Raw genomic sequence first — 143,348 nt, 5'->3', positions numbered from 1 at the left:
GACCTGGCAGGCCATAAAGGACTGAAATAATATATTCAGGGTGCTAAATGAGAAAAATATGCAGCTAAGAATACTTTATCCAGTTGGGATCTCATTCAAAATAGAAGGAGAGATAAAAAGCTTCCAGAACAAACAGAAACTAAAAAAATTTGTGATTACCAAACCAGCCCTACAAGAAATATGAAATGGGATCCTTTAAGTAAAGAAAGAGCCCAAAAGTAACACAGAACAGAAAGGAACAGAGACGACATACAGAAACAGTGACTTTGCAGGTAATATAATGGCATTAAATTCATATCTTTCAGTAGTTCCTCTAAGTGTAAATGGGCTAATGTCCCAATCAAAAGACACAAAATATCAGATTGGATTTAAAAAAAAGCAAGACCCACCAATATGCTATCTGCAAGAGACTCCTTTTAGAAACAAAGATACCTCCAGATTTAACGTGAGGAAGCAGAAAACCATTTATCATGCCAATGGACCTCAAAAAAAGTTGGAGTGGTGATCCTTATATCAGACAAGTCAGATTTTAAACCAAAGACTGTAATAAAAAGATGAAGAGGTGCACTATATAATAATTAAAGGGTCTATTCAAGAAGATCTAACAATTGTAAATATTTATGCCCCTAACATGGGGGGCAACCAATTATGTATGCCAATTAATAATCAAATTAAAGAAACACATTGATAGTAATACAATAATAGTAGGGGACTTTAACACCCCACTCACTGCAATGGACAGATTATTTAAGTAGAAGATCAACAAGAAAACAAGGGCTTTGAATGACACACTAGACCAGATGGATTTCACAAATACATTCAGAATATATTCCGAACATTCTATCCTAAAGCAACAGGATACACATTTTTCTCCAGGGCACAGGAACAGTCTCCAGAATAGATCATAAGTGGGTCACAAATCAGGTCTCAACCAATACAAAAAGACTGGGATCATTTCCTGCATATTTTAAGACCACAATGCTTTGAAACTTAAACTCAATCACAAGAGGAAATTAGGAAAGAACTCAAATACATGGAGACTAAAGAGCGTCCTACTGAAAAAAGAATGAGTCAACCAGGAAATAAAAGAAGAGTTTTAAAAATTCATGGGAACACATGAAAATGAACACACAACTGTTCAAAACATTTGGAATGCAGCAAAGGTGGTCCTAAGAAGGAAGTATATAGCGATACAAGCCTTTCTCAAGAAACAAGAAAGCTCTCAAATACACAACCTAACCTTACACCTAAAGGAGCTGGAGAAAGGACAGCAAATAAAGCCTAAACCCAGCAGAAGAGAAATAATAAATATTACAGCAAAAATCAATGCAATAGAAACCAAAACAACAGTAGAACAGATCAACAAAACTAAAAGCTGGTTCTCTGAAAGAATCAATAAGATTGATAAATAAATCCCTGGTTAGACTTATCAAAAAGAAATGAGAAAGAACCCAAATTAATAAAATTATGAATGAAAGAGGTGAGATCACAACCAATACTGAAAAAAAATAACAAACAATTATAAGAACATATTATGAGGGCAGCCCGGGTGGCTCAGCGGTTTAGCGCCAGCTTCGGCCCAGGTCGTGGTCCTGGAGACCCGGGATTGAGTCCCACATCAGGCTCCCTGCATGGATCCCACTTCTCCCTCTGCCTGTGTCTCTGCCTCTCTCTCTCTGTATCTCTCATGAATAAATAAATAAAATTTTTAAAAAAAGAAAATATTATGAGCAACTATATGCCAACAAATTAGGCAATCTGGAAGAAATGGATTCATTCCTAGAGATGTATAAACTATCAAAACTGAAACAGAAAGAAATAGAAACCTGAACAGACTCATAACCAGCAAGAAAATTGAAGCAGTAATCAAAAATCTCCCAACAAACAAGAGTCCAGGGTAAGGGCAGCCCAGGTGGCTCAGCGGTTTAGCGCCACCTTCAGCCCAAGGTGTGATCCTGGAGACCCGGGATTGAGTCCCACATCAGGCTCCCTACATAAAACCTGCTTCTCCCTCTGCCTGTGTCTCTACCTCTCTCTCTCTCCCTCTCTTTCTCTCTCTCTCTCTCTCTCTCTCTCTCTCTCTCTCTCTCTCTCTCTCTCTCTCTCATAAATAAAATCTTTAAATAAAAGAGTCCAGGGTCAGACAGCTTCTCAGGTAATCCTATCAAACATTTAAAGAATTAATATCTATTCTTCTGAAGCTGTTTCGAAAAATAGAAATGTAAGACAAACTTCCAAACTTGTTCTATGAGACCAGCATTACTTTTTTCCCAAAACCAGACAAAGATATGAATTCAAAAGGAGAATTAGAGACCAATATCCTCAATGAACATGAATGCCATAGAAAATTTATACCATAAGACTACCCAATAGGATCCAACAGTGGAATTTATTTCTGGACTACAAGGGTGGTTCAATAACCACAAATAAATCAGTGTGATGCACTACATTAATAAAAGAGAGGACAAGAACCATATGATAATCTCAATTGATGTAGAAAGAGCATTTGACAAAATACAGCATCCTTTCTTGATTAAACCTCTCCACAGTAGTAGGGATAGAACAAACATACCTCAATATGATAAAAGCCATATACAAAAAGCCCATAGCAAATATCATTCTCAATGGGGAAAAACTGAGAGTTTTTCTTCTAAAGTCAGGAACACAGCAGGAGTGTCCACTATCACCACTGTTCAACACAGTACTAGAAATCCTAGCCTCAGCAATCAGACAACAAAAAGAATTAAAAGGCATCTGAATCAGCAAAGTAGTAGTCAAACTCTCACTCTTTGCAGCTGACATGATACTTTATATGGAAAACCCGAAGACTCCACCCCAAAATTGCTAGAACTCATACAAGAATTCAGCAAAGTGGCAGGATATAAAATCAATGCACAGGAATCAGTTGCATTTCTATATACTAACATTGAGACAGAAGAAAGATAAATTAAGGAGTTCATCCCACTTACAATGGCACCCAAAACCACAAGCTATCTAGGAATAAACCTAACCAAAGATGAAAGGATCTATACTCAGAAAACTATAGAACAAAAAAAAAAAAGAAAAAGAAAAAAAACTATAGAACACTCATGGAAGAAATCAGTGAAGACACAAAGAAATGGAAAAAACCTTCTGTGTGCATGGACTGGAAGAACAAATATTGTTAAAATGTCTATGCTACCTAGAATAATCTATACATTCAGTGAAATCCCTTTTAAAATACCATAAACTTATTTCACAGAGTTGGAACAAATGATCCCAAAATTTGTGTGGAAACAGGAAAAATCCCAAATACCCTAAGGAATGTTGAAAAAAGAAAATCAAAACTGGTGGCATCACAATTCTGGACTTCAACCTCTATTATAAAGCTATGATCATCAAGACAGCATAGTACTAGCACAAAAATAGACATATAAATCAATGGAAAGAATAGAGAATCCAAAAATGGACCCTCAACTCTAGGGTCAACTAATCTTCAACAAAGCAGGAAAGAATATCCAATGGAAAAAAAATACAATTTTCAACAAATGGTGTTGGGAAAACTGGACAACCACATGCAGAAAAATGAAACTAGACCTTTTCCTCACACCATACACAAAAATAGACTCAAAATGGGTGAAAGACCAAACTGTGAGACAGGAATCCATCAAAATCCTCGCAACCTATGGAATGGGAAAAGATATTTGCAAATGACACATCAGATAAAGGGCTAGTATCTAAAATCTACAAAGAACTTCTCAAATTCAACACCCAAAAAACAAATAATCCAGTCAAGAAATGGGCAGAAGACATGAACAGACATTTCTCCAAAGAAGACATACAATTGGCCAACAGACATATGAAAAAAATGCTCAACATCACTGGGCATCAAGTAAATACAAATCAAAACCACAAGCGATACCACCTCACAAGGGTCAGAATGACTGAAATTAAGTCAGGAAATGACAAGTGTTGGAGAGGATGCAGAAAGTGGGGAACCCTCTTACACTGTTAGTGGGATTGCAAGCTGGTGCAGCCACTCTGGAAAACGGTATGGAGGTTCCTCAAAAAGTTGAAAATAGAGCTACCCTACAACCCAGCAATTACACTACTAGGTATTTACCCCAAACATACAAATGTACTGATCCGAAGGGGCACCTGCACCTCAATGTTTATAGCAGCAATTTCTGCAATAGTCACACTATGGAAGGAGCCTAGATGTCCATAAACAGATGAATGGCTAAAGATGTGGTATATACATACAAGGGAATACTACTCAGCCATCAAAAACATGAAATCTTGCCATTTGCAATGACATGGATGGAGCTAGAGGATATCATGCTAAGCAAAATAAGTCAATCAGAGAAAGACAGTTACCATATTATCTCACTCATATGTGGAATTTAAGAAACAAAACAGAAGATGATAGGAGAAGAGAAGAAAAAATAAAACAAGACAAAAATCAGAGAGGGAGATAAACCATAAGAGATTCTTAATCATAGTAAACAACCAAAAGTTCACTGGAGGGGAGGTGGGGTAACTGGGTGATGGACATTAAGGAGCGCATGTGATGTAATGAGCATTGAGTATTATATAAGACTGATGGATCACTGACCTCTACCTCTGAAACCAATAATACATTATATGTTAATTAATTGAATTTAAATTTTTTTAACTCTAAAAAATTTTTTTAAGTAATAAGATTTATGTAAAAAGCAACTATGCTATTAATGATATATTACATAGGAGTTATTCCAACTTATACCTAAAGAATTTTAAATTCAAATATACTTTTAAATAATAATATGGAATTAGTCTTTTACAAATAACTCACAACATATTTTGTAAAGGTCCCTGTTGACAGTACAAAATTGTTACAAATTTTATTAAGAACTGTTACACAAAAATGGAACATCAATAATAAACCATACTTCATATTAAAAAAAAACAAAAGCTATATGTAGGGGGAAATGTGGACAAGAAAAGGGATATTCATGTGATCTTAAAGTTTCTCCACCCACATCGCTTCTTAGATACAGGGAGGAATAGTTCCTATACACTGAAAGAATCAGACAGCTCCTCTGAGTCCTGGGTGATAGAATCAGCATCTCTAACGAGGGCAGGTGGACATCATGGGCCTGCAGACAAACACCCTGAGAAGGGCACAACATCACTAGTGGAGTGACCCGATGGGGAATACAAACCCTAAAGCAGTACTTTAGGGAAAACATATTTGTAATCAACTAAATTAATAAAAAATGGTACGTGTTCATATATAAAGGCCTAAAAGGATACACACTACAGAGCTGAGAGTCATCACATCCGCAAAGTGAAAAAGAGGAGGCAAGAAAACGTGCACTCCCTGCTTTATATATTTGGATAGTATTTGAATATTTTGGCAGGCATATACCATGCCTGTCTTAATACCAAAAAGAAAAAAAAGAAAGAAAGAAAGAAGAAAGAAAGAAAGAAAGAAAGAAAGAAAGAAAGAAAGAAAGAAAGAAAGAAAGAAAGATATAATCAGCATCTCTATCACTGGGGCTCTGGTGACTAAGGTCATTTGCAACAAGCAATGGCCTTGGCTGTCCTGCCTCTCTTAACTGAATTCTCTGAAAGGCTTCAACGACGCTTGGGCATTTTTCTCTCTGAAATGCTTGGCTTTAACAAAATTCTGAGTAGAAGTATGACCATGAGTCACAATTACAGGAAGGTTTTATAAATATTATGTAAAAATTACCTAAGGCAGCTTGGCTAAAACTTGCGCAAGCAGAAATGATTCACCCAAAACAATAATTGGGTGAGGAGGGGAGAAAAGCGAAAACCTTCGTGGGTCATTTTGTTCAATATCATCCCATGCTGCCCATATCCAGAATGTTGGGATAAATCTTCCCCTTCTGATTCAACAGGCTTACATTTGTCACCATACCTGGGTTTGATTCCAAGAGCCAGGGACATAAGGCCCTTTCTGGACATGTTGAGGGCACCATTTTGAAGAATGGTGTTCTCCTCCATCCAAATAAAGGGGGAAAAAAACACACCAAACACAATCATATAAGGAGAGTAGAAAAGCCCAGTGGATGTCTGTCTGGAAGCATTTGCCAAGAAAGTTATATTTATATCTATGCTCATACATCTAATCCTTCTTAGTATTTTCAATAAAATCACATCACATCAGACATCACCTGAAACTACTTCTCCTTCCTCAAACCTGTAACCAGACTCAACCACTTTTCTCCCTGTCATTGTTTTCACCAACTGCTTGAGGCTGAAGACAATCTCATCCATCCTTAGGCCAAGACTTCTTTGGGCATTCTGTATTTTCCGCTATTTTACATTAAACCTGCTTTTCCCAAATTTCAGTTATATCTTAGCATCTCCACGGTGATTGCCAGATCGGTTTACAACCTGTCTTAAAATTGACTTAAGGTTCCACACAAATCTTAAGATTACTTGTTCCAACTCTCTGAAGAAAGTCCATGGTATTTTGATAGGGATTGCAGTAAATGTGTAAATTGCCCTGGGTAGCATAGACATTTTCACAATATTAATTCTTTCAATCCATGAGCATGGAATATTTTTCCATCTCTTTGTGTCTTCCTCAATTTCTTTCAGAAGTGTTCTGTAGTTTTTAGGGTACAGATCCTTTACCTCTTTGGTTAGGTTTATTCCTAGGTATCTTATGCTTCTGGGTGCAATTGTAAATGGGATTGACTCCTTAATCTCTCTTTCTTCAGTTTCATTGTTAGTGTATAGAAATGCCACTGATTTCTGGGCATTGATTTTGTGTCCTGCCACATTGCCGAATTGCTGTATGAATTCTAGCAATCTGGGGGTGGAGTCTTTTGGGTTTTATTTTTCTTTTTTTTTTTTTAAGATTTTATTTATTTATTCATGATAGTCACACAGAGAGAGACAGAGAGGCAGAGACACAGGCAGAGGGAGAAGCAGGCTCCATGCAGGGAGCTGACGTGAGATTCGATCCCGGGTCTCCAGAATCGCGCCCCAGGCCAAAGGCAGGTGCCAAACCGCTGCGCCACCCAGGGATCCCTCTTTTGGGTTTTCTATGTACAGTATCATACCATCTGCAAAGAGGGAGAGTTTGACTTCTTCTTTGCCAATTTGAATGCCTTTTCTTTCTTTTTGTTGCCTGATTGCTGAGGCTAGGACTTCCAGTACTATGGTGAATAGCAGTGGTGAGAGTGGACATCCCTGTCATGTGGAGAAAGGGGAACCCTCTTGCACTGATGGTGGGAATGTGAACTGGTGCAGCCACCCTGGAAAACTGTGTGGAGGTTCCTCAAAGAGTTAAAAATAGAGCTGCCCTACAACCCAGCAACTGCACTGCTGAGGATTTACCCCAAAGATACAGATGCAGTGAAAAACCGAGACACCTGCACCCCGATGTTTCTAGCAGCAATGTCCACAGTAGCCAAACTGCGAAAGAAGCCTCGGTGTCCGTCGAAAGATGAATGGATAAAGAAGATGTGGTTTATGGATACAATGGAATATTACTCAGCAATTAGAAATGACAAATACCCACCATTTGCTTCAATGTGGATGGACCTGGAGGGTATTATGCTGGGTGAAGTAAGTCAGTCGGAGAAGGACAAACAGTATATGGTCTCATTCATTTGGGGAATATAAAAAAATAGTGAAAGGGAATAAAGGGGAAAGGAGAGAAAATAAGCAGGAAATATCAGTGAGGGAAACAGAACATGAGGGACACCTACCTCTGGGAAATGAACAAAGGGCAGCCAGCCGGGGGGAATGGGGTGACTGGGGTGATGGGCATGGAGGGGGGCACTTGACGGGATGAGCACTGGGTGTTATGTTATATGTTGGCACATCAAACTCCAATAAAAACATAAATAAATAAATAAATAAATAAATAAATAAATAAATAAATAAATATTTTAGAGCAAGTATGTTGGGGAAAAAAATTGACTTAAGGGGATCCCTGGGTGGCTCAGCGGTTTAGTGCCTGCCTTCAGCCCAGTGTGTGATCCTGGAGTCCCGGGATCAAATCCCACATCAGGCTGCCTGCCTGGAGCCTACTTCTCCCTCTATGTCTTTGCCTCTCTGTCTGTCATGAGTGAATAAAATCTTTTTTTAAATATTGACTTAATGTTTTTAAAAGTACATCTTTTTAAACTTAAATAAGGAATTCTTTTAATGGAAAATGGATATGCCTTCCTAAAAATGCAAAAACAGTACCACTTGCTGTATTAGGATATGCTGAGTTGCATGGCAGAAACAAACAATCCCAAATTCTCTATATACATTTCTATACACATTAGAAATTCATTCCCTGAGTAACTAAGGTTCACTACCATCCAGGCCACCCTCTCCAATGGCACCATCCCTTATGAACCCAGAGCTCCAGGCTACAGCCAACAGACACCTGCCAAGTCAATATGTGATTCTACAGTCACTGGTTATAGAGCTGAGCAATGACTACTGAAGGCTTTCCCATCTAAGTGTCAACTGTGCCTTCGGCTCACATCTCATTAGCCAAAACAGATCACATTACCATGCCCGACTTCAAGACGACAGAGGACCGTGATCCTCCTGTGTGTGTCCAGAAGTGAAGGAGACCAGACAGTGGTGAGTCAGGGAAATGCCTGCCATGTAAATCATGAGAAGACAGTAAACCCAAAAATGAACATAAGAATGAGCAATGTTATTAAATTCTAGCTAGATGCTGTTGCCTGCCAAAGGGAAAGGAGCCAGAGACAGAAAGGTGTTAAAGACATACAAGCAGAAGCACCCCTCTAACATGCCATGGAGGACAGTAATTCCAAAAATAAGTGTAATGAAAATGAACCAGTAGTATTTTAAAGATTGAGATGATATATTCAAAGTGATTTATCACTAATCAAAGCACATTGCTTATGACTGAGGACTAACTCGATCACTTTTATTATTATTGTTATTAGTTCCATTCAGAGAAGCATTATGCACATATTCACTGAAACAGTTATGAAAACTGTCCAGCAACATTGAAATATTCATACACTATATGGAAAAAGCAGTGAGATAACTGCTTCATAAAATTGTGTACTTGACACTGAAGTATCATCCAGCCTTAAAAAAAAAAACCCTACCGTGTGCAACAACGTGGATGGACTTTAAAGGCATTTTGCTTCGTGAAATAAAACAGATTCAAAACGACGAATTCTGCATCATCTCACAGATACGTGGAATCTAAAACGGTCGAACTCACAGAGGCAGAGGCCAGAATGGTGGCTGCCAGCAGCCGGGGTTGGGGGAAAATGAGATGTTTCTTAGAGGGCGCAAAGCTTCACTCATGTAGATAAAATAAAAAGTTCTAGAAATCTAATGTAGAGCATGGTGACAATAGCTGATAACACTGTACTGCATGCTTGCAGTCTGCAGGGGGTAGATCTTCAGTGTTTTCACCACCAAAACAAAGGTGACTGACGAGGTGAGGTGACGGATGTGTACTAGCTTGATGGTAGTGATGGTTTCATGATGTGCACATCTCTCAAAACATCACATCTACTTTAAACATGAACAAAACTTATCTTTAAAATGTAAAAACATGGCAGCCCGGGTGGCTCAGAAGTTTAGGGCCCGCCTTCAACCCAGGGCATGATCCTGGAGACCCGGGATCGAGTCCCACGTCGGGCTCCCTGTGTGGAGCCTGCTTCTCCCTCTGCCTGTGTCTCTGCCTCTCTCTGTGTGTCTCTCATGAATAAATAAATACAATCTTTTTAAAAAATCTTTAAGGGGATCCCTGGGTGTCTCAGCGGTTTAGCGCCTGCCTTCGGCCCAGGGCGTGATCCTGGAGTCCTGGGATCAAGTTCCACGTCGGGCTCCCAGCATTGAGCCTGCTTCTCCCTCTGCCTCTCTCTCTCTCTCTCTCTCTCTCTCTCTCTCTCTCTCAGTCTCTCATGAATAAATAAACAAAATCTTTATAAACAAAATAAAATGTAAAAACATAAAAACATTAAAATACATATATGAATAAGGACTAGGAGAAAACTAGTCCTGTTCACAGTGTCCATGTGCTGGCACCTGTGCTAAGTGCTTTCGGCCTTGTTGAGTCATTTAACCCTCAGAATTACCACAAGCAGGGCGCCTTGGTGCCGCAGTGGTTAGACGTCCAGCTTTTGATTTCAGCTCAGGTCATGATCTGAGGGTCAGGAGATCAAACCCGGTGTTGGGCTCCATGCTGAGCATGGAGCCTGCTTGAGATTCTCTCTCCCTCTTCCCACCACCAACTTCTCTTTTGAAAGAAAGAAAGAGGAAAAAAAAAAAAAAAACATTGAATTACCACAAGGTAGGTGCTACAAACTCCAGATAACCAATGAGGAGCCTGGTCACAGAAGGACTAACTAGCCCACACTATAGAGCTTGTTACTGAAAAAAAACTGAGATCTCAACATAAGCCTGATGCCCAAGTCTGGGCCCCAAAGGGTTCATTTTAATCACCACCATTTTAATTGCCTGCCCTCCAAAAACTTAGATATGCCGAATGCATTACATCTCTTTATTTGCCATCAGTTGATTTTGGATCCAAGCCCTCATTCTCCTGGGCTGGTAAGAAATTCAGCCCTAACTATTCTTCCTTTTTCACTAAAACCACAACCATTAACCACACCATCACCTGCTCCTTTAGGACCATGCACAGGGCCTAGGAAATTTCCAGCACCAATTGGGAAGCTGCCCTGAGTCTGGCTGGCTGTCCACCATAGCTGCTGCCAGATAGACCATTCCTGCCTTGAGCTTCACCCACTCTGCCTCTTCCACACCAAGTATAGCACCAGGCATCTCTGGGACGCCCACAGCCCCTGCCTAGCCCACACTGCCCCTTTGAGTAAACATGACCATCCTCCCTAAGACCTTGGGGAGTGTTTCCAAAGAGCAAGGCTCACGATTCCTGCTCAGGATCCCAATGAGAACAAAGGCCTTCTCCTGCCCCAACCTATGAAATTTCTTCCAAATAAATAAATATTTTTAAAAATCTGGGTAAATCTTTTCATCTCTTTTAAAACTTCTCCCATCAGAATTCCTCCTTTCCTCCAACCCATTCTTTGGGGGGCTTTGGCCAGCAGCCACAAGTCAAATGGCTTCAGGACCCAGCCACAAGTGAGCAAAATGAAGACCACATGGTCCATGGAAAGAAGGCAGCTGCTCCTCAGCACCTGCCCAGAGTTGTCTTAGGAGAATTTTAGGATCAGAGTTGCCAGATAAGTTTCCTGGAGATTTCAGAAATCAGATGCTTAGGTGAAATTGCACAATCTCTAAAATGCTATACAGGTCCGCGGAAATGCCTTTCAGGCATTATGAAGGCCAGTGTGTGATCCTTGGCTAACTTAGGCTTTGAAAAAAAAAGAAAGAAGGAAACTGGGAGAGCAAAGTGTTCTTCACACAGTTCCTGCTTTGTGCAGTATCAGAGACCTCCCCCAAAGAAAGAAAACCTAAAACCTTCTCCCTACCTGAATGGGAAAAACAAAGAGATGAAAAAACATTACAAACTTAATGTCTCAAAAAAAAAAATTACCCTAGTACATCTCCATTATTGTCTTATTTGTACAAACTATAAAAATTCAAAGAGCACTTTGACTCCATGATCTAACACATGTTATTTATCCGGATTCTTTTTGGTTACAAGTGATAAGAAAAAAACTAGCTGAGACACAAAGAGATTTTATTGCTTGTATAACTTAAAAGGGTAGATGTGGCTCTGGGCTCAATTTTATAAATAATTCGGACATTGTCACCAAATCTTGGTTTGCCTCCATCTCAATAAATTGGCTTCTCAGGCTACATGTAATGGCAAGACAGTGGGAGCCTGGAACTTGCTTCTAGGTTCAAATATGAAGGAGAGCCTCTTTCCCAGGAGCCCCTCTTCAGGCTCCTTGCAATCCACCAGCTATGATTTGCATCCCTGAACCAGTCACTAAGGCCGAGAGATGATGAGCTGGTGACTGACCTCATGCCAGGTCCTGCTCCACCTGGGAGCTGAGGCACCCTCCCCAAGCACACGGTGGAAGCAAGGAGGAAGGCTTGCCGAAAGAAACTTGAAAAATGAACAAATGGATGCTGAGAAGGCAGAGGATGTTCACCATAATAGACTTTGAAAATCCCTCACTCAGCAACCTGTTTTGCACAGCTGCTTACGAGAGGCTCAACAATTCTGAAGTGGTGCAAACCGACAACCACCACCCGCCCTCCATCACCGACAATTTCTAGCTGTGTAATCCACCGGGGCCAGTGCAAAATGAAAATGTGAGGGGTCTTGTTCAAAAGGTGGCAGGGGGCCGGGGAATGCTGTTAAAGGCACTGAAATATAAAGCTTTCCCTTTATTCTGAGGACTCTTAACTGATCATGGTATCTTTCATTCGCTATGTACTATCCTAAGGAAAACCTCAATTTTACATTGTGAGCATGAATTTTACTGCTTATCTTTACTTTATGCAATGCCAGTTTAAATGCAAATATAAGAGCATTTAACTCCTCTCCAGAATTACCAAAATTACACAATTTGTATTTTGTAGCTCACTTGTGCACATGCATCTCATTCCTACCGGAACAGTCGAAACGCGACACGAAGCTAGCTCAACTGTCTGTGTCTAACTTTTTGAGACCTGAGCATTCGTCCAACATGTTCTACCTTCGGCTACTGATGAGTAAGTAAGACTGGAAAGAAAAGGAGCTCTGGAGTGCCCCCTCCCTTTCTTGTTCCTTCCAATGCACCATTTTCAGCATAAACAGTTGGCTTATGCAGGGAAGCAAGAAAAGATATAATAGGGGCCCTTGGTCATTTGTGTTTCTTCAAACAATATTGGCTTCTTTCTGCCTTCAAAGAAGGCTCTGGTTCCAATAGGATCATCAGCCTCCCAAGGCTATCCATGTCCCTGCTTATTCCGTCATAGATGTAAGGTACTTCTCTTGTACTCCTTTGGAGTCTTGCTGACTCCCATGTGGGGTAGGTCTGCTGGAAGTCTGTGCTCATGGGTACCACAACAACAGTGTGCAAATGAGGCAGATAGGAACTGCAGCAGACACTCACACGTGTCTCCTCTACTCGTGCAAACATGCTGTTACCCCATCAGTCTTCACTTACAAAACACAAAGTTGTTAAGAGTTTCAAGGTGGTGACAGCAGGGCATTTAACCAAGTGCAGGGCCCCTCTGAGAACACAACCTCAGAGGGACAACTGTCCATGAAGCCGGCCCTGACTTCAGGAGACACAGCAGCCCTCACGCAGACACAGACATTCTCTGTGTTGTTCCAGATATTTCAACCCCATCATCACCACCCAAAACAACAGACTCACAAAGTAGTAGGTTAAAATAGGTTGACCAATAGACAGGAAAATAAAAGCTCTATCAAAGCCAACGCTAAACCCTACAACATTGCCTATTTGGCTAATTATATGTTGTTCTGCTTCCTAATGCTCCTCTTAACATTCATCATCACTGAGATGGTACAGATCGAGCTGTGCCACATGTTTGTTTCTCATGGGTAAATGTCCAGAAACAAATCAAGCTACTCTGTGTACTTTTGCTAAAGAAGTTTTGCTAAAGGAGACCGGGCTTATGAATCAAGGCCGCAGGGATCTATCACTGACAGGTCATCCACAAAAGAAATGACTCATGTGGAGTGCATTTGGAACAAATTAGTTTTTACTTATAAAGTACCTCTGTAGCTCTTGCTCAGTGCCAGCAATTGTTCTAAACATTTCACAAGTTTATTAATCCCCAGGAAAATTCTAAAAGGTAAGAAAACCATTACTGTACCCATCATCTAGGTGGTCAAACTAAAGTACAGAGAGATTTATTAACACTCAGCAACACAGCTGGTCACAATTTGTCAAGAGGCAATTGCGGTGGTCAGAAAGTCCAACTTCTCAGAGAATCGATTAGGACTACTTTTCTCACCAGGCATAACACAACCCACCCAAAAGAAGTAAACCTTTACTTAGCTTGTCTGAAACCAAACGTTCCTCTGCCCACTGGCTGCCAGCCCTGACTACATCTTGTAATAACCTGGACAGCTCTTAAATATCAAGATGCCCTGGCCTCAGCCCAAACCAATGACTCAGAACCTCTTGGATGAGAGCAGTCATCAGTGTTCTGTAAAGCTGCCACTACTGAGACCCACAGGGCTCTGGCCCACTCTTCCTGATACAGTGGTGAATGTCTGGCCACCATCGAGAGAAAGAGCTGCCATTTGGAAATGACTTATATTTTAATAGACCTGTCCACCTCCTCTTCTTCTTTAAGAAAATACTTTTTGCATCAAAAATCGTTCTGACCCTAATGCTGGCAAAATCTGAGGCAAGAGTCCAAACTAAGATACACATCTCAGAAGTCTTAATATTTCAGTTATAAGCTAACGTCACAAGTTGTTAAATATCTATCCTCCCAGTATGACAAATATACCCACCCACTCACCAAATGGAAAGAAAACAAAACACCTGTAAAGCAACAGTTTCTCCACACCATTGCAGATAGAACAGATTTGAAGGAAGTTTCGTTTTCTGCCGAAGACTGCAATTTGCTCTGGAGCTAGAGTGGGGATAGAAAGATGGATTATGAAGAACTTCTCCCACCCTCACTGGGTGGCCTCCTGGTTTTTGCAGCTAATCACACTCCCTAGGAGCTAGGGCTGTAAGTACTGTGATTATCCCCATTTTGCACATGAGAAACAGGCTGGTAAAGGTGAAGAACTCCCAAGACTCTGCACCCACCGGACAGGGCCAGGACTTGAAATGAGCGCTAACTCCAAAACCCATGTTTTTAAGCAATTCATTACATCTTCTTCCCTCTGGTTGTCTAAATTACACCCCTCTTTCATGGGTCTCTGCAAAACCCAGCTACCCGGGCCAACCTGGACCAAGCCCCTCACTGACAGTGATCTATCCAGCCCTGAACTCATGTTATCTCGGACAACAACCACACTAGCGTGTGAGTACTCAGAAACTCTGGGATCAGCCTCACAGATGGTTTCAAAACAAATCAATTTCCATATTCTCCAAGTTCATCTGTGCTCTTTCTAAATCCAATCTGAGCACATTCCTGGTGCCTAGAGGTGCTCAGAGCTCCCTGCTCGCTCTCCCCACTACCAGTTCCCTAATTGCCCTTTCCTACTCTACAGAAGCCCATCTCTTCTCACCTGCAATCTCACCTCCGTGCACTGTCCCCAAGTCCAAACACTACTGGGGCACCACACAAAGGACCAGCAGAAAAGGAAGTTTTCAGAAAACAAAGGATACTAACGTTGGGGACAGAGCCCTCCACGAGCCCAATGCCTTCCAATTCTTTGCTTATGATAATATTACAGCAGGACCTAATTGAGTTTTCAGCTCACAGATCATTAAAAATATTTTTTCTGACAAATCACCATGTGATTTTGGGCACATAGCTCAAGAGTTTAAATAACGGAGTGACACTGCTGTACCAAAATTCTTTTATTTTCATTAATTTATTCATGTGTGAACAAGGTTTCTCAGAACTTACATTTATAAAAAATGAAAAATAAGACCAGAATTAATGCTAAACCCTGCATCATTATAAGAACAGAATTAATGCTGAACCCTGCATCATTATGGTAATAAGTGATTTCCTCCTTCTGAACAGCCTTTTTAAAAAGCCCTATCTTATTAAGAGATACAGTCCAATAAAATGTTACTTCTTATGCTCAATAATTACTTCTCATATTTTATAAGAATTTATTTTATGTGGACCAATTATATTAATAATAACTAAATTGCAAATTCAACCTAGAAGAATTTTTTTTAAGCCCTAAAAGCCTTATGGTGCCCACTCTGGCCAGGAAGCCATATTTTGGCTTTGATGTATCTACGTTTGCTTACAGAGAACTATGACTAAATGGTCAATGAAAGTTTTTAAAGCACAAAAATATATGTCATTAGAATAAAATTCTCTGTGGAAATTTTAAAAAAAGAAATTATAAATTTGAGAAAAAGGAGACAACGTAAAACTCACCAAAGAATTCTTTTCATCCATGCTTAAATGAATAATGGTGGGTATTCCACTTGTTACGGGATTTAGATTCTACTGGATATAACTTTTTAAGATATGTAAACTTTCTATTGTAAAACATCAATATTCATAATATGCCAAAAGTAATATTCTCTGCAAATACTAAAACTTACAAAGAAAAATGTGAATGTCAACCTCAAAATGTATAAAGGGAATTCACAATTTTTCAAAATACTTTTGGGGGGGTATACACGCAAAAAACTATGGAAGCTGTTAGCCTGTGTTATTCACCAGTTCCCACCACTGTGGGATGTGTCTTGGTTTTGATGTATTTCTGTGTCTTCATCCCCAGTATAGAAGAAAGCTAAGCCCAGACTCCACCAGCTCTCCATCCACCCCCTTATAACTCAAGAATAAAGACCTGAATGGAAGTCCCACACCTGGGGATCCCTGGGTGGCTCAGCAGTTTAGCCCCTGCCTTCGGCCCAGGGCATGGTCCTGGAGTCCCGGGATCGAGTCCCATGTCAGGCTCCCTGCATGGAGCCTGCTTCTCTCTCTCTCTCTCTCTCTCTCTCTCTCTCTCTTATGAATAAATAAATAAAATCTTAAAAAAAAAAAAAAGGAAATCCCACACCTGCCAGCTCTGGGGCACGTGCTCCACAGCCATCAGTGCCCCCTCTGGGTCTTAATTTTCTCATCTATAAAAAGGTTCAAGACCATACACCTACTGTATCTATGTTACAGAATTCTTATGAGGCTCAAGTGGAATAATCTTTCCTCCTAGTTTTAACTCCAATTTTTGAAAGATTACCTTGCAGCCTGTTTGCTTGCTCTGAGCTCACAAACACCACCTCCCAAAAAGAATAAAAAATGTTCCCCACAAGAAAAAAATCAATGTCCCTAACCACCACCACCCCTAAACAAGTGAACCTGTTCCATCTTCCTCATTCAATGAGCCAAATATACCCTAAAATTTCTTCACAAAACCCACAGCTCTCTAAGTCACCAGCAATTGATCTTCAAGGCCACTTTCCCTCTGATGTATTTGATTATTGACTGTAGAGTGCTGGGTGTATGGATCATGGAGCTTTTGATGGCACTTCCCTCCCAGGAACTCAGAGGTCTCGGTAGACCCCCTGTGGTAGGGACCCGCATGTACTCCAGCATTTGTCTGGAGAGTTAGGAAGGTATGTGTGTGGGAGGAGAACTACAGGGTCTATGTCCCACTCCCTCCCCTCCAAAAGAGAAGCCAGAAAATGTCTCTGCATGGTTGCGCTCTCTGCAGGGTCTCTGTTCCATTAGTGACATCCTCTGCAGAGCCTGCCAGTGCTGTTTCATAACTGCTGTCATTTGGTTTGCTTCAAGTATTTAAGTAGGAGAGGGGTGCCTAGGTGGCTCAGTCATTTATGTGTCTGCCTTCAGCTCAGGTCCTGATCCCAGGGTCCTAGGATCAAGCCCCTTGTCAGGCTCTCAGGAAGCCTGCTTCTGCCTCTTCCACTGCCTGCTATTCCCCTGCTTATGCACATTCTCTCTCTCTCTCTCTCTCTCTCTCTCTCTCTCTCTCTCTCTCTCTCTCTCTCTTTCTCTCCCTCTCTCTCTCTCTCTCATAAATATTTTTTAATTTAAGTAGGAAAGAATACACTACTCTGCCAGCTGCTGCTGTGTGCAAGAAGCTTATTATATTAATAAAAAGACCCTCTCATCCTGGGAAGCCCTGGGAAGGTGGACAAGAGAAGCAGAGTAACCCAATAAATCAGCCAGGGAAAGAGTCTTGGCAATTGCTCTCATTCACCAGGAGAATGAAGACACACCAACCTGAGTCCCAGAGAGGTAAAGCCACTACAGTGCTGATCCTCAAGCCCACAGCTGTCATCCGTGGTAAGAGTCAATATAGTCTTAGGCTTGAAAACCAAATCTGCCACATTTCAGTATAACCCCACTTCTCCCTCCTGATAGTGAAAAACAAGGCCAAGCCATCCCTTCCACATGTTCTCACTAGCTCTGCAGATATACCCACTCACACAAGAGTCCAGAAGGACTGACATGCTGGGCTCTACTGGGCTCGGCGTCTTAGTTCTAATCAATATAAACGCCCCAGGATGGAGGGCAATGAAGAGCCCTCCAGGACCCACTGGAAAGCTACCAGCCCTTGTTAGGCAGAAACAACATTGCTGGTTACACTGCAGCAAGTCATCTCTGATATTCAGACCATGAGCCTCACAAGGCCACTGCCTCGGTTGGCACGGAAGAAATTCAAGGGTTCCTATGCTGGAGGGTATTGGCTTCTCCATATCAGGCACTGATCTCAGTGCCCAAGACAAAGCAGTGAGCCACAGACAAAAACTCTAGTAGGGAACAGGTAATTAACAACAGAAAAATAATAATAAAATATATTCTACATCCAATAGTAAAAAGAGACAAAAAAGAGAAGAGTCTGAATAGGGAATGTGTGTATTGCAATCTGAGATAGTGAGGTCAGGTCACCTCGCTGAGAAGGTGACCTACAAGTTCAGTCTTGAAGGAAATGAGGAAAGGAGCCATGCAGTGATCCAGGACAAGAGCAATCTGGACAGGAAGAACAGCAAGTGTGAAGGTCCCAAATTAAAACCTTTCATGCATATCTTGGTCACAAATCTTTTTTTAAGATTTTATTTATTCATTCATGAGAGAGAAAGAGGCAGAGACACAGGCAGAGGGAGAAGCAGGCTCCATGCAGGGAGCCCGACACGGGACTTGATCCCAAGTCTCCAGGATCACACCCTGGGCTGAAGGCAGCACTAAACCTCTGAGCCCCCCAGGCTGCCCGGTCACAAATCTTAGCATAGCATCATCAATTAAGTCCATATTCCTTTCTCAAGTTCTATAAAGAACTTATTTGTTGTTTAGTGAGAAGATAAGGTGTTATGGTCACCACTCCAATGGCAGACGTTCACCCCCCAACTAAGGAATGTATACCTGATGCTCTGTGTTCAAGCCTTTCCACTGGTCTAGTAACTTTTCATTTTGAAGCCAAATCATGGTGTGATTGTTTTGAAGACATCTTTAACTGGCAACTAGACCTATGGTAACAACAATGCTCATCAATCAATTGAGAACTATAGTAGCAGTTAAGACCAAGTTCACACGTGTTCAGATAATGACAACCACATCATACCTGTTGTCTGGCTGAGAGCAATCTTAAATCACCTGTTCAAGACTGCTTGCAGTTTTCAGAGATTTTGAAATGTGATATGAATAATTAACAATGTGACTGAATAAAAGATTAATATACAAAAGCTAGCTCTGTTCTCAAAACCAAAACCTGAAAGCAACCCAAATAATTGGCCACCAACTGGACAATGGATGAGTAAACTACGATGTATTCATATCAGGAGATAGTAGATGAAAGTAAAAATCTATCCATTGCAGCAACATGAAGTAATATGCACAAAGTACGGCATAAGTAGATTTTAAAAAGTCCAAAAAGATTGCATAAGGCACGATACCCTTTTTACAAAGTTAATAACTACTAAAATTAAAAATACACTCTTGAGAATACATATAAATACAACAAAATTGCATAAGAAGAAGAAAAGGAAGGAATTACAAGTAAAACAAGACTCAAGGATATGGTTACCTTGGGTGGAGGAAGACAAAGGGGTTGGTTGGTGAGGGACCATACGGTTGTCTTATCCTCTGGGTCAACAAATACATACTTAAGATACAAGAGCAAGTATCACCTTGTTAATCTTTACAGCCACCATAGTGCCTGTCTTTGTCTCCAACAAGAGCAACAGTGGCAGTAAGGAAAAGGAGGCAAAAGCCAGATTCTTTAGGACAAAGAATAGAGAAAAACAAAACAAAATAAACAAGAGAAAACTGAACACCTTCTCCAAAGGAGACATTCTAAACAGCTTCCTACAGCAGAGCTACTCCCACTTCTTTAGAAAGACTGATGGGACAACCACCGTTAACAGAGGACAATCTCAGGCTCAGGATCTCTTGCCTTGTTGGCATAGAAGGCATCCAAGTACAACCTCCCCTAGTCATGGAAAGAGGCAACATTCTCTTCTCCGTGGAGTTCTGCTAATTCTTTCATACAAATACAAAGACAGGAAAAAGTATTTCCACTGGAGCTGACTCACTATGAAAAAAAAAATGAGATTCTTTTCTTATTAAATGACTGTAAGAGATGCTTCCTCTGAAACCTATTGCTTGCTCAGCCAGTACTAGCTTTCAATGAGTGCAGCTGCACAGAAAAAAAATTAAAACATTGAAATGTCACAAAAGAAAGTCATCCGATTTATAAAATGACAAGGCTTTGGGGGGAGAATTTCCATCAAAACTAAAGCTAAGATATCATATCCCTCAGGATACAGGCATCCTTGAGTTGGGTGATTTTAAGAAGTATTAAAAAAGACTCATGTTCAAAGGTTAGGGAAATCACAAGGGATAGGAAATGCCCGGCTCTAAAGGGAATACACAGACACACCTTTAGGCCTGAAAGAAAGTGAGGAAAAGACAGTTCTCACAATGTGGAAGGTGGCCTCCATGTGGAGAGGGCTGCCTAATGCCACTTGGAGTCATATTCTTTAGCGAGAAAATGCAGCCATCCCAAGTCAAACCTGCAGGCAATGAGCCAGGGTAACAGCCACTCTGACCTCATTCCTCGCTCTCATCCCTCCCTCCAGTTTTCTGCTGCGGATTCCCATCAGTCAAACCCAACCTGAGACCAGAGAGAAGGGAGCCCTTTGATGCAGATGTGCATTCAGAAATAGAAAGCAAGGGGGATATGGATGCAAAGGGGATCTGGAAGGGCAAATTAAAAATATCGAATACATACACTGGATGTTCTTCAGTATCTACTTATCTCAATCCCAGTTAGCTCGTCTATTTAACTGACTTCCTATTTGCTCATTTTCTCCGGCTGTTAACTCTGCCACTTGACGAGTGGAATCAAAATCCCAAAAGTTTAATACAAAATACACAAAGATTATATTGGCCAGAGCTGTTATATTTGGGGGGAAAAATAGGGGACAACTGATATACCCAGAGTAGGGGAAGGAATAGCAAGTTCAATTCTCATACATACACTGCATGAGTATTACCTCTCTCTAAAAATAATGGTTCTAACATATGAGAAGTTGGAAATGTTTGGGACCTAATAGAAGCGAAAAATGAGGCCACCAAATAGGCCATAAGATGGTTCTGCCTGTGTAAAAACAAACAATCTATGTTTAGAAGAAAATATACCAAAATGTTAGCATGTTCATCTTTCAGTGGTAGACTCTTTTGGGTATTTTTTATGCTTTACTTTATTTCTCAAATGTCTTTTTAAAAGCACCTAGTACTTTCAGGAGAACAACAAAAAGTACTGATGGAAAAAAACAGCCAGGGCAGGAAGGGTGGGGGGAATAGAGGGGGTGCTGATGATTCATTTTGGCCTCTGGATTTTCTGATGTGTCTATTCTAACCAAGTAACTTGGACAGCATCGGCTCCTAAGGGCACGCCGTGAACACGGAGGCACGGTGGTCTCCCCTTTCTCCACCATCGCTCTGGGCGTTTCTCCATCATCCATGACACAGAGGCCAGAGGAGTAGCAAAGGCACTGGTCTCCAGGCTTCTGTCCACTATCTCCCTGCGCCTTCTCTTCCCGTGAAAGCCACTACCAGGACAATGGGCCCTCTCTCCCAGTACTCACCTCCAAACTATACCCCCCTCACAAAACCCAACTCTGACCTTCCTCACTCAAGAAACCCTTCCCTTCCACCCAACTAGATAAAATCTCAGTGTGAGAAAGTATGTGTCCAAATGCCTATCCCTCGTTCTGACAGATGCTGAATGATAATTTCCTTCTCTTCTCCTCGGTGTTTTTAAATTAACAAACACTTGATTAAATAAACAAAATAATTTCTTTGCAAATGCCAGCCTGGCAAATGTCTCTTTGGCTGATATCTTTTTTTTTTTTTTTAATAATCCTTCCCTAGTTTGCCCCCTGTAACATCCATAGTTCATTCTACTTCCTCTCCACGCCACTCCTCAATTTCTAGGACTTGTTCATAATTCAGAGGTCAGCCCCAGAGCTGAATCTGTTCAACAGTCATTAAGCAAAGTGCACGAGTTAAACCAAAGCGCTGCTGGATAACACAGCTGTTTCTACAGCTGAACAGAGGGCAGCTTTTATTAAATTATGCAGCCAATGTTCCTTTTATTTCCTCAATGAGAATGTGGTTCCTAAATGGTTACATGGATTAATCAGTTAATTTCAACAATCTATAGCCTCCAGGTAATTGCACCTCATTGTGTAGAGTGGACTGAGCATTTAAGATTTTGAAAGGACGGCGATTTGTTTTTTGAGTCCAGGACATTCCATGGGTCAGAGCATTTGTACCTGCGCAGCCCTTTGGGGACCTCCTCTTACTCAGGCTGGATTACTACTCCCTTGGGATGTAACTTCACAATGTCCCTCTCTGCAGAGTTCCAATTGTGTCTCCTAATCACAAGAGCTTCGTGTGTTCCAGAAAAAAAATAAAATAGCTTCCCATTTAGACTCACCTGAATCATAGCAAATGCACTTGAGGAGGGGGTGCTGATACCAGAGGCTTTTGGTGGTAGGCCCTTTTCTAGAAAGGTTTTACTTTAAACATCATATGTAAGCAGGGGGACAAGGCAATCTGACCTGTGAGAATTCCTCTAAGGCTAAGAGTAAAGAGTCACCACCTGTGAGTCTGAAAATCACTTCTTTGGACCCACTATGGGCTGAGAGCCGCAGCAGATACAAGGATGAGTAAGACCTGACACCTACCCTCCTTCAAAGGGCTCGCAGTCTCCAAGGTACAGTGGTTGACAGCAAGTAGGCTCCTACTCATGTCTGGGTATAGAAACCCAAACAAGTCAGTGTGAAAATACCATGAAACAAACTAAAAAGATTTCAGTGGAAGCAGGCAGTCTGGCTCTGGGACCCTGGGAAAGTTTCTCAGCCTCTCTGTTTCTCTTTCATCTCCTAAAAAACAGGGATAATAATAGTGCCTACCTTATAAGGAACGAACTAGGGGTGGTGGAAGGGGAGGAAGGCGGGGGGGGGGGGGGGGGGGGGGGGGGGGGGCGTGAATAGGTGACGGGCACTGAGGGGGGCACTTGACGGGATGAGCACTGGGTGTTATTCTGTATGTTGGCAAATTGAACACCAATAAAAAATAAATTTATTATTTAAAAAAAAAAGGAATGAATGAGTTAATGTTTTCAAAGTGCTTAAACCAGTGCCTGGCTCAGGTTTAATTTTGTGTTCTACTTAATGACTGGCCTCCCAACTATTTCCAAGTCTGGAAGTTGATGATGGGGGAGGATGAACTGCAGATGTTTCAGGAAAAAACTGCAGAGGAACTGGCAAAAAAAAAAAAAATCCCTGAGTTGTCTGGCAGTTGCAAAGAAATTTTTGTTTACTTAATCTTTACTTTTCTGTTTACTTAATATTTGAGGCACAATCTGAAAATAAAGATTTATCATAGAATAAGTAGCTCAATTTAATACGTAAGATACAAATATTAACCACCACTAATATCCATAGTCTCCAAGAGAACTATCTTCATCATTAATATAGCTCCCACTTCAGGAATTCTCAGATCACAATTAATATCAAATCATTAAATATTATATCAAACTAGAGATGTGGCACTTGGGAGAAGCAAGTATTAAGGAGTCCACCGCTGTCTCTTTACCTCATGCCCTGCACTTTTTCGTAACAACTGCCACAATTGTTATTATGTAACTACTTGTGATATTTGTAGTGTTCTCTTCCTTTGCCTCAATAGACTATAAATTCCATGTGGACAGGAGCCATGTCTGTTTTTTTGACTTTCACATCTCTTTTACCTAACACGATGCTTGCCACATACGAGACATTCAGTGGATATTTCTTGGCTGGCTGGCTGGCTGGCTGGATGGATGGATGGATGGATGGGTAGATGGACAGATGGGTGGATGGATGGATGGACAAGTGGATGGATGGACCAAGGGATGGACAAAAGATGAACACTTCCCAGGATCAACTGCCATATTAGCTTCAATTCTTTTTGTCAGTAAAACATTATAGCTTCAGCTAGTGCTCCACTCCCTTCCCATCCCATTTCCCTGAGACAACTGCAGACCTGCATGTCTATGTGTCACCTCTGAGGAGGGTTGACATCGCTCATGTTTTAAACACAGCAAACTGATACTTGAGCTTTCTGTCTCAGAAAGAAATGAGAAAACATTGTGCTTTTATGTTTTTCTTTTACAAAAGTAGAGTGTGGTGTGACATTAGCTACTCTTCCTGTCTTCCCATTTTTTATCTTCTTTCTCATAGTTTGCAAAGCTATTTTGAGATAAAGAATATGTGACCACTTTATTTTTAAACACTGGCCCTTAAATCAAGGCTATTTCATGAAATCAGTTTCAAAATTCTTTGAACAAAATAATTCCAGTTTATGGATTTGCTTTAGTTTCAAGTTTTAGTCAAACCTCTATTTAACTCTTAAACTGTATGTTTTTATCCCCGCTTGGCCTCCTATGAGGCTGGTTAAACTTGACCAATTCTCCTATCCCTTCTGTGCTAATGCTCCCTTGTGTAGCACTCAAGGTCCAGAAATGAAATAAAGGGCACACTCAAAGTTTACCATTAAAGAGAATGTAATGAACATCACTAAGAAACCAACAAGGGATAGGGAAATACCCTAGAGCTGGCAACAGCAGAAAGCCATCCTCAGCCTGGACCATAAAAGATGAGGGAAAGTAGTTGGGCCAGAATCTGGTGATCCCAAAGATGGAGGGTAGGGCCACTTGCCAGGAGTTGAGGCTTCAAGCAGGGAGATCAGTCCATGCCCTCCTATGACATTATGGCTTGACCTTCCATCTCCTGATGGCTCCCACTGGACAAATCTAACTCAATCCAGAAGACAAAGGAGCACAAGTAAATCATCCTACCAGAGTAGTGTAGAATGGAGGATATGGAGGGGCACACAGAAAATCTAGCTCACCCCAACTGTAAAATTAGGATGATACTAGTACCTGTGTCATATAGCTATTTGGACTATAACATGAAAAAACATGTACAGTCTCTGGCTCAATTTGTATATGCCCAACAAATACTAGCTTATTGCATTGCATGATTATTAATTAGTCCATATAATCAATTTACCTCTGAAGCACTGAATAGGCATACTGATGTTTTCAAAAAACTACAGAAGTGAATTCTTTCTGAAAACCCATCTTACCATGGCCTAAGGGACTTACATTCATTTGTAAGTCTACTGATTTATTTATAGATCTGTAGCAAGGAATTTGCCAAAGAAGAAGTCCTTTCAAAACTGAATGTTTTCACCACACATAACTCAAGAGAAAATCTTCATTTTTTTTCTGATGGGTAAGTCTGTGCCTTGATGTAATATTCACGGCCTTGCAGGAAAAAAAAAAAAAAAACAGACATCTCTTACAAAATGGAAATGATTTTTCTTCAAAGAACCTGCTGCTCCAGATTTGCTGAAACTGATAATATTTGGTTCGATATTTGTCCCAATGCCAGTTTAAAATCTGGTGAGAAGTTTCAGGCTGAACCATGTGGCCTGAGGAAGACAATGATGAAAGCTGTTTCAGTACAAAAGATTCCTGTATGCAGCTTCCCTAGATCCTCTCTCCTTGAAAGCCAATGACGAGCTTTTGAAGACCAAAAGCTCAAAGCTAAAATGCAAAATATAAGATTGCTATCAATATCATTAATATTAGAAGGTTTTCATTTCTTGTGGTCAGTACTTTTGTACCAAGTACACCCAGAGATTTACGTAAGCCTGTGGTAACCCTAGTTATAGAATGTGAGCAATTTCATAGCCATAAAGCCCCAGGTTACAGCTTTACTAACTCTCTACTCGTCCTTGGGCACGCCAACTCCATTTTCTCCTATCTATATCAGTAGCGAGAGTGCTTACTTCAAATTGTAGCTCAGCCACTTTTTTTTAAGATTTTTTTTTTTTGATTGTCTGACTGATTGATTGATTGGTTGAGCAGGGAAATCAAGTACAAACCAGGGGATAGGCAAAGGGAGAGGAAAAACCTCAAGCAGACTCCCCACTGAGCATGCAGCCTGATGCGGGGCTCAATCTCACAACCCTGAAATCATGTCCTGATTTGAAAACAAAGAGCCAGACACTTAACTGAATGAGCTATCCAGGTGACTCTCTGCCACTTTTTAACCTTGAACAAATGATTTAACTTTTCTGGACCTGGGTTTCCTCATACATAAAATGGAAATAGTAACACCACATACTTCATGGCAGTGAAGATTAAATGAATTAATGAACACAAAACATTTAGCTCAGTGCCTGGCATTCATTTACCGAACAAGTATTTGTTGAGCACCTGCTATGTCCTAAGTGTTGTTTTAGGCACACAAAACTCTCTGCCTTCACTGACCTTACATTCTACTTGGGGAAGAAAGACTACAAAAATAATAAAGTATACAGCATGTTAGGCAGTAATGAATACTACAGAGGGGGAAAAAACGGAGCAAGACAAGAGGAATCCAGTAAGTGATGATATTACAATTTTAACAAGATGGTCAGGGGAGATCTCAGTGGGGTAATGTTTTAGCAAGGGGCTAATGCTGATGATGGAAAGAGCTACAGGAATGGCTGGGGTGTTCCAGGAAAAAAAATAGCCAATGCAAAGGTCCTGAGGCAGGAGAATCCCTGACACATTCGAGGAACAGTCATAAGGTCCAAAGTAGTCAGTAGTCAATATTAAGATATTTTCAAGGTGAAATTAGCAGGATTTGGTTATGTTGTGTATGAGAGAAAAAGAAGTTAAAACTGATTCGAGATTTTTGTCTTAAGCAAGTAAAAGGACCATGCTGTCCCTTCCTGAGTCAATAAGTCAATCAGCTTGTTCTTCTTTATTGTTTATAATGAAAAACTCCGACGTTGATCTGGACTCTCATCTAATGCCAAAGGTGATGTGCATTGGTCCTCTACACCATATTCCCATTAATTGCCAAGCAATTAGTCCTCCAGGACAGCCTGAACACCAGACCTGAGCTGATAAGTCAGTCAACAGTAAACACTGAGGTCATTCCCACTCGGCATTAATCTCTGGACTATGCTGGCTAAAATCAGGCTGAGCAAGATTGAAATGACTTGCCAGGGGTCCCACAGCCAGTCAGAAGCAGAGCTTTCAGCTTATACTAATTCACCCTGCCTGCCATGGATGAAGATTTACCTTTCTTTAAAGCAGCAGCTCTGAAGCTCTTGGAGATCCTGGACCAGTCTGAGAACCTGATGAGAATGATGGGTCCCATCTCCTGAAAATGCACCTAGATACACACAGCTATGTAGACAGTTCTGGAATCCCTCCCCTTAAAGCTCATCTGCAAACCCACTCAGGAGCCCTGGGCTATGAACCCTTGCACTAGAAGCAAAGCCAAAAATAAATAGGATTATAATAACTAAACTACCCAGATATACATTCTTTTCAACAGGTGATAGGTGTACATGGAAAAAACACTAAAATGTAGGACAAAAGGATGGTCTCCCTCCCACACCTATGTGGGGAGCATCTCTGTGCCCCTGAACCACTCCTTCTTCTATTGACACCCAGAGATGGGGTGTGTGCATGTGTGGGGGTGAGTGCCTCTTTCTTTTCATATAGAAAGGAGCATACTGTTATTCTGTTAATAAACACAGTATTCTGTCCCTTAGTTTTTCTCATTCATCTTCAAGGTCATTTCTGCATGGAATCTAGATACATGGTATGCTCCTTAAAGCTCCCCTAATGCTCCTGCTCTTTATAGCTGGCTCTTACTGATGAATACTCAGGGATTTTTTTTTAACTTTTGCCATAAAGAAAATACTGCATTGAATAACCTTCAACATCCCTGTTTGTGCTCATTTGGGAATATGTCTATAGCAAAAGCTCCCCGAAGTGGGATTGAGGGTCCAAAGAGGGTCCACGGTCATTTTACACTTAACGCATTTTCCAAATTGGCCTTCAAAGGGATTGTACCAATTTACACTCAACAAAATCACCAGATATGATAATAACATTGCCACCTCTTTCCCAAGAACTGGAACTATTGTTTTTAATTTTTAAAAAGAAATGCATTAAAAAATTAATTAATTAATTAATTAATTAATTAAAGCATTGCATGAAATACTTCTTGGCTTCTCTTAACTAGTCCAAGTTCATTCCACAAATAAAAACAGATACAGTGGGATACCTGGGTGGCTCAGTGGTTGGGTGTCTGCCTTCAGCTCAGGGCATGATCCTGGGGTCCTGGGATCGAGTCCCACGTCGGGCTCCCCACAGGGAGCCTGCTTCTCCCTCTGCCTATGTCTCTGAGTGCTCTCTCTCTCTCTCTCTCTCTTTCTCCATTTCTCTCATGAATAAATAATTAAAATCTTAAGAAAAAAAAAAACAGATACAGTAATCTAACCCATATACTCAACATTTAGCTCAGGCCAAAAAACAAAGACAGGTGTACAGATAGCTTTCAGAATGCTTGTCTGTTAACGAGGGACTGATGCTTGATTATTAATGAACAGACATCCCATTATTAATAAATAGAACTGATGTCTTATCTGAATTGCAGTTTGTTTCAATTCCAAAGGAACCTTACATGAATGACCCAGAACAGAGAGAGTTTACAAAATCAAAATGAAATAAAAAAGGGGGGGAAAAAGGAAAGGAAAAGGAAAAATGTCAAGGCCAGAATCCATTCTCATTTCAATTAGTTCTGGTGAAGAACTACTGAATCATAGTCTGCAACGTTGCTAAAGCAATCACTCGTTAAGGCAAACAGAGAAGGGACTCGATCCTTCTTTTTTCCCTTCCTGGGAGCAGAATATCCCATGCTTTCAGATTTGCACACATGGTACTAAGTACATTTAAAAATGAACAAGAAAGTTCATTAAAAGAAGATGCGGGAGGGGCAGCCTGGGTGGCTCAGCAGTTTATGGCCTGCCTTCAGCCCAGGGCCTGATCCTGGAGACCGGGGATCAAGTCCCACATTGGGTTCCCTGCATGGAGCCTGCTTCTCCCTCTGCCTCTGTGTGTGTGTGTGTGTGTGTGTGTGTGTGTGTGTGTGTCCCATGAATAAATAAATAAAATCTTAAAAAAAAAAAAAAGAAGATGAGGGAGAAAAATAAAACTGGATGTCTCAGCCAAGGTTGATGATTGTAAGAGACTAAAGCTCAAACTGGCTCTGGGAGGAAAAGAAAGAGTTCATAGAGAGAAAGCTCTCACCCCCTCCATTAAGGGCCATTGATTCGGCATCATTCCCTAAAGGGGCTTATGATTTCCTGGCCTACACCTTATGATGCTCCCTCAACTCTCACCCTAGGGTTACTCCCCTGGGATCCCTTACCCTGGCCGACATCCCAATGGGACGGACACACATACAGCTACGTTCCTCAGTACCGTCTAGACCCATGGAAATGTGCATTGCAATCCCCCCAGCTCAGCAAATGTGGGCAGCTTCCTCTGCACCCTCTTCTCAGCCTCCTGCTATTTGGAGCTGCTCAGGCTGCCACCTGCCTTCAGGCCCCTCCAGGCCAGAGACAGGCACCATTCTACAAGGCCAAGTGCCCATGTGACAAGCTCTCCCACGCCCTCGCTCACCTTCTGCTCCTGTAGCATTTGGGGGCCAGGGAAGCATGGGGAGGTGAGGGTGGTCTACACATGTGAAAGCTCAGCAAGCACCCAGCCTAGGAAGAGATGCCTGTCAGCCTCCAGGCAACACACAGAGTAGATGTTGTCCATCTCTGCCCCCTTCCCCTCTGCCTCACCCTTTCTGTGCTCTCTACCCTGACTTCCAAAGGCCCAACAGGCAACTCTTTTCTCTGGCCCCTAGAGCCTGCTCAGCCTGTACAAGGCAAGCTGGAAATGTTAAGATTATTAACACTCCCAGGGAAAAGCCTTCCATCACAACCAGTAGAAGCTGGTTAATACCCCAGGCCTCTCACCCCTCGGGTGGATAACTCTGAGGGGGGCACTCTACACTAACTCTCAATGTGGCCCGCAGTGGGAACATGCTTGATGACACACCCTGTATGGACGGTCTTCTCTTCCCTGTCCCACCTTCCCACTCCCCTACCAGTGTCTGCAGAGATCACCTCTCAAATAAACCACCTGCACTAGAATCTGTGCCTCGGGATCTGTCTCCAGTACAGACTATGTCAGGAAATCAAAACTTTCCCAGAAGTCCCCAGCAGAACTCTGATTACGTCCCACTGGTGAGGCCAGCATCACATGGCCACCAGCTGCAAGGCAGTCAAAGAGAAGCTCAAGTATTTTAGCTGGTTATACTGCAATGCAAACAAAATCAGCCCAGTCTTTCTGTGTCTGGCTTACTTCATTTAGCATAATGTCCTGACTGATCTATGTTGTTACCCATGGCAAGATTTCATTCTCTTTATGGCTGAATAATATTCCAATATATGTCACATTTTCTTTAATCATTTAACCATCAATGGACCCCTAAATTGTTTCCATATCTTGGCTATTGTGAATAATGCTTCAGTGAACAAGGAAGTGGAGATATCTCTTCAAGGCACTGATTTCATTTCCTTTCCATAAATACCCAGAAGTCGAATAGCTGGATCATCTGGGAGTCCTAATTTTAATTTTTTGAAGAACCTCCATGCTGTTTTCCATAATGTCTGTATCAATTCTCATTCTCACTAACGGTGCACCAAGGTTCCTCTTTTTCCAAATCCTTGTCAATACTTGTTATCTCTTCTCTTCTTGGTAACAGCCATCCTAACAGGTGTGAGGTGCTCTCACTGTGGTTTTGATTTGTATTTACTTGATGATGAGTGATACTGAGCACCACTGAGCTTATGGTAATGTGTTACCCAGTAATAGAAAACTAATATATGCCTTTGAGAAGCAGGAGGGATTTCCAGATGGCCCTGTGAATCTCCGAGTTCCCAGTTTGCTGAGGAGGAGGAATGGCCTATTGATGAGGATGAGCCTGGGGGAAAGACAGCCTCCCTGGAATTACCGAGCTCAATGTATAATGAACATGAGCTACAAGGCAGCTACCACAAACAGGATGAAAATTGAGACCCTGGAGCCACACAGCTGGGTAAAATGGTGCAAGGAAAATTATAAGTTCAGATATACCGCAAGGGCTGGAATATCCATATCCTATACTATCTTTGGTTTGTCTTTGGTTTATCCCAAGGCAAAATTCCTCACCATGCCCCCCAGCCCCAGCAGGTCTTACCTCTGCTGACCTCCCTGGCTTATTCCTCTCCATTCTCCCTCTTATCAAATACATTCTTGTGCCGTCAGCCTCCTTTCAGTACCTGGAACATGCCGATCTCTTCCCACCTTTGGGCCTTTGAAATTTCTGTTCCTCTTGACAGAAATGCTCTTCTCTCATCTCTTGCCTTGGGTGGCTCCTTCTTCAGATCCAGCTGAAATAGTATTTCTTCTTTTATTAAAGGGCTTCCAAGAAGCCTTCTCTAAATGCTCAATCCAAAGTAGGTCCCTCCATGTCACACCTTATCCCTGCACACGTTTCCTTCCATTTAGACACTCATGAGAACTTGAGTTTAGATCATGTACTTGGTTATTTACTTATTCACCCTCTATCTTCAACACTGGAATGTACACATCCCTGGTGGCTGGAATCACGTCTGCCTATTTAATCTCTGCTCCCCCAGCATCCCACAGTGTGCCAGGCCCAAGAAGCAAAAACCAAAGAAAGACTACTTCTTACTTGAGCAGAGGGCTTCTCTGCCATCCTTTCCCCACCCCACCCCACCCCCGTCATAAGACCAGCAAGGCACAGAGACTTCAGGATTATGCTTGATCTAAGCTCAAGTTTGGAGCTAAGAACTGTGCCCAGTATATGATGGACATTCGATAAATACTGTTGAAAGAATTAAAATGTTAATATAAAAAATCAGGAGTTCATAGGTATGTACACAGCAAGGGTCTCAACTTGAGTAGAATCCAAACACATACGGGTTTGCTGGCAAAACTGGCTTTCATTTATACTGGGGTTTCTCAATCTGGGCATCGCTGACTTGTGAGTAGGCCATTCTGTGTTGTGGGGGCTGCCTTGTGCCCTGTGGGATGCTCGCAGCATCCCCGGCCCAAACTCTTTAGATGTCAATACACCCCTGCTGGTTGTACCAACCCCAAATGTGTCCAGACAGTTTCAAATGTCCACTTGGAGTGTAAAATCACTTTCCTAACTCAGTGAGAACCACTGAGTTAAGTGTAGCAGAACCTAATCTTTATTGAAATGTGATCTAGCACAAAACTGAAAAGTATGAAGAATCTCAGCGTTTTTTGCTTGAACAAGGACACAATCTGCCAGGACACTCGGCTTGCATTCCTTTTCCTGTATAAAATTGATAGACTCTGCTTCAGAAGAAATAGGGGGAAGGAGACAGGGAGACTCCGCAGGTCACCTTGAGGTCCTACAGGGGCCATGCCCATTTGTGAAGCCAAATTCAAGTCCCCAGCTGTGTGGCTACGGTAACATCTGGATTTAATCTGACATGGGGGTGTCACTGTCTTCTCCCACATTGGGGGAAAAACAATTTTCAGCCTCAGCTGGAGTACTTAACACTCAAAATGAGGGTTTCTGGAACAAAAGGCGTCAGCCATACCACAAACTACAAAAGGCAGGTGGGGGAAGGGTACTTCTTACATTAGAAATGCTGCTGAATTAAAAGTAAAACGAAGTGAAGGTTTCTCTTATTTGGAGTATGTGATATTATCTAGGAACAAGCAGTACAGAAAATATGCATATATCAAAGAATTTTCTAAGTGTCACTGTGAAACCTCTCATACTTAGAATCTCATTCCCCCAAGATGGTTTCTTATCTGAATTGTTAAACACACTCACCTGTCAGAACTGGTGTCACCAAACAAACTAGGGGTGGTGGAAGGGGAGGTGGGCAGGGGGTGGGGCTGACTGGGTGACGGGCACTGAGGGGAGCACCTGATGGGATGAGCACTGGGTGTTATTCTATATGTTGGCAATTTGGACACCAGTAAAAAATAAATTTATAAAAAAAATAATTTTAAAATAAAAAATAAATAAATAAAAGAACTGGTGTCCCCTTCCTAATGAACTATAAGGAACAGCACAGAATCTGGCGAAGGCACAGAGTCCAAAACCACATCCCTCACCCACCCTTCCTCCCCTCTTTCAAAGGTAGAGAGGAACAAAGATGTTTTCATCTTAAATGTCAGGCCTTCTCCATTGGGGCTGCTGACTCTGCTCCCCAGCAGGACATCAGAAGAAAAATCAGTCACAAGAGAAAGGAGGTGCAAGTTGGAATTCATGGGCACTTTGCTTAAACGGGACTTATTGCTTATAGACAAGGGAGCCTGCAGGGGTCAGAGCCCGAGAGACGCCGACTTTTAAAATAGGTTTCTAATTCATGGAACATTTTCTTCGGATGCAATCCCCAGAAAAATCGCAATCTCAATAAAAAAGCAGATATGAGAGCAGGCATTTTCAGAGACATGTAAGGTCTAGAAACCTACCCCAGCCAACACTCAGCCGAGCAGCTGCCACCACACCTCACCTCGCTCTGCCAAAGCCTGTATAGTTCCCTGCCCTGAGGGGTTAGGTTTTTCTCCTTGATGTTTGGTTGCTCTGTGGACTTGGACTTCCAACTGACTGTGCTTGCATCTGGAGCTACTTGGTCTGCCACCTGCCCCCGGCTTCCAGCCCCTTCTCTCCTATACCTTGCTCCGTTGCCCAGGAGCTAATTCTAGGGACTGCCTGGCTCAAGTGCCCCTTGGCTTGGCCAGTGGAAGGGAGGGCAATAAAGGCACTTCTTCTCCACACACTCTGGAGATTAAGATAGTCAGCTCAGGCTGTTTTTGCACTGTGGCTATAGAATCACAATTTTCTGAGTCTGTTTACATTTTGAACAGCCTGATTGGGATTTGAGGTTGAGAAATGTGATTGCTGATATATATGTGCATTAAGTTCAAGCCATCCCTGAAGAACATCCACTTTTTTTTTTTTTTAACCTGGAAGTGGAATCTAGTTTGTTGGTTGCCTGAGAGACAAAATGCACTGCTTTGTACCATTTAAATGTTAAGAGGGCTTGGACATTTTTCTGCAAAAAACCTATTTAACCCCCACTGAGTTGCCCAGGCCTCACAGTTTCACAGGTTAGGAAGTTCCCTTTCATTAATAAGTTCTTTACAAAATGAAGGGGATGGATTTCATTTGTATGAATTTCTTCCTGTGCTTTCCACTCAATTCCAAGCCCAAGATTTAATGGATCAGATCCACGAGGTCACTGTGACTTAAATATTTCATATCGAGCCTGACCACTATTAACTGAGCACCAGCTTTGTGCCAGGCATGCTCCATTCACTGTCTCCAGTCCTCCTCCAACTCCCGAGGGAAGTAGCATTATTCTCAATGAAGAAACGAAGGCTTAGAAATAAATGAAGTTACTTAGGCAAGCCAGAACTTGAACCTAGGTCTTTATGGCCCCTTAAAGCCTGATCTCTTTTCTACAATATGTAGCCCCTTAACATTTTACCCAAGTCATCTGAGGTTTCAATTTGGCAATGTCGGGATCCCTGGGTGGCGCAGTGGTTTGGCGCCTGCCTTTGGCCCAGGGCGCGATCCTGGAGCCCCGGGATCGAATCCCACGTCGGGCTCCCGGTGCATGGAGCCTGCTTCTCCCTCTGCCTGTGTCTCTGCCTCTCTCTCTCTCTCTGTATGACTATCAAAAATAAATAATTAAAAAAAAAAAAACAATTTGGCAATGTCCTCATTTTGAGGTTGCCATCTTTTTCCTGCCCCTAATTGCTCAGAGTTGCAATGGGCTATGAGCAAGCTTCATGTTTGCCCCCACCCCCCACCTTGGAGTCTGCACAAAAGGTGCCATGCATTGTTTGTTAGCTAAGGAAACTTGGGTACCATTTGGGATGGTGAGAACAGAGTGGCCTGGGTCCTTCATTTGAGATGATGCCAGGCACTTCTCCTCTAGCTAGGCACAACACGTCTGTGTCTTAGAGCTTAGCTGCAAGAGGAGTAAGGCTATTCTCTGCAGAAAGAAGCTAAGAGGTCAGGAACTGAACTTATTGCTAGAGTACCCACTCCAACACCAGCTCCTTTGGGAACTCATGAACCTTGGCAGTTCAGAAGAATGAAGCACACTGACAAACAAGGATCAAAGAAGAAAAGGCAAGAAAGAGTAGTTCTTTCTTTAAATGGATATAATTTACATACTATAAAATTCACCCTTTTATTCAGTTTTAGAAAATTCACCAAGTGGTGCAAGGACATCAGCGCTATCCCATTCCAGAACATTCTCATTCCCCAAAAGGAAACCCCATGCCCATTAGCAGTCACTCCTCACTGTTACCATCCACCAGCTCCTGGCAACCACTAGGCTACTTTCTATCTCTGTAGAGTTGCACATTCTGGACATTTCATAAAAACGGAATCGTTCAATATTTGGCCTTTTGTGTCCAGTTACTTTCACCTGCCACAGAGTTTTCAAAATCCATCTAACTGGGAAACAAACAAAGGGTTGTGGAAGGGGAGGTGGGTGGGGGATGGGGTAACTGGGTGACAGGCACTAAGGAGGGCACTTGATGGGATGAGCACTGGGTGTTATACTATATGTTGGCAAATTGAATTTAAACAGAATGAAGGAATGAATAGAAAAAAATAAAGGGAAATTTAAAGAACGATATAAAAAAAAACAGATCTATCTAAGTTGTAACATGTGCCAGCAGTTATTTTGTTTCTTGGCAAATAATTATATGTATAAAGCATATTTTTTATCCAGTTATTAACTGATGGACATTTGGGTCATTTCCATTTCTTACTATTATGAATAATGCTGTTAGGAGCATTCATGTACAAATTATTCTATGGATATATTTTTTCAATTCTCTTGGATGTATATCTAGGTGTGGAATTGCTGAATCATAGGATAATGCTGTTTAACTTTTTGGGGAACACCATTTTACATTCCCTCTTCATATGCATGGGGGTTCCAACTTTTCTATATCCTTGCCAACTCTAGTTACTGTTCATCTTTCTTATTGTAGCTATCCTAGTACATGTGAAGTGGTAACTAATTATCATTTTGGCTTACATTCCCCAAAAACTCTGGTGTTAAGCATCTTTTTACGTGCTTACTGTAAACTAGTACATCTTTTTCAGAGATCCATCTGTTCAAATCTTTTCGTGTTTTCAAAATTAGGTTGCCTTCTTATTGTTAAGAGTACTTTACAAGGGCACGTGGGTGGCTCAGTCGGTTAAGTGTCTGCCTTTAGCTCAGGTCATGATCTTGGAGTCCTGGGATCTAGCCGGGCATGCACCTCCCTGCTCAGTGGGGAGTCTGCTTCTCCCTCTGCCCCTCACCCTGCATGTGTGCTCTCTAATAGATTAATAATTAATTTTAAAAATCTTTTTTTAAAAAAAGAGTATTTTACTATACTATAAAAGAGTACTATATTCTATACAATTCCTCATCAGATATACGATTTGTAAATATTTTCTCCCATTTTTGTAGGTTATCTTATTTTCTTGATGGTGTCCTTTGGAACACAGAGGTTCTCGATTTTGATAAAGTCGACTGAAGAATTGTATAGGACATGCCTCAAAATCTTCCTCCTGAAAGACAATGAAGTTGGGTGGTCCGGGAGGTATTACACTGCCAGCACGCCTAGGTCACGCTGGCGCCCCCTGCTGGGACTCTGGAGAAAGACCCGAAGCTGCACAGCGGAGATGAGCCGTGAACTGTCCAGCACCGCGGTGCTGAAATCAGCCGGACCCAGCCGTGATGGGGGGACACCCACAGCCTCTGCCAAAAAGCATGTCCAGAGCAAGACCTCAGAGCAGTCTTGAAAATAAGCAAAGAACTTGCCAAGTGGACCCAAGAGAAAGAGTATTCCAGATGTAAACAGCATTTGCAAAAATGTAGAAGCGGAAGACAGAACAGGCGCGTTTAACGGACTGCAGTTAGCTGAATCCAGAAGAAAAGTGGCTTGTATTAAAGTGATAGCAGCACTAATGGAAAGAAGTGACCACTTTGAGGATGGCTGCAGATACAGTCTACAAGACCTAAAGAAAGACTGGATGTGAGGGATGAGGAGAAGGGAGGAGTCAAAGCAACTCCCAAGTTTGACTTGAGAAACCAGGCAGTTGAAGGTGGCATTTACAGAGATGGAGAAAAGTACAGAAAGGCTAGTATAAAAACTGTAATGTAAAACAGGTCTGCACTAAAAATCAAGGATGAGGAGTAGCAAAACATATGGTTAAATTTCAGAAGCTTGTTTTTTTATTCTCTGACTAGTATTGCTCTTGATCATTTTGAATCTCCTTCCCGTGATGTGTAAAACTGCCTTCCCTTATCATACATTAATTTTTATGGAGTAAAGAGGAACAATGGTAAAGGTCACTGCCTCCAAAGCCAGATGGCTTGGGTTCAAGCCCAGCTCCAGCTCCTATGAACCCTGAGCCCAGTTCCTCCTTAGGAAGAGATGGATAATCATAGTCTCTAACTTAGGGAGTTGTAATGAATCTTAAAATGAGTAGATATTTTGCATATCTGGGGAACAACTGTTAATGAGTATAAGGCTTCTTTTCAGGGTGATGAAAACATATTATCTGAAAATAGATAATAGTGATGGTTGAACAATCTTCTGAATATACTAAAACCACTCAATTGTATGCTTTAAAAGGGTGAATTTTATGGGTATGACTTGTATCTCAAAAAAGAATCATGAACAGGTCAGAACCATGCTTGGCTAAGTGCTAAGGAAGTTTTAATTAAATGAATTAAAATAAATTGAGAAAACCATTAAACGAAAATTTTAGACTTAAAAATCTTTATTCTTCGATTCCTCCATCCTCCCACCACAGTGGATTTTTCAGAGTCTACTTCACTTCTGCAGAGCCTTTGTCCCTTCCTCCTAACTGCACTTTCTAGATGGCTCATTTCCACCTCCAAATTTCCCTCTTTCTGTTACATAAAGAAATATCACCCCCCCCAAAGTCCTCACCCCAATTCAGCACCACACTCATTTTTGTGTATCCAAATCAAGGACCAAAATGCCTTCCATTTAACAAGATTCCATCCTAATTAAAAAGCAATTGTGGCTTATGTTTTCATTTTTCTTAAACAAGTAATTGTGATAGAAATGATGTTTTTTAATTGAAAGAACTCAAAAGATAATGTGGAAAGGGAAAACTGGATTGATTAGCCAGATATCTGTGCTTGAGGAAGCACAGATGGGTCTGAAAAATGTTTTTTTCCTTCTCATCTACCTTTTTTTTTTAAAACAAATTTCAGAACATTTTGGCCTCAGGCCTTTGTATTTACTGCTCCCTCCACACAAAATGCCTTTCCAGCAGTTGCTACATGGCTCATTCTCATACTCCACTCAGGTCTCTGTTCAAGTGTCACCAATCCATGGTATCTCAGGGCTCCTTGGCTATCCATGCTAGGTCACACTCTCTTCACTGACACTCATACTCTCTCATACTGATTTATTTCCCCTCTACAACTTGTACTATAATCTTCCATCCTCCATACTGCAGTATTTACTTTTTTTAGAGTCTCTCTTCCTGCTAAAATGTCAGTGCCCACAGAGCAGTATTTTCTCTTTCTTATTCACTACAATGTCCCCAGCACCAAGAACGGTGCCTGGCACATAGAAGATACCCAGCACATATTCAGTAGATGGAAGAATGAATGAACAAATAAATGGGTGACACAAGAAGCCAGCATTCAATATATATTCCAGACCAGGATAACATTTTGCACGGACAGTATCACCACACAATGGGTGGCATTTGGGTTCTCTATATCACTTCCCTGGGTATCATGGAGACCTCTAGGAAGCCACTGTTCTGAAATAAAATTACAGGGGGAAAATCAGTTCAAAAGTATTCATGATACTGAATAAAAATTCAATGTGAACAGAAAAATCAGGGAGATAGCAGTCTACTGTCAGTACCCTTTTATTCTCTTAAGTTTTAAAAATTCATATCTCCTCGGTGCTTGTCTTGCCACTTTCTCCATCAGGTTGAGAGCTCCCCAGAGGAAGAGGCTGGGGCAGAACTTAAATGAATTATAAGACATCCAGCTGGTGTCAGAATTGGTCCATGAGAGAAAAAAAGCTACACACCTGATCACAGAAGTGTTCTGTGTGAGTGGCAGAGGAGAAACACAAGTTTTTTCTCTTATACAACTAACTCAGGATGGCTGAAGCAGCAACTCTGGGCATGGGGCCCAACAGTCTGTGTTCTAACAAGCCCAAGAAGCCATAGTGGTGCAAGTTCAAGTTTGAGACCATTGCCTGCTTCCCTCTGGGAAGTCCCTGAAGTGTCTAACCCTCCTCCACACCTTCCCCTTCCACAGAATCATTCCATCTGAGCCCACAGTACCAATTTCCAACTAACCACACTGCTCTATAGCTCTAAATAGCATGTTTATACCATTGTTTCCAGATTTAGGTGACATATATTGCCTCCCCCAGCAAGAGGAGTTAGCTCATAACTTCCCCTCTCCATTTCCACTTTTGACATTTATAGCCTGAGTTTTTAGTTCCTTTGTGATTCTTCAGAAATGCAGATGATATGCTGAACTCTCTATTTCTTGTTCCATCAACTTTCTGCAGGATCCCCTGCCCCCCTGTCTTTGTAAGATACTCATTAGCTCCCATTCCCCTCTCTCAACTCCTCATCCCTCCCATTCATTTCACAATGTTTTGTCAAAACACCTTTGCTTTTCTGTTTCTAAACAGTTCTGATTTTTCAGTTCCTTCTGACCTCTGAAAACAAAAGCTAAGTTTTTCATGCTTGGCCTAGGAATCCATTCTAAATGTTGAAAACCAAGAAATAGCACTTATATTGTTATAGGACTGTGTGTGTAAAAAAGTGTGGCACAGTGTGTAGCACATTGTAAGCCCTCTACTAATAGAAGTTATTACCGTTATGACAAGGTGAATGGTGTTCATGTGGTAGCCAGCCTCCAGGGTGGTCTCCAGTGATACCTCCTAGTATTCACATTTTTGTGTAATCCCAAAATGCATCACAATGAATCATGTTGACCTGTTTGGCCAATAGAATATTGTAGAAATTATACTGTGTGATTACCAAAGGTAGGTTACAAAGAACATTGTAACTTCTACTTGTTCTCTTGGGATTATTTGCTCTGGGGAAAGCCCGCTGCCATGTTGTGAGGACACTCAGGCTGCTCTATGGGGAGGCCCGTGTGGGAAGGAACTGCAACAGTCAGTACCAACTGGCCTGCCATGCGGGGGAGTCATTTTGGAAATGGATCCTCCAGCCTCAATCAAACCTTCAGATGATGGTGGCCCACATGTTGACAGCAACCTCATGAAAAGTCTTGAGCCAGAACTAGCCAGTTGATTCTGAATTCCTGACTCACAGAAACTGTAAACATTATGTTTATTGTTGTTTTAAGCCACTAAGTGTTGGGGTAATGTGTCATGCAGCAATAGAGAACTGCTGCAGTCTACCACAGAGTCAGCCATCCTGTTGAAGAGCCATATTTCACAGTCCATGGCTAGTTCCAAATGGCAGTATTCCAAGTTAGATAAAGAGATGGATCTCTCTAAACCAGAGATCATCCTTTTAGCCTAAGTAAAGCTATGGTTTTAATTATCTGCAAAATTATCTCCTCATCCAAGTGGCAAAACCAGAGCCAATTCTCTGTATATTCTAGGCTATAGCCAGTATCTCACTGAGACCTTTAAGCATTGACATTTTAACAAAGAGGATGGCTTTCCAGAGCTCACTTTTGCACCACCCTGCCTGCTACCCTCCCCACATCTTAATGCACTGCCAAACACACACACACACACACACACACACACACACACCACAAACAACTAACTGGCTTTTTAAAACCATAGCTCCCAGGTTGCCATCGGCAGGGATTCCTAACCAGTGTCTTTAATCTAGACTCAGGAATATGCTTTTTAAAGGAGGCATCCCCCAGGACATCTCAAATGTTGGTAAGTATGCAGAGAAAAGAGACCCCTTCTATACCATCGGTGAGAACATAAATTGGTACAACCATTATGGAAAAGAGTATGGCAGTTCCCTCAAAAATTATAAATTGAGCTACTGTATGATCCAGCAATGCTACTTCTGGGTATATATTGAAAGGAATTGAAATCGGATCCCATGCACTCCCATGTCCACTGCAGCACTATTCATAACAGCCAAGATGTGGAAAAAACCTAGTGTCCATAAATGGATGAATGGATAAAGAAGATGTGGCATTATACAATAGAATACCAGTCAACCACGAGAAAGAAGGAAACCTGCCATTTGTGACATGAACAGACCTCGAAGGCATTCTGCTAAGTGAGATAAGTCAGTGAAAGACAAATACTGTATGACTTCATTCATTTGTGGAATCTAAAAAAAAAACTGAGATTGCAAAAACAGGAGTAGAATGGTGGTCACTGGGGGCTGGAGAGTAGGGAAATTGGGGACAAACTAGGGAATTTGTCTAAGGGGACAAACTTCCAACTTGTAGATACATAAGTTCTGGAGATCTAACGTACAACACGAGGATTACAGTCAATAATACTGCATTATAAACTTCAAAGTTGTGAGGTGCCTGGGTGACTCAGCTAAGCATCTGCCTTGGGCTTGGGTCATGATCTCAGGATCCTAGAATCAAGTTCTGCATTGGGCTCCCTGCTCAGTGGGGAGTCTGCTTGCCCCTCTCTCTCTCTCTGCCCCTTCCCCCTGCTCATGCTCTGTCTCCCACTCTACTCTCTAATAAATAAATAAAATCTTTTTTAAAAAATTTAAAATTAACTTCAAAGTTGCTGACAGACTAAATCTTAACCATTCTCAACACACAAACCCAATGATAAATATGTAACATGATAAAGATGTTACCTAATCCTACCATAGTGATCATATTGCAATATTTCAGCCTGTCAAACCAATGCACTGTACATCTCAAATTGACCCAATGTTATATGTCAATTATATCACAGTTTAAAAAGAAAGCCATCCTCCTACCCCCACTCAGGTGATCCTGACGTTGGTAGTCCTCATCCACACTCAGAGAAAAGATGCTCTACAGAATGGGGTCTCCTCTCCCCTCATCCATTAGCTGAAGTGATAGCAGCTTGTAAAACAGGACTGACACTGAAAGTATTTGAACATAAAGGAACCAGACTTTCTCCAAGTCTGAAGGCAGAATGGCAAGCTGAGCTCCATTATGTAAAATATATACAATCGCAATCCTTTCTCAGCCTCATAAAAGATCCCCCAGTGAATAACTACGAGACAAATTCCCCTAAAAGACTCAAGGCCTATTCCTACCTGAAAAAGAGGCTTTTTCTTTTCTTCCCCACGTTTGCAAATCTGAGGGAATTATATCTGGTTCATTATATCAGGTGTTTAGGACCAAGACTGTTTTAATGGATCTTTAAAGTCTCACAGACAATGCAGGGAAAACAATTAGGAAACCTTGAAAATCTTAAAGTTGAAGCAAGAGCCTGGTTCCTTCCTGCTGCCTCGCTTGGCTCTGCTCAGGGACACGGATTCAAAATACTCATTTCCTCCGCCTAGTCAATACCCTTGATTATTCGCCACTGAAGTTATTAAAGCAGATTGATGTGCAGAAGCTAAAGCTCTGCTGGTGCCCCGGCTCACTGCAGTGGGTAACAAGATTAGGACTTTGTGCCTTACCGAAGTATAAAGATTCTATTTTTAAACAGGACCAAGAGACAATCTTGAACAAAGAAAACCACAGAAACTAAAGTTGAAATTCCTTATCCCAAGAGGAGAGCCCACAGAGATGAGTGCCCTCGGAGAGTTGGCACAGTGCTTGTCCTCCACACTACCATTCAAGTAGTATTTATGAACTCACTACGATTTACACGGGCAACATTACTGCGGTAGCAAACCAAGTTTTATTTCTATTCCAGTGCTTGCCAACCGGGGATTCCTGGAGCCCCAACCTGGAACTCAGAAATATTTGGTTCAACTTCTAGAGGTTTGGTTTGATATGTTTGCTTGTTTGTTTTTAATTCATTGCCAACATATAAAAATCAGGAGGTTTTACAGGTGCCTGGGTGGCTCAGTTGGTTAGGCACCTGACTCTTGATTTTGGCTCAGGTCATGATCTCTGGGCTCTGTGATCCAGCCCCGCATCAGACTCGTGCTGAGCTTAGAGTCTGCTTGAGATTCTCTCTCTCCTTCTCCCCCTGCACCTCCTCGCCACTGCTTGCGTGCGTGCACACTCTCTCTCTCTCTCCCTTTCTAAAACAAATAAATAATCTTTTAAAAATTTTTTAAATAAAAAAAAATCAAGAGATTTTACATTCTTAAAATGCAGAGAGTAGGCTTGGTCAGTTAGCATTTTCTGTGTAGCAACTACTTGCCGTCTCATGATTCTGGGGTTGGGCAATTTGGATTGGGCTCAGCCAGAAGGCTCTGCTGGTCCGGGCTGGCTTGGCTCTTGTGGCTGGGTTTGTTTCTGTGTTTATGATCCACTGGAGCACAGATGGGGCTGGCTGGTCTAGGATGGCCTTGGCTGGGATGACTCACTCTGTCCTACGTGGGCTCTTCCACCAGCAGGCTAGGCCAGTTTTGTTCACAGAGTGATCACAGGTTTTGGGAGCAACAGCAGAATGTGCAAGGCTCCTTGAGGCTGGGCTCCAAACCATCACTTCTGTGGCATTCTACTGGCCAAAGCAAGTCACAGGCCGGCCAGATTCCAAGCAGGGGAAATCATGCTTCACCTCCGAATGGGCAGGGCCGAATCTGTAGCCACCTTTCCAATTTACCTCACAGCTTATCTTAAGAATTGAATAGAAGGAAGCCAGAGTGGCTCAGCGGTTGAGCACCTGCCTTCAGCCCAGGGTGTGATCCTGGAGTCCCGGGATCGAGTCACATCAGACTCCCTGCATGGAGCCTGCTTCTCCTTCTGCCTGTGTCTCTGCCTCTCTCTGCATGTCTCTCATAAATAAATAAATAAAATATTTAAAAAAATTGAATAGATGTGGCCATGTTGGGCACACATGTGCTAGAGCACACAGCTGGCCCCTTAGATGGGTATGGCTGTGCCCTTGTCCATAAGCCTTGCCCCTGCTGACTCACTTATGCCCGGTCTGGCTCTGTGGGCCTGGAGGGTTTGCCATTCCTGATTCCAGAATGACCTCCCATCCCACAGATCCCAAAGATCTGTCCCCGAGTCATGAACACAGCTGCTGTGATCACTTTTCATTTCTCAGAAAACATCTCCTTTCTCTTTATCCTATTTCTTCCCCACCCCCAACCTCCTCACCTCTATACCAATAAATATCCCATTTGCTTCTGGGAGGATCCATGAGGGGAGGGGGAATTGAGAAGTGGGAAATAGGATGATTACTCAACAGCTGGGAGATTTAGGGGAAGAAGGGCCCGGAGCCAGACCACCTGGGTTCCCCTCCAGGCTGGACTGCTCCATTCACGGAGTCTGTCCAAGCCTCTGTCCTCTCCCAGAAAACTGTACCTGCTGTGCTCACACACCTGTCCTGGAAGATATGATGTCAGTTACCTGTTCGTGTTACTTAAATGTGGATCCATTTGGTGTAGCAAAAAATTTAGACACAAAAGCACAAGGACAACCCAAAAGGCACTCAGAGGAGTGAGCGGTAAGGTTACTTCCATGCTCACCTCTGAATTTAAGGCAGGTTTTCCACAAAAGGGAACTCGAGACTGAGCCTCGGAAGCATTTCTCTGACCGGTGGGAACTCGACTGCGGCGGGGGTGGGTGGGTGGTGACTTCAGTAGTTGCATTTGCACTTGCACGCCCTATCTCGCCCCACACCTGCTGTCCGTGCAGGTGCCTCACCCCTCTGAGCCCTCGGCGCCCTCGGCGCCCTCGGAGCCTCGGGAGGGCCTGCAGCGCCACCTGCTGGGCGAGGACGCCTAGAACAGGGTGAACAGTGCGCCGGGTCGCGCTATGGAGGGTAAATCCGCGACGGTCTGAACCACCTGCACACATCACCCAGCTGCAAGCCAGCGGGGCGCGGGGCCCCTGACCAAGCTGAGCTCTGCAATCCCAGCGACCTTCGGGGCTCAGGCCACCTTCGTGCGCGAGCGCGCAGGTACTCCGAGCCTGCCCTAGATGCTGCACGGGGAGGGCTTCAATGAGCTCGCATCTTGGGGGAAGGAAGCCCCCCAGCCCCCGCATCACGGAGGGGCCCTGCAGCCCCAGATCTCCCTCCCTGAACCTCCCTAAGTCTCAACTGCCTCATCTACAAAATGGAAAAGATAATGCCAGACCCCAGGGGTTGAGGTTAGCTGCAATGTGACAATCCCTAAGAAGCGCCCAGAAGCCGCAGCAGAGTGTGCAAGAAGGAGCAGCTATTCACGTCAGGCCTGAACCTCCTCTGCATAACAGTTAATATAAAAAGAAGAATGAGAAGTCGTGGTCTTCTCATCCAGCAGGGGCCAAACAGCAGACACCGTGGATTTACTCCGTACCAGGCTCTACTCCTTACCTGCACTGAAACTCGAACATTTTCCACAAAGTCGATAACATTTATTCTCTTAACTCAGAGAGTTGTTAAGTAACTTGGCCAAGTCAGCTACCAAGCAACTGGCAGGACTAAAATTCAGCTGCCAGCAGCCTGTGTCTGGAAATAATAATAAAAAAAAAAATAGATATAGGGCAGCCCCGGTGGCTCAGCAGTTTAGCACCTGCCTTCAGCCTGGGGTGTGATCTGGAGACCCAGGATCGAGTCCCACGTTGGGCTCCCTGCATGGAGCTGCTTCTCCCTCTGCCTGTCTCGCTCTCTCTGTCTCTCTGTCATAAAATAAATAAATAAAATCTTAAATATATAGATATATATATAGATATATCTTCCTGGATAGCTATTGGCAAGCCAGCACCCTCCCCACCTCCCACCTGTTTTCCTCTAATCTATTAAAAAGGGGGAAACTAAGCAACCAAATGGCTTTGCCCCCACCACCACCACCACCACCACCACCACATTCCTCCAGGATGCTTTTGGGGCCGGCTGATTCCTCTCCTGAACAGTAGGCAGCCCTGGATATTTGCTCCCCATCTCACAGGGAGAAATGATGAGGATGTATGAGGCTAATGACTTCAAATCCCTTGCCTGTCACTCCCAGAAGCCAGTCAGTGAAGGTGCCAGCCTGGAGCCCAGCGTTCTGGGCCACACTGACCTGGGTCAAAATCTGCGCAGGCCGACAGAGGAGGGCTGATGAGCAACACCTCCAGACTGCGGGGACACGAATGAGAGACCGGTGCGTGCACACAGGCTCCTGGTCATCCACGTACAACATCACTTTGAAAGGTCCCTGCACGTCGAGGTCTGAGACCTGCCCCGCGTGGTTTCCAGGCCGAAGGGAACTCGGTTTGCCCCTGACACCCCGCGACCCTCGATAGGATCCTGGCAAAGGGGGAATCCCGACTTACCCCACAGGCCGGCTCTTCCCGGGCTTCCCCCTGGCCGAGGGCCAGCTGCCCCCCACCCCCAGCTCGCGGTGAGGTCCTGCTTCCAGCGCCAGGGGCCCCGAAACTGGCCCGCACGTCGAAGACAGGGAGGCCACCCATGGGCAGGGGGCAGTTTTAGCAGGAGGGGACCCTCGGGAGGGCCCCACGCCAGAAGCCCGAAGCTTATAGGGCGGCCCCCGCTGGCCTCAGTCGGTCCAGGCAGGCTCCCCAGGGGCCCCACCCTGTAACCGGCTCCCTCCCCAGGGGGGCGGGCGGGCGGGGCAAACTCCACGGGTGGGGGCGGGGCGGGGGCGGGTGCTCTCGCGACCTCCTAGCCCCACCCCAGGCTTCCCCCGTGCCTCAATCCTCGCACGGGGCCCGCTAGTCCACGGGAGCCCAAGGCACGTCCTCCCTCCCAATGCCCCTCTCTCTCTCTGTCCCCCTCTCCCTTCCCCCTTCCCCCTCCTCCTCCCCTCCCCCTCCCCTCTCTCTCCCTTCCCCCACCCCCTCCCTCTTCCTCCCTCTCCCTCCCTCTCTCCCTTTCCCTGCCCCCTCCCTCCTTCCCTTCTTTCCCTTCCTTCCCTCTCCCTTCCTCTTTCACTCTCCCTCTCTCCCCTCCCCCTCTCTCCTTTCCCCCTGCCCCCCTCCCTCCTTTCCCCCTGCCCCCTCCCTCCTTCCCCTCCCAACCTCTCCCTCCCTCTCTTTCCTCCTCCCCCTCCCTCTCTCTCTCCCTCTCTCCCCTCCTCTTCCCCCTCCCTCCCTCCCCCCTCCTCCTCCCCCCACCCCTCCCTCCTTCCCCTCCCTCCCTCCCTCTCCCTCCCTCTCTTTCCCTCTCCATCTCTCCATCTCCCTGTCCTCCTCTCTCCCCCTCTCTCCCATTGGCTTGTCTCACTCCTGGGATAAAAGCCCTTTAACTTTTACCCACTGCATCTAGAATGAAAGCGACTATTCTGCCCGCCCCCTGTAACTTTTTCCAGCGCAGCAGTACCCCTCACTCCTTGTGCCCTGGCCACTCAGGCCTCCTCTGAGTTGCCTGCCCCCCAACACACCAAGCTCACCTCTTTGGAAATGCATCCGTGCCCTCCTGTCCTTCTGCTCCACGGCCTCTGCTGCTTTGACCCTTCAGATGGCCGATGCCTCTTTCTTGAGGTCCTTCTGATCACCCAACGCCCAGCACACACAATTCTGGATGCTCTCCTCACTTGTTCACCGTCCATCAGCCTCACCCATCAATGCTCCATGAGAGTGAGGACCATGTTGAGCCATCTGCCCATAAAACTGGCTCAATACTGGGCAGATCATAGATGCTCAACAAATATTTGAGGGAGGAGAGGGGCAGAGTGGAGGAGGGACAGAGGGAAGGAATGGGAAGATAGCTATACCCCTGTGGGAGATCAACCATTAACTTTTCAATATCATTCATAGTAATAATAGCTAACGCCAATATAGGGCTGCTCTGGGCCAGACAGTATTCTAAGCACCTTACCCTTGTTAATACATTTACTGCTCACAATTACCCTATCATGTACCTGCTGTGCATACCCCCATCTTGTATACGCAGAAACTGAGGCACAGGTTAAATCATTTCCCAGTGTCCTACAGGAAAAGCTTGAACCTGGACCTCACGCCAGACTTCTTACTCTCAACCTTCACCGCGAAGACCCTAAATGTCCACTACGTGGGGAAAGGAGTAAACCATTTCTGGTGCAACCACCACAGGTAATACAATGTAGGCATTTCAAGAGAGATGAGGCTGCTCTGTATATTTACCGACACAGATGTCCTTGATAGGATAGTGGCTGAAAAAACAAACGAAGGACACATTATAATCCCATTTGGGAAAAAAAAAAGTCAAATAAAATAACTAGATGCCATTGTTTATACAGAGAAACCTTCCTGGAAGGACGCAAAAGTGCTAACGGCTGAGGCTAGGAGGTCCTTCCCTGGTTCTCTTGCTGCAAGCTCAGGGCACACGGAACCCTTCTGTGACAGCTACCAACTGGCCTATCTAAAGCCCCCCTGCCCGCCACCCCATTACTCCCCAATCTCTTACCTCACTTCCATGTGGTATTTACTGCTGCCTGACATCAGAGAGTATACTTACTTGTTTCATGCCTGTCTGTACAGGGGTGAAAACAAAATGAAAAAAGTGAATTTTCCATGGTGCTTCTTAAAGCACTTCCTTTAAAAAAAACTTGAAAATCCCTTTTCTGCCCCGGTGAAATGCCTGCAGACCTTTTTAAAGGTGAAATAAGCTCTTGACAGTTTTACAACCCAGAAACATGTTTCTTAAAAAGCTGAGAGCTGTATCTTTGAAATGTAAACATGAAGAAAGATAGTATCCTGAACTCCCAGTCTAGGGGAGGGTCTCACTTAGGTGACTAGCTCCCTGTTACAATTACATGCTTGTCCTAGAGACATGACAAGTTTATTATTCTTCTCAGGAAGATAATTAGCAATCACAAATGGCCATCCCCATTACCAGGGGATTTAAGACGAACTATGTGTGACAAATGGTGCTCTCAAGTCCTCTTACTTGAGAACTAGTTATCGTTTATCTTGAGGGCATGAATACAATGCATTATATCTGCTGAGCTGCATAAAAGGGCAAGATTTCTGTCTTTGCCATCTCTTTAGTGACTCGCCTGTCACAGGTATCACATTCCAGCTTAATGTTTACTCAACAAAACTGTTTTCTTTCTCTTTTCTTTCTCTGGAAAGATTTTCTGGATTGGCAGGAGATTTTGTTTTGAATTCTATTTCCCCAACATCTCTTCCTTAGTGGAGCATGAGCTCCGTGGGATTTTTTTTTTTTTTTTTTTTTTTGTCCTCCTAGCTCAGGTGTCCACAGCACCTGGAATGGTCCCCAGCAACGAGTAGGCATTCCAAACGTGTTTATTGAATGAATAAACAGATTAACCCTCCATCTTTTTTGAATTCTATTTCTTGCAATGAGCAAGTATTTGTTATAATCAAAAAAATCAATTGAGCTTTTAAACTCAGCACAATTGCAGATAGAACAGGTAGGCGCTATTTGCTTTATGGATATTGATTTTATGTCCTGTGAGTCCTCATGCTTCTCAGCCATGAGTTGTAGTCTTTAAATCATTACTAGGAACTACTTCAGACATTCTCATTAGCAGCCATTTCAGACAGCATACAAAAAAAAAAAAAAAAAAAACCACCAAAAACAGAAACAAAAAACCTTTAGACCTCATAGTCCCAGTTAATCCAGATCCTTCCTCTGCACTGAGAATGATCTGTTTTTATCTCAAAGACAGTCAAGAGGAGATTCTTTGGTGCATCTCAACACCTCCATGCAGGGTCATGTTTTCCCCTCTGCCCTCCTTCTTTCGTTATGTCCCCCAAGGCCACTTGTGTCCAGATGGAGGGAAGATTCATTTCCATTATTCTAGGAAGCCATAGAGGACATGTTGTTATTCCCATATTACAGGGAAAAAAACCCTGAGTTTCCAGGAGGTTGCATACCTTCCTCCGGGCCACACGGCTAATGGTCATGAACTTCAGAACCTACCTCTGACCTATTTGCCTCTGAAGACTCTGCCTCATGGAAGAAAAAGAATCAGTAGTCCTGGTGTAATGGAAGCAAACCTCACCACGTCATTAGTACCCAGTAAGTACACTCTGAGTAAGCCATTAAATGAATGGATGAGATTGTTTCAAGGAGAAGATTACTAACAGGATCTATTGCTGCAAGACAATACAAATAATGGGTATTAAATAGAGGGCTAGAGGGATGCCTGGGTGACTCAATGAATGGTTGAGTGTCTGCCTTCAGCTCAGGTCATGATCCCAGAGTCCCAGGATTGAGTCCTCCTGCAAGGATCCTGCTTCTCTCTCTATGTCTCTGCCTCTCTGTGTGTCTCTCATGAACAAGTAATAAAATCTTTTTGAAAAGGGCGGGGGAAGGGGCTGGGGGACTTGATCATTAAGTCCAAGTTACTTAAAAAAAAAAACAAAAACGAAAAAAGGAAATCACCTATATATATCCATTATAGTCTACATTAGTCAGCTTGGGCTCCCATAACAAAATACCACCGACAGGGAGATTGGGGAACTTAAACAACAGAAATGTATGTCTCACAGTTCTGGAGGCTGGAAGTTCCAGATCAGGGCATCAGCACGAACAGGTTCTGGTGAAAGCCCTCTTCCCTGCTTGCCTTCCCACAGAGAGCGAGTTTGGGCTCTCTTCCACTTCTTATAAGGGCACTAATCCCATCATGAGAGCCCATGCTATAACCTCACCTAACCCTATGTACTTCCCAAAGTCCTCATCTCCAAAAACTATTATACTAAAGGTTAGTGCTTCAACACAGGCATTGCAGGGGGAAGGGGGCTGGAGTGGAATACAAACATTTAGTCCATAACATCCAGTACTAGGAGACTGGATTAAATAACTCATGGTGCATCAACATTATAGAATGCTTTGTGACTTTTAAATAATATTCCACAATTGTGGTTTCAACAAAGACATCAGTGACCTATGAAGTGAAAAGGTCATGTTATAATACAGTTATACAGCATGATCCCATTTTTATCAATACCAGAGGCAGTGAGGCCTTTGGCAAGACCTGGGTCCTGTGGCCAGCCCCTGACCAGAGGGCAGGTGGAGCACTGAGATTTGACAGCCTCACCCAAACTACAACAGGAAGAAAGGGGGGCACTCTTCAAGACAAAGAGGGACTAGGCAAATGAAACAGGAAGAACTACCAGCCATGTTTTCATTTCTCGAATCCTTCTCCATGCCAGGCCCAGTTCTGTAAGCCCTGAAATATGTCATCACATTTAACCATCATGGTGCCCTCTGAGATGAGTCCTATTACTCCCACCCATAAGGGAAGAAGTAGAGACTTAGTTGGAGTCACTTAGCAAAGGTTCAGGCCAGAGCCAGGTTCTAAGCGAAGCCTGTAGTGCACCAAAGCCCTGAGGCTATCCACCAAATCTTGAGACAACGGGCCTTCCACTGCTGCCAACACGGCACCTGGCATGCCCCGAGTCATCAGAATAATAAATGCTGATTGGAAATGAACAAAGAGGGTGCAAGAAGTGATGGATGGGCAGGAGTGATTGGGTTTGCCTTGGAAAAAGGGACAGAAACAAGGCAGAGGGAGGACTCCAGACAGGCCACAAACAGAAACAGTCACTGCATCTTCTAACAAAGTGAGAAAGAGAACAGGAATAAAAATGCTCTTGTCCACAGGAAGACTTAGGTATGTAGGTATGGTCAGAGAATATGCTTTGCACAGCAATTGCTCCCAAACGCTGCCCACTTGCCGGTTGAACACTGCTTGTGCTCAGGAATCTATCCCCCACATTCCTATAGAAACAAGCCGTATGAGTAATGCACAGGCCCCCGACCCCAGAGCACTTTAATGACATGTTCCCTTGGAAACTGGGAAAAGGGGATCCTCTGATGGAAGGGAGGAAACTTCTTGCTTCAGCACCTCACCCACTTCCTCCTCAACACTTCACACACACACACACACACACACACACACACACATACACACATGCTGATTCCAACTTGCAAACATACATTCCCGTGTTATTCACTCTGCCACACATGCACACACCACCCTGTGGCACCATCTGTGGGTTACCACCTCCCACCACCTCTGCCAACAGAACCTCAACTCTGTTAGGAAGACAATATGCCTGCTCCAAAGCCAACTCTGCTTCCTTCTGCCAGATCCTTGAGCTTCAGACTCCCTTGCAGCTAAGAGTGATCACGTGGCACAGTTCTAGTCAATGAGACCTAAGGGGCTTCCCATAGTAGGGGCGGGTGTGTTCCAGAAAAGGTTTTTATTTGCTGTCCTACTGAATTTAGTCATATTGATCCCATCTCTTTCCAGAACCTTCCTGGTAGAAAGGCTAAAGTTTCCCAGACTCCTTCACAGCTGGGCTTCTGGATACAAATTCGTTTCTGCCAATTGGATGCACTTGCACAATATTCTGAAGGCAGAAACTAGGCAGAGGCATCTTCCTTGGGCTTGGGCTTTTTGCTGCTGTTAAGCAGGTTTGCAGAGATTGGGAGTTTTCTGAAGAATTCAGGTGTCCAGTTGCCAAGCTATGGTTGTGGACAGGCAGTTGTGGCACAGACAGCAGCCACACTGGACCAGTTTTGTGGGAGCTGGAAGGCAGGTGCAGTGGTGGCAGTTTCCTGAACCCTGGATCACAGCTATGGCAGCATGTTCTAGAATCCATTCATTCCACTGGCCAACTCCGGATGCCCACGTCCCCAGATGTGGCTGGCGGGTGTTGCTGTGTCCTGGGAGTCTTTTCTGGGGGTCCAGTCTAGTGCCACTCTGCCCTAGCTTTTCCAGTGGTTTTCCAAGCACTAATTCCCTGTGGTAAATTCTTTTCTGTCTAAAATAGCAAAGATTTAGAATCATTTAGAATCCTCTAGTTTCAACCAAAAAATGCTGAAGATGTCAGGCAATGGAAAGTGTATGAAGATAAGAGGCCTCGGGAAAGGCTCCGTTTCTTTGGGCCTCAGTTTCTTCTTCTGTGGAATGGAGACCAAAGGTCACTATCATCATTATCATCAGTTAATAATTATTGAATACTGTGGCATACTGTATCTCTCAAAGATGGTCACACCAGTATTTCCCATCCCGTAAGCCTTCCACCGGTGACCTCGTCACTTCCCATCACGCAGGAGTCCAACTCCGTCACTCTTGCACCTGGGCTGCCCGCTGACTCTCCTGTAGCCACCAGAATACGGCCGAATCCACGCAGCCTAAACGGCAAGGACAGGGACAGGCACGAATCTCCCGCCCCGCGAGCTGCGCGGGGGGGCTCCGGGTCCCAGGCTCCGGGTCCACTGCCAGAGGCTCGGGCTCGGGGGCGGGGCGGGGCGGGGCGGGGCGGGGCCGGGGAGGGATCGCGCGGCTCCGGCTCCGCCCACTGCGAGGGATCAGGCTCCAGGGGGCGGGGCCGAGGGCGGGGCCGAGGGGATCACGCGGCTCCGGCTCCGCCCACTCCACGAGAGGCTCGGGCTCCTGGGGGCGGGGCCGGGGAGGGATCGCGCAGCTCCGGCTCCGCCCACTCCGCGCGAGGCTCGGGCTCCGGGGGGCGGGGCCGAGGGAGATCACGCGGCTCCGGCTCCGCCCACTCCACGAGAGGCTCGGGCTCCGGGGGGCGGGGCCGAGGGCGGGATCACGCGGCTCCGGCTCCGCCCACTCCACGAGAGGCTCGGGCTCCTGGGGGCGGGGCCGGGGAGGGATCGCGCAGCTCCGGCTCCGCCCACTGCGAGGCTCGGGCTCCAGGGGGCGGGGCCGAGGGCGGGATCGCGGGGCTCCGGCTCCGCCCACTCCGCGCGAGGCTCGGGCTCCGGGGGGCGGGGCCGGGGCGGGATCGCGGGGCTCCGGCTCCGCCCACTCCGCGCAAGGCTCGGGCTCCAGGGGGCGGGGCCGAGGGCGGGATCGCGGGGCTCCGGCTCCGCCCACTCCGCGCGAGGCTCGGGCTCCGGGGGGCGGGGCCGGGGCCGGGGCGGGGCCCGGAGGGATGGCGCGGCTCAGGCCCCACCCGCCCCGCGTGCGGCTGCGGAGGGGCGGGGCCGGGAGCGGGGCCCGCTCGGATCTCGGGCTCAGGCGGGTCCCGCCCCCCGGTGCTCGCTGCGCGTCCGGCCCGCTGCGCCCGCGGGAGCGCTTCTCGGCGCGCCATGGCCGGGCTGCTGGCGCTGCTGGGCCCCGCGGGCAGGGTGGGCGCCCGGGCCCGGCCTCGCGCCGCCTGGGTCCTGGGCGCCGCCGCCCCGTGCGCGCCGCCCCCCCTGTTCCTGCCGCCGCTCCGGCGCGGGCCCGACGCTCTGCTGCTGCGCGCGGTCCGCGGGGACAGCGGCGGCCGCCAGGTAAGCCTCCCCGCCCCCCCCCGCCCCGCCCCCGCCCCGGCCCCAGGCTCCCGGATCCCGGATCCCGGTCCACCTCCGCCCAAGGAGACCTGCACTCGCCCAGCTGCCCAGACCGAGCGCCCCCAGGGTGCCCAAGGCCCCAACCCCTACAAGCCAAGGAAGCGATCGTCCCAGTTAACGGCTGGAGAAACTGAGGCTCAGGGCGGTCTGGTGGTCTGCCCAAGGTCACACAGCGTCTGGCCGAGCCCCAGGTTCCCAAGGCGTCGGCCGGTGGCCGAGAGGACGTCGCCGGGGCCCGGGCTGGCCGTCAGCGCCCTGTCACATGCTGTCGGGTTCTTCCCCCTTCCTGCGCCCGGGCCCAGGGCGCAGGACCGCGGCGGCTCACGCTGCTGCTCCGTGTGTCTAAGCAGAGAGCAGGCCTCCCCGCCAGACTCCAGTGTTCCGTCCTGCTCCCTTTCTGTCGCCTTCTATGGATGGGAAGTGAAAACCGGCCTCCCTACAGAAGGGTAATACGGACTTTCCTAGAAAAAGAAAAATCTTTTAGTTTCTCTCTCTCTCTCTCTCTCTCCCGCTCATCCCCTTAAAGGAGAACAGTGGTAAGTAGCACAGTCTGGAGACAACAGGGCTAACGAGTAGGGACACGCAGAACCGGGCTGCCTGCAGCCCCTTAGCCTGAGGATAGGATCCCTGCCCTCCGCTCCGCAGCCGGTGACCTCACCCCAAGTAGGCTGAAGGCTCTGAGCCTGTTTGCTGACCTTTCAAAGGGCTAAAAATAGCACCTTCCCAACCAGAGTTTGGGGGACAATTCCATGTGCTGAAGCGGGGCTGAGCGCAGTGCCAGTGGAGCTTCCGGAATGAACGTTCCTTAGGGATTTGACTCCCGCCCTCATCATGCCTCCTGCCTTCCGCTCCCCCATCTGACAGGCTGCAGATCTTGTCTCTAAATCCCGAGCCCTCTGCACCCGTCTCGCTGCCTCCTAGCAATTCTTCGTGGATCAGCCCACTTGTCCCTTCCTCCAGGAAGCCTTCCCTGACCATCAGTGATGCCTTGGGTGCCTCCACTGACACCCCCACCCCCAGTCCCATGGACGTGGTTCCTCCCTACACTTATCATCTGGAATGGTCTCCTGACTTGCTTGTCTGTCCCATCAGCCACATCAGTTTTGTCCCTAGCCCAGGGCCTGGCACTGGCAGGTGTGTGGCACGAGAGCATGCATGAATATGAATGTGTATACAGAGGTGACGAGTGTGGTCAGACTCCCCATATTCCTGTCTCTACTCAGTAGTTCTGTGGCCTTGATCAAATTTCCCCACTTCTCTTTTGGTTTCCTCGTCTGTAAAATGGGATGTTAATAATTCACATTTCATGGAGCATGAACGTGAAACCTGGCATCGGGTACGTTCACAGGGCCTCACGGGCTGTGCTTGTTTCTCCTGCTGCCTGGTAGATGGGCAGGATCCGAGTGGGATCAGAACCTGACAGGCTGCTAGGACAGAAGATGCTCATCACTCAAAGTGTCATCTCCCTGAGAAAATACATCCCTGGTGGGGCCTGGCAGTGGCTGCAGGGGTCTCCCCCGTCAGCTGTTCCTGGCTACCCACAGGGCACCGTGTTTTTGGCCACTGGGAAGAGGGAATGCTCTTCGGGTCTCCATCAGGTACCTGAGAGACCGACTGGCATCTGCCTTTGGTGGGGTCTCCACTCTAACCAGAGGGAGGTGAAGCCGAAGGACAATCCTGCCTTTGTCACTTAACCTAATTCTCGTCATGTCAGCTGGCAGCCCAGCCTGCCTACACCTACACTATGGGAGGGAAATCTTAGGCAAATGATTTGCTCTCAAAAGCCCCAGTGTGTTTTGTCAGTTCTTGCTCACATGCTGCCTTTTCAGGGAGCCCCTCCTTGGTGCCCTTATATAAATTGGCAGTGTCCCTCCCCACAGTCCTACCCGTCTACCTCTCTTCCTTGAGGTTTCTCCATAGCACTTGTCATATCTGGCAGTCCTGATGCTGTCCTTTACTGTTTCCTGTCCCCACCCTCCCCACTGGACCACAGGCTCCCTGAGGTAGAGTTTTGTCTGTCTCCTTCATCGCCCTCCCCTACCCGCCCCCCCCCCCCCGTACTAGGAGCAGTGCCCCGCACAAAGCAGGTATCTGTGAATAACTGAGGAACATAGCATAGTTGTTTAGAGCAAAGCCTCAGAACCAGACTTGGCAGGTTTAGATCCCAGCTCTGACAGGTTAATTCCTGTGTGACCCTCCGAAAGCTACTAAACCTCTCTGGGCTTCCAGGATCCTCTTCTGTTAAGTGAGGATGACAATAATACCTATCTCACAAGGTTGTTGTGAGGATTATCTGAATTAATATTTTCAAAGTAGTCAGAATAGTGCACTACACTGTAGTGTCATGTTTAGGATTATTATTATTTATTGAATGAATGAAAACAGGTGTCACTCCAAACATTGTGAGCAACAGCTTTGGCTCATTCCTCAAAACCTCCCTGCCTCTTCTAATATAGCCTTTTATACTCTAGGAACTGTTTGGCTTGGGGGCGGGGAGGCAGTCACACACATACACACACACAGACGCACAACACATGCAGGATCTAAAAGCACTTTGACTAAGTACAGACATCAGGGGACGTATGATGTTATGTGCACCCAGGGCAGTGCCTAACATAACATCACAGGTACTTAGGGTGGTATTTCACAAAGAAAGGAATGTCTGAAAAATAGCAAGCCACCCCCTCAAAAATTCCTTTATTTTAGCTTCTTCAGTCTCCTCTAGGGTTAGTTAGGAAGAAGACCAAATGGCTCACAATGTTTAAAGAAACTTCCCTTTACCACGATAAAAGGAAGAAAATTGTCCCAAGATTCTAACTCTAGAAAGTTAACAACAGACTCTGCGGCTGGCTCACAGCAAATTGTCCATTGTGTCTGCGTATTTTATCCCTCCCATTGTTTTGCAGTAGATGCTGGTTATTCTGTAGCTGGAAGTCTGGCCGCCTCTTTGTTTTTCTTTCTTTTTTTCCCCTTTGGCCAAAAGGCCTTTTGCCAAAACAGAGGTTGTAAAGAAAAGAGCCCTCAACAGAGACAGGTCCACTCGGCTCTGGTGAATGGACAGATGGGGCATAATTAAGTCTGGTCGGGCCAAGTGTCAAGGGTAGGAAATGAAAAGGGGTTTCTCTGTTCTCAGCCTCAGAACGTCGTTGGCACTTGGACTGGAGATTGTAGATTATTGCCCTATCAGCGCCCGACGCCTGGCAGCCAAAAGGCGGGTGGGGCCTTGCTTATCAGAATGAACCTGAGCTCTGAGCAGCCATTCTGGCTGCTGGCAGGCAAGCCAGTGAAAAGCTTTGGGGGGAAGAAGTCACGTGTGCTAGCCAACCTAAAGGAGACTGGTCTTCTCCCCACCAAAGCCTTGAAATCCTGGAAAAGTGTTCCAGAACTTTAGGAGTGTTCAGCTCTTACAGGACACAAAGGCCAGTCTGACTGCAGAAGCCGTGTGGCCTCCTAGTGGCCACTGCAGTGACTAGGCCAGGCACTGCCACCAGCTCACCACCCCCACACCCTCACACCCCCACACCCTCGGTCTCCCGCCTGTCAAAGTGGGAGCCACAGAGGTGCGCACGTTACCACAAGGGGTTTTATGAAATGACACCTTTAAAGCACTAAGCCCAGCACTAAGGGGCTCAATAGAGGGAGCCTAACCTGAGGACACAGGTGGTTTCCTTTAAACCTTTCAAAAGAAGTTATGGGTTGCTGCCTACCTGAATGCAGTCTAGGCGGGGTGCCTGGCTGGCTGGGTCAGTGTAGCACTTGACTCTAGATCTCGGGGTTGTGAGTTCGAGCCCCACGTCGGGTGAAGAGATTAAAGATTAAAAAGTCTTTAATCAAAAAGAGGTGGGGGTGCCTGAATGGCCCAGTTGGTTAAGCATCTGACTCTTGATTTTGGCTCAGGGTCAGGCTCTGTACTCACGGGTGAGTCTACTTAAGATTCTTTCTCCCCACCTCCCCCGCCCCCACCAATCCACATGTACACACTCGCCCTTAAAAAAAAACAAAAACAAAAACTGCACTGAGACCTGTGACCAGAGACTGGATCTCGAACAGCCCCTCCCCTTTTGTTAGGTCTCTGTTTTCATAACTCTGAAAGTGGCTTTAACATTGGATTCCCAGGAATGTGAGCAGCATTGAAAGAAATTGAGATGAATTAAATGAAATTTAATTTAACTAATTTAATTTCTGAATGAAATTGAGATGAGAAGCTTATGGGTAAGAGTCCCCAGTCAGCTGCTCAGCAGGTGTATCTGGAGAACATGCTGAGGGTGGGAAAGGGCAGGGCAAGGGGAGGCAGGATTGGTAAGCAGGGCTTTGCCTGGCAACTGATAACTAATCCCAGTGCCCAGGCCTCACCCCAGGGCACAAAATCAGACACTGGGCACCTGGACAGAAGTACGAATGGACCAGCCGCACGTAAGCCACCTGGGAGCTCCTGAGAAAAGCCCCACATGCCTGGGGGATATGGGGCTCCTGAAGCAAGGCAGGGCTGGGAGGTCCCCTGCAGCCCCCCGGGGGGGGCCTCCCTAGATTTGGAGGTGCTGCTCTGTGCTCCAGTTGTTTCATTTTCATTCAGAGAGCCCTGCCCATACCTTCTGGGGACTCTGGGCTGTTCTGCTCTTCCATCTTGCCTTTGAAGTTGGCCCGGATGCAACCTACTCTAAAAATACAAAGAAAAAGCCTTCATTCCGCAAGGCAGTAACTGGAGCTAAATGACCCAGATACTGTGAGAGATAGGTCATTAGGATTCAAAAAAAATCTTTCATAAAAAAGGCTCCATATTGAGAAGGAGCTTTTTAAAAAAAGAAATGCAGCGTTGTTGGGTCGTTTTTCCCAAACGTTCCAGGCCCTGTAGGTGCTCAATAAATGTTAAGATAGGGGCACCTGGGTGGCTCAGTTGGTTAAGTATCTGCCTTCAGCTCAGGTCACGATTTGGGGGTCCTGGGAGTGAGCCCAGGGATGTGGCTCCCTGCTCAGTGGGGAGCCTGCTTCTCCCTCTCCCTCTGCCTACTGCTTCCCTGGCCTGGGGCCTTGGGCATGCATGCCCTCTCTTGCTCATGCATTCTCTGTGTCAAAATCTTTAAGAAAAAAATGTTGAGATGCTGGGTGCGGCGGTCTGTTTCTATGCAAATCCCAGCCGGTGCATTCATGGCCCAGGAATCGGCCATCCCTGGATCTGCTTAGTTGTCTGGGGTCAACCTCGATTCTGGTCATAAATACAGGTAGCTTCTGCTCTATTTTATTTTGCTTTCACTGTCCTTGATTTCGTAGTCTAGGATGGTTTTCATGTCCTCAGGCTGTGGACCCAGATGACCTGGATTCTAGTTTTGGTCACTTTGGGCCAATTGAAGCCTGTGTGGCTCCTCTGTAAAGTGGGAAGGAAACAGTATCTACCTAGAAAGTAGTTGTGAAGGTGAAAGCCAACAGCAGATGCAGAGAAACATCCAGCACTGCCTGGCTCAGGGACAGCGTCCCCAGGTGTGTGAGCCCGAAGGTCTTAGCTACTGTTGATGCTCTAACAACAGCTTACCAGAATTCCAGTGGCTTAAAACCACACATATGTATTACCTTACAGGTCTGGAGACCAGAAGTCCAAAATGGGTCTCACGGGGCTAAAGTCAAGGCATTGGCAGGGCCGGTTCCTTCTGGAGGCTCTGAGGGAGAGCCCATTTCCAGCAGACTTTTCCAGCATCTGGAGGCCATTCACACTCATTGGCCCCTGGCCCCTTCCTCTGTGTTCCCAACCAGCAGAGCAATGTCTTCAGATGTCTGCTTCTGTGCTCACATCTTCCCTGGCCCTCCTGCCTCCCTCTCTTCACGTATAAGGACCCTTGTGACTACATCGGAAAATCCACGATGCCTGCCCATCTCGAGATCCTTAATCACATCTGCAGAATCCTTTTGCCATATTCACAGGTTCTGGAGATTGGGACCTGGAAACCCCTGGGGCCATCATCCCGCTGATCGTACGCGAGCCCCAGCCTTCCAGTGCGCTCAGTGTTGAAGTGGGCGCTAGCCTCACCTGAGGAGGAAGAGTCACTGGTCCCTCCCTGGGGAGGAAGGAGGATAGAACACAGAGCGACAGGAAAGCTGCCGTCAGCTACTAACATCCTTGCTCCTGCCCCAGATCATCTCTCCTCCTTTGGTTTGTGCACAGGACCCCAGCAAAATCACTGCGACAACAGGCAGGGCTGTCAGCAGCGGACAGGAGGAAAAGCAAAGCAAGTCACAGCAGCTGAGAAAGGTCTTCCAAGAGTACGGCGCCGTTGCTGTGTCGCTGCACATTGGAATCTCGTTAGTCTCCTTGGGCATCTTTTACACGGTGGTTTCAAGGTAGGATCTCTGTTCTTTACTGTCCTGTCATGCATGATTCTCTAAATGACAACATTTTTCCTATGAACTTTTATTCGTCTGACCACTTTTGTCACATTTTTAAAATACTTTAAATCTTAGAGCCAAATCGATTGTCTAACTTAACCCCTCGTGATAATTTTTTTTTTTTTTGGTCTCTTTCCCCAGTGGTGTGGACATGTCTGCAGTCCTACTTAAACTCGGATTTAAAGAGTCACTGGTGCAGTCAAAAATGGCAGCAGGCACGAGTACCTTCGTGGTGGCCTATGCCATCCACAAGCTGTTTGCCCCGGTGAGAATCAGCATCACCTTAGTTTCTGTGCCCTTCATTGTCAGATATTTTCGCAAAGTGGGATTTTTTAAACCTCCAGCTGCAAAGCCTTGATGAACTCTCCAACTGTGGGCCTGAAAACCTGTTTCTTTTCAATAGAAATTTTGGGTTAGTTTTAGGATATAGCTTTTCGGGGGGGGGGGGGGGACGGGGGGACAGAAAGCTAATTGCTATATTCTCATGAATAAGGTTTACCTTTGCCAGCAAAAATTCAGGTTTTTTAATAATTGTAATTATTTTGCTTTACAAATGGTCTTAATGCTCTTCATCACAGGGCTTGTATCCGTAATCTAAAATGTCAGCAAAATATCACAAACTGAGTTGTCATCTCAAACAAAACTGTTAGTCTACAAAATGTTCCTTCTGGAAGATCACTGGTGAGGTTCTAGTCTGCAGAAGAAGCCCCAGGGGTTAATCTTCGCTCAGATTCTTAAAGGGCAATGATTCAATTAAGCTAGTTTTTAAAATTCCCCTTCCTCCAATATCTGTTGTCAGGCTGCCTGCGGTTTAATATGCAATATTCTGTAAAACAGCTGCCAGTGTTACAATTAATGAATCAATTTAAGACTTAACAATATGTAACCAGGATCTAAATTAGCATCAACACTTGGATGTCCGTTACACGTGTTTTGGGGGGAAGAATGACCAAGTATTTCTGGTGTGTTTCATTGATCCTAAAACACCCTCAAATCTGGACATGATGGCTCCTACCTGGTGGTTCTCCTCAAACTGCATTAAAGTAGGTCAGGATCATTTGTCTCTGTTTAGGGAAAATATGGAATCTTTATCCAGTAGCAGGGGTATCAGGTGGCTCCTGACGGCCTTGTCCACAAGTGAACCTGGATACCACACACATGGAAAAAGCTAAGACAATCTTTGCTGAACCCTCTACATCAAACTTCAGACATTCCAGAACTTCAGTCACAATGTTTACATTGTATCGCTACTTTGATTTTTTTTTAACTGAGTTAAAGTTATATAGAAAAAGATTGTTATATTGAAAAAGATTCTCCTTTTCAAAGTTATATTAAAAAAGATTCTCCTTTCTCTAAAAAGGAGAATTGGAGGCACTTGCTGTAAATGGGAGGCAACTGTGAAATAATGTTAATGTGAACTAATATGAAATGATACAAGCCAGGGAGGGAGAGGGACAGGCAGGTATAATTACTTTCTGATGAGCTGGTTTTACCTGATACAGGATGTTTGATATGAGCACCCCCCGCCCAGAACCGAAGCTCTTAGGGACATTATTAAGAACAGAAACTCAAGCACGCAGATCCAAATTGAGATTTTTGTCCCTGAAGCACTTAGAAGCAGGCAAACTGGAGGGAATTCCTTTCCGTGGGATTCCTGTAAAGCTACCCTCCAGGCCGCATCCACACCCCGATTAACCAGTTCCACCCTGCCACCTTGGCCGAGGGAGTTCCAATTATTAATTACCTAGGTGACAATCAGAAAACTAAGGGAACTATAAATTGACCATCCTGGTTTTACCACCTGGCTGCTGACTGCCCCCTGGCTGAGCCTTAGTAACCTACGTCCATTATTTCAGTTAACTTTCACAAGAAGCTTTGTGAGACGATTCTCCACTTGGCGAGACTGTTAAAGAGGACCTCCCCACCCCCCCCTTAAAGCAATTAGCGCATTGCCAAAAGGCTTCACTGATTTCAAGTTGGAACTGCCTTTCTGGGATCTAATTGCAAGGACATCGACACAGCTGAGCCAGATGCCTGGCGAGAGTGCTTGGCAGTCCCTCCTGTGGTCAGGCTCTGTTCACCTAGCTGGCTTCCGACTCCTAAACACCTTCTCTACCAGTCTCCCTACCAGTCAGATCCCTAGTAATGTCTATGCAAGAAAAAGCTGACAGTCCTACAGGATTAAGGGCTGAAATCAAACTTTGATTCCACGTTTGGAGGAATGGAAGTGGACAGGGCAAGCAATAAAAACAATCACCAAACCAAATAGCCATGGCCTCTCCTAAGCCCACCTCCACTCCACTCCTGCAGCCAGTGGTCCCAACAGAACCAAACCTGGAAAAGAGATCAGAGGACCAGGGAATATGTGACTTCACCAGCAAGATGTAGATTGCCTGTATTTACATTGTTTTTATGGAACTAGGGGAAATAAAACATCTATTTTAAAAATGTAAGCAATTGTTCATTCCTAATTTTGTATCTGACAAAATGAGCTGCTTAAGTTCCCTGAAACAAATAAACATCTTTGTAGTGTATGAAGAACTTTGGATTCCTCTTCTGGTTACGCCGTAACTGTTGCTGATTAGGAAGCAGCACTATGTGTGACTAGTTTGTTAATGTTGTGCAACTACAATGAACTATTTTCTTTGCTCATGTGGGATTCTGTTTGGGAAATGACAGTTTAGCTGGTGTCACTGGTGAAGTTGGTCACGTTATATTAACTATATATTGGGTGGATGATGCATGAAATACTACTTTGGGAACGTAAAAATTGGTTTATTCAAGACTGAAAAGCTTCATCCCAAGGGAACTAACTGGATGGATACCTGGAGCTTTACTCAGTTGTGTTCTGAAGCTTCTGTCACTGTGTCACCAAAGCTGACCTGGAAGTTTCTCCACGTTGGCCACTTCCTTGTATCATTTCTAGTTTCTTGCATTGAAGTTGGCCATGAAAAGCATGGTTCTTAGTTCTCAGAAACTTCAACACTTCCAAGGTCGAGTTTACCCTCTCTGGTCGAGATGATGTCTACAACCAGAAACAAATATGTAACTTTATGCATCAGAAGCACATAGTATAGATCAGAAAACGGATACACCTGCTTCTCTCATGGCACCTACTCATTTATTTTGCAGGCCAGTAGTGAACAGGTAGTGTTCACTAAGTTGCATGAGTAATTTGCATGGTAGTGTTCACTAAGTTGCATGAGTAGTGAACAGGTAGTGTTCACTAAGTTGCATGAGAAATTCTGTCACTGTGTCACCGAAGCACATTATTCATGCAACTTAGATGTATTTGTGTCTCGATGTTTCAACTTTACATACATGGCATGGCTCCAGAGTAATAAGTACTAAAAACAACCTGCCAAGTGTCCCTTGGGATCCAGATAAGAAGGGGATCAAAGGAAGCCACCAACAGCTGTACTGAAGGGGCAGCAGGCTTGAACACAGGCTGTACCCAAATCTCCCCCACGGCTGGGAGAGATTCCACTTACGCAGACATTCCTTTAGAGAATTAAGGGCCACACTTAGAAATTTTTCAAAGAACTAGTTCACCCCACGTGTAGAGCTCTTTGCACCTTCTTGAAAACAATCAGAGCCCAGAGGTGGGAAGGTATGGACATAGATGACCAACTCCTTCAACCCTTTATCCTGACCACCTGCAGCTATGATGAACCCCCCAAAGGTCCCATGCCATGCCAGGTGCACCCACTTCTGTCAACTACTGCTGACTCATCAGGTATCTCCTCAGGATGAGGACCCACCAAGGATTCCAGCCCTATGAGCTGGGCTGCTGTCCTGTACTGCACTGAATGTCCAATGCCTACCTCAGAACTAACGCTGACTGGGCACAGGGCAGTTTGCAGGATAAAGAGAGGGCACTGGCTACCCCTTCCACCACCCAGTCACAGGGCCATGTGCTTGCCACCTGTGGTGCCATGTTTTCTGCTGCTCCCTCCCTGGGCTATAGGGACCTCTTGCCATTCCTGCCTCCAACCTTTCCATCCTCCCTCTCCTTCCACCCTAGTTCAGATGCCATTCCCACTTAATTACCCATCGCAATTTCCCAGCTCCCTGACTTGCCCCCCCTTCCCCCCACCCACCCCTCCCATTACCCTTGCCCCCGGTCAGTGGCTACCCTACTAAGTTGTGTCCCCAGACATCACAGGGTGGGTATGTTCACAGGCCAGGCCAGCTCCAGAACCGCAGCCCTGACAGTACCATGCGGGGCCTTCTTCCCACCCTCCCAGTGGGCCCACACTTAGCCCAGCATTTCTCAAAGGGTAGACTGAACTGGAAAATACATTATAATTTCAAGGTCATACACATGAGAACTTTAAGTATAATCATTTTATATATGTATATGACTTAATGTGCTTTACAAAAACTAAAACCTCAAAACCATGAAATAGTAAGCCCTGTAACATTTAGAAACAGCTGAGACTGGTGTCTAGCCAACCCCAAGGAGGTAGAGCACGTGTTCCTACCTTGAGCAGTCTCAGAGGGGAACAGGAGGATTAGCTCACCAGGATACCGAATGCAGTCCTAAAGGGATATGCCATGGAAGTAAAGATAGAAGTCTTTATAAAAATCTTTATTTTAACACTTAAAAGAAAGAATCACATGTTCATCCTGACAGCTTTACCAGATTTGGCCACCCAATAAGTTACACACACACATAGGTACTTGGAAGGTTATTGCACGCCTCTTTCACTGATGGAGTCACGACGAGGTGGCCACTCTCCCTGCAGTAGGACCCAGAGTGGGTCCTCCACAAGGAGGCCTGACTCAGAACAGGCTGTGGGGAGGTCCAGGTGAACCTCACCTCCAAATTGTGAAACTAGTGACACTGCCACAATTCCTGTGGCTACTTTCACTCCAGAGCGTACTGTTCACTTAAGTAGACTCGAGTGGGGAGGCCGAGGCGCCACCTGTGCAGTAGGCCTTTGTCTGTAGCGCCCTCCGTCACAGGCAGGCCATCAGCAGTATCAGCAGCCCTGCCTCTCAGGTTTCTCCCCCTGCACAATCCTTAAGACTGTTTGCTAGTTGAGTCTTTGCTTTTTTGGCTACTTGATGGTTTTGATGAGTTAGCCATGATCCACGGGTGTTCAAGTACATCCTTGAGAGTTGGCCTTTGGCTGGGATTATGTTTCAACAGTCTTGAAATGAGATCCCTGGCTCCCTCCGGCACGAAGTCAGGGAATGTGAATTCAACCTGGAGTATAGGAAGTTCAGTCACAAAATGCAGCTTAGAGAAACAGTATGAATATTCAGCTCACAGCCAATGTTAAGGCTGATAAGCATTCTACAAGAAGCAACGGATCATTTCTCATTAGGTCTTACCCGTGATATTCTTTTGTAGGTCTCTTGGTATGTGCTTGCCTCAAAAGGAGGCTTCCCAACTAGAAATTCATAGCAAAGAACTCCAAGGCTCCAGAGATCCACCTTCTCATCATGCATTCGGCCTTCAATCATCTCTGGGGGCAAGTAATCCAGGGTGCCACACAGGGTGGTTCTCCTAAAAGCGGAAGCAGGCTCAGGTTGATGTACTTCTCTTTGTGTTATCACAAGAGCTGCTAAATGTCACTAACAATTACGTTAACATTGAGTGCTTAGGCCAGATCCTGTGCTATGAAGCAGGTAAGATTAAAATCCCTGGTTTTAAGAGTGCCTGAGTGGCTCAGTCGGTTGAGTGTCCAACTCTTGATTTTGGCTCAGGTCAGGTCATGATCTCAGGGTTGTGAGATTGAGCGCCGCATCAGGCTCTGCACTCAGTGGGGAGTCTTGAGATTCTCCCCCTCTCCCTCTGTGCCTTCCCCACACTCACACGTGCACACTCTAAAATAAATGAATTTTTTTAAAAAATAAATCCCCAGTTTTAGGAAACAGACTGAGAGAGATGTGCAACACCACACAGCTAGCAATCAAGCCACACTTCAAATCTGTTCAACTCCAGAACCTCCTTAAATGATCTAAAATAGATGAATCACTATTATATCAAAGAACTTATATGAAAGTTCTTTGTAAATACAACCTGGAGTTCCTTATTTGTTTTTATATTACACAGATAGGCTAAGAAGCTTAACAGCCAGGTGACACTAGTAACAACTAAAACCTGTCCTACTGTGAAAGCTTCGGCATTACAGATACATGCTACCTCTGATACATCACGGGTACAAAAGACATACTTAAATTTGGGGGTGACCTATGAAGTATTCTTGCCAAAAATACTATTTAGGCCCCTGGACCTACTTCGATTAAGAAGTAGCAATTACAGAGGATGATGGACCAAGTGACACCACAATCAGAAAAATCCATCTTAAATCGTGGGACAACTCGTCTTAATTTAGACCAAAAGAATACAATCAAATACAATACAGGGATGGACCTTGGTTGGACTCTGACTTAAAAGAACAGCTCTAAAATTCTGTGGACAACTGGGAAACTGGTACATGAACCAAATTGACACAAACAAGGCTGTTCATTTTCTGAGCAATAATGGTTGTGGTTTATAAGGACAATGTCCTTATTTTCAGGAGATAAATACTCAGGTGCTCAGAGAATGAAACATGATGACTTAAATTTATTTTTGAGGGTTCATCAAAAAAAAAAAAAAACAGACACAGCCAAATATGGCCAGTTTGACCATACTTATGGCAAATTGTTACCACCCACGAAATGCAGGCACTAGATAGGTGAGAAGCCAACCATCAATTCAGCATTTCTGCATGTTTGGAATTTTCAACAACACAGGCTGAAAACAAGCTGAGGATGGCAAACATGGAAGTAGGAACAAACACCATGTAGGTTTCCAGGGCTTTATATCAGTTATTCTTTGCCATTGGTTTTTCTGCGGGGTAGGCTGAGGCTATGCTCACCATGCTGGCACCCCAAAATGCACTCAACTCAAAAGAGCCCTGCGGCCTGGGATGAAGGAGCTGCCTCCCTGGACACCTAACCTCGAATCACCACTGAGGTCCTGGAAATGGACCAAGTCAGCAGGTTCTCAACCACCACACCTGGGAACTCCTATGGTTACTCACGCTGAGGAGCTGTGGCAAGGGAGCATCAACATGTGCACAGCTTATCCTTTCTGGAAAAGACATTTACCTTTCCTATCACATGACCCACTGGACAGGTTAAGGTCCAGGTTAGGCTTTTGGTAGCCCAAAAGCCTACAATTCTTCATCACTGTTTGTTTCACCAGAAGTCAACAGCTTCCACTAGTGACAGACAACCAACTATGCATTAAAAAAAAAAAAAAAAAAACCCACAGGGTTGGGGGGGCATTCCAACAGGAGAGTCAATGCATTGCTGCAATCAGTAGTGATCTAGCAAAAATAAAGCTACCTGCCCCCACCATGTCACTTATCTTAGCCTATAAAAATTTTTAACTGTCTTAAGTATTACAGCTGTAATGTCTTAAGTCCTACCCCAAAGTTGACAAACTTACAAGTAGATGTATGTTTTTAATGCTCTACCTCCCATGAGGCTTAAAAAGCTTAAACCTTGAAACAGTATGTTAGCTCGTTTGCAAAATTAAGATTTAAATTGTTTCATTAGATTTCTCTCTGTGTTACCTTCAAGAGGAGACAAGAAAGGACTATGCTGCTGACAAAGGCAGACCCCAGAGTCTTCACCTGCACCCTGAAAGTTCTAGCCAAAACAGTTTGGGTTTTTAAATTCCCCAGAGAATTGTGCTCTGGGCTCTAGATGTGTGTGTGTGTGTGTGTGTGTGTGTGTGTGTGTACGCTGCCCTCAGAAACTGGTCTCCTGTCCAGGAAGCAGCTGAGTCTCTACCTCCCCACTGCTTCAGGCATTATCCTATACACACATCCTACACTTCCTTTGTCATATACTTGTCAGATGTGTCCCCTTCATTAGTCTCTAGGGACATTAAGTATCTTTAACCCAAGCCAAGGACACAATAAATAGCCCCAAGCAGTTGCAAAATAAAAAGTTCTCAACATTTCTATCATGTCCAAGTTATTCCAAAGTATGTGCATCGCTTACCTGCCTGGATTCCATACATCTGTGCTTAAGTACTTTTCTATTTAGTTCCTGAAATCCCTCAAGGCTTTTGCCAAACTAAGTAAGTTCCACTTCTAAAGTCACATACCTGGAGGATGGAGCATGTACTGACCACCCAAAATCTGCAATCTTAAGCTCTCCAGCTGATCCAAGGAGTAGGTTCTCTGGCTTAATGTCTCTGTGAATGACTCTCTTTGAGTGACAGTAAGACAGGGCATCTGCCAACTCTGTGATATACTATTAAAAAAATTAGAAGTGTGAAAAGTCTGTATCTTACATTTTACATAAAACAATTTTAGACATCTCTTGTGAAAGGAAACCCACCATAGATTTTAACATGTTTCGTAGATTTTAAGGCAAAAGCTAGAAACGATTGATGATGCCTACATTTTTTTTAAGTAAATTAGTGTTTAGCATAAAATACAAGTTATCTCATACTAAATTATTTATTTGCTAATACAGCAAATAGGATATTGAAGGATGAGGGAAAACCGATTAGCTAGAACTCATCACCACATGGCAATTTATGGCCTAGTAGCAATGAATTATGTAATATTGAGAAACTGGCACAAATTAGGGAGTCAGACTTGTAAACAATTAAACAATTTTTAAAAACTTAAGTACCATCAATTCCCATTTTTAAAACCAAGATGAGGGGTGCCTTATGTCCCTTTGACTCAGGTCAGGATCCCAGGGTCCTGGGATGGAGCCCCAGGGCCCAGCTCCCGGCTCAGCAGGGAGTCAGCTTCTCCTTTCTCTGCTCCGGTCACCACCCCACCCCCAGCTCATTCTCTCTAGCTCACTCTCAAATAAAATCTTAAAAAAAAAAAAAATCAATTTACAACAAAAGGATTTGAAGCTGAAAATTTACTCTAAAGGAACAAAATAATCCTGAACAAACAAAAACCCTAAAAACCGGTATATTTGCATGTTAAATACTGTGTTAAATTTGGGTATACTAATTCATTAGCTTAAAAAGGATACAGCAAGTCAGTCCTTTTGTTAGTTTTGTTTTCATTTCAACCAAAGAGAGATCTAGCAGGTCCAGAATCTGCTTCAGCATATAGATAAGAATTGCTTTAGTTCATATAAGTTCCTGAGAAAACTGAGGAGACTCCTTGTTTCTCAATACTTCTTTGAATATTTTGGACATTATAAGGACTCAACATCTTGATAAATCACCAAGTTTCTTAAATTAGAAGTCTAACTGAAATTTTAAATAAAAATAAAGATTGTTATTGGTGTATCAAAAAAATATATTCGGCTCTGGCTAAAGTTTAAAGTGTCCCCCAAAGCAAACACTGGACAGACTGAAAATTATTTTAGACTAAAAAGGCCTACTAACCAAATGGTTGTAGAAACCAAATGTGGCTGTCAGAAAGAACTTTTTTTTTTCAGCCAAAAGCCAGAAAGACCAAAATTTAAACAATAATAAACTGAAAGTAAAGGCAAAGAAAGCTCCTTTACACCAAACTGAGTTGATGGCACATCAAAATCATAGAGGGGCTTTCTCTGCTTAGATCAAGAAGCTAGTAGTTAGAGCTCTTAGCACCTACTTCCTTCACACCTCCTGTATCAGATTGTGGATATGCGCAAAGGTCCCTAATATTTCTCTACAGTTAGTTTTATTTGAATTAATCAGAAAAGGGAAACAGGAGTGTGTATATATTCATTGTAACTACTAGGGAATCTAGAAAGAATCAAGCTTTTCTTTCCAATAACTATGTGCATACATCAACATAAATTCCATCTAGATTAAAGAAAACGTAGTAGTAGTACAAGTATTAATTGCCAATTAAATAAGGCAACTAATTAGGTTAGCTAATATTTAAAAAGTCAAATGAATCTATTTCTACTTATACAAAAATCATTTACGTTTAAAATGTCTTATTGCTGAGATGAGACCAAAGGGTCATTCACCAATAGTGCTGTGATTTCAAAAGCAGAACCACCTGAAAGTAATGCCATTTAAATCAATGCCAAAAAGCAAACGAGTGCACATGCTACCCAGAAACAAAGCAAAGTAACCGGGCAGCCCAGGTGGCTCAGCGGTTTAGCACCACCATTAGCCCAGGGCCTGATCCTGGAGACCCAGGATCAAGTCTCACGTCGGGCTCCCTGCATGGAGCCTGCTTCTCCCTCTGCCTGTGTCTCTGCCTCTCATAAATAAAGTATTTAAAAAAAAAAAAAAAAAAGGAAAGCAACCAATCATCTGCCAATTTAACAAAAAAAAAAAAAAAAAAACTGCCCAAAGACTCTTCTTCAAACAAGTAATTTCATTCAGATAAAGAAGCACTATCCATAGGACTGGGGGAAAAACACACAAAAACCTGATTATGTTGGACTTTTAGATACAGGAAAAAGAATGAAAAGATAAGGCACAGGCAGGGAGCAAACCTTTATAAAACACATGCGATAAAAGACTTGTATCCAAAATATACAAGAACTCTTTAAAACTAGAGATGACCCAAATCCCAATTGAAAATGGGCAAAAAGCTGGACATCACAAAGATGATATACACATGGCAAATAAGTACATGAAAAGATGCTCATCACATTGTCAGTAGAGAACTGCAAATTAAAACAATGAGGTGCCGGGCGGGGCACCTGGTTGGTTCAATGGCTGAGCTGAGCGTCTGCCTTTGGCCTTTGGCTCAGGTCGTGATCCTGCGGTCCTGGGATTGAGTCCCACATTGGACTCCCCTCAGGGAGCCTGCTTCTCCCTCTGCCTATGTCTCTGTCTCTCTCAGTGCCTCTCATGAATAAATAAAATTAAAAAAAAAAAAAAAAAACGGAATGAGGTGCCATATACACCTATGAGAAAGACTAAAATCCAAAAAATTGACAATACCAATTGCTGGTGATGAGAAACACAAAGATGACACATCTACTTTGGAAAGACAGTGTACAGTTTCTTACAAAGCTACTACACCACACAAGCTAGTTTTCAACGCTATTGAAAACTTATGTCCCACAAAAACATGCATGCATGTTTAAAGCAGCTTTATTCATAATCACCAATAACCGGAAGCAAGCAAGATGTATTCAATAGATGAAGGGATAAACTGAACTATATCTATGCTGCAGAATATTATTCAGCGATAAAAAACGAGCTGCCATGCTCACACCCTGAAATGATACAGATGATCCTTAAATGCATAGTTGTTCCCCCACAGGGGTCATTCTAATACCACTACACATGTACACTGGAACTGAATAATTAAATGGTTGGTAGATGCAGAATCTAGGTTTTTCAAGGTTGGAATGGGAGGCTACAGATAAGCAATGAGCATACAGAACACCCAAATCTTGGTCTCTAGTATTCCAATAAAAGATACCAGGGCTCCTTGGAGACATGGCAGGTTCTAAAACTGGGATGGGATATATGCAAATCCAAGGTTTAGCAGCTTGTAGGGCCAGATGCAAGGACATGCTGCAGTACACACCACACACCCCCAGTGATGAGATAGGTCATAAAAACTAAAACAGTGTGCCTGGGTGGCTCATTTAAGTGTCTGCATTCAGCTCAGGTCATGATCTCAGGGTCCTAGGATGGAGCCCCACATGGCACCGGGCTTCCTGCTCAGTGGGAAGCCTGCTTCTCCCTCTCCCTCAGGCCCTCCCCCTGCCTGTACGCTCTAATAAATCTAAAAAAAAAAAAAAAAAAAAAACTAAAACAAGGACCATGTGAAAGGGATCCCAAGGACCAAAGCTGGAACAATTTGAGCAGGAAAATAAAGTAGTATTAGATTATAACTCAAAACAAACTATCCATGAGTCCACAGTAATAAATGACTGAGTAAATAAGGGAGAACAGACAAATGTGTGATGCAGAATTCCCAGTCCTCCTTCAGGATGGGCAGTACAGAGCAATACACTTGAGAAGAGGGCAGTATGGAAAGAGAGAAAGGGTAACTTCCCAGTGGAGAAACCTAACAGGAGTGACCTCAGCCAGGTGACCAAGGCCAACACCCCCAGTGACAAGCCAGGTTTATAGGAGGGACCACATTAATGGACAAGCAACAGGAGAAAAAACATCTGCACTATCTTCAGATTCTCTAAATCCAAAACAAAACAAAACAAAAGTTTATTTTAGAATAAAGAAGGCAACTATTCATATATATACATTTCCACAGAAAACAGCTGTGGAAACAAACCCACCTGGTACCTGAGTTTACCTGGACGTATGCTAGCAGTAGGGTATTCTGAGTCTTTCATTCAAATACCTGATCCCATTAAGCTGTCTTTCTTAAGACAAAACCCACTAGACTATGATGAAAGGCACACTGCTACATAGGACAGGAATAGAGGAAACAGAATTAGCCAGGACAATAAATGAAAACTTACAGTAGCAGTTCTCTGCTCATCAAACTTTGACAGTTTCTGCAGTTCTCTGTAGACAGCTCCAAGAGGTGCATATTCTAGAATTAGGTAAACTCTGGTGGCATCATGGAAATAACCATACAGCCTAAGAATATTTGGATGCCTGCAACAAAGGATCAATATTCTAATCCTTGGTTTTGGAGAAAATACAATATGTACTACCGATCAAACCCCTCATGTCAAACTAGTGAAAACTGGTTCTGGTCACAGACCTCCCCACCACCACATCCACCCACCCAACTTGAGCATCTGAAACTCCAGACCTACTAGGAAAACTTAAATACATCTGCACGTTAGTGCAGAGTATTAATGAACCTCAGGTTTGGTTAAGACTATTTCCTTCCCTTAGACCATCTTTATTCTTAGGGGGAAAAATTCAGCTAAATGTTAGTTCTCTGCACATTAGAGAAAGAGAAGCATGACATTCCCATAGCAGTATGATCACCAAACACTAGGAGACACAACTTTAAAGCAGGGTTCAGCAACAGTGGGAAAGGTGGGCCGCCAAGAACTTCACACAGCTGAGAACACAGCCAGCACAGCAGCCCTTCAGCTCCCACCAGCTGTTGCCAGGAAAGGATATAAACCTGATGCAGACAGGTCTGTAAGTATTTATGACTGATTCAAATCTGAAAAAAACAAGAAGGAAAAGGAAAAGGAAAAGGAAAGAAAAAAAAAAGAAAAGAAAGAAAGAAAAGAAAAGAAAAGAAAAGAAAAGAAAAGAAAAGAAAAGAAAAGAAAAGAAAAGAAAAGAAAAGAAAGAAAAGAAAGAAAAGGGGGAGAGAGAAAGAGAGAAAGAGAGAGGGAGGGAAGAATGGGAAGGATGTGAAGGAAGGGAAGGAAGGGAAGGAAGGGAAGAAATAGACCCACTGGCTAAAGTCAACCTGCAGAGGCTGCCAGTCTACAACCTCTGCTTAGAACTCAGAAGTATCATTTCCCTTAATTATGCGTGCACATGTGCACACATGCATGCACACACATGTGCACAACACACACAAACTGGGCTAATGTACATATTTCATTAACAAAGCATAAACCTCCAAGGGACTTTTCAGGACCACAGCACTCATCTAGATAAATCTTTTTAAAAATGGTGAATTAAATAATTCTTTACAATACTACAGAGCATGCCTTGCATCGTTTAACTCTTAGTAACTAAGTTCTGCACCACATTCTTTTGAACGTCAATCTGGAAACTTACCTAAGGTGGGACTGTATTTCTACTTCTCTTCTCAGCTGATGTTCAACTCCTGCTTTCTCCAGTTGAGCTTTAAATAATACTTTAATAGCCAGGATAAACTTGCTTTGTTTTTCCCTTGCCAAGTAAACATTACCAAACTTTCCTTTACCCAGTGGGCGACCAATTTCAAAATCTTCCAAAGCCCATTGCCTTCTAGGAAAAAAATTTGAACATTTTAAAATGTGAAAAAATCAAATTTTTTCTCTAACAATTTATTATTAAGTTGTAGATATGTCTATAAGCAATTTTATATTTGAAGTTGTATTCAATATGTACCTTGGCAAGAACCAAGCCAATAACTACTATATGTGTCTTCAAAGACATTAAACCCTCCACTCCTCCACCTGCCGATAGCTGTATGAGTCAGTGACTAGGAATGATCTGGACTTTTAGAGCTGAAGCACTAATGCTAAGTGTCCTAAGGCAGTACTGCACTCTGAATTACAGACCTATCACCACCACCACTGAAGACCACAGGAAAGGTTAGGGAAGTAATTCGAGGGACAAGTCTTAAGAACTTCTGTGGGCCTCTTGCAAACGAGCCACAGCCTCTTCCTCCATCCCAGACATGCTAACTCTCTGGAGTGGAGAATCACTCTGATAAAGCAAGGGGGGTAGATCCTACAGGGCAGGTGGGGGGCGAGAACCACTGGATTTAGATTCTCAGAAAGCTACTATGAAAGACAGCTAAAGCAAAACAGCATGTGGGTTCATTCCTGGCTCCTCCTGCTACATTCTAGACATTACATTCTACATTCTAGAGTCTAGGCAGTTCAGAAATTAAGAGCAGACTTTTAGAAAATATCTGAGGAATATATTATAAAGAATAATTGATACTGTTAAAATATCCATAGTCATATATACATGTGTCTAGTTTTGCAACACGACTGCCTTTTGATAACAAACTTGCACTTCTGTATAAGATTTGAACTAGGTAGAGAAACATACCCAAGCTGTATGTAGTGGTTATGTCTGAGGGTAGAGAAGAGCTTATTTTACACATTTCTGTAACAGATTCATACAAGTTTTTCTAAATTTGGAAAGCAGTCAGAAAAGCTTGAGTCCCTAGTAAACATCATTAAAATACTTTTTTTTAAAGGTTAGATTTTGTAAACATTTACATTTTCTAAGTGAAAAAATAAAAACCTCTTTTTTAATAAGTTCCCATAATTAAACTTGCAGTGGTGTATTCTAATAGAATGATAACACAGGACTTTGTAAGATAAAGCTTACTTTTTTGATTCTTCATTTTTCTGTTTTGTTGCCAGTTCCTTTTCAGAATTATTTCCTATACAGAAGAAGTTAAAAAATCTGTTTTTAGAACAGCTGTAATTATTTCAGAATAACTATACAGAGTAAGTTAAAAACCTATGAACAGAAATGAATCAAAGAAGGATCACTAAAATATTAATGGTGTCTCCAGAATGGTAGATCTGGGCTATTTTTAGTTTTCTTTGTAGAAAAAAGAACACCATACCCTAACCCGACTCCAACCAGGTGAAGTCTTTATCGATTTCCAGAGTAAAGACAAGCAGATACATATACAGCTAGGCCATCTGATAATTTAAAGACTCAAGACTGTGCAGATTCTCCCTGAAGCTTCTGTTTCCAAATGAAGAGCTTCTAAGGCAGAATTTCCAATCTCTCCATCCATAAGCTCCCACTCATCATCTTTCCCCCCACTAGGTGAGCAAGCCCATGTCCATCTGCTATGTGCAAATTACCAACAATGTGCAACAAAACACAGACCAACTACCTTCCTTCCACTAGATTAGTCACCAAGGGGAAATATAAAAATAGAAGCCACCGAGTCAGTAAAATGTACAATAAACCAACTGCGCAACAGGGTGTTCATTAGCCAGAGGATATATAGGACATTTCCACTTCAAATTCCAGCAGCAGCAGGGTACACTCTGCTCAGATACCTGAATGTGGGCCCTAACTGGTTTTCTCCCTCTATGTTTCACTACTTCCATTAATGCCATTAATAGGACCACCATCCCTAAGTCCAGTTTACTGCCCAGTTCTATCCAGTCTTCATCTTCAGTGAGCACTTGAATTTGTCTGCACTTATCCATCCTGGCCTATCTGAGGGGAAGTTAATGTTTCTGAGTCTCCGCTTCCTCCTCTGTAATCAGAGTTAATGACAGACTACCTTCACTGTGGTCCTGAGGATGGAATGAGGCAACGTGGATGAAGGAAGCTGGTCTCCTGAGCGTGAGCATGGAAAACTGTAAGTAACTATTAATATGTACCCTGCTCCACCCAGTTCAGGCCGTGGCCATCTTTGACCTACCCCCAACAGCCTTCCTCCTGCCTACTACCCCAGGATGCAGCATGACTACTCACCACTTCATTCCACACATCCAGAGGAAGCCTCTTTCATAAAGGCCAGCTCCTCCTCTGCTCAAAAACCTTTCAGAAATTTCCCCATGTACAGGGGATGAAAGCCCCACTCCACGACACAGCCAGAGGGCCCACCGTGACCTCACCTGGCCAGCCTCAGTTTATCCATGTCCATCCACTTCCCCGGCTGCCCTCCACACACACTCCCAACCCTGGAGCTTTTCACTATGCCCCACAAGCATACCACGAAGGTAGGAATCAGCTCTCCATCCTGGGCCCAGGGCTAGCCCACAGGAGACACTGCTACTTCAACCTGAAATCACACTTTCTCCCCATCCTTAATAAAAAGGATGTAGAAGCAAGGGCTCCAAACAATAAATCCAAGTCTATCCACTTGCTTCCAACTAGAAGGATAATTATCCAGTATTAGTCTCAAGAAGTTGATTTACCAGGGGCTGATGATGAGGGTTGCTCACTCTTTTGGGTATTATTCAGTGACCTAGAGGCAGGACGAGGGACACCAGTTGCCTGCAATTGCTTCTGCTTCAGATTCTGAGCCGGTTTATGGCTGGAGACGAGCTTTTGGATTTGTGGAGGAACTCGCTGGGAAGAATTTGAAGGACACAAGACCCGCTGGGCCTGGCCACTATTTGCAGATAATGGATTCTGTGAAGGAACTTGCTGAGTCACCAGAACACGTTTTGGACCATCACCAAGTGCAATTGCAGTCTAGATTGGGAGGGAAAAATAAATTTCATGTCTTCGTAAACAAAAGCCAAGTGTTTTGAGAATTCCACAAAGTCTGTTTTCCTAGTATAGCAAAATACATATTCCATGATAATCCATGGAAGGGGAAAGCTATTTTCATCGGCACTCCCAGAGGATATGGTTAACCTACAGCTGAAAGGAATACCTGAATGATACCTCCCACCCACCTCAAAAAAACCATGCCCCCATAAACATTCATTAACTAAACTTCCATCTAAAGAGAGAAACATTAAACACTTTCTAAGAATTCTCAATGACTTGGGAATTACTACTTGGCAAAAAGCGACAATACCAAAATTTTATAACAAAATCCCAATTCCATTGAAATTTGGCAGTACCATACATGTTTAGAAAAAAGACAAATATGTCAAAATATTTAACAGTGGTTATCTGAGTCAAGATGTTTTAGAAGACTGAATTTTTGCATTTGCCAGATTTTCCACAAAATACTTCTATTATTTACTAATGTTTCATTGTCCAAGTATTTACAAAATGGATCTGAGCCAAAAGAACTATGGCAAAGAAGAAACAAACAGGATCTTCGAAAAGTTAGGTCAAAATACATTATTTACATGCCAATAAGTGGAGGATCACAAGCTTAAGAAAAAAGTTAATTCTAAGACCTTGAACCAGTCAAACTAAAATGGGGTAGAGGACTTCCTCCAACTACAATGGAGGAAATCTCCTCATAAACACGGAAACAATGCTAGGAAGGGAAGCCTCAGAGTTCATCACAAGCCCACTAGGTATGGGTGCTTCACAAGAGACAGGTATCCAACTTCCAAGTAAAAGTCAGTTACGTCTGAAATTAGTGACATCCACAGGCAGCGACAAATGTTTTAAACAGAGCAGCTTTTAAAAATGATCTTTATCATAGGAATTGAGAATCAGATACAATGAGTCAAGTTAGCCTTTTTCTAATTGGTTATTTTAGACTTTTAGCCAGTAAAAAAAAAAGTTAAGTATCCATTTACTTGAAAAACTTCTCACACCTATCAGAATGGCTAACACCAAAAACACAAGGAACAAGTTGTTGATGAAGACTTGGGGGAAGAGGAACCCTTGCACACTACTGGTGGGAATACAAAAACTAGTGCAGGTGAAGCAGTATGGAGGCTCCTGAAAAAGTCAAAAATAGGGGAGCCTGGGTGGCTCTGTAGGTTGGACATCTGACTCATGGTTTTGGCTGGGGCCGTGATCTCAGGAGGTCGTGAGATAGAGCCCAAGGTCAGGCTCAGCACCAACCTCCTAACATTCTCTCCCTCTCCCTCTGCCACAGCCGCCCCCCCTCCACACACACATCCCACTCATGCATGCTCTCTCAAACAAACAAAAAAAAAATAAGAAAAGGAAAACTTTTAGGGACGCCTGGGTGGCTTAGTGGTTGAGCATCTGCCTTTGGCTCAGGTCATGATCCTGGGGTCCTGGGATCAAGTTCCACATCAGGTTCCCTGCAAGGAGCCTGAGCCTGCTTCTCCCTCTACCTATGTCTCTGCTTCTCTCTGTCTCTCATGAATAAATAAATAAAATCTTAAAAAAAAAAAAAAAAAAAAAAAAGTAAAGCAAAACTTCTAAAAACAAAACATACATACAAACCAAGAAACAAGATTTGTATGTTTATGCTCTTTTCCTAGAAGGAAAAAAAAAATCTGGGGAATATTTATATTAAAGGATCTTTATATAAAGACTCATTTAGGGGATCCCTGGGTGGCGCAGCGGTTTGGCGCCTGCCTTTGGCCCAGGGCGCGATCCTGGAGACCCGGGATCGAATCCCACGTCGGGCTCTCGGTGCATGGAGCCTGCTTCTCCCTCTGCCTGTGTCTCTGCCTCTCTCTCTCTCTCTCTCTCTCTCTCTGTGACTATCATAAATAAATAAAAATTAAAAAAAAAAGATTTTAAAAAAAAATAAAAAAAATAAAAAATACTCATTTAAATTCTAAGAGCCAGAGGTCCTTCCTTGATGAAGCCTTTCTAGATTCCAACCTATCCCAATCTGAACATCCCTCTGCAGAATTACTCAGGTCATTTCATATACACATATTTTATGAAGGTGTGATACCAGCTCACATAACCCACCAAAGAGCTAATAAGCTCTTAGAAGCCAAAACCATGTGCTTTTTTATCATTATAACCCCTGCATCTGACACAGAACCTGGCTCAAAGTGGATTCCCAAGAAATGTTCACTAAAATGCAGCTTGACAGTCCTCTGAATCATGACCAGAACAGACTATTACAAAGCAATTTAACTTCTGGCAAGCAAGTAAGCACAAGCATGTATTAGGCACCCATTGTGTACATTATCCTGCACACAATGGAGGAATATAGATACTTAAACAGCTAGCTAGAAGACAAAGCAGAACAAAATAATAGTTACAGTGACAATCAACAAAATGTCACTGAATGCAGAGAAAAAGTGACAGACATCCAGGAATGTAGTAGAGTTCTGAAGTTAAAATCCAAAGTAAAGGTAAAACAAAGTCCAGATATAAAAACCAATCTCCACTGGGTTTTATAAATGTGATCAAGATTACAGATTGGGGTGCCTAGATGACTCAGCAGTTGTGCATCTGCCCTTGGCTCAGGGCATGATCCTGGAGTTCCAGGATCAAGTCCCACACCAGGCTCCCTGCATGGAGCCTGCTTCTCCCTCGGCCTTTGTCTCTGCCTCTCTGCCTGTGTTTCTCATGAATAAAATCTTAAAAAAAAAAAAAAAAAAATTAAGATTATTTAACTTACCTTAACAGGCCCTGCAATGCAGTTTTCTTTAGATTTGTCCATAATGCCTGAAAAGAAAAGAGCCACCTTTAATTTATACAAATCCCTGTGCTTCAAAGTGCTACTATGCTAGATCAGGGTTATAGCTCCTGATGAAAAAGCCTCAACAACACAGAATTTCACACTTTTTCTTTGTCCAAATGAAGCTGGCAAGGGAGCCTTGCTTTCTCAGGTAACCTAAGGGACAGGTGTGGGGCCTCCCTCACCCCCCCAACTTCACTCCCTGAGACCACCTGCTCCACCACCCCCTCTCTAGGGGATTAATTCCAACAGTGCAGGAGCCTGCTTCCAGCCCTGCTCCCTTTAAAAAAAAAAAAAAAAGCAGCTTCTCTCTTCCCCATAACAGACTCTAGATACAACAGCATCTCTCCTCTCACTCTTCAACAGCAAAGCTCCAGAACAGTCATTACACTCCCTGCATCCACCATTTCTCTGGCTCTTGCCCTCCCCCATCAGGATTTTGTCCCTACGGAGGAGCCAGCTCATGACCGACCTCTAATGTTAGCAAATTCAAAGGTCCAATCACCACCCTGGGCTCCCTGGTGTCCCCAGCAGCATTTGACAGCGTCACTCTTTTTTCTACTCCCAGCCTCCGCTGGCTTGGAGGGTGGTCCCTGACCTTACCAGCTGTCCTGTTGTGACCTCCTTTGCTCGATGATCAGTCTGACTTTTGCCAACCTGAGAGTCTAGGGTTACCCACCAATGAGTCCTTGGACTCATTTCTCCATCCATTCCCTTCCTAGGGTCCCCCATCCAGAACCAGGGCTCTAAACATCTTTAAGATGACTTGAATTTACATCTTCTACCCTAACCTGTCCTGACTACCAGACTATTACCTACCTCCTGCTCATTATCCCCCCCCACCCCAATCCAGACAGCTCTTTTCTCCTCCCGGCTTCTCTTCCCCTCTGCTCTCAGGAGCAGCCTGAGCTCAGGCCTAGAAACACTTCTACTGCTATACTCATTCCCTATTAAACTCATCCAGTCTCCTGGCTCTCAATACCACTCACAGGCTGAGGACCTCCAAACTTCCATCTTCAGCCCAGACTTCTCCCCTGAACTCCTATCACCTATGAAATATCACCACCTGTAACCAGAGAGGCATCTCAAGTTTAAAATGTCTCAAATGAAATTCCTGCTTCCTCCCTACCCTGTCTCCCCAACCCTGTTTTCACAGATGTCCCCATCTCAGTTACTGGCAAACCCATCTTGCCAGTTGCTTGGGTCAACTGATCTTTTACATGATTCTCCCTCAAACCCCATACCTAATCCATCAGCATATTTTGTAGGCTCTACCTTCAAAATCACTGCTCAAGACATTTAATACCACCACCTGATTAAATCAATGCTCTCTCCCCTCATTTCTTTGCTACAGGCTCCCGATGGTCACTCTGCTTCCACCCTTACCCCATGATGGTCCATTTGCAACACTGCACCCAATGATCCCATTAACAAGTCAGCTAGGCCGGCCCTTGGTTCACAAGCCAAGCCCCTCCTGGTCCCTCAACTCCAATTCAAATTCAACTTGCACAGACAGACCTACAGTGTCTGACCACCTTATGGACTGATCTCTTGCCTTCTGCACACCAGCCATACAGGGCTTCTTTCTTTCCTCAAAGCAGTGCACTGCCTCAGGGCCTTTGTACTTCCTGTTCTCTCTACCCATTTGGCACTTCTCTCAAATACAAGTGTGGCTTGCTCCCCATGACATTCAGGTCTCTCCTCAGATGGCTCTCTAACCATCTCGTTTTTATTTTTCTGCATAGCCCTTACTTAACACCTTACATGACGTTACTTGTACTCGCTTACTTCTGCCTCCCAGCTCCCTAATCAGTATCTCCAAGGAAAGTAAGCTCCATGAGAGCAAGGGCTTAGACTCATTTTGTTTACTGTTGCCCCCTGCCAGAACTTGTCTGGCACATAGTATTCACACCAATGTTTGGGGGAATGAGTTAATCCGTTAAGAAAGCATATTAATAATGAAAATAGTTAACACTTGCTAAGCCCATACTGTGAGTCAGGCACAGTCTAGTAAATTAGAAGAACATAAACTCCAAGAAAGCAGAAACCTTTCTGTATTTTTCCTACCCAGGTGCTCTCCGAATTCTAGAATCCAATCAGAAAGTGCCTCCCATCCCCACCACTTTCACATCCACTTCACAAATAAGCAGAAAACTTCACCTTGAAGATGGAACCACAGCTAAAGAGAGGAGTCCTTATGTCCAACAGCAGGTTAGGAGAAACAGGAAGGAGAAAGGAGTTATAAGCTCGTGTTACGCAAACATTAATTTCACACACGCTCTAAGGCTGCCTTCACTTTCCCCAACGATCACAGGCAGCAGACCAATGAGATCACACAGGCCTAACATTTATTCAATCGTCTCCAACAGAAGCTAGATACTTGTTCCAATTGGATATACTTTTCCTTCTCAGGGAGATTAATAATAATAAACAGAATGAAATAAGATGATTCTGATCCAGAGATTCTGAAGAGAGCCCCAGGAAAACTGCCTTTCTAGTGATTCCAGTCTACAGCCAGATTCAGGAGTCCCATGACCCCATGACCCTCACAAGATCCCTGCGGCTCAAACCACATGTCCTACTACTCTGAACAGATGTGCTAAGATTGTATAGCTCTGCACATTTAGACTTTTTCTCCATCAAAACTGCTTAGTGTCTGCACGGACTCAGAGGAGGGCAGCAATGAGTATGTTGCTGACAAGTATTTCATTCAGAGAACAAGGAAGATTAAGGAGCAGATGGAGCCGTTACAAATCAGGGGCAGTAGGTCCATCTACATCTGGAGGACACGTGTTAGAAATGGAGACTTTGGGATCCCTGGGTGGCTCAGCGGTTTGGCACCTGCCTTTGGCCCAGGGCAAGATCCTGGAGTCCCGGGATCGAGTCCCACATCAGGCTCCCTGCATGGAGCCTGCTTCTCCCTCTGCCTGTGTCTCTGCCTCTCTCTCTCTCTCTGTATGACTATCATAAATAAATATAATAATAATAATAATAACAATAAAAGAAATGGAGACTTTCGGGGATGCCTGGGTGGCTCAGCGGTTCAGTGCCTGCCTTCGGCCCAGGGCGTGACCCCGGGGTCCCGGAATCGAGTCCTGCCTCAGGCTCTCTGCATGGAGCCTGCTTCTCCCCCTGCCTGTGTCTCTGTGTGTGTGTGTGTGTCTCTCTATCATGAACAAATAAAATCTTTAAAAAAAAATAAAAAAAGAAAGTAAGAAATGGAGACTTTCGAGCTTGACCGTAGACCCAACAAATCGGATTGTGCATTTTAACCAGGCGACTCGTGTGCTCTGGTCTAGATCACTGGATCCCCAGAAACCATCAAGAGAAGCACCTGGAAAACCTGAAAAACTACAGATGCCTGAGCCCCTGTGCCCAAGCGCTTCTGGTTCACGAGGTGGGGAGGGGGGTCCCGCATTTTTAACAAGGACCCTCGGAAAATGCCCGATAAAGGCGGCCCGAGGTCTGCGGTTGGAGAAGCACCGGCCACAGGAGAGAAAGCCTCTCTGCGGAAGCTTCCGTTTATCCATCCACCAAGGAGGGCCCTTCGTGGCTGTTGTAACCGAAGCAGCCCCCGCGGAAGCCACACTATCGTCGGGCGGGTCGGTGTGTTGGTTTATTTGTTTGTTTTGCGAGTTCTCGGGCCCCCGCTCCGCGCCTGGCGCCCCACCCCCACGAGCACGCAGGCTCTAGGGGAGCAAAAGCCCTCGCAGGTCTTCTCACCCAGGGGCTCCCCGAACACGAGAATCCCATTAGGAAGCGCCCCAGCTCGGCAAATTGAACTCCAATCAATCAATCAATCAATGCACCCCGAGCCCCAATAGATGCCGCCCAACACCCCGCGTTCGGCACACACCAGGCGCTACCCCACAGGGCGCCCCGGGAGCAGACGGGAAAGCACGAGGGGCCAGAGGAGAGGGGTGGGGGGGATGCAGGAGGGAGAGGAAGCCCGAGGGGGGCGGAGGGGGCCGCGGAGGGGACCGCGGAGGGGGCCGCGCACCCGGGCAGGGCAGGCCTCGCCTCCGCTCGTCCCCGCCAGCAGCGCCGCCGCCCGCTCAGAGGCCACCCAGGCCCCGCCGCCCTCGCCCGCTCGCCCGCTTGCCTCCCAGGGCCGCCCCCGCCGTCTACCAACCCGCCGGCTCCAGCCTCCGAACCAAGCCGCCGAGTCCTCCAGAGCGCTCAGCCGTTAAGATTCAAAGTCTTCATTTTAAATAAGAGTTAAACCCTCTGCTCTGGAAGCTGATTGGCCGGAGCTCGAGAGGTGCTGCCTTGTGATTGGCTCACAGCCCACCGGACGCCGTGAGTCGCGTAATCACGTCCAAGGCGGTGACAGCGCGCAGGCGCACTGCCTCCCCCGCCCCTCCCTCCCCGGTAAGGCCCCGGAAGTGGTGGAGCCAACGGCCCGCCAGACTTTGGCAGTTCTAGCGCCCGTGGTGCTCTCCGGAATCCGGGGCTTGTCGGCCAGACAGCATTTCCTCAGCGTCAACCAGCGTCGCCGCGCAAGAGGCCAAGTCGGAGGAGGTTAACGAACCACTCGAACGCGCCAGTAAGTAAGATGGCGAGAAGGGCAGGAGGGAGTGGCGGGGCGTGTTGGGGCGGGGTGGGAGGGGGGGGTGGGGGCGATCGACAGCGCAGCGCTCGGCGCATCGCCCTGCGCGCGTGCGCAGTGAGCGTGCGGTCCTGCGCTCCGAGCGATCGATGGTGCAGAATTGGCGCCTCCATTTTTCTGGGGAGAAAGCGGGAGCCCGAGAGAGCCGGACTAGCGGGTACTGGGGGCGTGGGATGCATGGAGAACGGCTGGTGCGGTCCGCTGGGGTCGTTAGGGGAGCACAGGGAAGACGAGCGCGGCGGGAGGCCCGATGGCGAGCGGGGTGGCTGGCATGCGCCCTGAGCGGCCAGGCTGGGCCTGCACAGCGCCTGCGCTTCCCGCGGTCGCCCCGGCCTTCGCTCGCTCCTGCGGCGGGATGGTGGCGTGTGCCTTCCCGCCCGGGCCCCCGTGCAGCTCCGTGTGGACGGTTGCTCGGGCCTCGGCGTCCTCACTTGCACTTGGGGGGGGGTGGAGGGGGGTGATGAGGCCCTTCCTAGCCCAGCGAGCGGACCTCCTGGGAGGCCTGGGAGGCCTGGGAGGCGGGGCCCGTCCCTGGTTCTCTGTCTCCATCTCCCTTACAGCCCGTGATGCTCCCGGCACGCGTGCAGAGACGGGAGAGGATCGTGGATGAGTTCCGGGCTCAGCCGCGGGCCGTCCTGGCGGCCCCCCCCCCCCACGAGTCGCTCCGCCGCATATTTTATTTCCAGTTTCCTAAACCTTGGTCCCTGCCGGTTTCATCTTTCTCTCTCTCTCTCTCTCTCTCTCTCTCTCTCTGTGTGTCCTAGAGTTCTGCGCAAGCATAGATGTACATACAGCTGCTCCTGCACGTGCTTCAGTACACTTTGGGTGGCTTCGTTCAGCGAGCTAAGGTTTGTCGAGTGCTTGGCTCGGAGTCCGGCGAGCGCCCCGTACGCGTTAGCTGCTGTCGTTGACACCCGGCGGCGCGGCGCAGCGCAGCGCAGGCAGGAGGCCAGCTCCGGGCCCGAGAGCCCGCCTGAGGACGCAGGCTGTGCCGTCGACAAGCTCCTTGGGCCTGGGTTAATTAATTAATTCAGCCTCTCCGGGCTTTTGAGGTTGCCTGTCTCTAGATAGGATGGATGAGAATCAAACGGGGTGATGCGGATTAGCTGCTTAGGCGGCGTGTGTCAACACGCTACGCTGAAGGTCCCCGGAAGTCTAGCTGGTTTGACACGGAGTTTTTAAGGGGCAGATCCAGGTAGTCATCTCATCAGGGACAGCACAGTCCGCATGGCAGCCCTGGTTTCTCCAGGCACTGCTGGGACCTTGGAAAGTGATTTTCCCTTCTCTGTGAACCAGATTGCAGGGCCTTGCCTGCAGGGCGGTTTGAGGACTAAGTGAGATAAAACATGCTGAACACTTAGTAAATGTTGGCTCTTCTTACAATCAGTAGCTTCAGTTCCTCCCTGGAGGGGGTTAGAACACATGGTTCCCCACCCCTTTCCTGTCGTCCTCCCCGCCTCCCAAAATCTTTCCCTGTAAAGTACAGCAATCCAGGCAGCGCTGCTGTTACTGCTCGCTCCTCTCTTTTCTGGTATTCCTCTCTCCCCTATACTCTGACTTTCAGTTTCTTGTCTGCCTGCTATTTCTTTTCTTTATTACTGTTCCCCAGGCTCCTGTGGTCTTCCAAACATATATATATATATACAGACATTGATTTTTTTTTTAAGATTTTATTTATTCATGAGAGACACACATAGAGAGAGAGAGAGAGAGAGAGAGAGAGAGGCAGAGACAGGCAGAGGAAGAAGGAGGCTCCATGCAGGGAGCCGGATGTGGGACTCGATCCCAGGTCTCCAGGATCAGGCCCTGGGCTGAAGGTGGCGCTAAACCACTAAACTACCAGGGCTGCCCCAGACATTGATTTTTGAAAGTCACATTATCCCATCCTATCCACCAATTGGAGTTATTTTTTTTGCATAGACTGGAAACCATCATCTACAGGTTTCATTTTACTGTCTAAGAGAGAATTTAAGCACTTGAGAACCGATCTAAGGACACAGTCTTTGAGATTTTCACACCCCCCCTTTTTTTTCATTTTTTTTTAAGGTTTATTTTTATTTATGATAGTCACAGAGAGAGAAAGAGAGAGAGGCAGAGACATAGGCAGAGGGAGAAGCAGGCTCCATGCACCGGGAGCCCGATGTGGGATTCGATCCCGGGTCTCCAGGATCGTGCCCTGGGCCAAAGGCAGGCGCCAAACCGCTGCACCACCCAGGGATCCCTTTTTTCATTTTTTAATTATTGTTTTGGCCATATCTTAACTTGCCACCATTTTATTAAGCAATTCATCTTCGAATCTTTCCAAAGCACTCAACTTGGTTTAGTTTTCATAGCATAGTGGCTTTTGTGCTCTCGTGTTGTTATTTACTATCAAATTGTGTAATTTAACAAAATACCTTAAAACACATTTAAAGAATGAACATAACTGACATCAGTAAACATACAGCTCAGCTGATGGAAACAATAGTGTCTAAATACTCAACAATAGCAGCTGTCTTACCTATTGCAAAAACCAGTTGCTGTCTTATCATACGAGAAATAGAACATTCTGAGATAGCAATATAGAATAAAAATGGCAGGTAAGTTGTTTGACAGAGAAGAAAAGTTGATGAAAAGTTCTGTAAATACTCACTAACATGATTTGAATGATATTTGTGTGCCACAGTGCTCAATGCCCTGCACTCACCGTCTTATTCGACCTTGGCTAACTTGCTTAACAGCTGATCTCAAATGAAGAAGGTCACTGACCAAAGATAATGCAAGTAGTAGAGCTGGGATTTACACCCCACGAGTCTGACCAGATTGTTGTGTTGCCTCTGTGACTTACTAGTGCCTCTGCCCTTCACCATCCCTGTTTTCTCATCTTGCAGGTGGCAAGGAAATTGTCTTCCTCTTTTCCAAGATGTACAGAACCAAAGTGGGCTTGAAAGATCGCCAGCAGCTCTACAAGCTGATCATTAGCCAGCTGCTGTATGATGGCTACATCAGCATTGCTAATGGCCTCATCAATGAAATCAAGCCTCAGTCTGTTTGTGCACCCTCGGAGCAGCTCCTACATCTCATCAAACTAGGTAGTTTTAAATGCAGATTCATTGATTCCATGGCAAGTTCCAGATGTTTTCACAATCAGAATTTTTCAAGATTATTTTTGTTTAGTTTTAATGCCTAGTATGTGTCAAGTACAATGCTAGATACTGAAGGAGGAAGCAAACCCCAGATTATGAAGATTTTGAGCTGGCTCTGGCCTCAGGCTGTTTATGAGAATTGTCTGAACTGTTCTTTCATTGTATTATTGACTTCAGATTTCGACTCAAATGGCATTTTAGAGTCCTCCTCACCTTTTCTAAAATAACCCACTATCTTCCCCATACTTACCCAGGTATTCTAAAACAACAGTGCCATTTCCTTCGTGATAGACTCATGATAAAATTTTCTTCATTGTATGAAGTTGTTTCCCACACAGTCTGCACCTCCCCCCAAAAGACAGCAAGCTCAATAAAGATCAAGATCTTGTCTTGTTCAACAATATATCCTGGTGCTTGCCTGGGTTGTAGAAAACACTCAATAAAATAAGAATTACCAACATGTTTCTATTCTACGCTTTGACTTAGTAATGCCAATTTTGAGAATTTGTGCTCAAATTTGAGGAAATAAAATGAATACAACTGAAATACCCAACAATAAGGAATCCGTTGTTAATGTTCTTGTATCTATCATATTGGGTCCAACAACATGATGTATATAAACCTTACATTGGCCAGGTGTTTGTTCTGACTGAGTAAATGAACCAGTAAGTTACAACATATCCTATGGTGTGGTTCTATTTTTGTTTTAAGAATTGTAACAACTGTGCATGGAAAAAGGTCCAGAAGAATTCTTTCCTCCATGTTCGCAGTAATCATCTCTGGATAATCTAATGAGAAGTCATTATTTTGTGTTCATCTGTATTCCTAGTTTTTTATACTAATAAACATACTGTTTACCTGGTATGTGAAGTTATTTTTAAACCTAAAAGGCATTTACTTGAGAAACTTTATTTAAATATCAACATTCTTTCAAGTATGTTTCACTAGCATTGATATTAACAATGTATCTGACTTAATGGGCTTCAAAGCTGCTACTAACAGATCTCAGCACTAAAACATACTAAAATACAGAATGGGAAAAAATGGACAGCTTAACTACAGAACTGCTTTTAAGTTTATGTAGTTGTGATTAAAGTAGAAAATTGTGGAGACAAAAATCAAGGGAGCTGACTCTCCTACAGTGTCACAGTGCATGCTTCCAGGTTGACACACGTAATTTTGTGAATTGCTAAGTGTCAGCTCCAAGAAAGAGAAAGTTGATATTGGCAAACATCCTTCCCAGTTTTTTCTGTTTTTATTTTTTTAATATATTTATTCATGAAAGAGGAGAGAGACAGAGACATAGGCAGAGGGAGAAGCAAGCTCCGGAGAGAGAGCCTGATGCAGGACTCTGTCCCGGACCCCGGGGATCACACCCTGAGCTGATGGCAGACAGACACTCAACCGCTGAGCCACCCAGGCGTCCCTCCTTCCCAGTTCGGATCCAGAATTTTGTCTTGGCTTTTTAAAATAACATTTTTTTCATGCGCTTAATTTTTATTCCCTCAGGAATGGAAAATGATGATACTGCAGTTCAGTATGCAATTGGTCGTTCAGATACCGTTGCCCCAGGCACAGGAATTGACCTGGAATTTGATGCCGATGTCCAAACTATGTCCCCAGAGGCTTCAGAGTATGAAACATGCTATGTCACATCCCATAAAGGACCGTGCCGTGTCGCTACCTACAGTAGAGACGGGCAGTTAATAGCTACTGGATCTGCCGATGCTTCCATAAAGATACTCGACACAGAAAGAATGTTGGCCAAAAGTGCCATGCCAATAGAGGTAAAAATCACGGGAACATGTACTATCTGCCTGTTGTTGTTTGCGGGGAGAATGAAAGACTACTTTAGACCGGAGTTAACTCAGCATAGTTGGATACTTTGAGTCAGACAGATTTTACATTTTGAGCATGTCTTTTCCCATTGGTCTAGGTCATGATGAATGAGACGGCACAACAGAACATGGAAAACCACCCAGTGATTCGAACGCTTTATGACCACGTGGATGAAGTCACATGTCTCGCTTTCCACCCAACAGAACAGATCCTTGCCTCTGGTTCAAGGGATTATACTCTTAAATTATTTGATTATTCCAAACCATCAGCAAAAAGAGCCTTCAAATATATTCAGGTTAGGGATGTTTGGAAAGGAGTTTTACATTGTCTTCTTAAAAACAAAGAGCTATTACTGTGTGACTATTCTTTTTTCTAAAGCAGTCTCAGCGATCATGCTTTAAAATGAGTTCACAAGGACACCTGCCCACAGGTGGCACAGGAATCAGATTGCACTGATACATGGTTCATATGCTGTCATATGCCCACTTCTTCTGGCCAGTCAGGACTGCTGGCTGGCCACGATTTATGCAACAAGGGTTCAGAATCTTTATCGCTCTTTAAAGATCCCTATTTAAAGACAACCAACTTCGCTAAAGTATGATTTAATGGGAATCAGATTATTCAGCTGAAACTATCCTATGTATCCTGGAAAAGTGACATTTGGTACCATATCTTGAATACGCAGTTCAGAAATACTAATGTTTTGATAGTGGCTTCCACCTTTTAATGATTTAACTTAGTTTTTTACTCAGTGTTTGGAGACCTAGGACAAATTGAAAAAGGTGTTTGTGTCTACAAGTTATATCTATCGTAGTTCATTCATGTGTGAATCTATATCCTACATAGCCTAATAATATTCCATTCTGAGTTCAACCAGTGCTCATTTGCAAATACTGAAGCTCGCTTCTGCAGTTTTTGGAATAAATAATGTCACTGGTATATTGTTTGTGAAATCTGTTCAGGTGATACTTTCACGTACCCTGGAAAGTTCATTGTTCCTCCTTATACATTGGTGTAATGACTGGCCATTGTTTTATGTATTCTTTCCATCAACCAAATACTTTCCACATTTCCTCTGGATTTAATTGCTCACTAGTTGGTCACTTAACGTTAATGTCTCTGTCCTAACAGGAAGCTGAGATGTTACGCTCCATCTCTTTTCATCCTTCCGGAGACTTTATACTTGTTGGGACTCAGCATCCTACTCTTCGGCTTTATGATATCAACACGTTTCAGTGTTTTGTCTCTTGCAACCCTCAAGATCAACATACCGATGCTATATGCTCCGTGAATTACAATCCTAGTGCCAATATGTATGTAACTGGTAGCAAGGATGGCTGCATCAAGTTATGGGATGGTGTTTCAAACCGATGCATCACAACTTTTGAGAAAGCCCATGATGGTGCTGAAGTTTGTTCTGCCATTTTCTCCAAAAATTCTAAATACATTCTCTCCAGTGGAAAAGACTCTGTAGCTAAACTTTGGGAGATATCGACAGGACGAACACTGGTCAGATACACAGGTATGCGAGAAATTGCTATTACTTGACATTTCTATAGCATTTTATGGTTTCCTGAACTCTTAAATCCTCACAAAAGCCACACAGTAAGTATACTTTGAGCAAGGCAGATATTATTCCCTCTTTTAAATTAAAAAAAAAAAACACAACAACAAGGCTTGGAGTTTAGCCAAGGCTGCAGTTTGTAAGAAGAAGAGCTGGAAATAGAATCACAATAGTTTCATAACTTTATTCTCCATACATTACTGCTTAAACTAGATCCGATTCCATGTGAGTAACATTTGAGCCTCTGGTGGTCCATCTGTAGACCAATGGTCTGCCATTTTCCCATGGACATAAGAGCAGTCTAGAGAAAAACTTGAGTTGGTGCGTCTTAGTAAATAATATGCCCTATGGAAAGAAGGCTGAGAGGAAGATCCTGGCCTATTCCTAAGAGAGTGCAGGTAGCTGGGCTAGTCACTTGACAATGAGTGTTGTTAAAGTATTGTATCTCGTTCTATGTTCCTTGGAGCTGCAAAGGCTGTTGTTGGTAAAAAAAAAAAAAAAAAAAGAAATCCTCCAGGAAACTAAAGCTAGTTTCCTCTGTTGTGAGATGTTTGTGTCATACGCTAAAATCACCAGAACCAGAACACTGAAAGCAATACCATTGTAAGGGCTCAGCTGAGGTGGTAATTAGCATCTTAGAGAAGAAAAGTGAAGAGGCAAAGACTGAGACATCTGCACCGCTAGGGTGCAGCATAACCCCCTCAGATTTATCTCCTCGTAACCAGAGTTCCATTCCTGCCTTCCATCTGCCTGGCTTCTGACATTATAGATTGGTAACTAACAAGTCCTGGGAAGAATCATTTTTATCATAATTCTTGGTAACTTTCTTGAAACATTTTTGTATGGAGCTATTTTGAAGAATTTATCTAATTCTTACTGTTCAAGGACTGTGTGCTTATTGCAAAAAGAAGATACAAAAATGATCAGAGTAAAAGTGGGAAAGCCTCCTCCATCTTCAGAAGTAACGACCATTGTCTGTGATGCATCCAGAAGGGTGCACACTAGATTCTCACAAGATTTATTATATTTGTTTTGTCTTGTGAGCATTAGGTTGTTTCATGCTTCTCTGTGACTGGTTTGTTTTGGATGGAGAATTGGGATTTGATTTTAAAGTGAGATTATACTGAATTTGTATGCAAATTCCCTGATTTTCTAATTCACAGGTTAAGATACCATGTTAGTGTGTTTAGATCTGAATTTCCAGTTTTAATGTTTAGTTAGAATTCAGAGGGTTCTTGAAATAAAGACAAGGAAAAGCTATCAAGCATTAGAAATTTCAGTGTTAAAAATTAATTCTGGGACGCCTGGGTGGCTCAGCGGTTGAGTGTCTGCCTTTGGCTCAGGGTGTGATCCCAAAGAACCAGGATCGAGTCCCACATTGGGCTCCCTGCAGGGAGCCTGCTTCTCCCTCTACCTGTGTCTCTGCCTCTCTCTCTCTCTGTCCCTCATAAGTAAATAATATATATGTATATATAAACATATATAAAACACTAAAAATTAAAACCTTAAACTAGGGAAACAACATTTCTAGCATGTAAAGTGGACACATGTTAGACAGTGGTGAGTGAGCTCAAGGGGAGCTAGGTGACCCCCGGTAGGTACTGTAAACCTAAGAAATGAAAACGCAAGTGTCTTTTTGTAGTCATCAGACTAGGAATTTAAAAGATTGATTTTATCTTGTGTTGCTCACTATTTTAGGAAATTACATATTTTATTGTTAGGAGTGTCAACTGGTAAAATATTTCTAAAGGGCAGGTTGGTATCCCGTATCAAGATTTTCAGTGTATGTCTATATTCTGGACCCACTGTGTGCACTCTTAGAAATTCAGCCTAAAAAAACTTGGCAAACATGCACATGCCCACATAGAAAAATGTCTATCCCAACATTGTGTAGAGTAGGGGAAAGGTAGAGACAACAGAAATATCCACCAGAGGGGCACCTGGGCAGCTCAGTGATTGAGTGTCTATCTTTGGCACAGGTCATGATCCCGAGGTCCCGGGATCGAGTCCCACATTGGGCTCCCTGCAGGGAGCCTGCTTCTCCCTCTGCCAATGTCTCTGCCTCTCTGTGGCTCTCCTGAATAAATAAATAAAATCTTCAAAAAAAAAAAAAAAAAAGGAATATCCACCAGAAAGCATTGAGTAAATTGTTCCTCATCCTTTTCACGGTATACAAGCTTTAGAAATAAATACTCCCACTGTAAGACTGTATGTGTGTTACACCTTATGCTGATCTTGTAGCCATCTTGTGGGTAGGTGCCATAATTATCCCCCATAGAAAAGAAAAGGTGTAAAGGAACTGTGTAATTGGTCTCTGTTCACATCACTAATAAGTGTCAAATCCAGATCTAACACCAACACTGTATTTTTATCCAATAAACCATATTCCATCTTTATGGATCTCTACTACAGACTGTTGAATAAAAGCATATGATGTATGCTCTGCTTTACAAATGATAGACAACATACAGAGGTATTGAGAAAGGGTATTCAACAAAGTCCTGACTCGGGGTAAAACTGTCAGGCAGTTTTTATTTTTATACTTTTATATAGTATTCTAAACAATCTGTGTTTTCATGGTCCTATAAAAAGCCTAAAGCTTCCTTTTGGAGAGCAGATGTTCATGCTTGCCAGCAATTCTGTTCTAGGAATTTAATCTTGAGGATATAGTGTGTTCTGGGTAAAGACTTTGTCACAGTGTTATTTGTGATCAGATACAAACTAAATGCCTAGCAGAAGAAAGAATTATTAACTAGTAATAGTGCTTCCAAACAGTGATGCATTTTACAGCCAGAAAAAAACATGGAGAAATGAACAACAAAGAGTTGATTTAAACAATGACAGAAAAAACCTATAATATGACACCAATTTTGTTTGCTTGTTTGTTTGGTTTGGGGGCTTTTTTTGTCATTGTATTTACTTATTTGAGAGCGAGAGAGGCAGAGGCAGCGGGAGAAGCAGGCTCCCCGCTGAGCAGGGAGCCCAACACAGGGCTGGATCCCAGGACCCCAGAATCATGACCTGAACTGAAGACATGCTCAACTGACTAAGCCACCCAGGTGCCCTGTTTAGTTTTTTAAAATATTTTTATTCCTAGAAATACATCCGAGCATTAACAGTTGCCTGAGGTGGTGGGCCAGGGGTGATTTTCTGTTGCATACTTCTTGGGAGTGTCCCACATTGCACAAGACATGTATTCAATTTTAGAATGTCCTTTTAAAAAAAATAAAATAAAATAAAATGCCCTCTTGAGGGCAGCCCTGACGGCCCAGTGGTTTGGCACCGCCTTCAGCCTGGGGTGTGATCCTGGAGACCCAGGATCGGGTCCCACATCAGGCTCCCTGCATGGGGCCTGCTTCTCCCTCTGCCTGTGTCTCTGCCTCTCTCTCTCTCTCTCTCTCTCTCTCTGTGTGTGTCTGTCATGAATAGATAAAATAAAATTTTTTAAAAAATAAATAAATAAAATGCCCTTTTGACATTGACAGGATAATTAAGCAGAGCAGTCTGAGGATCTAAAGTGTAAACGGGACAGCTGGGCCCAGCATTCAGACCCTTAACCTCTCATCTCTGCAGGTGCTGGCTTGAGCGGGCGGCAGGTACACCGGACGCAGGCCGTGTTCAACCACACAGAGGACTACGTGCTGCTGCCGGACGAGAGGACCATCAGTCTCTGCTGCTGGGACTCTCGCACAGCCGAGCGCCGAAACCTGCTCTCCCTAGGCCACAACAACATCGTGCGCTGCATAGTGCATTCGCCCACCAACCCCGGCTTCATGACGTGCAGTGATGACTTCCGAGCCCGGTTTTGGTACCGGCGATCAACCACGGACTAGCCCACCTTTGTTATATCCGGTTCTTTCCTTGAGGACTATGCCCCTCCTGCCCCCGTGTCCCATCACCAGCTTCGGTAGTAAGTCACTGCACCATCTGGCAGTTGTGCTGCCACCTCTCCATCCTTCTTGGATTTGTACAAAAGGATCTTTTTTTACCTTGATGTAGAATCATGGTGGGAAAAGTTGGAAACGCAGATCTATGCGGTTGTTCTGCATTCACTGATTATTACAGTGTGATTTTCATCGGTTTTGTAAATATAAGACTTGCCATTTCTCTTGAATCTCTCGATCATTTGAAGAAGGATAGAGTATTAAAGTGCTTTCTAGATCTCAAGTGGATCTGTCATGAGGAATTGTCATCTGGTGGTTTTGTCAGCTTTTATGCCTGTTCTACACCCTCTTTGTGTATATATCTCCTTGCAGAGTACATTTTGACGGATAAATAGGCATACAGCTCTGAGAATCAAGAGTCTTGTGCCATATTAAATACAATTTAGAGAATCCAGCAGTTCTCTCCTGAAATGACATCATTCTGATAATAAAGCTCGGATTTCCAACTTTACTGTTACACCTTTTTCACTTCAATGAAATTAGTGGCCAGATTTTCCTGAAGATTTATAGGAGATAGATCTTTCATCATACCTCCCACCTCTCCTCTCATTGCCTGCAGTGCTTATCTTCAGTAAATATTTCTGATAAGATTATGACCAGTTGATGGAAACCTAATTGTAGGTCTGTCCAATCTAACCAAAATTAGGTGAACCTGTTGCCACTCTTCGGGTGTCGCTTGTTTCACAAGTGATTCATATTGACTGACTTGGTTGTTAGTTCATTTTAAATCTCATTTTTCATTTTTCTTCAGCCTGGATCGTAACTACTCATGGTGGATGCACATGGCAACTATGTTCTTGGAAGATTTTTGCAATTAACAAACTGACAGGTTTAGTTTTCTTTCTCTTAAAACTTTTTAGAAAGTGACGCTATGTCTCTGGATTCAGCTCAAGCTAGGTCAGGGAACCCTCAGCTCCACTCTAAAAGACTTTGGTCTATATATTTATCCCCAAATACAAATACTTCATGATCTGGGTAGGAGTACCTGAAATTATAATCTAGGGTCATTTGATAAAAATAATAAATAGATTAAAGTAATTGTTTTATGTTCTAGGAACTTTAAAATCTTCTGAAGTTTACTGCATAAAAATTCTGCATTAGTCTTCCTTAAGGATCATTTCAACTCTTCGGTCTGTGAAACCATTTTAAGGATCTTAATGTGTTAAATCAGAATTTTAGTTCAGATTTCCAAAGAGCTGTATTTTTTGGTCTATATAGTGAGTTTGGGTTTATTTTTATTTTGTGTCCTGATTGTCCAGTATTTGAACTTGGCCATCTGTGGGTGCTGCTTTTGTAAGATTACAAGGAACCTACTGAATAGGAACAAGAATAACCAGTTCCATAGAATTACCAACCAAAACTCACTTCTTTGTCTGATGTTTCTTTTGCTTTCCTATGAAACTACAGCAGAGATTGACCATTTCTGCGTTCTGCTCCAGCACATTCACTAGAGTGACCCCATTGCATTACCAATTTAAGTTCTGCTGGGTCTTTTTAACTGTTCATGAATTTAAATAATGATGCCTTCTTTTTCCAGTTTCTGGAATAGTCTCAGCAGTCCATGTATAGTTTCAGGACTCCTACTTACAAGATCAAGATACTTTTGAGTTTCCAAAACAGACTTTTTTTTAAATTGCATTAATATTTTGGATGCCAGGAATATTGGCATATTGGACTTGGCATCAGCATGTGATTAACATGCACCACCCTGACTTTCCAACGGCAAATACAAAGTCAGGATAAGAGCTTATAACTTCTATGTTATTTTTTAAAGATATGTGATTTCTAAAATAAACTTTTTGTATATAATGATAATTTAAAGCTAGTTCTTTTTTTTGTTGCTGTTCTTTTTTTTGGACTCTGCTTTGAATGTTGCCTTACTTGGACATGTGTTCTCAAAGGACAGTTATGACTTCGGTACTTTTCTGTTTCTTTAGTGTTTTGTTCTAGAAGTCAGATTTTTATAGCCGAATCTCCTTTAGCTATGTATCTTTCCTACTCTATGAATTTAAAAAACTAAAGTATAATTCCATTTCTTTTGATGATTCAGAGAATCATCTTAGACTTTGATTTCTCTTAGGAAGGGTAATGTGGGGGAGGCATCTCACCTCTGTTACTGACTTGTTAAGTAGTAAAACAAGCCAGTTCTCTTCAGGGCCACGGCTTTCTTTTCTGTGATTAAGGAGCTTAATCACAATCATCCCCACCATGCACTCAGTCAGTGAAGCATGCTGCTTTTTTTTTTTTTTTTTTTTTTAACGCAGCATGCTAGAAACCATAGAAACAGACCTGAGGGAGGGGAAGGCATTAATTTTTGCAAGGAGACTTCTGTTTCTGAAGATACAGTGAGTCGAATACTCTGAGAGCCCTTTGGTACACACCTGCATAGAATTTATTTTAAATTTCTAAATAGAGCACCTAAGTGGTTCGGTGGTTGAGTGTTAGCCTTTGGCTCGGGGTGTGATCCTGGATCCTGGGATCAAGTCCCACAAAAGGCTCCCCACAGGGAGCCTTGCTTCTCCCTCTACCTATGTCTCTGCCTCTCTGAGTCTCTCATGAATAAATATATAACATCTTTTTTAAAAATAATAAATTTCTAAATAGCTGAGCTATTAAAAAATTCTCAGGGAATTCCTGAGAGGCAAAAACAACCAGAAAGTACAAATCCAGATGGCCAGGAGCTATGGGGTGGCTGGTTGCACCAAGGACACTTGTCAGTCCCCCAGAGCTTAATGATTTCTGAGCTCTGATTTCACATGGTAGGAGCCTTGGTCAAGACCTAGAAAGAAAGCCCAGAAGCCAGAAGTTGTCCCTCCCTCCCCCAAAAGGGTGAACTTGCCAAAAACCTGCCTCCAGGAACGAGGACCTTCCTGACTGGGTGCTGGCTCAGGTTTAGGGGGAAGGTCTTCCCCAACAGTCCCGTCTACACACTATCTGTCCCAAGTGACATGAGAACAACTCGCACTACCTGTGTAGCTTGAAGAAAAGGAGCCAGCACAAGTGAAGGAAGAACACGTCTTCACCCCAGGCCCCAGTTCTCCCAGATAAGCTCTGAAAATCATGGCTCCATAATCAAGTATTTAAGGAAACCGCCCCCATGACGAGAAGCAGTAGAAACTAGAAACGAGCGTCCGGCTGGAAGACGTGGAATTGATCAAATGCACAATATGTGAGTGCATCGAATATGAAGACCTAAAACAGGATCGAGGACCAAGAGACTTAAAGTGACCAAGTGGATTTGAACAACAGCAACAGGAACCTTTTAAACACAGTCAACGTTTCTATAGCTTTCACTCCTCATTCTTTTGGTCTTGATGGAGCTTTTCCCCTCCGCCTTCTGACTCCCTTGGTGGGCGTTCTGATCTGAGAAGCGTCTTTCCCACTCACCGTTTGGCCAATTTGCTCTTCACAGCCTGGCTACCTACCCAACACTGACCCCTTGCCTGTGGCCCCACATCCTTCCCCAGGGTTTTCTCGTGCTCTCTGCTAACACTCAGCCCTGTCCTCCAGCCTCCCCCATGCCCATGCCCACAGCGTTTCCTTTGCATCCTGTTTTCTCAAGTCTTGCTTCCTTTTCCCTCTCCACATTGGCATCAAAATTCAGGCTATGAAATGGAGTCATCGCTGACTATTAGAGGAGCTGTAAAATCCCTGTCCTCCCTGTTTCATCCATGCGTTAGGGAATTTAAGTGAATTTGTTGACAATTCAGGAAATTCTGCTGTGACTGAAAGAGCTGTATTTATCTGTTATCTTCATGAGGTTACAACCTGCCAGGTCATCGGATGATCTTACAGCCACGCAGTCTGACATTTCCTGCCAAGCCTTTAATGCTTTGGACATTCTTCACCTGATGTCCAGCTGCACTTTAAAAACTCAGGCATTGAGTGCCCCGTGTTCAAAGACTACCCCTGGGGGAGCTTGGTAGCTAAAAGTCCACGTGAAAACCGTATAAAGCATACCAAAAAACAGTCCCACATACAAAAGCAGTCTAACTTCCTGCACATTTATGAGGAGCTGAAGAAGGGATGTGATCAGACGCCCTGGACTTGAAAATTCATCCAAGATACTGTTCTCAGTAGTGTTTGTCAAGAGAAGGGAGAGAATTACCTCACTAGCATCTCAAACTTAGTTCCCTTGAAATCTAGCTGTTTCAACCTCTGGTCAGCGAGATGTTACAAAAGCCACCTGATTTCCTGGAATAGCAAACTCCTCAATATTTGTGCACAGAAGGACCCACTTGCCTAAATAAGTAAATACGAATGGATTGCAGCAAAATGTCTAAGAGCTTTCATTCAGACAAATGGCAGGGCCAAATAGTGGACTGAGAAACCCAGTCCCTCATTCCCACAATAGGACACTAGGTATCCACTTAAGAGTGAGTCTGTTTGATTTCAGGGCCAAATCTATGGCTTTTGTGTCTTTAACTCTTTTTAATTTAGGTTGTCTTCCCTTAAAGAAACAAAATAAATTAGGAAGACCTGCAAGTTACAGCATTCTGACCTCAGTATTGGGAGCTCCAGGGTCAGCCCTTCGGTATTGGGAAGAATCACTCTCTGGAGTTTGCCAAGATGACAGGAACTGTCCAAAGTGTACCTGGAGTAAAGGTAGCCTTTTTCTGAGAGACTCAGGCCTGGACTCTACCTCAGCTTAATCACTGTGACCTTGAGCAAGTTTGTCCATCCTTTCTTTTTACTTTTTTTTCCAAATTATATGCAAAAGTCAATTACACAACAAAAACAATGGTTGCCAGGGACTGGGGTAATGAGGAGTGACCGCTAACGTGTATGAGTTTTCTTTCTAGGGTGACGAAATATTCTCAAATTACATAGTGCTGATGATTACGCAACTCTGCATATACGAAACATGGAACTGTGCTCTTTAAAAGGATGAGTTTTGTGATACGTGAACTATATGTTAATAAAGCTGTTGTTTTTTATTTTTTTAATTCAGTGTGGGCAGTGCCGTACAATGCATTTCCATGTAGCCATCACTCAAGCTCTGCAGTTTGCTACTCGTAGCCAGTCTTACTTACCTATCCCCCTGGCCACTTTCCCCTCTCTTGAATGATTCTGAAGCAAATCTCAGATCTTTATCTGTAAATCTTTCAGTATGTGCATTTGAGAGGTAATGGCATTTTAAAAAACAAAATCATAACATAATTACATCTAAATATACACGGAAGCATCAAATTGAAGTTAATAGACTCCCACCCTGGAAACATGAACCTCTGCCTTAGCTCCGTAATGCCTGCCTCTTCCTCATCGGAGATCACAGACAACCCACACCCACCAACGTGGAGGCCGCAGTGGGGCCAGAAGAAAGCAGCAGCCAGGAGGCACACCCACGAAAGATGTCCAGATTCACTTTCAACAACATGGAAATCACCTGCCGGTTGGTAGAGGCCTTTACCTTACAAGTATCACTGGCTATGTGCCTTGCAGGAGTACCCGCTTTAATGATTCGTCTTATCTGTAAAGACTAATAGGATAAAATCCTCCTGCTAGTCCAGGCTGTCATTCATAACCTCAGCCCCTATGACTCATTGCTCTTTCATCTGAATCTGCTTGGTTTCCTTAAATGGAACTTGCTAATTCCATCTTTTTTTTGCACATTCACAGTGCTGCAGCTAGGAACAAGCTCTGCCTCTCTACCGATCGGCCCCTGCTTCTCCTATCCTGCCTTCCTCGTGAAGCCCTCCCTAAATACCTCCCCATTCTCCCATCTCTGTCCGCTTCTCTGTGGACCTCCACTTTGAACTTGTTGCTAAGTCAGCTTGGGTTCATTCTGTGGGGTCATTGTTCCCTCCCTGTTATGCGCTCCCATCTGCAGCACGTCCATTACTTGGCCTGGAAGTTAAATTCCAACAATGCTAACAATTTAAAATATGGATCGTCTCAGCCAGAAATCAGTCAGCTATTTACACCAGTAAATCCTTCCTGGTGTCCTGACTGGTGAGGCCTTCCTACACGGGGATGGATGCCCAGCAGACCCAACGGCGAGTGGGCGAGTGCTATCACGGCAGGAAGGTAGCAATGGGAGAGGCCACCTGCTGGAGACTCGACCCAAGCCAGGCTCGGAAGAATGGGTGCCAGTTCCTTTGAATGAAATAAAACTGTGACTGTGCCTCACGAGAAGTCTTCTTCCCTATAGGTTCCCACTGAGTGTGTAGTCTGAATTTAGGGAAAGTAAAAAACACTTAGCAAGTAATGCTGAGCTGCAATGAGCTAGTGTTGTGGTTTTCAAGTTCAGACGGTGGATGAGTGAGATTTAAGAGATAATTTAATCGAACCGAAAGGCACTCAGCAGAGCCCTGGTAGAGTCAGAACTCAGAAAATGGTCATCTTAAAGTTTTGTGAGCAAAGAGCAGGAGGTGGGCGTGGGGTCAGAGCAAGGAGCAGTGTGCTTCAGAGGACAGATGAGCTGGGACTAGGTCCTTTAGGGCATTACCCTCGACTTGTTTTCTCCCGGCCATTTGCGGGGCAAGTTTAGGAAGCAGGAAGGAAGAGTCCTTGACCATGATCACAAATTTGGCCTAGTGGCTTCTAATCAGGAGAACGAGCTCGGTCTCGTTAGCAGTCTTTGTGGGGAGGAGAATGTGGAGCGTTCGTCACGCCGAGCTTTCAAAGTAGGAACTTCACCCTACAAAGCAGAAGAGCATTTTTTTTATGCTTTTGTGGTTTCACATAGCAAATGTGTGACAATCTCTACTTATAGACCAAGTGACATGCCAGGCATCGAGGAGTGAGCGCGGCCTGGATTTCTTTTGCGTCCCCATCAGCCCTTTTATTTTACTCTCATCGCGCTTTCCAGAAAGTTTGCCTGCTGGGAGAATCGTTTTGACAATTTCCCGTGTTGTCAGCTCCATAGAATCCAGTTTCTGAGAAGCGGCCAGAGGCATGCAGTGACATTGCATAATCCTCCTGTGAAGCCAGAGATATCAGGCGGAGAGCTCACGGGGGCCGGTTCACACCAAGATGAAAGGAGCAGGCGTCATGGATGGTGCGCCCAAGGTGAGTGCGGGGCCCTTTGGAGGGGCAGGGGGCAAAAAGAGCCCGCTATGGCTAAGGACAGTGACGGATTTTTAGCCCCAAGCTTCTAAGGAAGTCAAAAAAGTCAATAGTAATGAATACTAGTAACATGTGAGTTAGAGATGGAAAAGTTTCATGTAAGTAAGTCTAAATGCGGAGAAGATACGTGCTCTAATGCCCCTACCAGTGAGGCTTGATTCAGAGGTGGATGAAAATGACTTCCCAGCAGAAGCCAGTTTATGGGGTTGATAACACAACCCAACCATCCCTTTGGGTCCACTCACCTTCTAACAAACTTCTCAAGCAAGATGCGAGTCTTGGCCTCAGCCCACCCCGACCTCTCTTCGCTCTGGACCCCGCAGGCCCTTAGTGTCACTCCCAGGAGGCCTGGGTGATTCTGTGTCCCTTTCCAGGAGCAGAGTCCAGATCTGGCTTCAGCCTCCCGTGCTGAGTCCATAGGGGGCATTCTACAGGCTATTTCCCGGGAACTTCTGTACTGATACTTGTGAGTGGGGCTCAAGTCTGTGGCACGCATCGAAAAAGATTCACCACTTAGAAAGTCGCAACGGCTGCTTGAAAGGAAAAACAGCTAGGACACAAGGAAAATGAAGTCTGAGGATTATCTTGCTATACCTTTTTAAAATCTGAACCAGAACAGGAAAAAAAAATTACTAAAGAGGAAGCTTGCTTATGAATTACATATATGTTACTTATTATTCAAATAATATCAATGGATGTCTCTTGATGGCCAACAAGCCCATGACAGCCTCTCTTATATGGATTGTCTGTGAATATCTAAGCTACCCTAGAATTTTGTACTCAACTATTTTCTTTGAAAAATATTTAAACCATTGGAAAAATGTTTAAACCATTGGAAAACTGGGGGTCAGTTAATTCAGGTAACCCCTGTATAGCCTTTACGTAGATTCACTGTTCATGGCGCTTTGTCACATTTGTCTGCATCCATTTGTATTTATTTAGACCCACGTGTACACAGTTTGTTGTGATTGTTGTTAAACGATTTGAAAACAAACTGTAGGCATAATGACACCTCACCCCTAAATGACACTTCACCTCAATAGGTGTCTCCTAAAAACAAGGACATTCTTCTACACAACTCCAATATGATGACAGGCAAGAAAATTTAACATTGAATTAATAATGTCTTTCTCATACTCAGTCCACATAATGGCAGTACGTCTTCAGCTCCTCGTCCAGATGTAACCTCAGCTCAGGGTTTTGGGTTACAAAACTGCCAATGCACATATGATATGATTTGTGTTTTAAAAGGCTTTCTATAAAAAACAAATAAAATAAAAGGCTTTCTATAAATAAGAGCACTAACTGAGCACTAACTGTTGAGCTTCTCACCTTTTATAATTAAGAATATGTATTAGAGTTCCTTTAATTTTAGCACAGCTGAGCTCCTTGATTATTGTTCATTGATTGGTTTTTATTAGGTGGTGACACAAGGCAGTCAGGGGTCATACCACGTAAAGCAGTTCTCCACTTTGGTGCATTTGGCTCTGAAGCACTCTCGCTCATCAGGGGCACCTCAGAACACCTCTCATACCCTGAAGGTGGCCCATGGCCAGTGGGTCGTGACCAGTGATTGCCCCGTCACACTGTCCCCTGGTGCTGCTGCTCGCCACACAGCAGTTCTGTGTCAGTAGAGTCTTCACCTTAGTTCCCAGCAGCTGTTGTGTAGTTAGTTGTCTGACTCTCATTAGGTTTTTTCCTAATTCTCTTGTAAAATTCAAGAGAAAACCGGAAAATAAATATTATGATATTAGTGGTAGGAAATGCTGGGCTCAAGCGGTACATTTGCAGCAGAGAGGGGAACCTGTCGTGTGTGGCAAGGTGGTCCTTCTAACATGTCCTTCCTTGGCTTACTGGACTGTAGCTGGTTGACTCTGTGTTCAACTCCATTCAAGAAATGATGGAGAGTTTGGTCTAACAGGGTGAAGAAGTGATTTTATTTTTTATTTTTTTGAAGAAGTGATTTTATTATAGGTAAGCCCTTATTTGGGATTTTGGGTAGTTTCAAAAGTGCCTTATTTATGAAAATGGAGTCTGCATGTACTTTATTGGTGGAGTCCCATGTGTTACAAATTGTGTTCACATCTGAGTATGCCTGGGTTTATGTGTGTACACGTGTGCCCGTGAGTACAGGCCATTAGAGGGGACATTGAAATTAGCATCTTTGGACACAGGCAGCTTTGTCTCATTGAGGTAAATGTCCAGGAATTGAAGGAGAACTACAGAGCAGATAAGCACGGTGTTTGTCTTCCTTCACTTTCTGAGAATTTCTGAAACTCGAATCTACTCTAAACCGGCTTTATCACAGTGTTTTCTCTACACGCTGTACTTTCTTCTGTCAATATAGCTGTATGCGCACTTGGTTTTCTGAAGGGAGTTTTCAAACAGATGTCTTTCTCCTGTTGCTGAAGGATGGATGTCCAGGGAACTGATCAAAATAATATTTATGTTTTACGCACATTTAAATGTTCTTAGATGTCCTTAACATTTCAGAGCCGCCTCGAGCAAAGAGCAAATATCCTTTAGCCCTCTTCCCTCCCAATCCTGGGTGGAGTGGTCCGAGAGCCCCTCAAGAAGAGTCACAGGAAAGACATAGAATTTTTTTAAAGATTTTATTTATTTATTCATGAGAGACACAGAGAGAGAGAGAGAGAGAGAGACAGAGACAGAGACACAGAGACACAGGCAGAGGGAGAAGCAAGCTCCATGCAGGGAGCCCGATGTGAGACTCGATCCCAGGACCCCAGGATCATGTCCCGGGCCAAAGGCAGGTGCTCAACCGCTGAGCCACCCAGGCATCCCAAAGATGTAGAATTAAAATCGCCAACATTCCCAGGGCTGGCGTAGACACCAACAGACCCAAAAGCGAAGTGTCTGCCGCTTGCCAGACCCAACTGCTTCAGTGCTTCCAGGCAAGAGCAGTGGGGATGTCATTTGTGGGTGGGGGACAATGCAGGCTCTCCTTGTGCCTTAGAACCTCTGAGGTGGGCAGCAACACATTTAACTCAGGCTTTGTTGAGGAGCCGCAAGTAGGAATGTATGCAGAGAACTTACTACGACCACAAGGTCAGCCTGACCCCTCCCCCCACCACACCCCCTCACCTCACTTCCTCCCCTTCCTCTGCCTTGGGATGTTCTGTTTGGGGACTGGATCACATGGATCCCCACAAGCATCTTCCACACTTGCTCACTCAATTGCTCAACTCCTCTCTGGACCACCCCATCCAAGTCACCTCCCCACCCACACCCTCCCTGGTCATGTTCATCCTCCACCTCCTCTTCATTAATCAACATCTGAAATCATCCCTCCCAATTGTTTCTCCCTTTGTTCATCATCTGTCTTCCCCTCTGAAGTGTCAGCTCCATGAGGGACAGAGCTGGGCTTTTTTTTTTTTTTTAAAGATTTTAAAAATTTATTCACAAGAGACAGAGAGAGAGGCAGAGACACAGGCAGAGGGAGAAGCAGGCTCCAGACAAGGAGCTGGATGCGGGACTCGATCCCAGGACCCCAGGATCACGCCCTGAGACAAAGGCAGACTCTCAACTACTGAGCCAAACAGGCGTCCCAGAGCGGGGCTTTCTTGTTCAGTGCTGCGTCTCTAGCAGCTACAGCAGTACCTGCTCATAATAGGTGCCCAATAAACACTTTGCATATGTGCGTGTGAATGAATGGGAGGTAACAGAGAGTGCAGATAGAGCCCTTGCCACACAGCCCTGCCCTGCCACAAGGTCAAAGACAGCACTTCCTAGTTGTCAGACATCTGGGAACTGAGGCCGCCCCTGACTCTAACTCCCTAACCTCAACCTGGCCCCAGCCTGACCCACTCAGTGTAGACTCTTGAGAACTGGCCCCCGCTGCTCCCATGATCAGATGTTGCCTTAGATCTGAGCTTTCACAAGAACCTGTGACCTCCCTGTGACCTGGTCAAGCAGCTCCAGCCCTTCACTTGCCTCACAAGGCAAAAGAGCCCAGATACAACAGCCAGCTTCAAAACACAATTCACTGTCCCCCGTTTAGCCTTCTACCTAGCGTGTAGTTATCAGGTTGTGGCCTTCGGATGACCAACACAGAGCCGATGTTCCAGTGAGGTCAGAGAGTCAGTAAATGAGTCAATGGATGCAAGGATTTCAGGTGGTGATAACGGCCACACAGAAAATGAAACCAGGTAATCTGATAGAAGTCACGGACAGAAAAGGACCTCTCTGCAGACCTCAGTGATGACAGAAGCATTCTAGACAGAGGAGACAGCAAATGCAAAGGCCCTGTGGTGGGAATGAATGCGGCATAGTGAAGGATCCTTTAAAAAGCCAGTGTCAATAAATAAATAAATGAATGAATAAATAAATATTAAAGTAAAAAAAAATAAAAAGCCAGTGTCATTGGGACAGGAGGACAAGGAGAGAGAGAGTGGGCACAAATGAGATCAGAAGGGTCAGCAGGGTTCTGTTCACAGAGGACCCTGTGGGTCCTGTGAGAACTTTGAGGTGCATTCTAACTGCAAAGGAAGCCACTGGCCTATTTAAAGCAGGAGATGACATGGTCTGATTTATGTTTCTAAGACATCCCTCAGGCTTCTATCCAACAACTAATGGACTGTTGGCCAGGAAGAGCAGAGCAAAGGGAAGGGTGAGGAGACAAGGGTGGATGGTCTCTCTTTCCATTCTAGAGACTGCCGTGGGGTCCTCAGGGGATGCGGACAAAAATTGCTTGCCCTGCCTTCTGGAAAAAAACTTTTGACATTTGAAATTGTCAGAGGATATGAACAGAAAAAATAGTAAATAAAGGTATAAATAGCTTTTATTGAACTACATGTGCTACACACCTTTTTTTTTTTTGAAACCAGTGTTTTTCTTTTTTACCAACCTTATTTCCAGACAATATACCTTTCATCCATTCACCAAATATCAAGTGCTTTGCCCTGTGCCACACACTGTTCTAAATGCCACAAAGGACAAAAACATCTAGGTCCCTTTTCTACATATAATAAACTGCTGTTTTAGTTAGTAAAAAGTCGTCCCATGATATGATCACTTCTGTTTAAGAACTTTTATTCTCGTAACATTATATTTGCCAGAGAGCTCACTATATTTAAAAAGAAGAAGAAAAAAAGTTAAACAGAACACCCTCACGAGCCCAAAAGTTACCAGACTATTCAAAGGAAAGTGGCCTGCACGATAATCAAATGGGGAAGCAGCCGTAGAAACAGAACATGGTCATTTTGGAACTAGAATGACTAAGGGAGGAAATGACAAGTGCCTAGAGGGGAAATAACTTCAAAGGATGGAGGTAGGAGGCGGGTAGAAAATATGCTACACAAGTGATATTCGGACACTCCAAAATGAGTTGCAAAAAGGGGAAATAAATATTTTAGGAACCATTTCCAACTGTATTGCTCAGAAGCCATTTGTGGATTGGAATGGAAGAGGACTTTTGTGTCCTCACCATGGGAGCTGAGTTAATGCCAAGAAGGCAGCGCATCCTGCACCCGGGACAGCATCCCGGGCTCCTGCATAAGGGCTTGGCAGCCTCTGCAAACCCCTCTGGGGAACGCGTGAGAACCTCTGAAAAGTTATCCATGGGCCAGTCTGGGCTACCCGTGTGGCCACTCACTCCACAGAGAATGTCTCTGTGCGTTTAGAAGTTACCAAACGTACAGCACTGTTCTTTTCCTTAAAGGGTTGCTTCTCCTTAGAATCAAAAGCAGCCTTGGCTACACATGTGTTACAGGCAGTCCGTCATCTGGGGAGAAGAAAACAGAAGAAATGAGATAAGAACGCAGTAGGGTCTTTCTCCCTTGGAGATGTTTGCCCCCTGGTTAGCAAAAAGTAAAAAGAGCTTTGTGGGATAGTCACTCCGGGTTCAGAATTCAAACCTGCCCGAGGTAGAAAGGGCAGGAGAGTCGGTTATAGATAGTGAGCCCTTTAAATTGCTTTGTTCCTACATGAATGTTGCCCAAAGTGAGGAGATAATCAGCAAGCACGGTGAGATCAACGCACAGCCGTCTCCAATCTTCCATGTGGTCTCCCCTGTAAGACTTGCGATGGGTTTATCTGTAGCCCGTTACTGATGACAGAATGAATAAGGCCAGGGACTGGAATAAATCCACACCCACAGACTGGGAGACCCACACCTTAAATAATAGGGCAGCTCCTTGCTTTCCTAACACCCCATAAAAACGACCCTGGGGGATGGAGAACTTGGTGAATAGGCATGAACCTTCCCTTATTTTTCTGTGATCCGTTAAATGGCTTGGGCCAGCTTTGATTTCTCCTTGATCAATCAGACAGAAAAAAAAAAATCACACCCCGCGGGGACCTTGATTGCTGCCACACAAGATGATTTTAGGTGCAGGATACAGATAGAACCTTTTTGTAATGTCAGGTATGTATTCTGATGCGCGTTAGAAAACACTTAAACCAGGGGCCCCTGGGTGGCTCAGTGATTGAGCCTCTGTCTTCAGCTCAGGTCGGGGTCCCGGAGTCCCGGGATCGAGTCCCGCATCGGGCTCCCTGCAGAGAGCCCTGCTTCTCCCTCTGCCTGTGTCTCTGCCTCTCTCTGTGTCTCTCATAAATAAATAAATAAAATCTTAAAAAAAAAAACACCTTAAACTAGCTCATCAAAGTGTAATTTTATAGGTAACGTTGCTTAGGGAGAGTTGCTTTTAATTGGCTTCAAGTAACATTTCACTTTAAGTTAAAAAAAACCTCCAGACAGCAGGTGGATGTGGGGAGAAGCAAGCTGTAGGTAGACACAGGATGTTGAAGCTCAGTCTCAGGCAAAGTGTCCTCCTCATCCGAGGAGGTACGATCGCACAGAACACTTTGCTGGATCTTCCCTGCCTTTCGTCTTCTTTTCCCCTTAAAAACAAACAAACAAACAAACAAACAACAACAACAACAAAAAAAAAACAGAGAGAGAAAGAAAGAAGGAAGAGAGGAAAGGGAGCTAAGAAGGGAAAGAACCTACCTGCGGAGGCCCCGAGAAGTTCCCAGTTACTCGCCCTCCTCCCTCCATGAGCTTCTCAAGGGCGAGGGCGGAACCTCAACCACCTCCAGAAGTTCCTTCCAACTTCTCTTTTGCCCAAACGAGGTACCTTCATCAATGACCCAGGGACATGGCTGGCAAGGGGTGAACGTGAAGGGGGACAGAGAGGAACAGATGCGGATGCTGGATCTCCAGGGCACTATGGGCTGTCGAACACGGTTTGCTAGAACGTGGACCTGTCCTGGGCAGTAGCTTTACAGAATCAGTTACTGGAAAGCCTGGTCTCTTGCGTCCTTTCAATCCCGGGGCTAGATCAAGTGGACCTGGTCCCCCTCGCTCCCCCCACCACACGTTGCCAGACATACAGTAGGTGCTTAATGTGTAGCTGTCAAACCAACGAAGCCCTGCAAGTGCCTTCTAGCGAGGCTCTCACGAGTAGGGGAAGCACATTCAAACGAGTCCATCTGGTCAAGACCCAAACCTATTGGAAAACCACCGTATTCAGGCGTCAGGGAAGAAAACATTTCCTTTCCATGGGGGTGGCTTTGGAATTTTTTTCTGGCCAGTCACTTCCCCAAAGTCCTTCTGCCGCTACGGAAGTCCTGCGACAAGGGGCTTTCTCCTCTGAACCGTCAGAGAGAATTTAAAGTTGGAGACACCAGAGTCCGACGTTACGGTGGAGAAAGCACATCCAGCTGGTGCATTTTCACAGACGATGCCATCATCCAGGGCCGTTTTTACAGGTGTTAGGAAGACAAGGAATCACTCTTAAGTTTTTCTTTTTCTCTTCTATTATCTTCACATTGCTGAGCCCCCCAGGGTTATTCCCCCCACAAGGCTACTTGAACCCAGATGGGTGGGGGGGGGGCAGTCAGGGAGCAGGTGGAGGGGATGCATGGTGTGGCCAGACCCATCCTTCCCGGGCCCCTGGGCGCAGCCCACACCTGCTGACGGGAACAGCTGCAGAGCCGCACGCGTCCACGCCCCAGCGTGAGGCCCACGCGTCCGTGCCCACGCGTCCCTGCACTCCGGCACAAACTGCCCCCGGAGAACTTCCCTCCCCACGCGCTCCCCGGCCGTGCTTTCCAGATACGGAATGATCACCTTTACACATCATCTCTGTAAGGGACCAAGATGAAGGTGAATGTGAGTATCTGAGTTTCTCTCTCCGGATATCCATGTCTTGCAACTATCCAAGTGTTTGGGACTCTAACCGTGTAAAGGGATCCGTGACTTGTTATTTCAAGTTTTTCCCCCGTGTTAAGGGAGGAGGTAATGCTGTTCCTCAAATAACTGTCACCCCAGTGGAAGTAACTGAAAGTTGCTCCATGGCCCATGTTTTGAAACCAAAAAGAGAATTTATATTTTGTTTAAAAAGCTATATTCTACTAGGTTAAATTTTTTTTTTTTAAGCTTAAGTGTGATGCTAGACGTAAAGGTAATTGGGGCAAGGGTGGGGTGGGGAGGGAGGTGTTCCTGTATGTCACCTCCAGTTCAATGACTTCGGGTGACTCTCTCCATATTCTGGAGCCTTCCATTGCAGAACTCGTCCACTTTTTCAGAAGGGCTGCTGGAGCCAAATCTCCCTGGCCTCCCCGGCCTCCCTGGCCGACAACAGCAGCTTTTCCTCAGAGTCTCTCCTTTACCCACTTTGCTGAGTCTTTAAAAATTTGCTCCAAGAGAAGCAGCTCTTCTGTATGTGTAGGATGATGCAAGAAGTTGCATGGCTGTCACCTCATTAAAAAAAAAAAAAAACAGAAACAAAAAAAAAACAAGTATTTCCGAGGCGAACATGCAGATTATCGAGCGGAGCTGTCCGGAGCGCCACAGCGCGACAAACTAATCCTGTCACCACATCAGGCGTGACAAATGGGACGACAGTAATTGAATACGGTCCCGGCTCCCAGGGCAAGTTCTGAGTATGAACTAGACCGTTTTGCTCTCTGCCGTGACGCTTACTTCCCTATACCTAGTGGAGTTGTGCTGTTTGATGTAAGTGTCGCTGTGGAAAGCTACTGAAACCTGCGGGGAAAACCAGAAGTTAGGGCACCAGCTTCTTCCTTGGACGCTTGTTCCAAAGGGAGATGCTTAAGGAGTAGAGAGGGGGCGCCTGGGGTGGCTCAGTCGGTTTAGCATCTGCCTTTGGCTCAGGTCGTGATCCTGGGGTCCTGGGATTGAGTCCCATATTGGCCCTGGGATCGTGTCCCAGGTCGTGATCTCAAGGTCCTAGGACCAAGTCCCCTATTGGTCCTGGGATGGGATCCCAGGTCATGATCTCAAGGTCCTGGGATTGAGTCCAGATCATGATCTCAGGGTCCTGGGATCGAGTCCCAGGTTATGATCTCAGGGTCCTGGGATCGAGTCCCAGGTCATGATCTCAGGGTTCTAGGACCGAGTCCCCCATTGGTCCTGGGACGGAATCCCAGGTCATGATTTCAGGGTCCTGGGATCAAGTCCCAGATCATGATCTCAGGGTCCTGGGACCGAGTCCCCCATTGGTCCTGGGATCAAATCCCAGGTCATGATCTCAGGGTCCTGGGATCAAGTCCTCTCTCTCTTAGATAAATAATAAATAAAATCTTAAAAAAAAAAAAAGAGGTAAGAAGGAAGGAGGGACAAATGGAAAACAGGAAATGGGGTGAAGGGCAAGGAAAGGAAGAGGAGGTGATCCCATCTCAACTGCAGACCTCAGGACACAGCCCCAGGAGAAGGAAGCAGGCCATCTCGCCCCATCCCCCGTGTTACAGGGGCCACAGCAGCGCTGCTCTCTTGCAGCGGCTCCTCCTGTGTTTCGCTGTCGATGGCATGACTCTGCATGGAAAACTGCTTTCAGCCAAGATGAGGTTGACGTGGAGGCCAGGCTCCTATCCACTCGGGGCAGAAGGGACAGAAATGATGGACAGTGACCAATCATTCGGATCTACCAACCTAGAGCCATTCTCTTCCAATAGAACCAAAGTCTTTTTAAAAAACTAAAACACATACACGTGGTTTACAAAATTCTATGAGCATGGATGGAAGGAACGTCTTCCTTTCACCCCACGTCTCTGTAGTTTCCTGGGCTCTGGTCCCCCCGGCCAGAGCGAAAGCCGCAACCAAAACCTTATGTTGTCTTCCAGAAAGATGCTATCCTCCCAACAGCATAAGTGGGTGCATACCATACATGGTTTATCATCCCAATTTTTTTTTTAATTAATACTGTATTTTTGGAGAATGTTTCATTTCAACCCATATAAGTTCCACCTCATTCTGATGGCCGTATGATACCCTGTTATAAAAATGTATCATTATTTACCCATAATTACACGGAAGCTATTTCACAAATTCTTAGGGAAGGATCTAATTCTGGTTACTGGCCATACAATGTACACCCCTGAGTTAAAACAGCATTTATCAGCTTGCCAGCCCTCTCTCCGAGGCATATTTGGTCACTCGCTTGTCTATCGAAATGCGCGTGTCATCTTGCAGGGGAGTCTATGCCAAGCGCTGTGATTTGTAGGCCAAAAACGCAGACTCCAGGCTGAAAACTGCCTGTGTTCCGTTCAGTCCTGTGCTTTGCTCACTGAGCATCCTTAGGCTACTTAATCCCCCCGTCTGTGCCTTAGTTTTCTCATCTCTCAAACAGGCTATTAGTAAGTAACTGCTCCCTGGGATTGTGTAGACCAAAGGAGATAATCTGGGTGAATTATCGAATTATGGCCTGGCACAGAAGTTGAAACACTGTGAGCTATCCTCACCCGGGAGGCATTGGTTAAATAGTTAACAACGAAAGTAAAGTGATGCCTGACTCCATCTGCAGCCAAAAGATTATCAGGGATTTTTCTTTCACTTTCATTAATTACAGGAAGTTAGTAGTAGCGGACACACAGCATGTGTAAGAAGAAGGCTGCATTGTTTTGTGGGGTTTGCAAACCAGGAATCCTTTCCAGACCATCTTTGCCATGACTGCTTAAAACCCTGTCTACCCTGGCATCTCACCTCACGGGATGTTGTTACCCATCAAAACCTCGTACTAAACGAGTGTCATGTAGATACTTGGTCTCTTCCTCAGGGTTGTCCTTCTTCCTCTGTCTTTCTTCCCTTTTTGGAGAATGTGGATGGGAAAACGGAGGTGGTTGAGGGGATTTTGCTTCTGCTCTTGGAAACTTATATTTTCTTTTTAACATAATGTGCTTTTACGAATGATGGAACGTAAACATGCGCAAGCCAGGCAATAGCACCATTCTCTCTACTTTCGTCTTCCCAAGCCTATCTGCGTATTTACGGAGCATGAAATACTTCCAGTGAATTCTTCTAGTGCATTTGAGGGGAGACGATTGTCCTTAGCGACGATCAAAGGGCTTTCTCAGCCCTGTGTCTACTCCTGGGGATCTGATTCTGGATTCAGCCGCCCCATAGAAGTATATGAGAGAAGCTTTCACTGATCTCAAAGTCAAGGCTCCTACAGCCAGGGGAAGCCCTATATGAACCTCAACGATTCATACTTGCCATACGTCAAAGGCTTTGAAATATTTACAGTGTATGCTTTAAAAAAAAATTGTGGTTTATGTGTTACTATTCTCTCACGATCCTCAGAGGGGAAGTATGAACAATTTTGCCACCTTCTCCTAAAACTCAGATTCTTGGAAACAAGTCATGGATTCTGTGAAGAAGCTAAGATGATAAACATGGACATCTCTCAAAGAAGGAGTTTAGTAGAAGACAGGTGGCCATTTAGTCAACAATGAGGTTCTATGACGTAAGAGCAGGGATCCAACCATCACTTGTCACTCATGGTTCTTGTCCCATGGATTGTCTCCTCTTGTCTTGTTCAGGGCACTTCTTATTTACTATTTCCTGCCCTGAGCTGGTCACTTTGTAGTAGGATTTACGTCCCCAAGGAAATGATGATATTCTGGCTACTTTGAAGGAAACCATCTCAGGGTCTATCCTATCCCCTGGCTACTAACTTTTTACTGTTAGGAATACAAGAGGATGGAGGTGGGGATAGCACTTGTATCAGCCGTGATGCTGATCTGACCCCTGTGAAAGGGAGGACAGAAGAGCAGATCACCTGTTAAGAGAAGCCCTGCATTGAGCAAAAATGCTCCAGCCTCCTGCCCATTAACTTTGGGTTTGCCAAGGAAAACCTTGAGGGCCTCTAAGACCCTAGGTGTGGGCTGGACTCAGCAGCAGAGCACTTCACTTAGCCCAGGAAGTTATATTTTAAAATCTGTATGAGCATGCCACAGCCTCCAGCACTCCCAAATGCCTTATACCTGGCCTGCCTCAATATCCTTTCTGCCCAGATCCTGTAATCATGTGAGATTGCTGCTCCTTCCTATGAATGTCTTTAAAGCCACTTCTTCTAAAAGCACTTGCATTTAGACTTTAGCAGATCAGAGCAAGAGGTTAACCTGGACTTGGAGAGGCCATGCATGAAGCTGGCAAAGCAGACTTTGGAATCAGACAGACTCAAGTCTGAATCCCTACACATCTGTCTGCTGCTGTGTGTCCTTAGGCAGGCCATGTAACCACTCCTGGTCTCAGGCACATAAAGCTCTCAAATGAGGCAAACCCAGAAGACAGCATCCAGGGTCCCTGTCCTGCCCTAATGCTCTGAGTTTCTGCAGCTCTGCTCTTTCAAGTGAAGTAGAGAAAATAAAAATGGAAAGTAAAGCCAGAAGGCAAGCAGAGCTCTTGCAGTTTCCAAGGAGCTGTGCCCACCCTCCTGGTCTAGAGGGTGATGAGTGAAGAAGCACAGAACTGAAGCTTCTGCAGGTGGCATCTCCATGGGCTCGTTCCATCTGGTTCTGGTTAGAACTGTAGCTGCTGCGGAAGACAGAAAGGACGAGAACCAATTCTCTCTCTCCACTTCTTGCTCTCCCTGGTCCATACCGCGTCCCTCCTCCCTTCTCTGGTAATCATAACCCTGCCCTTCTTTCAAGACTCGCCTCAAAGACTGCATGCCATCACCACCTGCTCGTACGGCTAACTTAAATCCAACCTGTACCCTCGTCTCAGTGACGGGCATCCCCCACCTGGACTGGGCTATTGGCTTTGACGAGCCTCTTTGGCCTCACAGTAGCCCCACTCCAATCCCTTTCACCCAGCAACCAGATAAAGAATCAAGCTCCGGATCCTCTGTTTACTTGTCTTTAGCCAGCCTGGTCACTTTTCAGTTCCTCTAGCTTGCTACCCACTGCACACGCGCACACACACACACACACACACACACTCCATCTCCTCCCTCAACCCTCAGACATTTCTCTTCCTCCGCCTGGATGCTCTCTCCCCCACTCTTGCTCTGACTCCTACTTACCCCCAGAGCACAACCTTCACAGCTCCTTTCTCACTACACCCATATTTCTCACAACTTCCATATTCTCCTTCATTGCCCGAAGAGGGGTGGAAACCTATATTGCTTTCCATGAAAATATGATTGGACTTTGCCTCCTCCACTGGAACGTAGATTGGCATGAGATCAGGAACTGTTTTGTTCGCTGCTGTGTCTCCAGCAGAGCACTGGGCTTATAGTAGATGCTCAATATAGTCTTCGTGAATGAATGAATGTATGAACGAATAAATGAATGATGCAACAACATCCCAGATTTCTCTAATTGTAGCTAATTATTCCCATAGCTCATTGCTGATTCAACATAGACGAACACATTGCATCTGGCAGTTGTGCGAAGGTCTCTCCAGAATGAGAACATTATTCTTCGCCTTCGTTTCTTTCTTCCAGCTCCATATTCATTTTCCTTTTCCCTCTTTTAGCTGCTGTATGGAGATGGGCATTTGAGGGAAATGCCGTTTTTGGAAATTACTTAGGAATATTTCTTTCACTGCTCATAGAAGCTAGCTGCCACTGTGCCCGCGGGGAACAAAACTATAAACACATATCTTCCTTCATCTCTTAAATATCTGCACGATGTTTCCAAATTAACACCCTATTAGAAAAAATACCTCGTGAGTGGCCTCAGAGATTATTGCAGTTGTTGTTAGGTTCTCTCGTGGTGGGCTGACAGTTGCTTCCAAATATTGTCTATAATGAGCTGAGGACAGTGCCAGGAACATAGGTGCACGATGAGTGTTTGCTGCTGCTGTTTCTTCTCCTCCACACACCACCAGTCAGCCCAAAAGAATCTGGCTTGCCCTGACTGGGTTCTTTCCTCAGCATGCCCACAGGCTCAGCATCTCAGGCCTGTGTGGATCCAGAGGAGGAGACTAGCCTTAAGTGGGTGTCAGGGACACCTCTGCAAGAGGTGACTTTCATGCAGGGACAGCCTCTGCAGGAAATGACCTTTGAGCTGAGATCCGAAGGAGGTGCCAAGTGATGCAAGGTCTGGTGTAAGAGGGCTCTGGGCAGGAGGAATAGCAAGGGCAACGGTCCTGAGGTGGAAACAGGCTTAGTGCATCTGGGAAGAGTGAGAAAACAATAGGGGAAAATTAGCGGGCAGAGTGGTGGGCCAGGAGAGCAACCAGACAGGGAACGCAGGTTTTGTTCTAAGTGTATTTCTAAGCCATTGGAGGTTTTAAATAACAGATCAATATGATCTGGTTTATGGATATAAATACTTATGTGTATAAATGTCTGGAAAATGAATTGTAAGGGAATGGTGCACTAATGGATATGGGCAGAGCAGTTAGGGTCCAAGTGACCTTTAGACAAGTCATTTGACCTCTCTGACCCTCAGTCTCTTCCTCTCTAAAATGAAGATAAGAAAACCCACCTCTGGGATCCCTGGGTGGCGCAGCGGTTTGGCGCCTGCCTTTGGCCCAGGGCGCGATCCTGGAGACCCGGGATCGAATCCCACATTGGGCTCCCGGTGTATGAGCCTGCTTCTCCCTCTGCCTGTGTCTCTGCCTCTCTCTCTCTCTCTCTCTCTCTGTGTGTGTGTGTGTGTGTGTGACTATCATAAATAAATAAAAATCAAAAAAAAAAAAAAGAAAACCCACCTCTGAGGCTTCTGAGAGTTAAATGATAATAATGACTGCAGTGCCCCCAACACCAAATAGGGCCCCCTTCAGTATGGTCCTCTGTTTTTTAGATTAAGAGCCCCCAAGACACCTCACTTGTGCTAAATTCTTTTGGAACAGAAACTTTGATGGGCTTTGTTATTAAAACTCTGAGACGCTGACTGATTGCATGAGGTGTCCAGAGACATCCCTGCCAGTTATAACGAAGGGAATTAGTGATAGCAACAGACACAGGATTTTCCTTTGCTGGGAGTTTATGGCCTGTAAGGTAGGCGTGGTTGTACCCCAGGCTGCAGGCCGGAAGCCTGGAGTAAACCTTGCCTCCCAAATAAGACTGGGGTTGTCCATCTTGGACAGCTGTGGGTGCCCAGGGGCGTGGGTGACCAGACAAACGCACTATTCTCTGGGAAATAGTCCCTGCCTCTCGCAATAGGCAAATCCACCGACGAAGCTGTTGCCAATCTGGACGCTTCCGAGCAGCTGCCACGCTGCAGCAACTGCTCTGTCTGGACATACACATGATCTTGTTTCTAGACAAATGCAAGCACAACTCAGATGATCGGCTTTGTCTTTTATGGATGTGTCAAGTGTCTTTCATAAAATGAAAGATGAAATGGTGATTGGCTGGAGACTGTTTTTGTTTTCTTGCCCGTGTGGACAGTTGAAGTGTAATGTTCAAGACGGTAAAATCATGACTCTCAGGAGAATTTAAAATGACTTCACGTCAAAGATTTTATTAAACTCATCAATGAATGGGAGAAACAGTAAGATGTTCAAACTAAGTCAAAGAGCATTTGAGAACCTAGGTAGTTGTAGGCAATTTTTTTTAAAGATCTTATTTATTTATTTATTGAGAGAGCATGAGAGAAAGAGAGAGAGAGAGACAGAGAGAGAGCATGAGCAGGAGGAGGGGCAGAGGGAGAGGGAGAAGCAGACTCTGCTGAGCGGGGAGCCCGACATGGATTCTAGGACCCTGGGATCATGGCCTGAGCCGAAGGCAGACGTTTAACCAACTGAGTGTCCCCGTTGTAGATAATTTAATAAAAGATTATTAAGAGACGATTGCAAGGCTAGTTATACATCTGGTTAAAGTCTGACAAAGTAGTAAACTATAAACTTTCAGGTTTGTTTCTTACTATACAGAGATTGTTATTATTTAACTAGAAAAAATCTACAAAGCATGGAACTTCACTGAATCCTGGCCTTTAATCCGTACTCTTTGTAAGATTCTAAAACTCTGTTCCCTCTAAATGCTTCATCTTTGCTGGATTCTCCAAGCTGGAAAGGCGCTCACACCACATTGACGGGACAGTCACTGAGTGGGCAGATTAGCCAGGTCCTGAGCCCACCTTCTGGAACGTCTTGATGGTCATTCTCACCATCAAGAGATGGTGATGGCCACCTAAGGAGATGGGCAGAGAGTCACGGAGAGCCTCCATCTACTCTACTCTAGAAGGAAACAGGGGCTCTCACCTTGGTGCTGTGTGTCTCTTTATCTCCCAAAGACTTGAACGCAGGGGCATTACATTGCACGTCCATATCCACCCATTAACTCAAAAAGTGGCCAACGAGCAGCAAATATACCGGAAGCTGGGGATGCTGTTAGAGCAAGGAAGGTGTGCTCTCCAGAGCCAGTGCTCTAGCCTGGACATAGACACCACATAGACAATCATCACCTACTTAGTGAATTATATGTGATTATCTTCAGCACCAATATGGAAAAGCATTGAGCAAAAAAATTGGAGAGGCCTAGTGTAGTCTAGGCGAGTCTGAGCATCAGGGAATCTTTTGCAGGGAGGAGACATCTATATGGAGCCTGGAAAGATGAGTGGGTCTGACCAGGCACCCAGCTGCTGACCCTTTTGGGTAGAGGGAACAGCCTGTGTGAAGGACTCAAACCCCCACAAAGGGTGGTGCTCTTGTGGGGCTGATGAGGAAGTTGATACCACAAGCCTGGAAATGTAGGCAGGGGTGGGGTCTCTTAGGGCCTGAAGGTTTGGGCAGAGTAAAGGCTCCGAGGGAGCCATGGAAAGCTCAGAGTGGACCATCACATGATCAAAATTGGTGGCCCCACACTCAAGCACAGGGGACAGTGCCATACCTCACACACATTCAGCCAAGGTCAGCTTTCCTTATGAAGGAATATGTGGCTGGCCAAGGGGACATTTCATGGGGTCCCTCACACCCAGAAGGCAGTCAGTGTCTTATTAGCCCTAACTTGGCTTTCTGCTTTTCAGTGCAACCCCCCAAACACACATACTCTGCCTCCAACTAGTGAGATCTGCACCATCCCTCTCAGGGAGGGTTTCTGGTTCTCCAGGGATGGGAGAGGAGATGCCCACAGGCAGGCGTGTCCTTCACAACACACATGCCTCTAACACTTCAGGAACATGTTCCTTCTTTTTAAAAATGTGTTAATTTCCAAAAATGTGTTTTAAAAAAACATTTCAAGTTTCCACGACAAAGATTTTTAAACAAATGCCCCATCCAACCAAGATCATGACAAGGGTCATGGGGTGTGAGGAAATGAGCAGTCTTGTTCCACTGTTGGGACGGAAGTGTACACAGGTCAACCGTGCCTGAGGGCAATGAGGGAGGGGAGCTCTAAGGATTTTACCCACCTGGAAATTTGTTTTCTGGAAATTCTCTGTGAAAATAAATGAGAGTTGCAAATATTTGACTATAAAGATGATCATCTTTGCACTGTTTGGAATAACTGAAAACTGGAATTAGCTAGCATGACGCAGAAGCAGGAAAGACAAGCATGGTTCACCCTTAAAACAGAAAACAGCGCCACTGTTTAAAAGGATACTGAGTCATGTGTCTTTGGGGGCACAGAAATATATTCATAACCTATCATTAAGTAGGGGGAAACAGCAGATTGTAAAACTGTATGTTGCATATGATCCCATGAGGTTTTTAAAATACAACTGACTCTGGGTATATAAATGGACAAATAAAAAAATAAATTAAATAAAATAAAATGACAAATATGCACAAGATACAAGAGGTCATGAACAAAAGGAGTGACAGTGGCTTTCTGTGGTAGGCATTTCTGTTTTCTTCTACCTGCTTCTCATTATTTTATGGTCTCTCTGTTGTGAACTTTCATTGCTTTTGTAGTAAGAAGAAGGTTCCATGGACAAAACTTGTTCCTGGTCTCTGAGGATCTCAACTGCAGTAGATTTTATGTGGGATTTTCAGTGTCTGCATGGAGAATCTGATTCCACTTATGCTTCTCAGATACACGCGTAACAATGCTTCTCTAAATACCTATAGACCTGACTGTGGTTTAAGGTGATACTTTTCAATAGTTGGACATCCAATTCCATTTTTGTAGCAGAAGAACTTTATGCAGAAAATAAATAAAAAGCAACACTTCTTAACAAACGTAATGGGGTGGTTGAACATTTTTGCTTCATTTTATTTATAAACTGTATGTACTAGGAGCTAGTGAGTATAAAAAGTATAATTAACTAAACTTAAAGAAAGAAAAAAGCAACCAGAAGGATAAATACCAAAATGGTATGAAAAGGTACCTCTGAGTGGTGGGTTTATGGGTAATTTTCACTTACCTCTTTTTGCTTCCATATATTTCCTAATTTTTCTGTGATAAGTGTGCACTGATATAGTACAAGTGATTATGTTAAAACCCAGAGAAACAAACTGCCTTTGTTTAATTACAGCAGAAAATCCATATAAGAAGGAGGCTTACCCATGGCTGCCCCTGCGACAGGGTGATTTACCTTTGAGGATCATGTGGCTTATGGAAAGATGATGAGTCTGAGAATTATGGAGACTGACTGGATTTTTTAAAATAATTTTATTTCTTTATTTGAGAGAGAGAGAGAGAGAGAATGAGCATAGGCAGGGGGAAGGATAGAGGGAGAAGGACAAGCTGACTCCCTGCTGAGTGTGGAGACCGACTTGGGGCTTGATCCCAGGACCCCAAGAACACAAGCTGAGCTAAAGGCAGATGCTTAATCAGCTGAGCCACCCAGGTGCTCCTGACTGGGTTTTGATCCTGGCTGTGTGACCATAGACTAGTCACTAACCCCCATATCTCTGCTTCATCACTCACCAGTTCATGAACATTTACTGAACATCTCCTATGCACCTGAGTCTGTGCTGGGGCCAGAGCAGCACATAAGTGAGATGTGGTCCCAGGCAGTCATGGAGCTTCCAATCCAATTCAGGAGAAAAATAACAAGCAGAGAAAGAGCACTATGATCATTATGACAGTAACAGCCAACCTTTACGGAGCACCTACTAAATGCCAGGCATTGTTCAGTGAGCTTTATGTACATAACCCTTTTTCATTCTCACCCCCTGAGGGAGGTATTATCATTAGTCCCATTTTACAGACCAGGAAATGGAGGCCCAGAGAGAGTGGCTCATTTGCTCAAAGGCACACAGCTAGGAAGTCATCAAGCCAGGATTTCAATTCAACTACATGCTATGCTACACTCACCCGTGCAGGTCATGGTCATCACAAATTGAAACAGTGCCGTGGGAGTACATTCAGGAGACTTGCCAAATTAGACTGCCCTGAAGAGATGACATTTCACCAGAGACCCCAAGGATGGGTAGGAAACAATCAGGCAAAGAGTAGGGACAAGAGCCTGTGGGTCAAGGAAACATATGACTGTCCTCTAGTGTTTCTAAGCCAGTGGCGTAGGTGGAGCGGTTGTCAGCAACAGTAATAACAATGAACGCTTTCTCCTCCCGCCCCCAGACACTCTTGGCCAGAGCACTTTACGACAACCACCCAGATTGTTCCTATGAGCTGGCTTTCTGCAGAGGAGACATCTTGACCATCCTGGAACAAGACGTGCCAGAAAGCGAGGGCTGGTGGAAGTGTTTGCTCCATGGGAGGCAAGGTCTGGCTCCTGCCAACCGCCTCCAAATCCTCCCTGAGGCCCCTGCAGACAGGCCCTGTCCCCCTTTCCTGAGAGGCCTGGAAGAAGGTCTCGCCAGCTCCAAGGAGACCTACCAGGTGCCCACCCTGCTCAGGCCCCTGACTCCAGGCCCCGTGTACGAGCACATGAAGAGTTGGGTGGAGGGGCCTCCACCTGCCACCGCCGAAATCTACGAATTCCCCGACCCCCCTGCCAGTGCCAGAATCGTCTGTGAAAAGACTCTAACCTTTCCAAAACAGGTATGCACGTTTCCAAATAAAACAGATGGGTCAAGGAGTATGTGAGACACCCCGGGGCTTACCTCTGCCTTGAATTCTTGGTGTCTATCAGGAGGATCAAATGTGCCAAGTGGGAACCTGGACCCCTCTGACTCGGTGATGATTTCCTTGGCAGGAAATTGGATGCTTAGTGGGGCTGGTCATGAAAGTATTAAGAACTTTCGCGGTGGCCTCTTGGTGCACTAGGACTTCTAGTGATGGGTTCAAAGGCAAGGAATCACCCAACAGATTTAATATCTATATCCCCTTCAACCCAAGAGACTTTACTTCCAGTATTGCTACAGAAACACACAAGAAGGCAAACATATCTGGGTGAGGAGGCCATGGCCATAATAGCATTTTTTTTTTGTCAGGGTAAAATAGTAGATGACTAAATGGTTGTTAATGGGGGGGGATTGGTTACCTAAATTTTTATTATCCCTACAACATACTAGGCACTTGTCAAAAAAAAAAAAAAAAAGATGAAGTAATTCTAGGGGACATGTATCATGGGAAAAAAAACAATCATTTAAACAAAAACCAAACAAAAACTAAAAAACAAAAAAAAAAAAAAGAAAAGAAAAGAAAAATCTGTGTTTGTATATGTGTGCATGCTCATCCAGAAGAGATCACACACCAATAGTGGCTCCCCTTAAGAAGTGGAGTTGATCATTTTTATGTTCCTGGGACTGTGCCTGGCTGGGGTGGGTACTCAGTAAATACATGATGAGCAGAGAGATAAGGAAGCTGATTTGTGTGTTAGATGCAGTATGTATTGCATCTGCAATTTTTAAAATAGCCATTTAAAAAGCAGAGGGAAAGACGCACCAGGTAAATGCAGAATGAACACTTTTTTTTTTTTTTTAAGAAGGAAAGAAATTTAAAGAACAAAGGAGAAAAATCAAGTGTTGTTTTCCCCAGGCCCAGGCCTTCACGAGGTGTTAAGCATGCAGAACAGATCTGCGTGGTCTCCGGTCACTGTGGGCATTTCCTGCACCCTCTGCCTCCAGCTCAAAGGACACATCCCACCTGGCTCGAGCTCCAGGCAGGGGGGTCCTGGCCAGGTCTATGTCCAGGAAGGCTGCTCCCCCTGATGTACGTGCTGGGGGCCCTGGGAAGGTCCTGCTAACCATGCATGCCTTCTCCACACCACTTCCGACCAGAGAAAGGTGTTGATTTCTTAGAATATTTTGAACACTTCAGATTTTCTAACCACCCCCCACCCCCCCCGGGCTGCCAGGCGGAGAACCAGACATTTGTTACGCAGAACAGCTGCCATTCAGAGGCGCTGGCTACAAACACCAGAATGAAGCTGGTCAAGCCTTCTACAGCCGCCCCCAACGTGGACCCTAAGGCACTTTTCTGGAACAGCTGGCCAGTCGAGGCCTGGCATGCTCAGCTGCTGTCTGAGCAGCTGACTCCAGGCAGGGCCTTGAGGCGGTTTCTCCAAGAACAAGTGGCCTTTTCTGAAGTGACTTTGGTTTCCTCCTCTCCCTAAAAGGCAAACAGGTGCCATGTCTGCGGTCCCCCAGGTATCCCTGGCACCCCAGCCAGCGCAGGCTCCTACAACTTTAACGTTTTTGTTTTTAAAGGTTTTACTTATTTATTCATGAGAGACAGAGAGAGAGGCAGAGATGCAGGCAGAGGGAGAAGCAGGCTCCACGCAGGGAGCCCGATGCGGGACTCGATCCAGGACCCCAGGATCACACCCTGAGCCAAAGGCAGAGGCTCAACCACTGAGCCACCCAGGCGTCCCCAACGTTAACGCTTGCTAAGTAAATGAAGTGACTGTGGACTCCAGCTTCTAGACTGGCATCATGATAAAGACGAGTTTACTTTCTAAACCTAACTCAGAAAAGGGTCAGAGCATGGGCTGTGCGATTCGCCTCGACACGAAGCGTGTCTGTGATTGGAGCCCTCCTACATGTGAGGCTGCGGCCGTGCACACAAACCACAGCCACCCCAGGGGAATTCAGAAACCAGGGGCTCTTGGCCACTCAAGGAAGCTGCTTGACGTGGCCCCAGTAAAACACCTGGGGAAGTTTCCTGCCCGTTTCCTCTGTGGCTGCTCCATCTGCATTTTTGCTTCCTCCTTCCCCACTTTTTTTGTATTGCCTTCTCTCTGCTTTGGGGGCGGGGGGTTGTCTCAGAGCAAGAGGTGCCACCTGTGGCTTGGAAATCAGCAGGGCTGGCTGATGGGGCTGATGGGGCCATGCTGGGAGAGGGGACACGTCCCAACGCTCCTCTGTAACTCTGTGTCTTACTCTGCCATTTCGAAGTCTCGAGGTTGTACCTTCTGGCTATTCTAAATAATTCCACTGTTTCCTCTGCTACGAGAAGGAAGGAGCTAGAAGAGGTGGATCAGTTCAGGGGCACCTGGGTGGTCGAGTGGTTGAGCGTCTGCCTTTGGCTCAGGGCGAGTCCCACATGGGGGTCCCCGTGGGGAGCCTGTCTCTCCCTCTGTGTCTCTGCTCCTCTGTGTGTGTGTGTCTCAGGAATAAATAAGTAAAAAAAAAAAAAAAATCTTTCCAAAGAAAACCGGTTCAGAATCTTCTGATCTGTGGAAGAGGCAGCCCTCGCCACCCCGCTCGTGTAGTCTGGGGGTCGGCCCTGACTCTGCGGTGGTGGAGGGAGTGCATACTAAGTAGAAGCACTTGATGGGACCAGCCAAGTCCAGCCACCAGCTTGGAGCTGTTTTCCAACGGGCAGTTCATGGGCTTGGAACCGGCCCATGTGACCAGATGACCCATTTCACAGACCCCCCTCCTTATCCCCTGCTTTGACTCTCACTCAAGTAAGGTGGCCAAAAATTAAAAACCAAGAAAGGTGAAAAGATACCACTTTTTTCGAGTTGTCTGATCAAGGGAGCCCCGTATCAGAAGCAGACATCTCTGGAAGAGACCTATGTGGGTCTTGAGGACAACTCTTCACTTTCGAAACAGGGAACTAATTCCCAGAGAGGTGGGGTGGCCCATCCAGGGTCACAGGGTGATGGATGCCCAGGACCGAAGCTTCTGTGAGCCTGCCCACAGCTGTCCCTGCACCTAGCCTTTGCATGCCCCTGCCCTTGGCTGTCCTGACTCCGCGGCTGACACTGTCCATTCTTTGCAATGAGCTTTTTACTGAGACGTAACCTCCAGATCCTAAGGGTGTAGCTTAGTCACTAGCATCCAGATCAAGGGACTGAACAAAACTAGCACCCCAGGAGCCCCCTCACACTTTCTCCCGGTCACTTAACTTCCTCTGGGGTGGCCACTATCTTGAGCTTTGTTTTACTTTTTATTTCAACTTCCTTAATAGAATAGGACTGGCCTGACTTTTTTTTTTTTTAATCACCATACAGAGAACATATTTGATGCTGGTTTGAATTCAGGAAGGGGAATCTTTTGTATTTCAAGTAAAAGGGGTTCCAACTTCCCAGTGGGGTTACTTTCAGACCCACTAGTTCTTTTCTTTTCTTTCTTTCTTTTCCTTTTTTTTTTTTATTTGAGAAACAGATAGAGAGGCAGAGTCACAGGCAGAGGGAGAAGCAGGCTCCATGCAGGGAGCCGGACGTGGGACTCGATCCCGGGACTCCAGGATCACACCCTGGGCTGAAGGCGGCGCTAAACCACTGAGCCACTCGGGCCGCCCGGACCCACTAGTTCTTGAACAGGAGTTCCCTCCTATCCTCCTAAACCTTTGAAACTGTGGTGCCCAAACATGTTCCTTAATTGGCCGCCACCTTACACCCATGTTTTCCAAGAAAACACTGGGTATTTTCGAGCCAGCTTCCTCTACCTGAAATTCCCACGGGAAAGTCCCTCTGTCCTCTGCAGGTGGTCTACCCACAAAGCCAGCTACAAAAAGCAAAGGAGCCTGGGGTCCTAGGGGGTAATAGGCAATGGAAGTGCATTTGGAAAAGCTCTGTGGTAGGAGAGAGCTTGGGGTGTTGGAATAAGCCTGGACTGGAGGTGATGGCCCTTGGCCTAGCCCGAGACACACCGCGCACGGTCGCTGCGATTGGACAGGGCAGACCTGTTGGGAGCTTGGATTTAACCCCGAGTGGGGTGGAAAACCACTGTCATAGCCTAAGAGCAGCAGGGACAAAGTCAGGTTTCCTGCCCCACCGCAGAGAGAGCATTCATAGAGCAGAGGAACCATGGGGCGTCTCACAAAACACAGGCTCCCTTGAGCACAGTTAGTTATCGGGTTGGGAAAAGGTGGGGTTTAGGTGACGGGTACACAGAGGCTCTATGCAAAATGGGGCAGCGTGTAAAGGGTTGGCATCAGCCCAGGCTGCAAAGCAGGCTCCTCTCTCCTTGGGACCCTCCAGGTTGGGGTAGACGTGGAATGTCCCATCTGATGTCGCCTGCCTGGAGCTCTGTGTCAGGGGTGGAAAGCGAGCCTGCTTCTCTGACAAGAGTGGGATGTTTCCTTTTCCCTAATAGAACTTCAGGCTGCAATGCTCCTGAGAGCCTAGGACTTTAGAGAACCAGGTTTCTCTGTAAGAAAGCAGTTAGCATTCGGAGGGACCTTATTTTGACACGTGACAGCTGACTGTGTCCTGGGGGGAAGGGGGCTGTCTGTCCTGTTTGCTTTGCAGCTGCTTTACCTGCGCCAGTTATTCCAGCCCGATTAGTGGTGGGACCCACTGGTCTGCTACCACTCTTTCAAGGGGTACCCGTTCTTTCACCCCAAACAAACAAATCAATAAGTAGGTTCTAGCATTTCCTTCATGCCAGGCACAGAGGTGGGTCGCCCTACTGATCAAAGGGAGTCTGCTCTAGTCCTCATCAGCTGCTCCTCTATCTGGACCGCCCACCCATCTGCACCTCTTCAGGTCCTAACCATCCTCGCGATCCAATTCAGAAAGCCCTGGGTGCCCAGTGGGAAATGCATCTCCCTCTGCCAGACTCTCTGGACTTGACCCTTTCCTCTCCTCAAGGGCCTGTCTCGCTTTCCAGCCCACATCCTGGCTGTGTCCACACCTTGTTTCCCCCTTTAGACCTTAACCATGGCAGACAGCATCCATTCACCGATAAAATCATCCCTCCTGGAGACATCCTTGCTTGAAAGGTCTGATGTGGAGCCCCGGCAACTGCATTATTTTAAAGTTCGCCTGGTGGTTGTTTCCCTGGCCAGGTCTGGGTGCTGCCACCCTGGAGCAGACAGTGTGGTACTCCGTGGAGAGCGGATATTCATAAACTCTGGAGGATTAACTGGAATCCAGTCATAGGCACAGCCTCCAAGGCTGAGGGCCACCACGGGTCTGCTCACCTCCTGCTGCCCCATGGGACCCTCATCCCCAGTGGCATGTCCTGCAACAGGCCCCTGCTCCCTCCCCACCCCATAATCCCTTCACTTGACACCCTTCTAGCCTCTCTGCCTGTCTGCCTCACTGCTGCATCCCCAGCATCATCGGATGAACACATTAACCACCCGGATTCAAATCACAGCCCCAGATCCCTAGAGAACTTCAGAATCGCCTGGGAGGCTCGCTGATAGTGCAGATTCCCAGGGTCCCCGGCAGGACTCAGAGACCCCAGTATAACGGACACGGGGCCTGGGAATCTGCGTTCTAACCTGCTTCCCCATCCCGTGTTGGGGGTCTGAGTGAAGGGCCACCATTTAGGGGTGCAGGGGGATTGCCTGCATGCTGTGGGGGCAGCCTTTGTTGTGTGAGGGTAACGTGCAACATGACATGTGGACTCTGCGGTGACATTTCCTTCCCTTGGCTCTTCCTTTTCCCCTCCAAGGCCCTCTTCACGATTCCCAGACCAGCTCGGGCCTCGTTGCCAACCCTGCCTTCCCAGGTGTATGACGTGCCGGCCCAGAGCCGGGGCCCCCCGGCTCTGAAGGTGAGTGTGGCCTTCCCAGCATCACACAGATTGCTCTTCTGCTTCCTGCCTCTCCTTCCACCTGTCACTGAGCCACTGTTCCCAGGTGGCTCCTCCCTGGGCTCTGGGGACAGGCGGGTAGGTCATCTCTAGCCTTGGCTTCCTGTGATGCTCTCACCCCCTCCCACACTTCCGGCCTGACTTTTGCTCCAGGGCAGGCGTGACCCTCGTCTGGCCCATGGATGAGCACACTTGCTCCCTTTGCCATGGCAGATGCCGGAGCACAGGCTGCCCCCGCACTGGACAAGCAGAGTTGAGGCACTGGCTTCGGGCACCAAAGTCTTAAATAAAGACACACATGCTGGACTCATATCACTCACCTCACTCACCTCACCCTCATCCTGGGCCTCTCACCTTGTCTTTATTGAAAATAGTGAGGTTTTGTTCATCGTGATTTTTTTGCATTAATTGTGATTTTTTTTAATGTTGCATCACATTGTTATTTACCTTAACGATTGAGAATTTTGGTGCTCTCTCAACCGCTGTGGCCAAGGCAGCTGCTTCTCTTCCTTCTCCCTGGTCCCCACCCGAGAAGAGGCCATCTCTAGCACAGCCACCCCCTGTGCTTGGCCATCAGTATTCCCACCCTTAGCTTTCCCTGAGCTGGAGTTGGCCCCTGTGCACTACGACCCCATGCTCAGGTTGCATGATTCGTCCCTGAAGGTCCTGCTGGGGCACTCTCCATTCTGCTTGAGGGGGATGAAGGACACCCCACCCTTCCCCAGTGATGAGGAGTTGGTGGGAAACCCACATTTCAGCTCTCTCCAAAGCAACCCCCTCTCCAGAGTCCAGCTCTTTCTTTGCAGAACCCTGTTTCCTACTTTCTTTCCCCTCACTTTGGAACACGGCACCTACTTTTCACATCCTGATATATGCATTTTCTAATTGCTGTACAAAAAAAAAAAAAAAAGCACATCATCTGTCTGCAACCATGTCTTATGCTCCTTACTGGGTGTCTATATGTCATATGGCCCAGTGTCCTGGTGGTTATTCTGTGAATATTTGCAGGATGATGACACAACCTACAAGCACAGGAAAATTTCTGCTGAGAAAAACAAACAAAAAAGACGGAAGCATATTAAGTCACAGTTTCATGTATTCCTTTTTAAATCCATGCTAAGGCTAACCTACAGATGCAAATGAGCCACCCTATAGTTTGTCCCCAGCTTCTGTCAAGAGGGCATCTTCTTTTTTTTTTTTAAGATTTTATTTATTTATTCATGAGAGACAGAAAGAGAAAGAGGCAGAGGGAGAAGCGGGCTCCCCACAGGGAGCCCGATGTGGGACTCTGTCCCAGGACCCCAGGATCACGACCTGAGCCGAAGGCAGATGCTCAACCACCGAGCCACCCAGGCATCCCAAGATGGTATCTTTTTAAAGCACAAAGTCCATTGTTGAAAACATAACCACATAAACTTCCACCATGTGAGCATCATGACCGAGAGCACCCCAAATCTTTGGTGTTCTGTGTTCTCTTTTGGAAAGAACGCTTGCAGTGGGTAGTTTGTGATGTGTATCCATCAGGAAGGAAAACTCCAAGTTATCCTTTTCCGTCTTTCCCCAGGAGCCAGAGAAGCAGCAGTTATATGATATACCCGCCAGCCCCAAAAGGGCAGGACTTGGTTCCATGACCAGCCCACCAGGTGTAAGTATGATGAGGCCCAGAGATTCGATACTAGGAAAATGTGAGCATCCTCCGGGATGTTTTATTAGCATGGCCAAAACTGGGAATGCAAATTCCTCATAGCAGAGCTTATTTCCTTTGAACCCCCTGCTGGCTGTGGTGTTCAGGAACAGGACGAGCAATGTGCTTTGGGCAAGTCCTCTACCTTCTCCGTGCCTCAGTTTCTTATAACAAACTAATTGTGAGGACTGAGATCATTCCTGCAGAGGACCTAGTACAGGTACAGTGCTTGGCAAAGAGCAAAAGCTCAGTAGATCTTAGGTAAATGCTTCTTCTTCCTCGCCTTCCACACCTCAGAGATGGGTTGTGTTAAAATGGGTTTTTATCTGTTTATAGAGGACATGTCTTAATTTGAAAATCTGGAATCCATGTTCATTATCGAATGCATTTAAAAATACATATACCTACGCCCAAGGTCATTGGGGAAGGCCTTTAGAAAGTGATGGCATCTCTGCAGCGTCGTGAGGGGTGCATTGAGGTTTGTTAGAGGGAAAGGAAAAGGTCAGGAGGGCACGTAGAACAGAAGGACTGGCTTGGGCAAAATGAACTATAATGGGCTAAGTGAGCATTTGGAGTTCAGGAGATGGTGAACAGCCAGGGTGACTGAGCCCACAGGGAGGCTGGTGGCAGGTGTGGTGGGGAGGCTTAAAGGCGGATACAACCAGATTATGAAGGGCCTTGAGCAATGATGGCAATGGGGAGCTGCTGAAGACACTTGAGTGGGGGAGTGACCATCAGATTGTAAGAAGCACGCTACCCGGCACTTAGTAGGTCCTCAGCATAATGCACATTTGTCAGACGAGTCGCTCGAACCCTCTTTTTATTGCTACTGACCTGGGCATCTTTGTGGGGCTCTTCGCAGAGGCAGAGCGCTGCCGCGATGTCGGCGATCGCCACGAGGCAAGGCAGCTACAGCACGTTGCCGAGCCCCCAGAAGTCGGAATGGATCTATGACACGCCAGTGTCTCCAGAAAAAGCTGATGGCAGAAATGCATCTCTAGGCAGCTTTGTGGAAGAATCAGAGCCCCACACTCCCCCCAGGTATATGTCCAGCTTCCAGAATCCTCCAAATAGCAGAGCAAGGTCCCTCAATCCACACCTGCATAAAAACGTGCCCATGCAGAAAAAACTCAGCCTTCCAGAAATTCCTTGCTACAAATTTCTGGCACCCAGGGACATGATCCCCTTGGACGAGAGTGCGGGCTACAAGGTCCCTTCGAGCTTTCTGATTCCCCGGGTGGAACAGCAGAACACCGAGCCAAACATTTATGACACCCCGAAGGTGGTGGCCGGGGGCCGACGGGCCGCGACCGAGCCGGGGACAGTGAACGGGCCTTCGGAGAAAGCGGACCGCAACTCCGCGTGGCCCTCGGGACAGGCACCATCGCTGTCCCCGGACCCCGACAGGCTGTCCGTTTCCAGCTGTGACAGCAGAGCCAGCGTTGTGTCCTCGTGCTCGTCCACGTCCACGGACTCCTCATCCAGCTCCTGCTCGGAGGACTCAGGCAAGGAGCTCTCGTTGGACCCGGACCTGGCCAGGGAGACGGTAGCGGCGCTGCAGCAGCAGGTGGCCGGCTCTGTCGCCGGCCTGATGCTCTTTGTCAGCAGGAAGTGGAGGTTCCGAGACTACCTGGAGGCCAACCTCGGCGCCATCCGCACGGCTGCCCACCGCGTGGAGGAGTCTTTGAGAGCATTCCTGGAGTTCGCCCGCGGGGTCCAGGGGAGCGCCTGTAACCTCAGCGACACCACCCTGCAGGCCAGGATCCGGGACCAGCTACAGACCATCTCCAACTCCTACCAGATCCTGCTCGGGACGAAGGAAAGCCTGGACAGCTGCAACTGGTCTCTGGAAGTCCTTGTGACCGACAAGGTCCAAAACAACCCGGATGACCTCGAGCGCTTCGTCATGGTGGCACGGATGGTTCCAGAAGACATCAAGAGGTTTGCCTCCATCGTCATTGCCAATGGGAAGCTCCTTTTCAAGCAGAACTGTGAGAAGGAAGACACCTTGCCGATGACCCCCCATGCACCATTGAAGCTTGCAAAATGCCTCCAGCTTCCCCAAAGGGAGATTGAATCATATCAGAGCAGCGTTCCTGTTCACAAACGAAAGGAAAGTGTACACTCCCCCGAGCTACTGAAGAAAAACGGGACAATTATCCGCGAACCGGTGAGTTCAGCGTGGTGTTATAAGGATGCTTTCAAATTTTATCTGGAGTGGTCACCCATCAGTTAGATGCTAAGAATATTTCACTGATTAATTATTAGATAGTTCAATAATTGGATTATTGTCTTCCAATAATTTTTGAGAGATGTTGGTTCCATTTTTAAAAAAATAAAATTCATGAAAGTAATGTTCCAGATGAAATCTTATTAAGAAGTAAGATAAACACTTTAATATATTTTTTAAAGATTTTATTTATTTATTCATGAGAGACACACAGAGAGAAGCAGAGACATAGGCAGAGGGAGAAGCAAGCGCCATGCAGGAAGCCAGATGTGGGACTTGATCCCGGGACTCCGGGATCACACCCTGAGCCGAAGGCAGATGCTCAACCCACTGAGCCACCCAGGCATCCCTAAACACTTTAATATTAAGGCACATCGGATGCCTTCAGGAAACTTGGTGTCTTGGGGTTTGTCTTTAATACTGGGGTTAGGGAGGACTTTGAAAACCTTTTGAAATCTGTTCTTTGAGCACCTTTTTTAATCTCACCAATGAGTTTCCTTGCATTTTTGAAAGTTTCAGATTTAGTCATTTTCTTTGTGTTTCTTAGAAACAGAAAAGGAAGTGTAAACACTCTTCCAAGTTGTGCATGATCTTAGCAGCCTCCAGACTGCAGTTGCTGTTAGAAATTCTTTGCTGCATGAGTTCAGACGCTATAGAAAGAGAACCTCTGGTTCAAGGATTTCAAGGATCAAGGGTCAAGAGGCACAGCACATATACTGAGAGGGCTGTCTCAACATGACTTGGCCCTTTACCCCCAATCTTGCATGGTATTCTGACAAAATGCCTGGTGGTTGGTGTAACAGCCTCTACACATTCTTAGAGAAGCTAGAAACTTGGATAATTAAAAATTAAATTAATTATAATTTAAAAATATAGATATAAAGAGATATAATACACATTAATATAAATATATGTATACTTTTTTAAAAACCCATGTGTCCTTATATCAAGCCATATTGGTAGGAAAAATTCAGCCCTTGGTCTTGCAAAGTCTCCTTTGCTAAGAAAAGGCATCAGACCTCTGAAACTAATAACATACTATATGTCAACTGATTGATTTTAAATTAAAAAAGGGGGGGGGGCATCCAGAGGCAGAACCATTGGCAAAACTATAAAGAGAATTGTTGAGGCAGCCTAGGTGGCTCAGCGGTTTAGCACCACCTTCGGCCTAGGGTGAGATCCTGGAGACCTGGGATCAAGTCCCATGTCAGGTTCCCTGCATGGAGCCTGCTTTTTCCCTCTGCCTATATCTATGCCTGTGTGTGTGTGTGTGTGTGTGTGTGTGTGTGTGTGTGTGTGTGTCTCATGAATAAATAAATAAAATCTTTAAAAAAGAGAGAGAATTGTTCAGGTTTTAAAGTGGACATAAATACCTCTATACCGCGTAAAAACCATTCAAGTTGGTAATCAGGAGGGATTTTATTTTTCAGAAGTTGCCTAACCTAGAAAAGACAGAAAAATCCATCTCAGAAGGAAGGTTGGATGAAAACAAAAACCTTTGAAGCACAGGTAAGTGATAGTGCTGACTGCCTGGTACTTGTGACTCACACGCTTTGTCCCTAGAGATGTCTTCTGCTCTGAACAAGTCAGCATGAGAGACACGACCCACTTGGGAGTAGATGTTTTTATGGTAGTTTTTCCCATTTGCAGTAGAAGGACCCCTGGAGATGAGCAGGCCCGATGAACCCCAGTAGGGTGGAGCATGATTCTCTAACCATTAGTGACATAGTTCTCGGTGGCCTGCAGGTTTATCATGGGTGGGACTGACATGGCTTTCAATAGCATGGACTCACATTTCCTTTTTATATTCTCTTTTAATGCTTCTGATCACAATAGAAAAACCATTTTGGTTTGGGGCTTGTTTATCATCAAAGCTTTGACACTTGATGTACCTTCCTTTTTTTTTTTTTAGTTAAAGATGTTATCATTGTGCTTATTTTTATTGGTTACCTTCTACTGGTGGCAAATGACAATGACTTTCCAGTTACCAATTTGAAAAGTTTCCATTAAACTAATATATATAAAACCAGTGGATTATGTTAAAGATGCAAATGAAGCAAGTCAAGGTCAAGAGGGAGGCCAATAGGGCCTAACTTGTGAAGGTCATCTGAGTACCTGAAGCCTGAGGACCAGTGAACCAGATTAGCTCCCTGGCTAGGGGTGCATGGGGGTGGAAAAGGCAAGAACAGAGATGTCTGATAACATGGGCAAGACCATTTGTCTTCTCAGGGGGTAAAATGGACCGAGAACTCTGGACTGGAAGTCCTAGATCAGGGTGCCAGCATGGTCAGATCCTGGTGATCTGTCTTCTCGTTGTGTCTTCTCAAGGCAGAAAGCAGAGAAGGGAAGCGAGCTCTGGCAAGGTCACTCATTCCATCACGGGGCCACATCCAAATGACCTCATCCAATCCCAGTGACCTCCCAAGGGCTCATCTCCTACTACCTTCATGTTAGGGGATGGAGTTTCAACATATGAAGTGGAGGAAGCATGAAAAATCAGACCTTAAAGCCATCTGAGTGCTTTGAGGCTGTGAGTTTTGAGATGGCAGGTGGATGAGAGAGCACGCAGATTAATGAAAAGATTAAGACATTCAGACCTAACTGACTCAGTTCAGAACTCCAGCTCTTCTTTTCACTGAAGGAATGACCATGGGCAGCCCCCTCACTTCAGAGAGTGCCCATTGCCCCACCTGTAACCTAACAAAGGAGCTTTGGATCATTACCTGGAGTGGTTGCCACTAAGTTAGATGCTGAGAATCTTTCAACAATGCCTAGGCTTTGGGAAGACACTGGCTCCATATTTTAGAAAATAAAACTCAAGAGAGTAAGATTCTAGATGAAAACTTTTTTTAAAGATTTTATTTATTTATTTAGAAGAGAGAGAGAGAGAGAGTGAGAGGCAGAGACACAGGCAGAGGGAGAAGCAGCCTCGCTGCAGGGAGCCGATGAGGGACTCGATCCCAGGACCCCGGGATCACGCCCTGAGCCAAAGGCAGATGCTCAAACACTGAGCCACCCAGGTGTCTCTCATTTTATTTTATTTTTTAAGTTATAGATTGAGTCATTGTCAGTGTGCTTCTTAGAATGGGCTGCTAATGGTTTGTTGAGGGTATTGAATAGGATTTTATATATTTAACATGTGAGGCTATATATACAACGCAGTAGATAAGACTGTATATATAAATACTATAATTTGGCAGCCCTGGTGGCCTAGCTCCCTGCAGGGAGCCTGCTTCTCCCTCTGCCTGTGTCTCTGCTTCTGTCTCTCTCTCTGTGTCTCTCATGAATAAAAAAATAAAATATTTTTTAAAAAAATAAGTAAATACTATAATTTACATGTAAGTGCTTTGAAAACATTGATTTGTTAGGCAAATGGTGCACTGTGGGGCTTCCCAAGCAAAACCATATTTTTTCTTATAAAAAGCCTAGGAAGTTGAGCAAACCAGAAAAAGGGAGACAACCACAGCCTGGTGACCAGACGTGTCTCTTATCAATTGTTTTCCTCCCTTCTCCAGAATCCGAGCTCCCTCTCCTTGAGTCAGCAGAATCCTGAGAAGAGATTCCACCTCTCTGAACACTGCCGCCTCTACTTTGGGGCGCTCTTCAAAGCCATCGGCGTGTTTAACAGCACCCTCAGCAACAGCCAGCCCCCCGAGATCTTCATCACGCAGAGCAAGCTGGTCATCATGGTGGGCCAGAAGCTGGTGGACACGCTGTGCAAGGAGACCCAGGAGAGGGACGTGCGCAACGAGATTCTCTGCGGCAGCAGTCACCTCTGCAGCCTGCTCAAGAACCTCGCCCTGGCCACCAAGCATGCCGTGCTCAAGTACCCCAGCCCTGCAGCCCTGGGGCATCTCCAGGCAGAGGCCCAGAAGCTGGAGCAACACACTCGCCAATTCAGAGGGACGTTGGAATGAGCCTCCTTCTCTCTCTTTTTCCCTGCTGACCTCCCAGCCCCAACCTGTGCCACCCTGTCCTATGGGAAAAGCCAGCCGGGGAGGGTACAGTGATGAAGCTGGTATTACCAAGTGGCTAAACAACCCCAGGACATTGACTTATCCCATGGACAGCCAGGTAGTAAATAAGGACCTTGCTAAGGTTTTAGCATGGCATGTGGGGTCAGTGTATGAAGTGACATTGTAGAAACCAGTGTTACATTGGTTGAATGTATACCTGTTTTAAATTCATTCATTCTATGCTTATTTATTGGGCACCTACTATGTGTCAGGTTCTAGGTGGTGGGCATATAGTAGGGAATTAGACAGAGGCCTTGCCTTCAGGAAGCTTACAATCTAGTGGGGAGACAGAAGATAAGTGATGAAGAATTACACGCACGATATGTCAGGTGCTAGGAAGACAGTAAAGGAGGAAAGACTTATTTTCAAATGATGAATTTCTGTTGCATCCGTTAGCAAATGTAAGTTTTTTATTTTGGACTTAATTAATTCTGTAAGATTTGGTACAAATTATGTATCTGCATCTTACAGTATATATATATGTAGAATATATATATCCTATTCTATCTATATATTATATAGATTCTATATATATAGAATAGGACATATATATATATTCTATTTTATCTTAACCAAGTTAAAGATGCACGCTATATTTAAAACATAACATGTTCTGTTGGGTTCCTCATTAATTTATTTTGTATATAATAGTCTATGTTGATAAATTCAGTATGTTTACTCGTCAAAGGCTTGTAGTTCAACAGTCTCAGATCTGTGACCTTTTATAACATTATGTAAATATAATCATGAATCGAAACATCCTTTGTAGCAATCCTTTCTTTGGAAGAGTTGGCGATCCATGCCACCCAGGTTCTGGCACCAAAGCAAAGCCACCAGTGTTTACTTTTCTTACTCAAATGCCTCTCCCCAAGGTGCACAAGGAGATGTAGTAGAGGCCAAGCGCTCATGCACAAGGCTAGTACAGCAAAAGCAAAGCCATCCCCCGTGGTGGTGCAACCAAGAGGTGTAATGTGGACAGGATACTCACTGCTGGGCATGGATCTGAAAGTGGTGCAGAGCTCCCCTCACGTCAAACCACCTCCTCTTCCTCTCCTTGCAGCTGGGTCTTCAGCTCATGTTGCTATGGTTGCACCATCTCTACTTCACCTCAAGTGAAGGCCCGCGTCTCCTTTACGCATCAGGCCACTAAACACCTTGGTAGCCTGGAAACAGCATCCTCAGGCTGGAAGGCATCTAAAATGTCACCAGCTCCTGCTCCTGCCAGCTATTCTGCACTTGGCAGGCACTTCGAAATGGTTGACTGTTAGAAGACTGGTTGTTTTCACCGAGTTACTCCTAGGATCTCAAAAGAAGGACCACCATCTTTGTGAGGCTTGTTTGGTTCTCTACACTAGAACAGAGAGGCCACATTCTTTGAACAGCTGTGATCTGTATCGGTTGGGACTCCTTCTAAACCCTATCCTGTCTTTCTTAAGCAATAAAGGAAATGTATTGACTCAAGTATCTAAAAATAACCCAGGGGCAGACTGGCTTCAAGGCCAGCTGATGTGAGTGCCCAGTTTCTCAGCCCCACTTTCTCTGTGTTAAGTCTCATGGTTGCAAGGTGGCTTCCCCAACCCATGCCCTTGGATTGTGGCCAGAAGAGAAGAAAGAGGCTTGATTCTGCTTGGAGTGGCTGCTTGCCCCTGAAAGCCCCACAACAAACAGGGCTTGTAGTACCCAGATTGACCTACACTTGGGATTCACCCCTGTGCTCTCTTGTGCGTGCTCTCACTCTCTCTCTCCCCACTGTGTCCTAAGAAAGGGAAAAGAATAGCCCTGCCAATAACTATGATATGCCCTAGATCCCTCTGCTTTAAATGAACAAGTTTACCTGCCAGTTTCATGGATGTTGAGAGAAGACACAAGATTCTGGGATCAGAGATCATGTCTGGGGTCCCCAGGATGACCCCTAGGTCCAATGATTTGAAAGGAGGAATCCTAAGACTCAACATTATGTTCATACTCATGGCTATGATCTATTGCAATGAAAGGAAACAGCAAAGGGAAAAACTCAAAAAGTGCAGGGCGAAGGAATACCAGGTTCAAATGGCCAAGCGTCCTCTCTCCATGGTCACACAGGACCATTTTAATTCCCTCAGCAACAAATTGTGACAGAACCCGTGAGATGTTGCCAGCTGGGGCAGCTCACAAGAGCCTCACATCCAGGGTTTCCATGGAGCTGATCACATAGGCAGCCTCTACATGGCACATTCCCAAATTCCAGACTCTCAGAAGGAAAGCAAGTGTCCAGCATGAACCACATTGTTCGTACAGTTTAGGCATGCCGACCCCTTCTCATCAACTCTGGGGAGGGTGAGAACCCTCCCCAAATCCAAGTTCTCATAAACAACAAGAGGCCAACCTTGCAAGCCAGCCTTTCTAAGGATACTATTCAGGTCTGCGATGTCAACTCTTCTGCCCAGAGGCAAAGGATTTTCCTTACCGCCTTGCCAGCAGCTTATGCTTCATCTTTACATCACGTCCCCCTCACCTCAAGTCCCAGGGCAGAGCCAAGGAAGGCACAGGTGATGCTGTGCACACACTGGGTTTGTGTCAAAGCCAAAGAACTCTGAGCAGAGGCAACCCCAGTCTTTCATAATGGTCTCTGCACAGACCTGGCCCAGCTTTGCCTCAGAGCGAGACATTATCGTTATTATTCTAGACGGCAAACACACCTGCCTTTCTGCTCTGGAGGGAGACATTATCTCTGTCTTCCAAGGGTGTTCGCTAAAAACCACCTTGAAGAGGTAATTCAGAACAAAATGGCATCGATGCATCTGTTCAGAGGACATGCAAAAATGCAAGAGACCCCAGAGAACTGTGTCTCAACAGAGACCCCAACCCAAGTTGGGAATGTTTTTGGAAGAAGGGAAGGGGTGGCTGCAGGAAGGCACCAATACATGTTTACTCTGGATGGCAAGATTATTTTTGCACCATAGGAATAGCAACAGTACATAATTATTAAGTGATTACTACATTCCAGACCCTGTTCTAATTCTTTCGATGTTTTAACTCATTCAGACCTTCATCCGTGAGGGGCTCTAAAGGTAATCAACAGCTCCCCATTGCCCTCAAAACACTATAGATGTAGGTATGTAGATAGGTAGGTAGAAAAACATATATGGAGATATATCTGTCTATCTGTACTTTTTCTGTATATATATGTATTTTTTAAGATTTTGTTTATTCATGAGAGACAGAGAGAGAGAGGGGGGCAGAGACACAAGCAGAGGGAGAAGCAGGCTCCATGCAGGGAGCCTGATGCAGGACTTGATCCTGGGACTCCAGGATCACACCCTGAACCAAAGGCAGATGCTCAACTACTGAGTCACCCAAGTGTTCCTTTTCTGGATATATTTTGAGATGATTGTTGACAAAGTACAAAGCCATTGGGTAGAAAATATTGAAAGTTGCTGCTTTTAGCTAAATTTGTTTCCTTCCCTTTTTTTTCTTTTTGAAAGAGGGCAGATATGGGATGAGTTTCCACTACCTTGATAGGATAATTGCTTCTGAAAAATATTTAAAAGTAAAATAATATCACATTTTTTTTAACTTTTAGCACAGTTTTGATCGGCAGTTTTCTATAATGCCCAGAATTCTGTGCTGCTTTGTCTCAAGGTAGGAAGAGGAAATGGTGGGTGGTGTGGTGGTGCTGGTGGTAGCAACTTGACCTCAATTAAGTTAAATTTCATCAGGAGGATGGAAGTGGTGAGGAGCCTAGTTGAGAGATCTTCCAGTGTGACAAGTAGTAGAGAGCCATGTTTCTGGTTTGGGGGCAACTATCTTTATATATATATATATATATATATATATATATATATATATATATATATATACATGTTTTTAAAATTTTATATTCTCCCCAAGTATGCACCCAGGTCTCCAAAAGCTGCCCATTTACAAAAGTTGCCCATTTGTGTAGAGGACTTGCTAATGCCTTTTTCCTTTCATTCGTTCACTGAACAAATATTTATTGAGCATCTCCTATCTACCAGGCCTCTGCTGATCACTAGAGATGCTGCAGGGGACAAAACAAAGGTTCTGCAACTTGCAGCCTTCATTCCAGCTGAGGGGGATGGGAAACCAGGGCCAGGAAAAGGTGAAGTGAGAAGGCACTCGCCTTGAATAAAAAATGTAGAGGGGCACCCAAACGCTTAGTAATCAAGATAAATTGTATTTTACCTTTTAAAATGCAATCTTTTAAAAATCACAATCACTGCAAAGAAGTCCATGATGAACAAGATATCAAAATTTAAATTTATAATATGAGGTCAGTGGTGGTAAGTGACCACCCCTGAGCAGGTGCTGAGTCACTCAGGGAGCCAACCTGGCAAACTACAGGAAAAGAGAGTTCCTGGAGAGGGAACAGCAGAGCAAGGCCCAGAAGTGGAAGCGTACCTGCAGCTCTCAAGGGACAGAAGGGGCCAGTGTTGCTGGAACCAAGAGAGGAAGGGAAAGTGGGTGACATGAGATGAAATGGGTAGCCTGAGGCCAAACCATGCAAGGCCTGTCTACTCCTGAAATGTGTTTAACATTTCCCTAAAACTGCAAATTAAAAGTTATTTTGCGGGGGGCGGGGGGGGGGGTGGCGGGAACAGCCCAGGTGGCTCAGTGGTTTAGCGCTGCCTTCAGCCCAGGGCCTGATCCTGGAGACCCGGGATCGAGTCCCATGTCAGGCTCCCTGCAGGGAGCCTGCTTCTCCCTCTGTCTCTCTCTCTCTCTCTCTCTCTCTCTCTTCCTCTCTCTCTGTATCACTCATGAATAAATAAATACAATCTTTAAAAAAATTAATAAAAACTGATGTCAAGTACTAACAAGGATGCAGAGCAACCGAAACTCTGACTGTTGGTGAAAATGCAGAATTGGGACCCCTGGGTGGCTCAGTGGTTGATCATCTGCCTTGGGCTCAGGGAATGATCCCAGGGTCTTGGGATCCAGTCTGCATTGGGCTCCCTGCAGGGAGCCTGCTTCTCCCTCTGCCTGTGTCTCTGCCTCTCTCTGTGCCTCTCATGAGTAAATAAATAAAATCTTTTTTTTTTTTTTACAAAAAGATCCTTGTAAGGAAATAACCTGTTACCAGTTCATTCAGCAAAGGCAGTGGAAATAGCAGCTAAGGACACCAGTGTATCTACTGTGCCCACAACAAAATGTCTCAAATCGTGTAAAGCCCTGAATATAGCATCTGATACTCAGCCAACTCTCAATACAAATTACTTGTTATTGATGATTTTTCACTCTACCAAAAGCTTACGCTGTGCATAGGCACAGACTTTATAGACACAGAGTAACCTAAAAAAAAAAAAATTCTAAATGAGGAAACCAGGGAGGAAGAGAGAAAAAAAATTCAGCTGCCCAAGCTTCAATGCCCACCCAGTTGGCACTGCTGGGTGTTGCAGCAGCTTTCAGGGAGGAGTTAAGGAACGTGGCATTGGTAGTCACCTGGGCCTCATTTGAGAAAGCCTCTCATCTTGTACTCCTTCTACTCAACCGCTGTGTGCCCCTGACCCGAGACACCTTGTACACCTCAATCGCAGTTTTGTCATTTGGAAGATGGAAGGCATGATATCCCCAACTGCCTAAATTGTGAAGACAGAGGAAACCATGCCTCCAAATCTCCCGGGCACAGTCATGGTTTAATAAAGAATGGTTATTTTTATTTTAATTTCTCCAAACGAAGTCGGTGAGGGGCATATTTAGTCGCCAGAAAAGAGCACTGGTTTGAGAGTCTGTCTGAAGGCCTTCACGTTCATGCTACTCTGTACCTGGTTTTCTGTCTGTCGTTTTGGGGAGAAAACTAATCTTGCAATCCAGTCCCAGCTCTCCCTCTTACTAGCTGCGGGACCTTGGGCGAGTCCTTTGATCTTTCCAGGCTTCTGGTTCCTTACTTGCAAATGGATTTTCATGGCACTTATCAGTTTTAGGGGCTGCCCAAACTGGACGTGAATGTGTCTGCACTTCCTTTTTGGTTGATTGAGGAAATGACCATTGAGTGTGCCAAAGGCTCTTCCATGCACTGAGGATATAATAGAGATGAAGATGAAGCCCCCACTTCACAGAATTAACAATTTCTCTAGCTGGCATAAAAATACATCCTAAGGCCGTAAGAGACCAACCGATTAAAGAACTTACTTTCTTTTAATTCCCATTAATTGCAGGAACAGATAATCCAATGTCACAATCTATGAACTTTTCATAGCCACATATTTTCTGTTCCCAACTGGGGAATATTTTCAGGGTTGTTTTTTTTTTTGTCTTTGGGGTTTTTTTTGTTTTTACGTCTCACTTTGGGTCAGCAAGGTAGCATCCACTTAGGTAGGCCCACCTTACTCCCTGTGGTTGACCTCCCCCTAATGGTTATAATAATTAAAGGAACAAGTAGAAAGATGGTCAAGAGCATGAAAGTAGACAGTCATGGATTTTAGCAGGGGGGCTGCAAGGGATCTGTGCTGTCGTTCCAAAGTAATAGAACCTGTGTCTTGGAAAAGGCAGGTTGACATCAGTGCGGCTCTCATCCCTGCCTCTCTTCACACACTATACTTGCTTTTAAATAACTCCATATAAAAAATAAATAAATGAATGAATGAACGAATGAATGAATGAATGAATAACTCCATAAAAGAGGAGGCTGTGACTCCAATACGTGCAGGCACAGCATGTATTTGCTTTGCAGCATTTCCTCTGTGGACGGGACCGCGGCATTGCCAAAGTTGCAGGCCCTACACAGACCGCGGTACTTCCCGTGCACCTCCTGCAACAGCCTTCACAGGACTGTCGTGAGCTCCGAAGTCACAGGGGTGCCCCCTAAGAAGTTCTCGTGTAAGCACCTAATCGTTAGCGGGAATAACAAGCGCCGTCACATGCATCGTCGATTGCACTAAGAAAATGCAGCCCTTTCCCTCGCGGTCCCGGGATGTGCCGCGCCCAGCGCCAGACACCCGGGGCGGGTGACCCCTGTGTCACCCCTGCCCCCGAAGCGCGGCG

General features: G+C 45.1%; 4 protein-coding genes across 9 annotated transcripts; 3 read left to right on the top strand and 1 right to left on the bottom strand.

Annotated features, from left to right (window-relative positions):
• Window positions 1-54,033: 54,033 nt before the first annotated feature.
• FAM210B (family with sequence similarity 210 member B) lies at window positions 54,034-63,258 on the top strand. The gene is made up of 3 exons (XM_041733373.1): window positions 54,034-54,289; window positions 60,504-60,679; window positions 60,866-63,258. The coding sequence occupies exons 1-3, from the start codon at window positions 54,104-54,106 to the stop codon at window positions 61,080-61,082; spliced, it is 579 nt and encodes a 192-aa protein (XP_041589307.1). The 5' UTR covers window positions 54,034-54,103; the 3' UTR covers window positions 61,083-63,258.
• Window positions 63,259-65,300: 2,042 nt separating this feature from the next.
• Window positions 65,301-84,568, bottom strand: AURKA (aurora kinase A). Of its 2 annotated transcripts, none has more exons than XM_041733189.1 (9): window positions 84,419-84,568; window positions 80,227-80,273; window positions 77,171-77,450; window positions 75,609-75,663; window positions 74,337-74,528; window positions 73,100-73,238; window positions 68,841-68,989; window positions 66,065-66,239; window positions 65,301-65,936 (listed from the first exon to the last, which is right to left on the bottom strand). In XM_041733189.1, the coding sequence occupies exons 2-9, from the start codon at window positions 80,266-80,268 to the stop codon at window positions 65,751-65,753; spliced, it is 1,218 nt and encodes a 405-aa protein (XP_041589123.1). In that variant the 5' UTR covers window positions 80,269-80,273; window positions 84,419-84,568; the 3' UTR covers window positions 65,301-65,750. The 2 variants fall into 2 exon arrangements, with proteins under 2 accessions (XP_041589123.1, XP_041589124.1); XM_041733190.1 differs by lacking the exon at window positions 84,419-84,568 and adding an exon at window positions 82,447-82,465.
• A 114-nt stretch (window positions 84,569-84,682) lies between these two features.
• On the top strand, window positions 84,683-97,182 carry CSTF1 (cleavage stimulation factor subunit 1). 4 transcript variants are annotated; one of them, XM_041733187.1, is made up of 7 exons: window positions 84,683-84,832; window positions 85,660-85,743; window positions 87,766-87,966; window positions 89,530-89,807; window positions 89,957-90,154; window positions 90,991-91,381; window positions 94,997-97,182. In XM_041733187.1, the coding sequence occupies exons 3-7, from the start codon at window positions 87,798-87,800 to the stop codon at window positions 95,254-95,256; spliced, it is 1,296 nt and encodes a 431-aa protein (XP_041589121.1). In that variant the 5' UTR covers window positions 84,683-84,832; window positions 85,660-85,743; window positions 87,766-87,797; the 3' UTR covers window positions 95,257-97,182. The 4 variants fall into 4 exon arrangements, with proteins under 4 accessions (XP_041589121.1, XP_041589122.1, XP_041589120.1 ...); XM_041733185.1 differs by lacking the exon at window positions 84,683-84,832 and adding an exon at window positions 84,952-85,052; XM_041733188.1 differs by lacking the exon at window positions 85,660-85,743 and having other exon boundaries at window positions 84,700-84,832.
• Window positions 97,183-102,130: 4,948 nt separating this feature from the next.
• On the top strand, window positions 102,131-137,115 carry CASS4 (Cas scaffold protein family member 4). Of its 2 annotated transcripts, XM_041732966.1 has the most exons (7): window positions 102,131-102,378; window positions 122,115-122,537; window positions 128,294-128,395; window positions 129,999-130,079; window positions 130,981-132,288; window positions 133,779-133,857; window positions 135,864-135,996. In XM_041732966.1, exons 1-6 carry the CDS (start codon window positions 102,343-102,345, stop codon window positions 133,848-133,850), a joined length of 2,022 nt encoding a protein of 673 aa, XP_041588900.1. In that variant the 5' UTR covers window positions 102,131-102,342; the 3' UTR covers window positions 133,851-133,857; window positions 135,864-135,996. The 2 variants fall into 2 exon arrangements, with proteins under 2 accessions (XP_041588900.1, XP_041588901.1); XM_041732967.1 differs by lacking the exon at window positions 133,779-133,857 and having other exon boundaries at window positions 135,864-137,115.
• Window positions 137,116-143,348: the final 6,233 nt, after the last annotated feature.

This window comes from Vulpes lagopus, chromosome 18, assembly GCF_018345385.1.
Source record: "Vulpes lagopus strain Blue_001 chromosome 18, ASM1834538v1, whole genome shotgun sequence".
Taxonomy (NCBI): Eukaryota; Metazoa; Chordata; class Mammalia; order Carnivora; family Canidae; genus Vulpes; species Vulpes lagopus.
The sequence above is the reverse complement of the archived record's forward strand: the minus strand, read 5'-3'. Positions and strand labels throughout refer to the sequence as shown.

Coding starts and splice junctions, on each gene's coding strand:
- CASS4 (XM_041732967.1), top strand. CDS start 102,343: ATGAAAGGAGCAGGCGTCATGGATGGTGCGCCCAAG. Junction 130,080..130,980: donor CCATGACCAGCCCACCAGGT/GTAAGTATGATG, acceptor GGCTCTTCGCAG/AGGCAGAGCGCTGCCGCGAT. Junction 132,289..135,863: donor GGACAATTATCCGCGAACCG/GTGAGTTCAGCG, acceptor TCCCTTCTCCAG/AATCCGAGCTCCCTCTCCTT.
- CSTF1 (XM_041733187.1), top strand. CDS start 87,798: ATGTACAGAACCAAAGTGGGCTTGAAAGATCGCCAGCAGCTCTACAAG. Junction 89,808..89,956: donor AAAGTGCCATGCCAATAGAG/GTAAAAATCACG, acceptor CCATTGGTCTAG/GTCATGATGAATGAGACGGC. Junction 90,155..90,990: donor GAGCCTTCAAATATATTCAG/GTTAGGGATGTT, acceptor CTGTCCTAACAG/GAAGCTGAGATGTTACGCTC.
- AURKA (XM_041733189.1), bottom strand. CDS start 80,268: ATGGACAAATCTAAAGAAAACTGCATTGCAGGGCCTGTTAAG. Junction 73,239..74,336: donor GAAATACAGTCCCACCTTAG/GTAAGTTTCCAG, acceptor CCTTTGTTGCAG/GCATCCAAATATTCTTAGGC. Junction 68,990..73,099: donor ATGAGCAGAGAACTGCTACT/GTAAGTTTTCAT, acceptor TTTTTTTAATAG/TATATCACAGAGTTGGCAGA.
- FAM210B (XM_041733373.1), top strand. CDS start 54,104: ATGGCCGGGCTGCTGGCGCTGCTGGGCCCCGCGGGCAGGGTGGGCGCC. Junction 54,290..60,503: donor GGGACAGCGGCGGCCGCCAG/GTAAGCCTCCCC, acceptor GTTTGTGCACAG/GACCCCAGCAAAATCACTGC. Junction 60,680..60,865: donor TTTTACACGGTGGTTTCAAG/GTAGGATCTCTG, acceptor CTCTTTCCCCAG/TGGTGTGGACATGTCTGCAG.